Source organism: Polyodon spathula, chromosome 12 (genome assembly GCF_017654505.1).
Source record: "Polyodon spathula isolate WHYD16114869_AA chromosome 12, ASM1765450v1, whole genome shotgun sequence".
Taxonomy (NCBI): Eukaryota; Metazoa; Chordata; class Actinopteri; order Acipenseriformes; family Polyodontidae; genus Polyodon; species Polyodon spathula.
In genome coordinates, this window is record NC_054545.1 from 10,870,853 (window position 1) to 11,015,031 (window position 144,179).

At 35.5% G+C, this 144,179-nt stretch overlaps 1 protein-coding gene across 9 annotated transcripts; it reads right to left on the bottom strand.

The window, feature by feature from the left end:
• Positions 1 to 52,382: 52,382 nt before the first annotated feature.
• LOC121324459 (homeobox protein Meis2) lies at positions 52,383 to 119,610 on the bottom strand. 9 transcript variants are annotated; one of them, XM_041266373.1, is made up of 13 exons: positions 118,889 to 119,610; positions 118,084 to 118,316; positions 117,080 to 117,221; positions 116,790 to 116,840; positions 115,974 to 116,024; positions 114,918 to 115,067; positions 107,616 to 107,730; positions 91,971 to 92,116; positions 74,060 to 74,136; positions 58,315 to 58,373; positions 57,116 to 57,205; positions 56,695 to 56,790; positions 53,813 to 53,902 (listed from the first exon to the last, which is right to left on the bottom strand). In XM_041266373.1, the coding sequence occupies exons 1-12, from the start codon at positions 118,898 to 118,900 to the stop codon at positions 56,732 to 56,734; spliced, it is 1,185 nt and encodes a 394-aa protein (XP_041122307.1). In that variant the 5' UTR covers positions 118,901 to 119,610; the 3' UTR covers positions 53,813 to 53,902; positions 56,695 to 56,731. The 9 variants fall into 9 exon arrangements, with proteins under 9 accessions (XP_041122300.1, XP_041122301.1, XP_041122298.1 ...); XM_041266372.1 differs by having other exon boundaries at positions 57,116 to 57,226; XM_041266370.1 differs by lacking the exon at positions 118,889 to 119,610 and adding an exon at positions 118,579 to 118,847 and having other exon boundaries at positions 57,116 to 57,226.
• Between the last annotated feature and the right edge of the window lie 24,569 nt (positions 119,611 to 144,179).

Genomic DNA, 144,179 nt, shown 5'->3' on the forward strand with positions numbered 1-144,179 from the left:
ACTCCAATTTTCTTAGGTAAGTGAAAAATTATTTTTTATAAACTCCTCATGTGTAATAATCATTAGAAGCTTACTTGTGTAATGTTGTGATGTGTAGCGATAAATCCAATAAAACGTTTCAGTATTAAAATACATTATTTTTTGCTATAAATATTTTATATTGAAAAAATAAACAACTAATCTTTGCGCTTAAATAATAATCAATGGTACATGTTTGTATTTTAAGCAATAAGACCATTCATTTCCCAATTCTATTTATCATCAGCTAAACAAACTATTTATTTATTTAATTTTACTGGTAAAAATGTTTTAACAAACTACAGCACCACGTCATTTTGAGCAAATAATAGATCTTAATACTGTTCTAGTATAACATTGAGACTGTACAACTTCAGTTTATTTATTTATTTATTTTTAATTATTATTATTATGATTGTCTTTATAAAAAAAGAAACGTACCAAGTTATTTGGCATAGTAAAATACTAAATATATATGTGTGCGTGTGTGAATGTGCTGTTGCATTCAGCATCTGCGTGAAGTGTTTAGTGCTTGCTCCACCAGTAATTTAGGGGAGTTGAGAGCTGCAACAGAGTTCATCAAACGTGTTCTTGTTATTAAATACAAAAGTTACATTCGATGCCGGATTTGTGTCTTTTCTTTTAAAGAAGAATTGCACACATTGGAGGGACGTATTAAAATGGATGTGCGTCTGAGCAGTTATAGAATAGGATATATATATAAAACATACACACACACACACACACAGTCTAACTTCATTATAGCGAACCCTCCTGGAACCTGGAGAAATGTTTGTTGTATCAGGTTGTTCACTAGATTAGGGTTTGATAATTGCTGTATCAGAATAATGAAGAAACACCCAAATTAATTTGAATATCTTTGTACAGTATGCAGTAGTTATTTCAAGACAACTTCATGTTGATCAACATTTAAACTGTATATTTAAAAGAAAACAGTAAAGAAATTTAAAAAATGTAAAAAATACACTTACATGCTGAATAGAGTAATTACCCGCCCTTTCTCTTGAAAAGCATATCCAGCATAGATTGTTTCATATTTTTGTGCTTTTCTCAATGCCCGCTGTTTCAATCTTCTTGCCTCCTCACGCCTGTTGCCATGGTTGCAGTTTGTGTGAAGACGGAAAGGGTTGCATACATTACACATGATTCGCATCTAAAATAGGTTATCTATGAATCAGCCTTATCTTTAAATTAGTCAACCATGGTCTTTGTTTTCACTGAGAGAATAACACATTCACACTGGAGGAAGTTCAGTCACTACAGAAATCGTTTTATCCAGGTAGATTTTGTAAAAGTGATCATTCTAATAGGGTTCATTTCCATTGAAAAAAACAGTTCTTGTTGCTAGGATCATTAAAAATAGGGATTCATTACAAGATGGGTTTGTTATAGTAAAGTTAGACTGTGTGTGTGTGTGTGTGTATTGGGGTGAAATATCTTGTCTATCAGGATGGAAAAACTAAACTGTAATTCCTATTCTCCACTTACAAATTATGCTTTTGTAGGAATATACAGTAAGTTACAAATTTGACACATCTGTTATCACTAGATTTACTAATGCTCTCAGGACCAGAGATAAGTTAAGGATCCTGACCTGAAGGAAAAATTCTAATCTATTATTTAAACCCCTTGAAACTCTACTGATTGACACAATAAAAGTCATCAGCACACATCATTTCTGCTTTCTTGAAATCAAAAGAAACATGTTTTAAAGTTTCTGATAGCTGGTTAGTCACAGATCCTTGCTCTGACTAGATACTGTGTGGAGGCTTTTTGACACATGAACTCTGCTGTTCAACCACTTAATCACAAGATCTTGAGTCTTATACTAGTGCCTTCCTTTGAAGTTGGCGCATATGTTTGTATTATTTTGGAACTAGCACAATTTTAATGCACCCAAAAAAAAATAAAATAAATAAAAGCTCAGAACGGAACAGTTGTGAAAGTCTCAGGAGAAATGTCCAAGTTTGTTAATTCAGAATTCAAATGTAAATAGAAACAGAGAGAGGCAAGTTGATGTGGGCAACCCATTTTCTTACTTATGTATTATTATGACTATGCAGGAAATGTTTGCATGCTAAAGGAAGGCATACACTTGTGTCTGACATTTCCATATAGCTCTTGTAGGTTTATAAAGTGCTACCGTTGAGATTTAGCCTTGCAGTTTAGTAAACAAGCAGGGAAAAACCTCAGGAGCTGTATGTGTCAAGTAACTTGAACAAACTGCTCATGCATACCCAGTGTCTATGGCCTTCATTGACGGCCCCAAACATTAAGAACTGAAAGGTCATTTTTCTTCCTTTATCGTGATGGTTTGCTGACATATTTTGACACACTGGCATAATGCTGGAAGGTTTTGACCTTAGAACTCCGCAATGGGACTCCAGGTCAGTCCAAGTTTGGACTTAACTGAAAAAAAATATATATACTTTTTTTAAATTATTATTTTTGTTGTTACCACTCGTTAACTATAGCCTCACCAGTCAAGATGATCACATGGCTGCCTGAAGTGCTCTTAACCTCAATCTACATAACTACAAGGCTTCAGCTCCAATTTCTCTGGTATTTTTCATTCAGATTAGACAAGCATCTAAGTTTATGTACGATAAGAACTGACAATGTAGATCCTGTTGTGTTTGCCAAAGGCTTGGTCACAGACACTCCATGATGTCAAAGAATGTCAACCCCTTCAGATCTTACCTTTTAGAACTCTGTAATTTTACATCTGACATTTTGAATGCAGTTTCCCATTGTTGAAACCACATCTTTGCAGGGATAGTTAAAACCCCTGCTTTTTCAGGCTTGCTACATCATATATAGTCATGATGTCAAGCTGGTTTAGATGACACAAGGATGACATAAGCTCCCTCCTCATTAGATACGTCATTTCACCAGATGGTTCCCATGAGCCTTGAGGATTTAACAAAAAAATGTAATGAATACCAGGTAGATGTGCAATCTTTTCAATACAATAACCTTCTAAAATATGTCATCATAAATATGCTGCAAGTTAAAAAGGATGGTTCTTTTGCTTTTTAAAGGTTATATATGCATAGTGTATTTTTATTATTATTGATTATTATTAAGACATATTTGCATACAACTTTTAAAGCATAGGAGTAAAGTTCATGTCACCTATGCTTTAACACTAGAACCGCTGGCAGCAGTCATTTTGTATTCATGAGCATCATAACTTTTGCATTGCAGAAACACTGTATTTAAATGAAAAAAATAAACATAAAAGGCTTTATTTTCAGAATTATCACATTATACGCATGACTTCAAAAAATGAAAAACTATAATAAAATAAACATTTGAAAAGAAAATATTGTGTAAACAGGTGCAAACTGCTATATGTACATAAAAAATTGTAAAAACAAAGTAATTATTTACATAAATATCAAGGCTTTTTCCCACATTACCGCATATATAATACATGACTTCAAAAAATGAAAAACTATAATAAAATAAACACTTGAGAAGAAAATTTTGTGTAAACAACTGTAAACTGGTATATCTATATAGACAATTGTAAAAATGAAGTAATTATAAAAAATAACATAAAGAAAATAACTAAATTCCCATTGTGTAACATTAGTGTGCATTTAAGGAAGCATACCGTAAAAAACGGTGTATAAGTCACACCGTTGTATAAGTCGTCTCCCCCTTTTTAGAACCCCTTAAAATACCTAGAAAATAGACTTATGCAATGGTTTTTACAGTACTTCAAAGTAGCCCTCATATTGGTTTTTACAGTACTTCAGAGTAGCCCCCATATTAGCACAATCCAAACAGATCTAGCACTTATCAACTTGTCATGTGCATTTACCACATACCGCTCTTTCACACTGGGCACAGATATTTTATTTTTATTGCATTTAGTTACCTGGCATTGTTTTCTGTTGCGTGGGTCACTTGGTGCGCTCTGTATCGAGATTGAGCTGCGTTTCCCTGCCACTTTGCAGTTTTCTGATTGAAATGTTTCTGCCAATGCTCATTGGCTAGCATCAAGATGAAATCTCTCCTACTGATATTTTCCCCAGTGCATTTCTTGTACAAAATGAACAGTATACTGTAAAATACAACAACTGGACACCAGTGGTTGCTTTTACAGAGTACTATGTTTTGCTTAGATGGTGGAAACATCTAGCTTTTTTTTCCCCACCCCCAACTGTTATAGTGAAATAAAAAAAAAAAATTGTCATTGGTAACATTCATCCTTTTTCCTAAGCATGGTTACATCAGCCTAAGTACCACATTGTCACCGTCTCTGATCCGCTGGGCAAGTTTCATCTTGGCACAGGTAAGGGGAGGGTGTGCTGCCAGACAAAACTAGATCTCAAATGTGACAGGTTTGTTTGACATGTATTATGTCCAGCGACACCGTGCTTTTGTCGGAAACAGCTGTTTGTGCATGTAATGTTTTATATTTAGCTTGAAGCAGGCGATGCTATTTTCAGTTCGTTCCAAATTTCTGATGCCAAGGCAAATATATATGTAGTTGCAAAACACAAAAATCTCAAGATTTCTCGAAAAATATGCTCACATAGACAGCAGTTCTCCAAGGAATTGATAGGATTACAATAGATATTTGGATAACACTTATCTAGACTTCAAGAGCAGTAGTCTATTCAAATACATAATGCTATAAACTCAGTGGAGGTAAAGATAACAAACTGGCTTTTGGCGGTTCTAGGTAGAAGTGCTTATAACTTTTTTTAAATTTTATTTTTGCAATTCTGACTTTCAAATGCCATCATGGTATTTATTACATGTATTTAGGAAAAGTCAAGAACAGACAACTGCGGATCTTTAACACGCTTAAAGTAATTTTACATTTTAAAAGTTAAAACTGTCAGAATGACTGCCTAAGATACTTAAGAGCTTATATTCATTTTTAGAACAAAATTAAGAAAAATAAAAACCTCCATTATTGTAATTGCCAAATCTCAGTTCTGGTAATTAGGAACAAAGATGTTTTGTTTTTTAGAATGACAAAATAGCTCAATATTGTTTTTGTTTTATTTTTTATTAAAGTATTAAAGCTTGCCACCCTCCCCCAAACAACATTTGTCATATGAACAATAGTCTTGCCAAAATGGTAGATTCATAATGAACTCTTTTCAGTGAAGTGATGGGTAATGAAGCTTTGTCTGTGAAAGTAGCAACAAATATTTTCAGGGTGAGGACATCCATTGGACTTTCTGTCATCAGTCTTTTTGGTAGCATATAATATTTTGATAGATGGTATGATAATTGAGTCTTTCTGACTATCAGAATTGCATAAACATTACTCGCATGCTGCTGAATATTAAATGTATTAGACTAAATATATCTTAACGAAAGGAGCAGAGGTTATAGCTCATTTATAATGATAGAGTTAAACTTAGGTTCACTATATTAATGTGAGCCCTATGCAGTAGGTTATTGCTGTAGGTTTAGTGCTAATATACACTATATTATATGCAGTATCTACGATTTGTCATCAACATTTAATTAAAAAGCTCTAGACCAGTTATGTATCGGCAAGTCCCAGCACCTTTACAATGGTTCATATAGAACTTGATATTAGTGAAATAAATTTAAGGGCTTGTTGTAATAATCACAGCAGTAAAAAAAAATGTCTACACAGTTAATGTTATGCAACATTGATGTTTATTTTAGTACAACTATATAACATTGGACATATATAGCATAGGATGGTTGCATTGAATGCCCAACTGTCCTGTGTATCTTTTATTTATGTAGTTTTGTTTCTACTGTGTTTGTATTAACTGCTGGGCAGACTTTTGCTCTAGTCTCATCTATCATCAGCCTTTGATATGGACACTGAATAGCCACATCCTTTTCTTTTACATGATATTTCTGCCAATTACATAAATAGTTTGTCTTGTTTTGTCATTTACATTTCAATTGTCAAATTACTGCCCCCTAATCTGGTTGCTTTGTGGCTTTCTTATTGAAATAAAGAACTTGGTCCTTTGTCAGAGAAAGACATGGGGGATGTCAGAACAAGGTAAGTTGTCCTTTGTCCACTATTTTTCAAACATTTGGCGTTTATCATAAAGAGACAATCTGCCCCAGGAGTTTTGCAACAGACTTGCCTCTCAGTGAAGTCTAGGCCTGTCTCTTTGGGTTCTATTATTTAGGTCTGATGTATAGTTAGTTCTTATTAAAACTAATACCATCTGAAGTACCAAGCTTCCATTGATCACACAAACAACATCAATACTCTATTGCCTGACTGGAATTATTAAAGACAGTATTTCTTTAAACTTTAAAGCTCTGTTTTGAGTCTTCAGGTAATCAAGTCTTATCTGTATGTTTCTGAAAACACAGCAGGCTTGAAGAAATATTTTTGGCAGTGTTAAACCTATCTGTGTCTGTGTTTTTGTAAGATACATCTCTTTAGTCCACACATTGGTAAGTAGGATGGAGATTAGTCAACATTTTGTTAAGGTCACTTGCCAGCCATAACAGTGGTCTACTTCCAAGTTGGCTAGACCCATATCTAACCACCTTAAGCTTTAATATATGTACAATAAATACAAAGCCTTTCTCTGTCAAGTCTTCAAAAAAAGAATTTGGAGTCTAAAATGTACTAATTTACATTGTTAGCAGGCCAATAAACTAACAATTACTTGCATAGGTATAGAGGTATGTTATTGCTGATAGCATTGACTGTTAAACTGCTAAGACTATTTTAATCAGTAGAACTGGTTTTTATTATAAATTCTATAATATAGTCATTGGAGTATACTTGAAAAAAAAACAGAACTGTCAGACGTCTTTTGGAAGAATAAATGCAGTTAAAATCTTTGTACATCAAAGACGTCGTATTAGGTTGGAGCTGTTACTCTAGTTGCCTCTGAAGCCCACCTTTTAAATGGTTAGTGATGGCAGCTTACCACTGCCCTGAGTTAATCAGCTGCAGAATTTGTAAACTACATATGTGTCAAAGTTGAAAATGTTAGCAGTCTAATAGAAGGTTGAAAAGGTTATGTCTGATAAAAGCTGTCTGTAGTTGACAATAGTGATTTATAGCAACATAATGGCACAATATGCCTCATTTATCACTTGACTGAGAGGAGCGTAGGATTTTCTGTGTGTCATATATTATAAGCTTTGACCATTTGGAATTGTCAGAATAGTAACACTGTCCCAGTTACATTTCATTTGAAATGTCCTCATTTAGACTGATAATTGTATGTCAGATTACACAATTGTTGTGATTTTCATATGGTTTCATATGGTAAACTCATGTATTTTAGATTTTCAAATCAAACCGTTTGAGGGTTTATTAGCTAAAACTGCAGGAAAAAGTTTCCATTTTCTTATTCAGTCATTTGAATCTCTTCTGATTTGTAACACTGAAAATATTATTGTTGGAGTGCATGCCAAACAAATGGCTTCAGTATACATGCAAGCTGAAATTTATTTCCTAGTTTTCTTCAATACACTCCTTGTTGCTGGATACTAGATATACCCTTTGTCATAGATTAATTCTCCTAGCAACAAAATGTAAAACTGTCCAGTGCCATAATACAATCTATAAACAAAGATGTGAATAGGGTTCCAGCAAAACTTGCTTTAATTGTGTATCCACTTGTGGATAGCTAATGTAATAGGAGTGTTAGACGTAGCATTTATCGTAATGTTTACCTGTTTGTATATTACTGAACCATAAATACGCAGTGCAATTTTAAAAAATAGTCATAGGATTGCCCAGCTACAGTAAATACAGATGCCAGTGCCCCAAGGCTAGACAAGCCAGTTACCAGTGTCAGAAGCAGTCCAGGTAGATAGGAGCATTCAGGCCAGCTGAGAAGTTGCTACACTCAATAGTACTGGTCATAACAAAAGCCGCAATGATCCAGAATGTTATAAATTAATGTCTTCTAAAACTGTTTTGTTATAGCCTTTTGTTATTAATAATTGTATAGCATATGGCATATCCTTCAACACACTCATAGATGCATTATTGACTGTTTATAACACATCCTTAAATGAAATGTAATACATAATCAACAAATGTTTTCCTTTACATAAATGCACAGATATATTTATACAGTAGAACAATTTTATGATTAAATATGAAGCATGTTAAAGGGGAGTAGGATCCTTCCTCATGGATTTCAGAATAATTGTATTTTTAATTAAGAGAACTAGACATTGAAATGTATTTATTAAATGCACCATACCACACCAACATCAGATAGTATTGCTCCTTTAAGAATGAAAGAGATATGATTTTATTTTACCATATTCCACATACTTTAGATTAATTAATATATTGAGAAGTTTGGGGCCTGTGGTATTATTTATTTTACCTCACAGAACCCATATTGTTATTAAAGAAATTTGCTATAAAAGAGTGACGTTAAAAACATTTTGGACACAGTGATGTTTAAATGGAAGATATAAATGACGAATACAAAACAATGAGACACCTAACATTTTTTTTTAAAGTCTGTTTCTGACAGTATAGAATGAAAAAAAGATCCCTTAAGAAAATTACTTTGGTGCATGTCATTCCAATGAATTCCTGTTTTGTTACGGAACTTAAAAAAATTAACTTTAATTTTTTTGTCAGCTTTCAAGATTTATGTCGTCAGACTCATAGTATTGTGTTTGTTCAGTGATGACCTTCCGGGTTCTATTTGAGGCAGAAGTCAGAAGCATTTGTCATTCATGCTAGATCTTGTCTTGGGGCGCCCATTGCAGTATGACTATGAAAATGGCTATTTTGTTTTATGCAATATAACATAATAGCTTTGATGGCTGAACTGTTTTGAATATGCGTTGCTTTTTATCCATATAGAGTCAAAACTGTTATATGTGCTTTGAATGTGGCACTAAATATGTTGTAAAACGTTTAATGCTTTTTGACAAAAGGAAAACCAGCTAACACATTGTTAGAAAGTGTTGTTGCAAAACAGTAGATTGGAAGCTGTGTCCTTATGCTGTGGTGTTCAGTCATTTTTTAAATTGTTTTCTGTTATAAAATGTACTTCACAGTGCTCTGTAGTGTTTAACACTATTTCTTAATTCTTTTGATGAAGTATGTAGTCATTAGATATTATAATTAAGCATATTAACTTTGTTTTCTGTTATGATTGTAAATAACAAGGTTGATAATAAGTATTAATGGACACTTTACAGTTAAGTAAGATGTATGTTTTGATTGAGAAGTACATACACCTGTTTTTGTTTATTATATAGAGTTGCTTAAAATATGATAAATCTGATTAGGTTATAACTTGGATTCCAATTGCTATACAGAATGTTAAATGTAATTGTTATCATTTATCTATAAAATTGGCTGAAAAGAAACATGAAACAACAACCTTTTATAGTATCTGAAACAGTTTTTTTCTTTTTGTTTTGTTTTAACCATCTTGTGCCAGCCATCTTAAATTCAGATTATGTACTTTTGGAAATCTTTTTTTTTTTTTTTTTTTCTGAACTGTTCAGTTGTATAGTTAATCAGCATTGCCATCAGATCTGCTGGACTTTAAGTGATGGGTTAGATAAAAACAAAATCCCCTAAACCCTGCTAAAAGGATGCATCTCACATACTTTCATTTAATGAGTCCTGAGATGCCCTACTTATATTTCATCAAAAACTATCAAGAAAGAAAGTTGTTTGATGCATATATAAATATCCTGTGCTTAAACTCTTAAGTGGCTCATTTCATGTACCTTCACAGTTCACTTTTACAACAACTGAAAGTGAAATGTATTAAATGCCTTAATTACAGGGTAAGAGGGAAGAGAAAGCACACATCTCTTAGCAGATGATCCTTCAATTGTACACTAAAGGCTAAGGAGAGCATTCAAGCATGAGTCAGATGACTGTCAGCGGTAATCAAATGCAGGCCTTCCATTTTGCCCTTTTAAAAGCTTTACAGCTAAAATATGTTTAGTTGAATGAAAAAAAAAATCCATTCTTTAGTTCTTATGTTACCAATACCGTTTTACATTTCTTTAAAAAGTTACATTAAAAAACACATTACTGATCTGATAGAAGAAGGACTTGTGCAGAATGACTTGTGTAGTTCAATGCTATAAAAGATGTTTAGAGGCTTTGTGTTATGGAGATTTGCTTTTACAAGTTATAGCGTAAATTAAACATTAAGGGCCTTGTTTTCTAGTGAAAAGGCAACATAAAAAGTTAAACCCTTTGAATCTGTATAAAACACGTAACATATGCAGCTTGGTTGTAGAATTGAACAAAAAAATAGGCTTTTTGAGTAGTGTCTTGTTAGCTTTATAAAAGTATTGCATTCCTTTGGCCCTAGATATTTTCTTTGTGTTTTTTTTTCTTTTTTTTCATAAATGTCTGACTCAGATGTTGAAGAAAAAAAACAGTAGTTTATATTAACTGAAAGACTGTTGATATGTATGAGAAGCAGTCGATAAAGCAATTTTATTATGTTCATGTGTTTTAGGAAAGGCAACAGTGTTTGACAATGTGGTAAACTGAAAAATAAATAAACAATAAGCTCCATCTATTTTCTGCTTTGCTTGGTTAAGGGACATTTTCATGTCTAATTAATAGCACCATTTTTTTGGTATATTGAGGTATATTGTTTTTGGCAAGATGGCTGATGGAAGTGATAAGTAGTTGTTTATAAATGACCCTGACTTATTCTCCTTTTGGAGCCAGTGTCCCTTGCTCAACCTTGTCCTTCCTGTGCAGATTTGTGTTAGCTCTATTTGCCTTCACCTCACTGCACATCCATCAATTACACTGGCCACTTTGTTGTCATAACCATGTACCAGATGTATGTTGCAAGGACTTACAAGTTGTCCTTTACAGGCTCCCCCCCCACCCCAAGGCTAAAATAAAATGTAGCTATAGAACAATGGTCCTCAAAGCTGTGCCCGCGAAGCCAGACCAGCATGCCTGCGGCAGCTACCCTCAAACTGTATATATATATATATATATATATATTATATATATATATATATATGATATATATTATATACTGATATTAATGTTTAGGTGGGGAATACAAAGTCTTTACAAACTACTGTGTGATACCAAACATTTGTTTTGAACAGCTGAACTATCATAATTTTAATTATGTATTTTTTATGTTTTAATTACATAATAACATATTTTAAAGAGCCCATACTCCCTTGTGATTTTGGACGAGACCTTATAAGATCACAAGATTTGAAGTCAAATTAAAATTGTACAGCATAAACAGTGTTCCGCATTTCCAGTTTATTGAAAATTTTACCGAACAATTACAGGATTTTTTATTTTTTTAACTGAACCTTGGTTTTTACTGATTTATGCCTGCTTTTTTGTCTAATATTCAATATTCTCCTGGTACTGTTTTCAAGGGAACACAATATTTTGATTAAAATGCTGTTTTCTTTTGACTCTGACATTGTAATAAGCAGCCTTACATTGCATCCTAGTAATACGGCAGGTGCGTTTAGATGTCTGAGGATCAAGTGACGTTCAAACGTCGCACATTGGTTCTCTGTCTCTGTTCACAAACATGTTACCACCTGATTCAGTTGACACATCAAAGTCTGGTTATTGTGGCAGGTGCTGGGCAACTAGCTTGATCAAAAAACTAAGTTGAAATACTAACACTTAAATATACAGTGGCCCCCCTTTATAACGTTTTAGTCAGGAGCCATATTTAAGAGACTGTGCGGTTTGTGTTCCACCTTATAACGAGAACACTAGTGTTAGTGTAATGGCATTATGGGAAAAATGGGAGCCATGACCGTACCGCCTTATAACCTGTTTTGCAGTATAAAGGGCTGCTTTATACAGGGGAGCACTGTAATATTTTGAGTGGATGAGGAATGGGGAGAAAACGGAAATCAGTGTATGAATATTCAAAAGAAAACAAATGTTTCGAATTATACAAAAAAGCCAAATAGCAGAAGTGGGCCGGATAAGACAGAGGTTGCATAGCTTGGCAAGTACTGCTGCATTGAGGTACATGTTCACTCTGACAGAATAAAAGAACATACTGAAATAAGCAACACGTTAAACTAAAACAAGAAAGTGAACTGAGAGACCAGCTATCCATTTGTGTGGCTTTTACACACATTTCAATAGAAGAGAGATTGCAGAATGACTGGTTAATGAGTTTGTCAGAGTGCTGTGCTTTGCTGGACAGCCACTGTTTTATTGCAGAGAGGTATATATTGGTGACTTTGTGTGTCAGTACTGTCCATCAGCTAAAACACTGCCTATTGCCCACAATCTCAATCTTTATATATATATATATATATATATATATATATATATATATATATATATATATATATATATATATATACACACACACACACACACACACACACATATATATATATATATATATATATATATATATATATATATATATATATATATATATATATATATATATATATATAGTACTGTGCAAAAGTTTTAGGCAGGTGTGAAAAAATGCTGTAAAGTAAGAATGCTTTAAAAAATAGACATGTTAATAGATTATACTTATCAATTAACAAAATGCAAAGTGAGTGAACAGAAGAAAAATCTACATCAAATCAATATTTGGTGTGACCACCCTTTGCCTTCAAAACAGCATCAATTCTTCTAGGTACACTTGCACAAAGTCAGGGATTTTGTAGGCATATAGTCAGGTGTATGATTAAACAATTATACCAAACAGGTGCTAATGATCGTCAATTCAATATGTAGGTTGAAACACAATCATTAACTGAAACAGAAACAGCTGTGTAGGAGGAATAAAACTGGGTGAGGAACAGCCAAACTCAGCTAACAAGGTGAGGTTGCTGAAGACAGTTTACTGTCAAAAGTCATACACCATGGCAAGACTGTGCACAGCATCAAGACACAAGGTAGTTATACTGCATCAGCAAGGTCTCTACCAGGCAGAAATTTCAAGGCAGACAGGAGTTTCCAGATGTGCTGTCCACATCATTGAGTCTGTCTGGGATTACATGAAGAGAGAGAAGCAATTGAGGCTGCCTAAATCCACAGAAGAACTGTGGTTAGTTCTCCAAGATGTTTGGGCCAACCTACCTGCCGAGTTCCTTCAAAAGCTGTGTGCAAGTGTACCTAGAAGAATTGATGTTGTTTTGAAGGCAAAGGGTGGTCACACCAAATATTAATTTGATGTAGATTTTTCTTCTGTTCACTCACTTTGCATTTTGTTAATTGATAAGTATAAACTATTAACATGTCTATTTTTGAAAGCATTCTTAGTTTACAGCATTTTTTCACACCTGCCTAAAACTTTTGCACAGTACTGTATATATATTTGTGTTATAGCATTTTCTCTGCTCCAGTATTGCCAAAAGTACAAAAGCATAGATGCTAACATCCATGAGTATTATGTTTCAGCTGGGGCTTAACCAGTTCTAGTTGGGACAGAACACAGATTTAAGGTCTATTTAGGACCTGTTCACTTTAAATTATTCTTCTAACAGTACCACTACATTTGACTTACTATTACTCTTCTCTCTCTCTCTCTCTCTCTCTCTCTCTCTCTCTCTCTCTCTCTCTCTCTCTCTCTCTCTCTATATATATATATATATATATATATATATATATATATATATATATATATATATATATATATATGCACATGCACACTTAGGTCTGTGATAGCTTGGTAGTTGAAACATCTAAAGTTCATAGTTACTGGTGAGATAATTAAATGCATATGAGGAAACAGAAATTGAGATGTGACCTTTGATTTCTGTCATCATTTCTTACTAATGTATATCTTTAGACCGACTACTTGCTCCCAATTTAAGATATTTCACATATATACAAGGTTAGTGAAAAACATTTGCTGCTAATCAAGTCAAGACAAGTCTATGCCAGTCCATACTTCAAGCAAACTTTTAAACCTTGACAGCCATTTAAAATGAACTATTTGCAAGTGCCGGTGAACAATATAGTACTGGAGACATGGAAAGCCTGCAACACATACTTTTGTAATACAGGATCTGTATTGCAAACGTTTACCTCAGGCTTTGATAGTTTATTGTATACATTCAGCTATTTATCCTTGATGTCTATCAGGCCTTTTTCTGTCCATCCTATGTGTGTGATTTACTGTATTAATTATTGAATTTATTCAGTGATTTCAATTGAAAAGAGAAAATGTGTTATAAATAAGTTGGTGATTCCTACTCAGAATTGTGCAGAGTGGCTTTATTACTAAGATTTATATATGGTTGAGTATTTGTATTCTGTTTGGGCTAGATTTGCACTAAATGACATTGAGGGAGTGTGGCAGGGCAGTTGCCTTGCACCTGGGGAAGTTAGTGTTGGTAATTAATATGGGGAAACAGGTTTGTTTTCTGTGCTTTTTGGAGTTGTTGTGTGTGATTAAATTCTGTTTAAAGACGGGCGCTCGATTGAGAGACTTGCTGCCTCTTAGTGATTGGCTGTGCCGGTCCTCAATCAGAAGGTGGGCAGGTCTAGACTGAGTGTCTGTCAGCTTAAAAACATCTGGTGGGGACCGTTCTGGGCGACTGCACCACCATGCTACTGGTACTTGTGAAGGTTTGTGAGGGGGTTATGTAGTGTAGTAGGTTCCTGGAGCGGGATGCCTTGTTTAATAAGGCTAGTGCTCACCTTGTGTGGCACCTTTTATTTGTAGTTTTTGTACTATATTTATTTTGCCTTTTGTATAGCCTGTTGTGTGTGTCCCCTGTGTGCTACCATTGTTGGTAGTGTCACATGACCCATTTGTTTACTTTCTGCTCTTTTTGTGTTAACATCTGATAGCCTAATAGCACACAAATGTTGTGTCGGGCCATCAACAGTACTTTTGATTAGAGGCAGTAGTTCCTCTAAGTTCTACTGTTCCAAAACAGATGGTTATACAAAGGTATATAAACATACCGAAACTTTGGGAAGTTGCCTCTTTTGAGCAAAAACTTTATACAATGCCTATAGAAAGTCAACACCCTTTCAAAATTTTCACCTTTTATTGCCTTATAGCCTGGAATTAAAACGCTTTTAATATCTGCACATCCTACCCCATAACTTCCAAGTGAAAAATATTCTAGAAATTTGTAGAAAATTAATTAAAAATAAAAACTGAAATAGTTTGGTTGGATAAATGTCTACCCCCCTTGTAATGGCAATCCTAAATTAGCTCAGGTGTAACCAATCGCCTTAAAAATCACACACCAAGTTAAGTGGCCTCCACCTGTGTTAAATTGTAGTGATTCACATGATTTCGGGATAAATTCAGCAATTCCTGTAGGTTCCCTTCACTGGTAGTGAATTTCAAGGCTCAACCATGAGCACCAAGGCACTTTCAGATGAACTCCGGGATAAAGTTGTTGAAAGGCACAGATCAGGGGATGGGTATTAAAAAATATCGAAGGCCTTGAATATCCCTTGAAGTACAGTTAAGATGATTATTAAGAAGTGGAAGGTGTATGGCACCACCAAGACCCTGCCTAGATCAGGCCACCCTTCCAAACTGGAGGACCGAGGAAGAAGGAGACTGATCAGAGAGGCCACCAAGAGGCCAGTGGCAACTTTACAAGAGCTACAGGCTTTTATGGCCAAGATTGGTCAAAGTGTGCATGTGACAACAATACCCCAAGCACTCCACAAATCTGGCCTGTATGGTAGTGTGGCAAGAAGGAAGCCATTACTCAAGAAAGCCCACCTTGAATCCCGTTTTGAAGAATGCAAAAAAAAAAAAAAAAAAACACTCAGGAGATTCTGTAGCCATGTGGCAAAAAGTTTTGTGGTCTGACGAAACTAAAATGGAACTTTTTGGCCTAAATGCAGTGTTATGTTTGCCATAAACCAAACACAGCGCACTGCCTTCTGCTACAGCCAAACATCAGTCCAGAGCACCTGCTGCCATTTGTCTGCACCCCAGTTCCTGTGTTTTCTTGCATAGTTGAGTCGCTTGGCCTTGTTTCCACATCGGAGGTATGGCTTTTTGGCCACAAGTCTTCCATGAAGGCCACTTCTGACTTCTGGCCTCAGTTGCTTCTCTCTGTTCATGTAATCCCAGACAGACTCAATGATGTTGAGATCAGGGCTCTGTGGGGGCCATACCGTCACTTCCAGGACTCCTTGTTCTTCTTTATGCTGAAGATAGTTCTTAATGACTTTCGCTGTATGTTTGGGGTCGTTGTCATGCTGCAGAATAAATTTGGGGCCAAACAGATGCCTCCCTGATGGTATTGCATGATGGATAAGTATCTGCCTGTACTTCTCAGCATTGAGGAGACCATTAATTCTGACCAAATCCCCAACTACATTTGCAGAAATGCAGCCCCAAACTTGCAAGGAATCTCCACCATGCTTCACTGTTGCCTGCAGACACTCATTCGTGTACTGCTCTCCAGCCCTTCGGCGAACAAACTGCCTTCTGCTACAGCCAAATATTTCAAATTTTGACTCATCAGTCCAGAGCACCTGCTGCCATTTTTTCTGCACCCCAGTTCCTGTGTTTTCGTGCATAGTTGAGTCGCTTGGCCTTGTTTCCACGTCAGAGGTATGGCTTTTTGGCCGCAAGTCTTCCATGAAGGCCACTTCTGACCAGACTTCTCCAGACAATAGATGGGTGTACCAGGGTCCCACCGTTTTCTGCCAATTCTGAGCAAATGGCACTGCTGGACATCTTCAGATTGTGAAGGGAAGTAAGCATGATGTGTCTTTCATCTGCTGCAGTAAGTTTCCTTGGCCGACCACTGCGTCTACGGTCCTCAACGTTGCCCGTTTCTTTGTGCTTCTTCAAAAGAGCTTGGACAGCACATCTGGAAACCCCTGTCTGCCTTGAAATTTCTGCCTGGGAGAGACCTTGCTGATGCAGTATAACTACCTTGTGTCTTGTTGCTGTGCTCAGTCTTGCCATGGTGTATGACTTTTGACAGTACACTGTCTTCAGCAACCTCACCTTGTTAGCTGAGTTTGGCTGTTCCTCACCCAGTTTTATTCCTCCTACACAGCTGTTTCTGTTTCAGTTAATGATTGTGTTTCAACCTACATATTGAATTGATGATCATTAGCACCTGTTTGGTATAATTGTTTAATCATACACCTGACTATATGCCTACAAAATCCCTGACTTTTGTGCAAGTGTACCTAGAAGAATTGATGCTGTTTTGAAGGCAAAGGGTGGTCACACCAAATATGGATTTGATGTAGATTTTTCTTCTGTTCACTCACTTTGCATTTAGTTAATTGATAAGTATAATCTATTAACATGTCTATTTTTGAAAGCATTCTTACTTTACAGCATTTTACACCTGCCTAAAACTTTTGCACAGTACTGTACATATATATATATATATATATATATATATATATATATATATATATATATATATATATATATATATACACACACACACACACTTTATATATATATATAGAGAGAGAGAGAGAGAGAGAGAGAGAGAGAGAGAGAGAGAGAGAGAGAGAGAGATCATTTATATAAATATTAAAAGAAAAAACAGGTTCAGTTTGTCAGATGCAACAGATGTCAAATTCTGTTTTGGCAATTCAGTGAAAAATTATCAACCTTGTCAAATGTCATTTCAAATCAAAGAATGGAGAGAGATTTTAATCAGTGTTTTAAAACTAAGACTTTGAAACTATTGGCTTTTGAAAAAGAAAAGGTCACATAATTGCAACGTTTGATCTAATGTTTGGGCTCCTTTCTTAAAGGCTGTCTTAACGCATGAAATATAGACTTTCAAAGTTAGCAAAAACTGCCGAAAGGTCCTAATTTGTTAAACGCTGTAATCTTCTGAAAGTGGTTGGTTGGTTTTCCTGTTGGCCCTCCTATCAACTTTAACCTCCAACCTCCTCCTGTATGTATCACTACAAATAAAACTACAGAGGTTTGACAAGAGGATATAAAGTCACCAGGCCATCGCACAGAGATCTCCACATGATTTTCTTTAACCTAAAGTTTAAAAACGTAGCTCTGAGCCAGACTTTTAATAGGAAATTGTAAACAGTCACCCATATCACTTTGGTTTTCATAAGCTCTGTTTTAGCAGAAAAAGTAGAACTCTACATTAGAAATTATGTTTGACAACCTGGATTTAGTGGTTTTGTCATTACTTGTCTTTAACTATTACACAGATATGTCTTTTCATAGAAGATGTGTATTGGATATTCCTTTTTAACCAATGTACACGTGATCTGGTTGCAGTTTTTACATTTTTACATAAACCTTAATTAAAACAAAACAGATGGCAGAAGCTTAGAACCAATGTAATAAATCTGTAATCCTTTATGAATTTAAGTCAATTGATGGCAGTTGAATACATTTAATTCATCGCATGAAAAAAAAAACAGTATCATAACAGTTCACCATTATAAAACCAAATATTTACTGTGATAAATGTGTTAAAGGTACAGTAACAATTACAAGTAAATTGTGTGTATCCCATTAGTACAGTATATAGGTTATCGTATATCATATATATATATATATATATATATATATATATATATATATATATATATATAAATAAATTTTCCGAAAGGCTGTATGTACCATACATGTGTATGATTCACTATTAGCTTTACGGTAACCTTCACCTAATAATCCACTTTTTGCATTACAAATGCTGTTTATATACAACACATTTATCCAAATGTATTTCAATGTTGATTAATCTACTTGGCTATTTTGTCAGAAAGCATGACTATCAGCATCTGATACTTTGAAAAACAATATGTGTTTACAATCAAAATGTGAGTAGGGGATTTCCCTATTTCCGTCTGTTTTTCACTTTCATTTATGTATGTGTAACTACTGAATAGTTTGTGCTGCATGCATATAACTTACATCAAATGAAAGGCCACATAATTTAATTGCATACTATGTAAGTTTCAACATGATCGGACATACTATATGTGGGTGGGAGGGAAAGAAAAAAAAAAAAGCTTTTCCAAAAAAATTATGTTTGGTCACTGATATATATTTTGTAATCATAGGTGGCTCAAAAAAAACTGTTAAGCACTTTTACCAAACGAGCATAATCGCAACTTTAACTTCTCTCTCTCTCTCTCTCTCTCTCTCTCTCTCTCTCTCTCTCTCTCTCTCTCTCTCTCTCTCTCTCTCTCTCTCCAAAACCATTTTTGGTAGTTTGTGTACCGTTTTGACACATCTTAGAATATTTGACCTTCAATTACAAGAGATTTGTATAGAAGCTCACATTGTACAGGTCATCTTCTGGTTATTACACTTTCATAAGCAATAATTAGTACCAGGACTGATGAAGAGATGAGCTGTTTATAGCAACAGGTAGCATTAAAGCTTAAACCCAAGTTCCTTCAACCACCAAAGAAGTGCAGTAATTTCATAATTACTGCAAACTCTGGAGTGTGTTATTGCATTTATCAAATGGACTATAAAAATAAATAAATAAATAAAAAATTACAAAGTCATTAACACAACGTGATCCACACATCTGCGGGCTCCTTCCTCCATACTGGGAACATCAGAATCCCATTAGAAATAGTAGGAACAGCTTGGAAGCCAGAGTGATTTGATTTCAGGCTATAGTTGTTTGAGTTGCTTTGAAGCCAAACATTGCACAGTAGGCAGAGTTCCTATAAGACGGCAATGACTTTGCTATTATAGTATGCTGTGTTGAAGTATGTTATTTAGAGCAGTGAAATGTCCTTTATTAAGAGAACAAATAGAGGGAAGACTTTTTCTTTTCAAATTGGCTTTAATGGCATGACAATAAAAAGAATTGTGTTGCCAAAGCACATACATGGCATGAACTACTAAAATATATAAAGACAGAGAAAGCATATATTTTAATACTAAAAAGTATCCCTTCTTCCTCTATATTCAATAACACCCTCCCTCCCTCTCTCTATATTAAACGGTACACCCCCTCCCTCCCTGTATATTAAACAGTATACTACTCCCTCCCTCCCTCCGTCCCTCTCTTTTCCCTCTCTAGTGTGATGTGTTCACTCTTTGTCCCTCAGGCTGCCGGGCGCACCGAAACGAAAGGGGCTGAGTTTAGAAAGTTAAAGTGTCATTTTACTGTCTCTGGCAAGAATAAGCATATTACATGTTTAGAGTACAGTGGATATTACTTACTTAGAGTAATTGCACAAACACTGTCCCTTGTGAGGCAGAGCTTTATGAAACGTGTTACAACAGAGTAACAAAGCCAGTTCTCCAGAGGGTTTTCAAGAGTCTAAGCTCTTTAGGATTCTAGCACTGATTATGCTTTTGCATTTTACAGTTTTCCAATGAAAGGGGTGTGCAGTAAACAAACAGCACAGCCACATTCTGCATTGAGGAACCGCTTAGGAGGTGCTATTGTCATGGCAATTTGATTTATCATATTGTGATATGTAAACTATGGTCCTGAGATACCCAGAAGTCAATTAAATTCCCTGACTGGATTCAAACAAAGGTGCCACAGGTTAAGGCCTCTGTTCCTTGCAAAAACATGTCTCTTCATCTTGTGGTTCCTTTTTCTTCTGTGAACCCTATTGTATTTTAAATGATGTATTTTATTAATATTGGTAGCACATTTGGTCATACCCTAGGCTCCTCCCCGATCTCCAAAAAGTGCCTTTAAACTGTGGCCCAATGGGTAAGGTGACCATATGGCTGAGTGTTCATCGGGACAGTTTGGGACAGTTCAGGCTTTTCAACACAACCCAATGCATTCTGGTAAGATAGTCCTGCTTCTCTTAAAGGAAAGAATGGTACCTGAGACAGGTAAAACGTACCAGAATGCCTTGGGTTGTGAGTTGAAAAGCCTGAACTGTCCCAAACTGTCCTGGGGAACATGGAGCCATATGGTCACCTTACCAATGGAACTTTAGAACTTTTAATTTTCTGAGTTAGTGCTTCAAGAGAATTTTACATTCTTTTAAGGCTTTTCATTGTAGGTGGCAGAAATTGCTTATGGTTCTACTGTCCCTTAACACTTGAAAGTTGTTCTATGTTCTCTCCTATTATAAGGTGTATTGTTTTGCAATTCTAATATCTGTTTATTCTCCTCCCCCCTGCATAGTTCTTTTGTATGTCTGTGTGAGAGGTCAAGGTCATTTCATCTAATCGGAGCATGAATATAGCCATTTATTTCACATCTAGGGTTTGGATCAAGAACCTCTATCTCACAAGATTAGTTTTATGCAACCCTTGTTGGGAACCATCCACCTATATATATATATATATATATATATATATTATATATATATATCTATATATATATATTATACACACACTGTGTGAGATATCTATCTCTGTAATAGACGCCTCAAACCACAACCAGAGTAACAAGACTTCTTTTAAAACTGATAATATTAACCTATTTATTTTAGATAATAGATGGCTTATTATTGAGAAAAAATAACATAAATTATAAAAATCTACAGTGGTTAGACAGAAAATTACCAAAATACTTGTGCAACATCGTGTTTTCTTCATTTTTTTTTTTTTTTTTTGTCTTGCATACAAAAGTGCCTGCTTATATCTTAAATTACATGTCTGTAATATCAAATTGAACAGTTATGTATGGGACAACCCTTAAACAAATGTGCACTCTATATACCAAAGGATTCTTTCTTTTTTTTTTTTATCCAGCCACTTGAAAGCAATACACAAGTGCTCTCACAGACAAATATCAAATTGTGTGTTGCTTGCAGTAGTGGCATTTACTTGAATATTTGCCTGCATTGAAAAATGTGGGATTAACATCACAATCATCAACCCCAGCACTCAAACCCTGCAATTTAATAGCTTTTTAGACTTTTCTTTTTTTTCCTAAACAGCAATTAATCTCATTTTAGTACAATTTTGTCAATGCTGAAGTCATTCATTGAATCATAGTTTTGTTCATATTTGGCTTCAGTTCTTCTGCATAGTCATTAAAGGCCCAATTAATGTCACCTTTAGCTGAAGAGTACTCATTTTTATTGAGAAAATGACAGTTGCCACCATGAGTGGTGCACTGTAATATGCATTAATTGCCCTGTAACACTGGTAATTACGAGTTTTTCAAGCCTCTCAGTAAACTGTCATGCCCAGACAAGACTGCACTGAAATAGATTACTCATTAGGGAGACCTGCCCTGTTTTCCAATGTGGTGCTCGGTGTTGGCACAAAAATAATTCTGGTGCTTGAACAAATAGTTGCCAAGAGCAATTTCCTATTACAACTTCCCAGTGACAGGTTTTTCAGCCATCACTTTCGACTGGGGTCAGCAAAAGAGACAGGGTGCAAGAGAGATCTTAACTAACAGTCAGGCAGTTCTTCATGTTTCACAAATTATTTAGAACAGCCACAGCAGTTCTCATATTCATGGAGGGCCTATTATTTTAAGAATTTTATGCTAAACAACATTGACGTATTGGACATTTTACAGGTTGTAATTAAACTATTTCTGGTGCATTGTTTATTTGAAATGTTTCTTAATCATTTCTTCAACCAACATTGTTATTTTAACTTTATTAAAGTTTAGGGACAATATGTAGTTACAGTAGTTGGATTAGTTGAAACTGCACATTTCTTGTTTTTTTTCAGACCCAAACATCTCTACATGGGAAATATAGATAATGTGGATGCTTATGCTTTACAAATAAAGAGATTATATTTCCGCTAGAAACCAAATTCTGTTAGGCAACAGTCATAGCTTTACAAAACAGTAAGATTGCCTTTTTAAATTCTTAGTTATATTATAAGTAACACTTCCATTGCTTTTTTTCTTTTAACATTTTCCAATTCCCTTTGCCACACTTGTCATCGTTCATTTATTTTTTACAATGTTACCCAGCAATAGTTTTCTTTTAATTCCCTTTTGCAATCCTGAAGGTCCTGGAAAAAACCCTTTGTTTTATCTCCCTTATAAGATCTGCTTCAGGCAATCTGCTCTTTCTCTCCTTAAATGAATTTTGTCACGGCCTTTCAAATTCTCACAAAGTGATGAGCTAATGAAAGGAGATAGTACAATTTGTGCTGACCAGGTAGCGACTGCCAACACACAGCTGAGCTTAGTACTGAAACAAAAAATAGAGCATTATATAACTGATTTACTCATTACTCTTGTCATTAATAGGAAAAAAAAAAGACCTTGGTGTGTTTATCTGTTTGCATTGGCGCAGATTTATCGAATTGTTTATGACAAGACTAATTGGGATAATTGTAGACATTAAAATTACCTGTCAGCTATATGTAACTACACTCCCTTTCTGTCTGACAACTAGTGACAACTGAGGAGCCCCGTAGCATTACTTATGATGGCTTCTCAAGTGGTAATAAGGACAACAGGGGCCCTGGCTAATTTGACATGGACAGCCTTCACAACAAGAATCTGGCTAAATGACTGTCAGAGGGGGGGAAGGCGTTGTGTTCTGACAGAGATGAGGCAATTTGAACAGAAAGTGAAAGGGCTTCAGTTTGTCAAGTATATAGGGCTATCAGAACAGCTAGAGGCTGGAACCTGAGAATAAATATGTAAACTATGGTGAGTAGTTTCATATAGTCACTTACATGGTAATGGTTGCCTAGCTTTCAAAGGCTTCTACTACAGCACCATACTTCACCTTCCCTGATTCCATGCATTGCAGCCTTTATCTCTTGCACAATTTTACACAGCAGGAGTAATGGCTAAGGTTACAAAGGAGCAGGAATTGTGGGCAACAAATTGCTGAGACAGTGATTTCTGAGAAATAAGCAGAAATATGTGTTGTAACAATAATTGATTGTCTTTAGAAAAATTGAAAATAAATACATTCTATGCTGTTTATGTTTCTTGGGTCTGTTGAGTTATTGAAAGGAATACTATATACATTTCAGCTTTTAATTAATACTTCTTTGTCTACATAACCCTAAATGCATTACTTCTGGGTTTAAAAAACTAACAAAATGACCATCCAAAGTGTTCAAGTAATGTTTACAAAATTTGCAATATTAATTAATTAATTAATTAATTAAATGTCAGGTTCAATTCATTTCAATTTTTTATTTAAAAACATTTTATTGAGCGTATTAAAAAAAAAAAAAAAATTCACAGCACACAGTATAAAGTACCAGTGTCAAAGCATTTGACAATACATTCTCCCGATTTGAATTAGCATAATTTTTGAAATAATAATGTTTTTGACTTCTTCCTGAAAGGGAGAATTTCAGCAGTAAGGCAGAGTTCAACAGGCAGAGCATTCCAAATCTGTGGACTCGGACCGAAAAAGCACAAGCTCCAAAATGTTTGTGTTTAAGCCGTGGCTGACAAAGGGACATGGTGTGTGAGGACCTCAGACTCCTAATAGGATTATAAACCTGCAGTTTCTCAGTCAGGTAGTGAGGAAGTTGCTGATGAAGTGCTTTGTGAGTTAAGCTCAATTGGGAACCAATGTAAATCCAGTAGAATATGGGAAATTGGGTTCTGATGGGATCGACCAATCAAGAGTCGAGCTGAAGCATTCTGAATATATTGGAACAGTCTGGTTCAACACCGAGGCAGACACACATACAGGGCGTTGCCATAGTCGAGACAAGATGTTACGAGGGCATTCAGAGAAATTAGTCCTATTCACTAATAAGGGAAAAGTTCCATTGACAGTTAATGACGATGCCATGTGCCTCAAAATGCAATAGTTAAATGTCTAGTTTGGTATGTGTGTGAGAAGTCCAATGCATGTGCTCCTTGGCACAGAGCAACTGTCTTGCTCTTCTATGTGGTATTGACATATTGGGCAGGATTTTCAAAAGGTTATTATTATACCACAAGTTGGATACAGTAACAATGTTTTTTGAAAATCCTGCCCATTGCCTCTTAAGGTTTGCTGGTTTAGCATACCTGCACCAGTGGTGACAAACAGGTATTTCCTATGCTGTTTGCTCCTTTGCTCTAAGCTGCTCTCTGAGATAATGGAGATGAATGTGCTTATTCTGGGTTGGGGTAGTCACCCATTCAGCCTGCTCAAGGTCTGGGCAACTGTGGTGTTATAGAAAATATATATATACAGTACTGGATGAGAACTTATACCACTTAAATATATACTCGGTAAGTCATATAACATCTTGTTTATAGGAGAAACCTGTATTAATTTGTTTGAAATAATCAGGAATGTCTCCATTTCTGATTTGTGTATGTATTATTTTACCGGATAAACACTTGTTTGGTATCATTGCACCAGAGTAAATTCTTGTAACGAAGCAAGCTGTAACACTAACTGAATCTAGAACAAAATGTTAGGTCTCAGTAACATACCTTCTTGAGTGTGTGCTACTTGTTACTTGTTGCATATATGAAAAAAAAATGACATATATGTCATTTTACTATAAATCAGTATTGTCAGGAAGGAGATCATCTGTTTGTCTTGTGAAAAAAGGGAGTTAAATTGTCGGTTTGACAACTCATAAAAGCTTCCCTTCATAGCAAACACACAAAAATCAGTACCAGATTGCCGGAGGAATACTATTTTCAGCTTCTGTGACCTGGGTGTCATTCACTACTTTTTTTATTACATCTTAAGAGTATTTAGCTTCCAATTTAAACAGCTCACTAATTAGTTTTTCTTAGGCTCAATAGGGTATTGCGAATCCAACCTGTCTTATAAGTGACACGTGTCTGCAAGTAACCTACAACATCTTTTGTCCCCTCAAGCAGTCACCCCTGAAATAACTAATTGAGCATTTGTTTTTATAACACTTTTTTTTTTTTTTAAACTACAATAAAAAGTAATTTGCTTTGGATCATCCAAAAAAAAAACATTGACCGTGAGCTGATGATATCTGATCACAGTTATTTAAATACCCTTGAGCAATGCGGTGTTACTGATCCCATTGCCTTTGAAAGTAGCAGGATCTCTGGCTGGTCTGAGTAAAGTTCACATGTTACTGATTTGAGCGAAGCGTTCCTGCTCGTTTGTTTATCTACAATGCCAGCCTGGCACGAACAAGGTCCTGTTTGAAGTACTAGGAGTCTGTTTCTTTTTTAAATCTTACCTATGTGAAATCTAGGAGAGTCTGGGTTAGGTGAGTCAGCTGACGGAATTGTGCTTTCCCTACTCCTTGGATTAGCCCCTCATTTACAAGCAGACTTTATTACACAACTAAAATTGACTGGTTTAATTTCAACATAGTAACCTTGATTTTTAATTCTGAAATAAGTATTTACCGCCATGCTTCAGTTTTGGATATATATTTTTAAGGTGAGAAATTAACTGCTTATTTCAGTAATATAAACTTGTCCATGTAATGCCAATAACTTTCAAGTGGACCAGAGGAAGAAAAAAAACTAAAACAGCAGACTGGTAGTTCAGTCTAGAATTAATTTTTTATATAGTTAGTTAGTGCTGAAAGAGTTGTACATTCACTAGGTGTTTATCTTCTGAAATTCTACATGATGGACACTATATAGGCATATTGGAATATGTTTTGTTTTGTTTTTTTGGCCATCATTGGTCAGAATACTTATGCAAATATAAGTCTAAATCATAGGTCCTGTGCATTTACTTTGAAACTTGTCTCCTTAACAAGTAATGTGAAAAAAACACAAAAGTAAACAAACTTGCCCTGTTGTTTATATGTTCTTAATATGTGCATTTAGTGAAGTATTCTTTGAGCCTATGAAACACTTGATACATCACTGCTGAGGCACATAGACTGTATTATATTACAGTAAAAACTATTGTTGATTAAAGACAGGGTTAAGAAAGGACTTGCAAAAAATTGAAAACATATTGGTGGACAGGGTTAAAGACAGGATTAGTGTAGGTTTCACAAAGGTAGAGTAAAGAGAAATTGTAGGCAGTTTATGAGGATTTGGTTTTGTCCCTTGAGGTTCAGTAATTATTGGAAAGGCTGCTGCTAGAGCACAATAACAGGGTAAGGGACCTTGTATCCTCTTGATACCATTCTGCCAGCCTAGACCAGTCCCAAGGCCAGCATTACCAACACTAGATCATTGTACAGATTACCAGTTCTAGAGATGATGGTTATTTGTCATCCTGAGAGCAGTGAACTGTATTAGACTTTTTGAACCAAATAGATGTTTTCATGCACAGATGCTGAAAGGATGTTAGCATTCCCTTTTTCTAACAGTGTACCAGATTAGTATTTGAAAAAACACACACACACACACCTTTCTATTTGCTGCCAAGGGTTAAACATATTGCTTTTTTTTTTTTTTTTTTTTTTTTTTTTTTGGTATTATTTACAGAATTTACTGGAGGTTAAAAGACATTCATTAAAACATCTACAGTATACTTTAGGTTTGGTTTCTTACCAACACCCAAGCAAAAGGATACCAATATAACATTTTAAGGATAGGCAATAATGTGATATTGTTTGAAAACATTATTTATTTTTTGTGCCCTGTTGCATTATTAACAGGGTAACTATATAGCATTCAATACTGGTAAATATGAATAATACCAAAAGAAACTATGTAAAATACAACAAATAACGTTTTGACTAGAAGTCTTTCTCAGTGATTAAAGACATGAGAAAGGCTGAAGCCTTATGTTACAGGCAGCGGCCGACATGTTGCCCTTATTTATGTGTGACAATAACAAGAGCATGAACAATATACCATATCAAGGACAATTCAAACCAGGATTGCATATTTTTATTTTTTTGTTTCTTTAATTGAATACACCAGTCATAATATCCATTATTTTTAGGTACTTCATGTAGATTACTTACGTTTGTTGCCTTTGAACCTTAATATCAAACATGACTGTTTCATAACTGTCATGTCTTATTAGGTAGCTGTTACATCCTGGTTTGTCTATAGAAAGTACCATATTATACACAGTAATTATCTGTGGGCAGAGAAAAAAAAAGAATGTAAAATTTAAATTGTGCAGATGTAATGTTGGAAAATCACACAATTTTCACTGCCTGCTTTTCAAGATATTTCAGATGTCATATTGCAGGGATTTTAACAGGGTGCAGATTTTGGTTCTTCACATATAACTAAAGGTTTAGATTGTTATATTTCAAATGTTGTTCTTTTAACATTCTGTAGTTCTGTAAGGGTCTGAACTTTCCAGTAGATCATATGTATACATGAATATGGATTTAGAATATATTAAATATATATTTAAACATTATTAATTGCAGTTCTTTTTGCAGAATAAATGAAGTTAAATCAGAAAATACCACATATTCAGTTATCAGGAAAAGCAAAGTAGACATTGATTAGATCTATCCTGTCAATATCCCTATAGTGATAAATGGAAGAATTAGATAATAAGGTTTAACCGTTTATGTGATTAGTAGGGTGCCAGAGGAGATAAAGGCTTCTTTGAAATATTTTAAAGCGCCTATCAATAAATGAAAATTACCAATCTGTGTTTAGCATACCATTTCAATAGATAGTACCCCAAAGGCTTGCATCATCAGTTAAATTACCTTAATATGTGACTGGTTGTCTCCAGTAAGATATATCATCTTGCAAAGGGCAGGTCCAGTCTCTGAGGTTCTTTATAAGAAAACTTTAATCCTCTTTTAATCTATGCACAAGCCTTATTGAGTATTTTTTGCTTCCAGTTGCAAATGCCCAATGTCACATTTTGAGAATAACTTGAACCTGTACTTATCTTGTGTATATAAACAAAAGGGTGAATCATTTATAATAGAACAAGAGACACAGCTGCTGAAACCAACCTGTCTGTAAGCTCAATACATGGTAAAACATGCTCACACAGGGTTAACTAAAATTGCAAAGGTGTTTCTTCTTGCAGACATTTTAAAAGTTTTTTTTGTAAGACATAAACACCGAAAATGATGAGGCAAAGTAGCAGGGGTAGCAGGTGGGTCGGATCGGTTTGTTATTTTGACTGAGTTTCTTTATTCCTTTACATTCACATTATTAATAAGACTACTATGTTCTTGGTGTGGTTTCGTTTAAAATCCATTCTGCTAGGCCTATCATGTCTCACAATAGCTGGCCTTTGCGTGCCCTTTGGCGGAATCAGTTTCTAAATATCCTGTTTATGATCCCTTTTCTGGCACTTTTTATTTGCCTGCCAAGAACTGTAGCCAGATGCAGAGAAGAAGGGGCTTGTAAAACTTTCAAGACACTCGCAGTTTTGCAGATATCGTCTTGCACTGGCCTTGAGATGGCCCTCCATTTCAAGCCCTAAAAATAAACACCTATTAATCACCAAATGGCAACCTGCGCTGACCAGCGCTTTGACTGCTGGGGCCCCCAACCTAACCTTCCTCAATAGCTTGTCTCATAGTCTGTCACCCAGGATAAGAAACAGTTTGCAGCCAGACATTCTTTAAAAAAAAAAAAAAGGCAGCTGTCACAAGCTAAACTAAATGTTTAAAATAACCTTACCAACGCCCCTTACAGTTGATGTCTCAGGAATTAAACAATAAGGTATTTGTGGACAGTCTTTAGAGTAACACAAGAGATGGCTTAGTGTGATCAAAATGCGCAGTAAATGGTACCCAGCTAAAAGCAGCATTCCTTTTGCAAGGACACCACAAATTTACATTTTACATTTTCTTGGTGTCGGTTGTTCTCTCAGGTAAAAGTTTACTCTCCTAAAATGTGTAATTTTTGTCTGTGCGTACCACAAAGTGGACTATTGGGTAGTCATTTTTTACCGGGATATAATTTATTTAAAATTGAACATTTTTAAAACAGATGGCCTGGAATGACCAGCTTCATTATCCAAATGGACAAGAAACTGTTTTAAGTTATTTGATCTCTGAATTCAGGAAACAGGTAACAACTGAACCTTTATTTTGAGTAAAATATGTATATTACTGTGGCAAAGTGCCCCACCCCTGTGTGTATTTTGTGTTGTATGTTGTGTGTTAATGTTGGTGTATAGTCACTGGTACACGGGATATAAACAGGTTAGTGTTTAAAATGTATATTTGTATTTAGGCACAAGGATTGCACAGCACTTCACGTGCAAGTAAAATGTAATAATATGTGAGCACAGGGAACTGCACTTTATTAATTCACGCGCAGTTGTACCGCGACTCCAATTGAATGATTGATTAGCAATTGAGTCTTGGTACAGCTGCATAAAAGCAGCATGTTTTCACTCACTCTGGGTTGTGTGTTCGGTGAGTCTTGTGACAGGATAGTCAAAGTGAGGAGACTCGGAGACGGAAAGTGCAGCAAATAAAATATTTTTAAATAATAATTACCAAACAAAAAGGCACATTGGCCAAATAAACAGAACACAAAACACTGTTAACAATAAATTCTAAACACAAAATATACTCTCTCACACAGGTCTTCTCACTCTTACAAACACTCACCAACTAACACTTCCAACACTCCCTTTTATACAGGTGCTGCAGCTAATTGGGCAATTCGCACCTATCAGCTGCAGCACCTTTCACACATTCCTCACACAAACTCATTCACTCAGATCCACACAGCAGACTCATATCCACTCTAAACACTACAAAAACACAAAGACAGGCTGCACCCTGTCACAATTACATAGACTTTGTTTTATTGTTTACATTTTGTACAAGGGTAAAACAAATATCTCAAAACAGCAGCAGTCCATCTCAAGCATTGTGCTTTCAGATTCTTGGCTACATAGTGTGTTCTGTCCCATATTATCCATGTCTACAAATTCCTAGTTTGCTTTGTGGGACTGGTCATGGAACTATGAAAAGTTATTATTATTATTATTATTATTATTATTATTATTATTATTATTATTATTATTATTATTATTAAATTTGAAATTCTTGTTCCAGGGGTGATACATCTCTGCATGGATTAGGGTTTACAACCAAATAACAAGAAAATAGAAAATGTTTAGTCAAATATCTTTACGAGACAGGAACCCTGAATAACTACAAATAAACCGTGGTTCTAGAGAAGATTGATTCATCTCTCTAATAATTCAAACATCTCACAGGGGCCTTCAGAAATGTAACCTTCTGAACAATGATCTCAGAGTTAATCCAAACCGACAGTGAAGAAGAGCCAAGTACTTTTAAAACACTTTTATTACAGCATCAGGACCTTTTTTTTTGTTTTGTTTTTAATGATAAGAACTACATGGTAATAATAATAAAGAACAGGTCTTGATGTAGCGGAATGATCAACTTATCTGTGATTAAAAGCCTTAGTTAAAAAGAAAACAATTTAAAACCTGCAATATATTTATTATATGAAGCTTGTGTGTTTTTTGGGGGTTTTTTTATCCATTAAATAGACAATAACTGTTATCAAGATAGGCGACACTTGTGAAGCCTGTAATTTGTAATTTAATTATGCTGCGATTTTGTGAGGCTGTGTGAGACTTAATAGCAGCTTGTTATCCAAATACCTACTTTTTGTTTTGTACTTGGTGATGTGCTATCATTAAACTGCCGTATAACACCAAGCACCTGTTCTCAACAACAAAAAAGTTGTTCAATTTGTAAGTGGTTATTAAATGTAGTGATTATAGATGCAGCTTTATTGTGATTTAGAACCAATGTGCTTTACATTGTTGGTTTTCAATCAATCTGCTGTTTGTAAGGTAATCATTTGCATATTTTAACTTTAGAACTTTGCAGTTCCAAAGTTTACAGTTTCAATTTGCAGTATTTTTTCATAGTAAATATTAAACTGTTAAGGAATTTTAACAAATTCCATACCTACCTCCTGCAGATGAGATGTTAAATCAATGTCCTATTGTAAGTGACTCTGCATATAATGCACAGTTCTCTGCCTACCTCTGTAAAGTGCTTTGTGATGATGTTCCACCATGAAAGGCACTATGTAAAAAAAAATATATAAATTATTATTATTATTATTATTATTATTATTATTATTATTATTATTATTATTATTATTATTATTATTACAAAATAAAATGGTTGTATTTACATATAGATAAATGTAATGATTTACTTGTCTTTATATATCCGCAATCCTGTTTTATGCATGGTAATACTTACTCTTTCATGTTCATATATGGTTTGGATTTTCTGCACAAAATAAATAATAATGCAATTTAGATACTTGTTAAACACTCTAACTGTTTGAAGAGGTTTCTAACACAGATGTTATGGAGATTGCCATATCTGTAAAATATGTCCACCCCCCAGGTTATCTTATCTAAACGTTTAGATTCTGTTTCCATAACATTCCCATAAAAAGCATAGTGCTAGTTCCAGTCCCGGCATTAAATACAAGAAAAAAAATCAAACACTTGCAGCAACAATTCTAAACGTTCATTGCTCAGCTATGTGTGACTTTAGAGTGAACTTGTAGGGTATCTGTCAACCTTCTCTGGGTTGTTAGTTTTGGCATGTTTGCTAAAAAGATACAGCACTGTAAATCACTGATTGTAAAAAGTGTTGCAGGCACACAGTTGTTTATAACAATTGTATTCTTGGCTGAAAATAAAAGTTTTATTGTCTTACTACTGCAAAGTTTGTAATTTATGTTTTCAGTATATGTTTCTCACAGCAGAGCACCGCAAGTTAAGCGGCTTTTTAATGAAGTACTCTCAGTAGGTGCATGTGAGGCTGATGTTGAAAACATATTGCTGTGTTTTTTAGTTGAGTTGAGTTGTGTTTTTTTTTTTTATGTGATTGATTGTCATTACTTCTTTATGAACTCAGCCTGAAGGTCTGAACTTCCTGATGAGTTATATAGTCCACAGGGCTACTTCCTGAGCAGGTCTGGTGGGATCAAGCCGCTCTATTTAATGTCTGAGGACCTCATGTCGCAGTGCTGAGGTGATGTTATTTAAATGTTTCTTTTTTCCTCTGAAAGTTGGGACTGTTGTTGACCCAGAATCAAAGTATATAAAATTGAAAATTGTGCTAATCTTTGATGTGTCTGAGGCCTCAAAAATATTCAGACGCACCACACACAGGAAATAAAGCAGGAAAGTCTTCCTTTTAAGCAACTACCCCCAGTGAAAGAATTCCTATATGCATCATAGATGAAGCAGAAATGCATGTACCATATCTGCATTGGCATATAATCACAATAATACCCACCACATCCTGAATTGCACCTTCTATTGAGTTTCCTGATACCCTTATAGTTTCAGAAACTGAAACAGATCACCATCCTTGCATAGTGGGAATAGAGCCATGAGTCACTTTTCACTGTTGTACGGCAGTGGAAAAATTAAAATACATGTGGAATCTTTTAAGCTCAAACCAGTTTATTTTAATATACGTGGAAAGTTTTCTCCTGTTACTTGCTAAACTATACTGCTCAGTATGGTACTATTCTAAGCATGATTGTCAAGAGAATTTTATATTGAAAGGAAAATCAGCATGCCTTGATGGCGTACCTGATATAAATCCAATTTAAAAACTAAAATGAACATTAAACACAGCAAACTGAGAAATGTGAAATTTATGCATGTGTATGTTTTACTGTATATTGTATTTAGTATGTAGAATGTGTTTCAGGAAGGTTGAAGTTAAAATACCAAAATTCTTCAGCAAATAGGAAAGAAGGGTAGAGTGCTTCCATATCTTTTGGCAAGCATGTTAGAAGGATTACCATTGGTTCTTGGATATTAAAAGCAGTTGTGATTAAGTCCAGTTGGATAGCCCTAGTTTAATTTGCAATTCATCTAAAAAGAACAGTAAAGCCAGAATAGTTGTGGTATTAGAATTTTCTTGTTAAAATTGTTTCTTTTAACTAAGGTGGAAATTTATAGTTACAATAATGTTTTAAAAATGCAACACAATGGACAAGACAAACTAACTTGCAGGTGAAAACACACCAGTAAACTATTTTGTTACACACCAACATTACTCTTTGAGTTTCTTATCAAATAATTACCACAGCCATGTAAATCTGTAATGCTTACTGAAGTAAAAAAAAAAAAAAAAATACAGTGTATCTGAATAATCTCTTTCTTTATCTTGCAGGTTTGGTCCTGGATTAGTTATCTACTGGCATGGATTTATAGAGGGGCTCGACTGTCATCGTGAACATGGCATCCAAGATTGCTTTCCCTTAGACATTGTAACTTTATGCCACAGCTCAAGCCAGAGTTAGTGGTGGAAGAGAAGAAGGAGAGTGAATCCGGAAGCAATTTTACTTTCCTTCAGTGCAAACTACTGGCAAACATCTGCCCTGAACTTCAGATGAACTCGTGCTGTCCAGGGTCATACAAATACCTCTTTATAAAAACATACTATGAGTTTCTGTTTAACTTCAGTCCCATGCTTGTGCAGCAGCCAAAACTGACAGACACATCCCACTCATTATCACCAGCTCTGTCTCTGTCAAACGGTTTAGATAGCAATAATCTTTCTTCCCTCTGAATTTTTGAAAGGAACACAAATCAATAGACTTTTTAAAGACATGGTTAATTAAAAAATAATAATAATTAAAAAGCAAATGCCAAATAAATGTTTTATTTTTTTCCTCATTTCAGCTCAATGTAACTACTGTGGTATATGCTCTTTGTTTGAGAGATACACACATTGTAGTTTTTTAAGGTGTTAAAGCATGATTTTCCTGCTCGAGCTGAAACTTCACAGGGCTATTTTTATTAATAAAATATCTGTATTAGATGTTAAAACTGAGTCAGTTTGTATATCATTCATTGAAATTAAATGATAAAGAGTTGGTTTTTTGAGGTTAATTCTATATGTTCCTTAACTTCTACAGAGGCATTGTTAAAACTGGTTTTCCATTCAGATGCCAGTTCAAGCATCCAGTATTTATGTTACTTTGTAAGACATTCCAACAATTCCACATCGTAACATTTTTCAGCTCTTAAAAATATGTTGACATTGCAGTTAATATTGAGGTACCCAATCCAACAAGTTGTGTTTTGAATTGCTTTTTTTTTCTGGTTAGATTGGAAAGCTGTACAATTATACTGAGAAAAGTAACAAATGTCATATATAAGGCTTTAAATTGCATGACACGCTCTACGAAGTTTTGATTGATGCAGTCAGCACCCCAGATAAGGTTTTGGGTCTGAGAGTAGTAAAATGTATTTTCAGGGGGTAAAATGCAACATTGCCTTGAAGTCATGAGTAATCTTGATAAATACTGTATAGTCTTTAATGGTAATTGGGGTACGCATTTAAAAAAGAGCCTTCCATTTTAACTGCAGTGTTACTTTTACTGTACAACCACGCATGTGTTCTGCAAGGTTCTTTATTGGCTCAGCCAATTTATTTTATTTTTTTCCCTCGAGGTATGCCTGAAAATTTAATTAAAATACTTCTTAAACTCAGTGGACATGTTAAAACTTCAATATAAAGCCATGCAGATAAATAAAATAAGGAAATTCATTTTGTTTAATATTATAGGCACCTTTTTTTTTTAGCAGTTGCCTCTGACAATGGTTCCAGTTGAATTTGTAGCTAGACTGGAGTGTTTACACTTCAACCTGTGTAGCTTCAAATTTGTCTTATTCTTACTGTGATTGGCTGCAATGACAACAGGGCTAGCCAGAGATTGGATGTTTGTTGGTTTGTTTTTTTTCTTGTGTACAGTTTCCTAGTAACTGAAGACATTATATTCTGGGAGATGTAGTTGTTAGTGGAAGGGGATGCAGGCAAGCTGTGCAGCAAATTTGCTATGCATGTTTCTATGCATTAAGTTTAAATTGAGTGCATGTTTTGGGTTTTTTGATACGTAAAAATGTCAGATATGAAGCTTATCTGGACCGCTGGTTTCAGTTTTCTTCAATCTTGTACTGCTTGGACCTGTAACTATGCAGCCATGTCTATTTTTATGAGGTAGTCTCTGGTGAGTGCTAATGGAATAAACATTGCCAAGCTAGAGAAGAGAAGTGTGCATAAAATTGAATGATGCATTCAGTGGCTCATATAGACTTGTTCTAGAGTTATTCATAAAAAATACCTTTGCAGAAAAGAATTTTAAAAAAAACAACCTTTTATACATGTGCCTAGTCAATTTATGATCAGCAGGATAACCTATGTAAATGTCACTGTGTGTTCATTATAATAAGCAATCTATAAATTGAGTTATTGTTAGCAGAAAGTATCATTTTCAGTGTTTCGGCAATGAAGCAAACATCAGTAGCCCATAAGTAGTGACAGAAAAAACCAAAGGAAAGCAAAGATGGTTACATTTTGGATTTGCATGCACGTTCTAATGATGTGATGCTGTTTTAAAACTTTGGATTTGTGCACTAATCTTGGAAAATGACCATGTTTTTGTCTACAAGTGTTTCTGGTGCAAGGTTTTAACATCAGTTATCTGTTGCATGCTTTGTTACCATTAAATATTTACCCTTTTTGACCACTGACACAGTCATGTTTCTGTGATGGGAGACCCTCCTACGCAGGGTACAAAAAGGTTAGAGATAACATGTGTTCCTTGGTATGCCCCCCCCCCCCCCAGACTGTTACAAAAAACACCCTCCAGTGAATAGTAAATATGATGTCATGGCTTATTATTAAAATGCACGCACAACATTTTTGTACAGTTTCATGGTCAGAAAAAGTTTAAAGAGGGGAAAATGTAATTATGAATAAAACGGTAAACCACAGATTCAGTTCCTCTTGTGTTTTTAGCTTTCCTGCTATTGTTTCAAAGATGGCTATTACACAAAGAGCTTAGGTCAGTTACGATAAATTAATTTCAGCACACAATGTGAAAGAAATAAATCTATTTTAGAATAAGATCAAAGGATTCCAGATACAGGAGTTTTCACTCCATTTAAAAGTAGTATAATAACAAATTGTTTTAATAGTTTTCATTTGCTCTAGTATAGGCTTATGTTTTCTTAATTACAGATTTGTCTGTATTGTTCTTGCCCTGCTGAATTGTTATTTAACCTATGTAGATAGCCTTTTACAAATGTACAAGAAGCCAATTATAATCTGTGACTTCCAGTAAGCTATTCAACTATATTGTGATTAACCTACTGTGTATATTGGTTTTACTGTGAATGGTCAATTTTGTGAAACTTAAACCCTTTTAGTGGTACAGGTCCTTCTCAAGACCTTGTTTTCTATTTAAATATTCTGTAGTTGCCACATTGTACAACTCATATCAATATACCTACATTATTTTATGGTACATTCACATCTGCTTTATACAATTATTTCTGTAGAATTGCACTTTGCATTTTAAAGTAAGCTTGGAAGTACAAAAGTTAATGGATTAGTTCACTAACATTGCATTAAGGAACTGCTTAAAAGCGCCATGGGATTGTAACCCACTATATTCCTTCTCTGTCTTTTTTAATTACATCTGGAAAGGTGTTTATTGGGCAGATATTTGAAAAACCTTTGCTGTATGTTAAAAGTGCCAGTTCTAAACCAAGGTCCATTTAGTTTCAATGTTGATGTGTAACTGTTTAACTGAATATATGCTTTATTTTGAGATGAACATGGGTACTAAAATGTCACTCACTATTTAAGTCTCTTACCAAAGTGGTTTAGTATTACAAGAAATTCTTATCACGGAATACCAATTTATTATAATTTCTCTTTAAAAAAATAGAAATTAAAAAAAAAAAAACACAGAAATAAGATTTATTTTGATATTATAAGCTAACACTGTCAAAATGAATAGCGTGAATAATAATAATAATAATAATAATAATAATAATAATAATAATAATAATAATAATAATAATAATAATAATAATAAAGTTGTCCATTACACTATACATGTGTTTTCACAATAGGCATTCATGTCCTAGTTCTGCTAGGTGGGTTTGAAATAGGAAGCAGGGGAGTTACTTCATCTTTATCTTGCAGTCTCTAATAGACTAAGTTGATGCTAGCCAAAATGCAGTTAATTTATTTTCAGAGCACCAGTGCCAACAACCAATCTGGGCACCGGGAGGCAGTTGGCTACTGGTCTTGCCCACCTTCTTCCAGCAGGAGTTGCTGTAGAGTGAAGTACAGTTCTCCAACAGGGGTTACGTCTTTCGAGGCCAAAGTTTTAAGATGCAGCAAATGGCAGTGTTGGTAATGTGGTGCTTTTTTTTCAACGATATGGTAAACTGATATGTGAATTGCTTTTAGGTGCTTTATACATTGAAATTGATCAAATAAAGACACACCCTGAAGCAACTAAAAGTAAGCATCTTTATTAAAAGGTTCAGTTACACAATGGAATAGTTATTGTAGTGTTTCTTTAAAAAGGGGGCAGCTCTGGATAATGTGTAGGTGATGAGTGCCTGCTAAGTGATGACGGTAAGCTCAGTTGGAGAATGAAACATACTGAAGATTGATCATGTTTCGGTGTTATTTCTAGCACTGCAGTGATAGCAGAATGAACAAGCTTCCCTGAGAGTAATGACCATGGTATTCTGTATATCTCTTTTCATGTGGAACAATACATTATTTATTATAAAATAGAAATGACCAAAATAAAATAATAATGAGAGCAGTAGTAGTAGACGTAGTTAGAATAATCTAAACTGGTGACTAACGTAAACTAAAAACTGTTTGCGTGTATAAATGTTAGATTTGGAACTAGTTTAATTTTCAATTTTTTTTTTTTTTTTTTTTTTCAATTTTTCAATCTAAAGAAAAAAAAACTTTTTCAAGTTTTGTAACTTGATTATTTTATTTTTCTCCTTTTCAGAAACAATGGTTCTAATGCCACTTTCTTGCATTCGAACTTATCGATTTGAGTACTATTTGGTACAGGGAAGACAGTGACACTTCAAAAGTGAATTACATCAATTTTGCTTGACAATACAATAAACTTATACACTGTGTTTAGAGCTTTTCCATTCCTGCTGCTCAAAAGTACTACAAAGTTATTTGGCTGTGATTATTATTATTATTAATAATAATAATAATAATAATAATAATAATAATAATAATAATAAATAATAATAATAATAATAATAATATGTATATATTTTTTATGATTGATTGATTAAATATTTCCTATTAACTGGCTAATGTGCAGTAAGCCAAAAGGTCAGCTTGCGAGTGGCATTTGGACTTCAGCAGGCATGACCTAGTTTTCAAGTGTTGTTGCTGCAGAGCAAGGAGCCATCCTAAGTCTGCACCATGCATGCCTGTAGAGGAATAGTAGTTGAGAGCTGGATGACAGTCTAAAGACATGATTAAAAATATGAGTTTGGAAAATGTGATCTAGGAAAAACAAACTGACCCAGCACACCCTCTCTGTTGATTGTGAGAGGGCTCTCTCTTCTGATGGTAGCTGTCAGATACTTGTTATTATGGGTGCTTTAGCCTTTGATTAGAAATAAAGGCAAACTGAAACCCAATTCTTAAACAGCAGTAAAATGGCATCAGGGCCACTAATGCTTCAGTTGCAAGTCAGTTCATCACTTCAGGCGAATCAGTCCTCTCATTCATAAATATTCTGATTTGTCAAAACAACCTCAATGATCATTTATCACAATGCAATAAATCCTGGAAAGAAATCATAACAAAGATGACTCGATGTATAGCCCTGTCTAGTTTTAGATATGTTTCAAATGGCAGATGTGACTGGTTATTTCATTAATCTGTTGCCATGAGCAACATAATATTTTGTGTTGGAAATAAGTCAAGTCAGTAATGGGCTTGTAGAAGAGTACTTAGTTATTTCACCTTCTTTATGAACATTCATGGACCTCAATATGGTGAGCAATTAACTGTGTTGCTTCAAGCATTCTGCTGGTTGTTGCTTATTTATTTTGTGATGTGTGTGATTTGTTTCTTCACACAATCCTTGTCTTTAATACAAGCACTGCAAGCACAAGACATTATTTAACAAATATATTCAAATTGTAAGCATGTCTAAAATGGTTTTAGTTCCCTGTTGTTTTTTATTTGCACTCTACACAGGATACAAGATGATAATAGCAATAGTGATAATATAGTTTCAAAACAACAACAAAAAAATGCTGCCCATTAAACAGTTTGCATAAAATGAATATCTTCATGGGCACACTCTTAAAATGTTAGCAGTTGTCTAAAATTAAACAAATCCATCAAAGTGTCATTTCTGATTTCAAACAGGAATTGTATGTTGCAATATCATGAGATCCTCAATATGTTCATTAACCGTTTACTTGTGTTACTATGCAGTGCCCAACAATTTTACAACATGTACAACGTGTCATGTGACGTCACTGTTTTATTTTTATTAGGTGTGGTGTTAAAGGAAGTTTATATGACTTGTGTTGCAACCTGGATGAGTAGTTCCGGTCAGTTGAATAGAATTTAGCAAATCAGCACCATCCAATTTTGATTTGACTTGCTGATCCAAAGCTACCCTACCCTCTAACTTTTTGTTGACTCTAATTAGTTGCTTCTGAATTGATGATAGGGTCCATTCCAGCTAGCTTCCAGCTGTAGTCAAAGCATTTGGCTGGAGCTCCTCAGAAAACCCAATGAGACTCACTTGACAAAATGGAAAAAATATGCTTTGTACTAGTTTCTTTATTCATGTATATATTACTTGTCACTGATAAAAAGCAAACAAAATGGAATGAACTTGATGTGCTGCGTTGTTTCAAGTGCGTGCCATGTTGACATGTAATAATGGCTGTGGTATATATGGTGATGTATAGGTGGCATCTTTCCTGTGTTTTAATGTTTAGTAAAAGGTCTCTTTTAAAAGGCCTCCTCCAGTCAGCAGTTAATTTTGGACGGCTACAAATCTGTAAACTAAAAGGAGGTAAAGAAAGGTAGATTTACTGGCTGATTTTGTGAAAGGTTACTGGCTGGCTGTCTTAAGCTTAAGTAAATATTGATAAATATTGTGTATAAATGTATGGTCAAAAGAAATGTATGTTATTTTTCTTGAGTACCTTGACTTTGTATATCTTTAAAATACAATACGGCAGCATATGGCATGGGAAGTTCATGCAGTTAATGATCTAAACAAAGGGCGGTCTTAATAATTTCACCGTTACAAAGCAAGTGTATTGCAATTAGTTTTGTTGTATATTTTAGTTAAATGTATTTGGATCTGCAATTTTTTTTTTCATCAGTAACCTGATGTGTCATATGGTTTTACCAATTGTCCCCTGTCCTCTGGGTAAATGGGGCTATTCTTTACTCACAACAGAATGTTACAAAGTGTTTCACTTTTTTGTCATATAGCTTTTGTCACATGCCAATAATTGCTTTTGTTTCTGTGAACTGGACATTATTTTCAGTCGATCGGTCTAGTGCAGTAATGATTCACTGCTTTTTTAGAGTCTCACAGTTTAAGTGACAGCTGTTTGTTTTTTTTTTTTTAATGTCTGAAGAAGTTGATCATGGAAAACTCTAGTTAAAAAGTAAATCTTGTTTTTTGGAATAACCTAAACTGGATTCTCTGTTGAGATAAATACATTTAAAATTCTCAGGATTTCAACATGCATTTTTCATGTCCTCAGTGAGCCACCATACTTCCTTGATCTGTTACAACACAGTAAAATCATGTTTTACCTAGCTGGGTTACCATACAACAATCTGTGAATTACAAATACCACAAATAAATGTAAAGTGATGCCATAGAATCAATCTATCAAATGTAATAAAATGCTTTGAATGCATTTGGCTTCTGTCTTAAGCCATTAAATGCTATGGCCACTGGATTTGGCATGATATAAAGCTTGCATTGCCTGACACAGACCCAACTGCTGCATATTTAAATATTTATTGTCAAGTAGAAAGGTTGATTCCATGTGCATCCGTATTGATATATAAAGTGAATTATTTGACTCGAACACACGAGTTGGAAGTTATTTATAAAAGAAATCAATTTTCAAACATGTGTAGGTCCATAAATTATATTCTGGTTGAAACAGTATTCTCTTAGGTCATGGTTTGCACATTTGCACATCCACTGCTATTAGAATGCTATTTACTGCCACCAGCTGCAGTGCTCAGCTAAAAAAAGTTCTTGACACCAACTATTGCTTTTCAGCACCAATGCTTCCGGCTGCTAACAGGACTCCTATCTATGTAATCTCCAATCTTAAACTCTTTCTTTTGGCATGAACTTCCCGTTTATAGATATTGCCTGTCATTGTTTCCAAGTGGCTGAGGCTGAGACTGGAGGTGGGGGTGGGGAAGGTGCCTCCCAACTAGTGCCATTTGATACAGATGACAGTAAGTCATGCATTACTTCTAGATTTCTTGCTAAACATTGCTGGCACGGTAGGTGTGACATGCACAACCTATTGCACATGACTATAAGTAATTAAAAAAATGACGATATATCCTTTAGGAACAGTAGGTACTGCATATAACTTTTCAACAACAGTGAGATGCCTGTTAGATTGATAGACTGAAGATAAAATACACATAGAGGAGGCAAACTACTGTTAGCAGCCATAAGAGATTGACTTAACACTTCCAGAACTTGTTAAGGATAAGTGCAACTCCAATGGGAATCATACCCACAGGCACACTCCTTTTTCACACTCAAAAATAACTGGTTTGGTCATGGAAAAGGTAAGGGACACATCTCTGGAATGCTTCTGACCCACACTAGAATTGTGCACAACTCTTGGAGCATTCCTGGATGTTTTGTAGAAGATCCACAATACCCGGTGGGATTTACTGGTCAAAAATTACATAATACATGCTATAATGTTCATTTGTTTGATTGTATGTCCATGGGATATTAGATGCATTAATGATAAAAACACAAAAAAAGACATAAATGCAAAGCTTTTTCTTTAACAATAACAGAATTAAAGACATTTCTTGGCAAACTATTTGTTATTTATTTTGTAATATTAATTATTAATTTTGTGATAAATCCTTTATAAGATGCACACTTATCATTTTCTCAGGATTAAGCTAGTGCATTTTTTGTTGTCAAATGGTTCCATTTTAAATGGTATTTGGGGGCAGGTAATTCTATTGTTTTCCTCCATAACAAATGTTGGATTCAAAAATAGAAACTAGATAAATAGTTGTATATCATGTGACATGAAAAAATCGTGATTTCCAGAGACAGAGGCCATCTGCTGATTTTTTTTTATTTCAAATTCTATGGTGGAAGATAAAATGTATAGTTTTAATTTGTTTATTTTGGTATATTACATAAACAATAACCCTAGGTTTGCTTTGCCCCCCCCCCCCACTGACTTCCTCTCAACATAGTTTTTTAACTATGGTGTACTAGTTCACACACTTTCAAATGACCATTATGTTGCTTCATATAAATAAATATATGAAACACTTTGCTTTTTTTTGACTGTTTCAACCATAGTCTTCCTCGGCAAAGGACAGTTAGGGGAGTCAGATTCGTTATTCTTGGTGGCAAGTTGAAACTCCAGGATACTGCTTGAATGTCACACAACAGTCCTCCTCTCTGCAGCAAAGTGACCTTCTATATCCGGTGCCTGCCAGCTGGGGTTGGAGCGTCTGCAGTATGGTATATTTTAGCGACGGGAGAGCTTAACTTTTGTTCTGCTGCTGTCTGTACTGTTAGACGTGGGGCATGTAATTTCTAAAAACAGACTGTAAAAGAAGGCTTCTATTATTTTTCGTATACAGGAGTCATGAGTTTTACCGTGGTTTTTAATGTAGTTTGCGTTTTGTTGCATAGCATAGAAAAGTGTCTAGCCACTGCATTCAATGGTAAAAATGTGCTTAGTGGGAATAGCTAGTATATATATATTATATATAGATATATATAAGTCCATATTACTAATATATATATATATATATATATATATATATATGCATGCCAATTCTGACTGATTTTGTAATATCTTTAAAAAAATAAAATAAAAACCCCACAGAATTAGTAGCAAGCAGCAGGAGTCTTTAAAAGCTAATTGTGAACCCCTAATCTTCTGTAAATCTACATTTATATATTTACTGTTTGAAACTTTTGTGGCAATTTACCAGCTACTACTCTTTCCCTTGAAAGGCGGTTCATGAATTCCCTTTTGAAGTATTCATTTGTTTTTATAATAATAACATTCACATAACTAGTAACACATACATAATAGGAATTGCAACACCTTTTTTTTCAAAAGTTTTTTTTTTTTTTTTTTAGTTAAGTTTGTTTTAAAAACCTCAAAATAACTTGCCTCAGAGTCAGTTACAATTGTATAATATACATAACACTCCATAAATTATATAAAATCACTTTTGACACAAGAAGTGTCTATGTATTTGTTTTTTTGTGGGTCAGCAGACGTCAGGAAAGAAAACGTTTCTTAATGCTAATTTTAGTTTTTATTTATTTATTTATTTATTTATTATCAGCGTCCATGCTGTAAAGTGCATTATTAAAATTATAACTATTATTAAAAGGTATAATTATTAAAGCTATATAGCTTTGTTAATCTATCTGGCAAGCTAATAAGCAATGTTCCTAAACTGATATAACCACGTAGCCTAGTATAGAGGCTTTTCTGTCGTCAAAATATTAAAGTTCAAGACAAAGAAAGTGATCGTAATAACCATTAATGCCCTTGCTGGTGTGTCTGCGCGTTTTCTTGTTGTTTCGTTCATTCAAGTCATGTTATATATTGTTGCTGGCTTCAGATTTTGTCTAGCTCACAAAAAATTGTTCATTTCATAATCCTGAGTGCAGACCTATGATTACTTTACTTTGTCGTCCACCGTCCACCCTCAATAAATCCAGACAGTCGCGTTGTTTTGAAAAATAAATCCAATAGTTTTAGAAGCCATTTGAGAAGATAATGGTATAGGGAGCCCATTCTTTCAGTCCTAATCTTCAAGTGGTTTAAGATTAATGATAGGATGTTTATGCCTTGGAGTGTGTGGGTTCTTTCTTATAAGACTATCAGCATGGTATTTACTTAACATCGTTGACAAGGCTGTCAGTAGTCTATTTTTCTCCTTGGACAGTGTCGTGGCGTCTTTTGTTAAGGCTTGTACAGTGGGTTCTCGTACGCCAATCTAAATGTATCCACGAGCAATATGTGTTTTCTCGAATCTAATAGGGCGTGTAGCTGGTCAATAATTAAAATAAACATACAAACAAGCTTTACCATACCCACAAAATATTTACCACATTGATAATCTAATACGATTGTTTTTTGTGAAATAAATAAATATGTGTGTTGCTTATTCTGCACCATTAGCAGATTTTTCACAAACAAAATAGCAAATGAAATGTACAGTAGAAGCTTTATGAATGTCTGATGCAGGCTTTTCTAACATTATGTGAACATCATTAATCTAATTTTGAAAAGGGTTCCAATTAGCAACAGGTAGCCATTGTACAGTATATTGAAATCTAGTGATCAGGTAACCAATTACTTTAGCGATTCGATCGTATCTCTTCATCTATGATCCAAATAACTGACCAAATTGGCTGTTTGTGTGTGTGTGTGTGTGTGTGTGTGTGTGTATATATATATATATATATATATATATATATATATATATATATATATATAGTGTGTGTGTGTGTTTTATATTTGTGCTATTCCCACGATAACACGTGTTTGGCACGCCTACAATGTATTGAATATATTTTAGAAATAAAACATTTGTCTATAAGAGGACTGTTGCTAGTTTCATACTTTCTGTTTTCTTTCATATTTTTGCATTTGAAAGTTGATTTACTGTTTACTCTTCATAGCCCAAATTATAATTTATAAATATTTATCTTAACTGCACTTAACTGCTGGTAAACACAAGTGATTTATAGTTTTATGTTTTATTTTACATGCATTTCTTTTCATGTATCTGACACCTGTGAAGCAACTCGGTATTGTGACTTTTTAAGAAAAGCCGTTTTAAGTAAAATATTATAAAATGTATTAAATCATAAGTGAGGCCGTTTTTGTTAATATAATCTACAATACTATTTAAACTATCTAGTATCAAAATATGTTTAAATGTTTTGGATCGATTAAGTGTTGTGCCTTCAGCTTTCTATTGTAGTCCACCTAAATAGAAATGTTATAAAATATACAGAGACAAGGGAACGGGATTGACATTTACAACATAAAGGCAAATAAAATATCTTGAGTCATTGTATGCGTAACTGTATATGAGAGTCCGAATGTAGAGTACTAAATGCGTGTTCGTTCAAAAACAATTAAAACAAACAAACAAAAAAAAACAATCGAAGCTAAATTAAAATTAAGATCAGTATTGTTAATAAAGGCAGCGAGGTACGCCATATGTAAGGAAATAATTTATGAACAACTGACTGAATCTGTATTTTGACATTACTATAAAGAGATGATACTTGAATTCCAGAAGGGGTCGCATCGTACCGCCTGATCTCCCTATTTGTGAGTTTCTATTACATGGTGGGCTGCATAAGAAGAAGAAGAAAAAAAAAAAAACTCGTTCCCCCCTTTTTCTCTTTATCCAGTTCTCAATCCCTGTTTTTTTCTCCCCTGTTATTTACAGTTCTTGTGAAATGTCTCACTTTACTGCCCTGAGCTACCCTCCGGTTATTTATAACCTTTTTGTTTTTGTTCAAATAACTGAAAAATTATACATTAATGCAAGTTAGAAAACACAACGATAAATTATCAACATTTTTTCGCCTGTTAGTTCCGCCGACCCAAGCAGGATTTATTTGCAGATCTCAAGTCCTGAAGCTATAAAACGCGATTTTTTTTTCTTCTCTAAAAACTGGTCAAATGTTGACATCATTTAAGCCAATCTAACACTCAGGATTAGCAACGAGAAACTAATAAGAAAATATCAGACCGTCCTGCCGGGGGTTCCTAATTACATTTTAACTGATAGAAAATAAAGGCTACAAACCTTGAGGCTTAACTTTAGTTCTATTTTATTGTATTTTATTTATTTTTCAAGTAATTTTACATTATGAGGACTGGCCATTTTAAATCTCAGGAGCAATAGTGAATTTTAGGCCTTTAGCGATGTGGTTTAATTAGAAATTTTACATCATTAAGTTTGAGGGGGGGAAACGGAGGAAAAAATTCTGTCACTCATTTTTAAGAAGACAAGCACTACTGAGGTGTGAAGAAATCGGCTCTAATTCAAAAAGGCAATCAGGCAGAAAAAGTCCTCAACATTACCCTGCTAGTTATAAATCAGATTTTTTTTTTTTCTATAATGACACACCACATCGTTAGTTTTCCTTTTTTTTCACAGCACGCTTTTATTCAGCTTTCCACTCGCCCATGTATTATTAATAGTAAGTATTTTTTGATTCCAAGCCTCATATATTTTAAGATGCATGTTCATATAATCAGACCGTGAAAAGCCGCTTCTTCCTGCATGCGTTTTTATTAAACAACACACAGGCTTCTACATTATTAGCCTATTATGTATTTATTTAATTATGTCCCAAATATATTTTTTTTTTCCAATTTCATTATGTATAGCACAATTGAAAAAATACAGTTGAAAAAGAAGACTTTAAGTGTAAACTAATAAGTATTTATATTGCAAAAAACTACACCGTGTTTAAAATGAGTATATACAAACAACAAAGAAAAACATACTGTGTCACTTTGAGCGGAGTTTTTATCAACGGCATGGTTATACCTTTGTTTGCATCATTTAAATGCAGGTAAAAATAGAACCGCAAGACATTTAGCCACCAGATGAAAAAGACCAAAAAAACAAACAAGAAACCCGTATTACAGGGTTAAAACTGATTCTTTAAAATTGTGGATTGTTATTGTTATGCAATACGTGGTTTACAAAGAGAATTATAGACAGTATAATAATTCATTCACCTGTTTATTTATTCTCTGTCTTGTTTTTGAGTGCTGGATGGAAAATATCAGAAATAATAAATAGATTATTCAAGGCTGTCTCCCTCCTGGCGTGATCATCAAGAATAAATACAAGTTGGCATCTAGCGCTGTGGAGAATTAGGTAGAAGAGTTTGCAAAATTCCTGCAGGGAATAGCTGTTGACAATTAAACACACACACACACACACACACACACACACACACACACACACACACAAACACAAGAGCTGCTAGGATCCAATCATAATTTGTGATTGAACTCAACAGAAATTATGACATGTTGTATAAAATATAAAGGCTATTGTAATTATAACACGTATACCGCTGTATTATTCTTCTGGAAATATCTATTTAGCATCGATTTTAGGTTGTGTATGTCGATGTTATTTTTTGTTTCTCTTTTAATAGTGAATTCACATTGAAGGTACACTACAAACACACACACACACATAGTTGCACGTTATAAAACAGCTTACGTGTTCAAATCATACCAATCCAATGTATAGTTTAGCCTACACAAAATATGTCTAATACAGCTAGTCAATATAATGTCATTCTTGTGTGTGTGTGTTTCAATATCTGCAACTACTATTGTATGTAAGCGCACTGTAGCGTTTTGGATGCACTGTTTTGTTAATGTATAGACAGTAAATGATAAATTTGTCTTAAAATTGCCTGCTTAACTTGTAGCAGGCTACAACGTTTTAGTTCATAAGACTAAATGACCTTTGCAAAGACTCAACCCCCAAATGATTTTCATATCTATACAATGAAAATACTTTTACAAAACAAAGCGTCGATTTCTCCCAACAAGAAAGACATTTTCTGAGTAAATTAAATTGTAAACTTCTTACAGAAATTATCAATAGCCAAATGAATAGTTTTCTTTTGCAAATATTGCACATAGTAACAGTTTTCGGCCGCATTCATTATGCTGTAGACCTACACAATAAGCAACGAAGTTCCCTTTTCAATTGAAAGGCTAAAAGGAAATTATTTTCTTCAACCTAGAGTTTGTAGCGCTGCCTCTTGACTCCAAAGAGAACACAAAAGCATGTCGGTCTTTTATAGTATTATCAAAGTATTATTAATATAGCACATACATTACCAGATAGATGACCCAGCGTGGTATTTAAAAATGTCACTGTAATCAGTTTATTTTGATTCATATATTACATATTTGATCATTAAATTGAATACAGACTCAAGTTCTAAAACCTCCTGTTTTGTTTTTGTGTTAGGGTGTTTTTGGTAATATAAAAGAATGGAGGATTATTTATTTATTTATTTTTGGCTTGTTTTCATTGATCAGTCATTCTGAGCTAACGTAATTATCCTCATCAATAGGAGACTGCAGCGAGAATCATTATGTGGGTGACATTGATAAATGATCTCCAAAACGCAGCCTTTTCTCTGGAGCACCAACCCCCAATCTGACCCTCACACATACACTAAGGTAGCCATAGAAACACCTTGGGATCGAAAGAAGAAGAAGAAGAAGAAAAAAACACTACTAAAATGCGAAAAGCGAAGAGAAATACAAACAAAAAAACAAGAAACTGGAAAATGTTTATTTCGAGAATATATTTAGATGTACGTTGAGCGCGCTCACGAATATTCACGACTGAGAAGTGTTTTTTTTTTCTTTTAGTAAACTGTTTTATTTAAAAACAAAATAGTTCAAACGAAGACAATCTTGTTTTAGAGACCTAAATGGTGTAAAATTTAAATCTAGTATGTAGCTACATTAAACAGAGAGCATGTTTTATTTGAACAGTCAGTGATATTGTATTTAATACTGTTTCAATCGCTTTCGTTGATTTCATCAGCCTTTCATACAGTAAAGCGTTGGCACAGATCGAATAACCTCAATTCGACCAGGTGTGATTTAAGCAGACCCTAATTATTAGGGGTTAATTAATAACACTGTTTATTTATTTATTTATTTATTCATTCATTTATTTATTTTTGGATCAGTTACCTGGTATCATTGAACATCTTTTTAACACTTTAAATGCTTATGTTCTGGACAGAAACACCTCAGAAATCAACGTGTTCTAATGGAGCTGGTTCTAAAGTAGCTTTGACAGTGTGGAGATGAAGGGGTGGAGTTGTTTAGCTCGGCTGGATCATCCATCATCACTGTCAGATGAAGCTGCAAAGAGAAGCGGCACAAGCAATCTCCCTTCTGTCTCTCTCCAAAAAACTATTATTAAAATTCCAATAATCAAATGAGTAATCACTCCCTTTCGTCAAAACGGAAATATTTTCTTAAACAATAGCTATATTTTGAAAAAAAAAAAAAAAAAAAAAAAAAAAAAAGTTTACACCCAACGGTTTTATGTACAAACAAGGTGTTGTTTGTTTGTTTGTTCGTAGTTTTTGTTTGCGTTATTTAACACAGTGTGGGTGCCAGCTTACTACTTTTTTTTTTTTTTTTTAAGAACAGGCACATTATCTTTGTATAATATTTTATATTGAGTGTTAAGATTTCTAATAGGAGTCGCGTCAAAAATTTACATAGATCTATATGTTAACCAAAAAAGAGCGACAGTCCACCGAATCCGCGAATAATAATACGATACTACTACGGCTATTATTATTATAACAACAACATAAAGGCTAGTGATGTCAAGATAATACAACCCGGTATATAAATATTACATTACTGGTGTCTGTTTTTTTATTATTATTTATTTTCCTGTCTTTATTTTAAACAGTTAAGCGGTTTTAAATAAAATATTATTTACAAAAACAAAAACTGAGGTCAGAACGAAATTGGATAACACCTATACCTTGGGCTTAATACTTATAGTTCACCATTTAAAAGCACCAAACAAACACAAAAATACCCGAATAACCATAAACATCGACAAGAATAGTCAATAATGTAAATCCTACATTCAAATTCAATGCAATTCAAAATTGGCTTGGATATAAAAAAAGAAAGTATTTAATTTATAATATATACATTCATCACCGAGTAGGCATAAAAATATCCTCCTCTTTTAAAACGAAAAAAAGATATTCCTCATCAATTTACCAAGACTGCACAATAAAAATAGAAACATTTTCTACATGTGACAAATGAGACCCAAATGCGGGCTGAATTATTATTATTATTATTATTATTATTATTATTATTATTATTATTATTATTATTATTATTATTATTACCGTTAACTATTTATTAAACGGAATAAACTAAATCATTAATACTTGGTTGTTAACAGTACTGTGAGATTCAATTTCGGCTCCTCTCTGCTGGTCTGTCGGGAATCCCATCACAGATTTTCTTAGACTCGTTTTTGGTTAAGGGTTGTGTTCGCCTTTGCCGGGGGCAAACACAACTCAAATACCTCAGCGCCAACAACAGCTTAGGCAGGCTTGCTTCAACCAGCTGGGGTCGCTGTAGGCTACTTATATGCGGCTATATAAATGTATAACAATACTCGTGATTAATGCATTTGTGCCTACGTGAAATAGGTTGTGTAATTATCTCTGTACAAAATCTTTAAAGTTTTGACTATCTATCCATGGTTTTACTTTTTTTTTTTTTTTTTTTTTACAAAAATAAGCAAAACAGTCGACCAGTCAACTAAATAAATAAATGCACTTCTTATAACGGTGTATTTGTTTGCATTATTCAAGTAAAGGAATGTAGGCTTATTGTTGTTTTTCATACATAAAACAGCAATTAACTTTAGGCAGAATTGCCTATATATATATATTCACATATCAAACAGCAACCGGTTTGCCTAAATAAACGTATTAAGGATTTTGCACACATTCAACTATTGACAATTTAATCAAAATGTAAACAACATTTTTAATTGTGTGAAATGCATTCATGTCAATACCAAGTAATACAAATTAAAAAAAAAACAAAAAAAAAAAAACTGATGTGACTAACGATTTCAAAGATTTTTGCTTTTCATGTGTACGAAAATTTTACAGGTAAATACTTATATAAATAATAATAATAATAATAATAATAATAATAATAATAATAATAATAATAATAATAATAATAATAATAATAATTCTTATTTTAAGAAACAATGTTTTATTTGTTCAATGTATACCGATACTCCCCTTCTAGGAAAACCCAACTTTACTTTTTATTTTGTTTAATTCAAATTTTGTTTTATTTTATTTTATTATTATAGATTTATTTTAACTAAGAAATGCTGGGTGGGAATATCTAATTGTACCTGTAGCTAAAAAAGGATAACTAGTTTACAATGGTAAAGTGGGAGAGATATGAACACTCTGATCTTTAGGTTGTGTGAATTTGAGTGATTAGCCATTTAATACAAAAGGTCCTTACTCTAGTTAGTGCAACAGTTTACACACACACACACACACACACACACACACACACACACACACACACACACACACACACACACACACTCCACTTAACAAATTATAAACTTGCACACATACTTGGTAATTAGTTACTGTTATTTGTGTCTTAACTGGATGTATATAGTGTTGTTGATTATGTCATGTTATCCATCAAAGAAATCAACAACAGCAACAAAAAATCACTTACACAGGGACTCATTTCAATTGTAAAGTAATACTTATAATAATAATAACAAATAATAATAATACCTCATGTAACTAATTTGTTAAAATGCATCACCCACAACTCAATTTATTCTTTGAAAAACCATCTAAATATACAACATTCTTTTAAAGAGTGAAAACTCTTTTAACACCTCCTGAGGGGAAAGAAATAAATAATTTAGTTTATAGTAAAACATGTAAACACACAGAAATCTAACAAAAATCAAAAAATGAAATATTTATTACAGCCTTTGTGACTTGACACCTTTTAAACATAACGTCACAGTCCTCATACAAGTATTTCATGTATTTTTTTTCTTTTTTTTTTTGACAAAGCTTAGAGGGGAAACAGCATTTTCTTCTTTTGAGGAACACGTGCTGACAAAGGGAGGAATTCATTGACATACAATACCAATTCCACAGCAGATCTGATACTAGCAAAAACATTCTTTTCAATTGAGGTAAACACATATAATATCTAACATGAAACAATTAATAGACTGAACTCTGTACGAAGTTTGTTACAATATTCTCTTTGCTTTTTTTTGTATGTGTTTTCAAGCTTTGAGTTCGTATTTAAGTTTTTGAATTTTTTGGTGCAAAGACCATCAATAGCTTCTTTCATTTGCCAAAGGTATCCACCACTGTCAATATTGTCCATGTGGCATTTGTGTCGATCCCCAGGCTGAGAACTATCGGTGGAAGCTGCTTATTCCAACATCAGGTTTCCTTCAACAGGCTCTAAAGAAGAAGAGTCCAGAAAAAAAAAAAAAAAAAAAAACACAATCCAGTGCTTGGGCAATCAACTGAGGACTTGTTTATCTACAGGGCACATTCATTCAAGAACAAAAATAACATGACATGGAAACACATGTTCAAAACGGAACTTTGTTATGAGATAAGATGGAGAGCAGCTTTCCAGCTCTTCTCGTAGATCTCCACGCCTTGGCCAACTTGCCCACTGCAGGGCAACTTTTCCTTTTTTAAATTGCATTATTGCTGCACCAAGACAGGCTCTATCTTCTGGGAACAACACACATAGTGTGGAAAGCAGGGATAAACTTTTCTTCTAAAACTAGCTGAGGCAACATAAACCGAGTGACAAACAAAAAATAATGCACAAGTTTAAAACTTTTAAAGTTCCTATGTTTTTACACTACAGTAGTTATTAACTCTTGGAGCTTTTTATTTAATTGTTTTTCTTCCAGAGAGACTTTATTCGAACATCTTCTGCAATTCGTTGAGAAAGAGTTTGTGTTGTTAGCTTGGTCCTCCATTTACTATTGATGAAAATAATAAAATCACAGGTAAAAAAAAAATAATAATAATCACAACTCATCTGGAATTCCATTAAGTGTCAAATAATTCTGGTCAGAATTCAAAAAAAGTCTTGAAAAAAGTTTTTAGTTCGTTATTTTTTTTAAATTTTCTTGAGATCCCTTATACTACTGGGCGTGAATGTCCAGGATCTGTCCTGCCACTCCAGGGTCTACATGGTTCAACATTGTGGGGCTCTGTGCTGACATGGTCATTGCAGGGTGTGGCGGGGGTCCCCCGTGCATCATCAAGGCCGGGTGATGGGGATGGCTGGGAAGATATGAATGCATCGGTGGTCCGTGTCGTAACTGGGAAGGGTGTGGGGTCATCTGGGGAGGAGTGTAACTTGGTTGTGCCATACTCATGCCCATAGGACCACCCTGAGACACATAGTCCCCTGGCATGCCTTGTAGACCTGGAACACATACACAAAAAAACAAGAAGTCAGTAAAATGCATTTTCTTCAATCGTAATTCAATCGCATGCACTTCAGCTGTTACTAGTGGTCCACTTAAACTTGGACTGTGTGTTTTTGTGGCTGTTCTTAACATTTGAATGCAATTATTAAGTGTTAATGCAGTACAATGCATACCACAAGCTTTCAAACAACTTGGTGGGTTTATACAATTTTTTTTTTTTTACTTAATAAGTTTCAATACATTTTCTTTCTAGTGTAAAATAACAAACTACTGTATACTCCCTGTTATTGAGGTGTTGTTCATTTGAGCACATTTCTCTGTCTATTTCTTAAAGAAATATCATTCTCTCTCAAGTTACATAATGTTTTTTTTATGTTTTACCTCAACATGATATGTGATATTTATAACCATTGATTATTGTTTCTGCAATCATGGATATTTGGCATATTTAATAATAAAATTTGGCATAATTTTGCCTTTTAGGTGGAATTTCTGTAATGTGGGCAGTATAAAAATGACCACTAAGGGTGTGCACTAGTTATTTTATCCACCTTGAAACAGTATGTTTGTTAAAGGTGGAAAAAAATATCTCACTGAAACATCACACTTTTTTCAAATTAAGTTTAATTTTAGTTCTGCATTGAAATGCGTATAATTAACACACTCAGACAAATAAGCTAAAGTTTACATTAACTACAGTTGTACCCAGCCATACATGGTAGTCAAATTTCTGACTGAACAGTTATTATTTTCCTCTAGGGATAAAACGATGTAAGTATATTTCATTTAAATGTATAACTATTGCTATGTTCACTGTACCCAGTGAGTGACAAACAAATAACTGTCACTTTGTTTCATTCTTAAAAAAAAATAACAATAATGAAACAGCAATTCAATCAAAAAACACACAATTCCCACCGAAGCAACAGTGAAGGTATTTGTTAACCAGAGCAAGCAGTTGAGCTGAAGAAGAGTGTGAGAGTTTAGAAAGGAGATAAAGGAGCTCCAGAGCACACACTCAGTCCTGGGGAAGGTATGCGTAAGAATGTACAAGGACTTCAGGCATTGCTATTTTGTCAATTTGGCTGTTAATTAATTCCGTAAACATACCTAAAGTGAAGCAGGACCTATGAGATTGGGTTGTAGCCTGCTTTGTAATGCGACCCCCTGGGGGAAGGGGGTTGCTGTAAGGTCATGGAGCAGGCTCAGTACTGCATTTCTCTGCCGTACGCTACAGTTAGGAAATTGAAAAGGTGCAGGACTTTTCCAGGAATTGCGAAATGAGCTGTTGTTAACTGCATACATTCTATGCTTTCTTGGAAGAAACAAGACATTTTGTTTTACTGCTAATAAACACATAATTAACAATTGTACTGCATTGGGATTACAGCTCAGAAAAATATAAGTAACTTGTCATTTTAAATCAATCCGTTGTTAAACCTGAGGAGAATATTCACCTCTATTCACCTAGACTACTTCCAGTTAAAAAGCCGAACAGATGTTTGTGACTGTGTAAGCTGGTAATCTAAAGTCTTGTAAGCTGCAGTCATTCTGTTAAGTAGATCTGTGGGCCTTTATTAACAGGAGTTGTAAAACCATCTAAAGACAATAACACAGACTGCACAGTCCCAGCTACCCTGTTTATTCTAGCACAGCAGCCTGCTCAATGGATGACGATAATTAAGAACCAAATATACCATATTGTGTGGCTGCATAATTAAATCAAGAAAGGATCATATTCTTCTGTATTAAGCTATTAATGTAATTGGTCATGAAGCATAAAATATGTTATGTAATTAAATAGGCTAGAAATTATATGGCCTATATTAAGAATTATCCAAGCTGAGCAAATGTTGTCTCTGTGTGGCTGTTTTAGGGAACATTGCTCTCTGCATTTTTGACTCCATTAGCAAAGGAAAGAAAAAAAGTAAATTGTTCCATCGCCAGTGTCGCCACAGTGACCCCAGTGAAATCTGGCCTCTATTTACATATAGAGAGTATTTTTAATCAAGGTAAGTGTTATTATACTGTGCCTCATTAAACAAAGAAGTTTAGGTGTTAAATAAAATTTCTTATGTCTTAGTGCCTCTGGGATGTGATAGGTCTTGATTTTTCAAATGTCACCTACGCTGCTCGCAGAGAGGTGTAATGGGTATCTTAATCAGTCTGCAGTCGTTTAGGCATGGTGAGAGAAATTCACTCTTTTATATGCAGTCATTCTTTAATGTCTTCCCCCTTAAATTTATTGACTGACTTTCCTGTGTATGTGTCTCGTGCCGAAAGTCAGTGGGCCCGTGTAAAAAATAATCAAAACACACAGACTCCCTAGTGAAGAATCTACTGTGTCACCACTGTCATATATCTTGACAAGGCACAATGAACTGCAGCATTTCATCTTTGCATATACGATAATTTGGGCATCAATCCTTGCCTGACAGATTTATGTCACTCAAAGGATGGTTTCACTTCTCCTTATCGCTTCGCTGGAGCCTGCTTAATTTCTCTGTCAACCGGTGCCCTCAAGATGCTATGTTTCCTTAAATGTCCAACATTTGCATTGCCTGTCTGATAGTGGGCTACAGTGGTATTGTGATAAATAAAATTGCAGTCATAAATATTTACAGCAATCTTTTCTGAAACTTGTCACCTGCAATCTAATGTTAGGGTTCCCTACTTATTTGTTTTGCAGTGGACAGGCATGCATCTGAGGGAGATTGAAATTTAAGGGAGGGGGGGCTGGGGGGGTGATGAGCTTGTGAGTTAAGAAAAAGAGCCCAGTTGTACTTACTTCCCCCTTTCTTTGCGATTGCTTTACAAGATGGAGGTTACATGTAGTGCCATTGCCCATCCATGCCCATATTCATGCCCATTCCACTCATAGGTCCTAGAAAGGAGATAAAATCCAAGAAGATGCCAGAAAATCAGGAAGATCGAATAAGATGGCAAGAACAGACCCCTTTGCAATTTAGCATATTTGGTGGATAAAAAAAGGTGGTGGGGGGAGTGTGAAAATAAAATCTTGCACAAATCTATATTAAAAGATTTGTTTATCCCCCTAAGTGGGTGCAAAGAAGACAGGCAAGGCAGGCAGCAGGCAAGAGCAAGACCCTGAGATGGAGGGAACATGACATGTGGGTTGGATGGAGGCGGTTGTAAAGGGAGGGTGTGATGGAGCTACAGGATTGGTGTGAAGGCTGCTGGTGGCTTACCAGCAGGCCGGATCCCCATGTGTTGTTGGCCATCAAGTACAAAGCTCCCCATCGGCTGGCCCTCTGGACTGTATGCTGCTCCTTGACTCACTGAAGGATCAAGAAGAAAACCTGATTGTAGTCAATCGTGGACACAGAGGAGAAAGAAGAGAAGACATACCAAACAATCAGCAATCATTCCAGTTTAAAGTGAAACAATACAGAGGGGAGGGTGTGTATATTTTATATATATATATATATATATATATATAGACACACACAAACACACAGCCTCACATATCAAAGGCAGAGAAAAGAGTTGGATATATACACACGCGCACACACACATGTATGTCTGGAAAAAGACTGAAAATATGAAACAGGATAAATCCAAAAATGATTTCTAGATCTTTGTTTATCTTTAATGCACAGTATCAAAGCATATGTCTTGCTTAATTAAGCCGCTACGCTACCATTACTTTTAGTTGTTCATTTATTAGAAGTTAGTATCGTGTACTAAACTAAACACCTAGACAACAGAAGTGTAACAAAGTAACGAAATGTAATGTTAGCATTGCAGGCAAAATGATAATACAGTGCAGCAGGCCAAATACCCATCAAGTGCAACCTGTCAGTGACCGGAGTCCCTATAACTGCCCAGAGCTTCCTTCCCAGCCAATTTACTAATAACGCTAATTTATAAATGTCTATTACTGGTGAATATATATCCAATACAACTGTACAATGAATATGTAAGAAAAAGACTCATGAATAAATTTCAGCTATTATTAATGTGTGACTATTCGGTTGCCCTATAGGCAGGCAATTAATTGTTACAGAAGAAAAGCAAATTCAGTAAGGAGTTACAGTGTACAGCAAGAGGTAAGGCTTTGTGACCAGACAAGCAGTGGGAGGGACTCTGCAGCAGCTCGAAGCAGTCAAATAACTGCTTGTGGCGCTAATACTTGTTCCCAATTAACAATTCACAAAGAAAATAAAAGGCATTTTCAGTAGAGCGAGGGTGGGAAATCTCTTATTAGCATCAATTAGTGAGGTTGTTTCCAACAGCGAGACTGGGGGGGGGGGGGCACAAGAAAAATATGAGCTCCCAGAATGCCAGGCTGTGGGTGTTTATTTATCAGGTGAGGGGATTCCTGATGAATAACTTGATGAAGATTTTTGCCTGTGGGAACTGAAAACAGTTAATAGTTGGGACTTGCCTGCTCGATTTGACTGGTCGATCATGGGCTGTACTATTCTTCTTCTGGCATTAATAAACCTGGAAAAGGTAACAAAATATATCAAAGTGCTTACTAGTAATAACCTAATGAATCAAGTTAAAGCACGCATTAATAACATATTACACAGTTATTTTCTCTGGAGAGGTGGTGGTTTTCAGGACAAAAGCTGTAATAAGACAATATATTGTACATAATTGAACATTAAAAAAAAAAAAAAAAGTACTGGCCTACACTCTGCGCAACATCATTCATTTGTTTGTTTTAATCTACGCCTTTTGTTAAATAAAGGTTTTAGTTACATTTGGTAACCATGGCTACTGCTGAACAATTCCAAAGGCATTAGCTGGCCTAGCTTTCGCTGTTCATCCAGACAGTTTTTTTTTTCTTAGTCAGGCTAGGCCCAGGTTTCCTTTGCAGTTAATGTACAAGGTTAATATACATAAACATATTCTGTGTGTGAGTTATCACTCATTCGAAACAGAAACATGTTAAAAGTTCACAGCCTGCAATGAGTTTCATTATAGGAGGTTCAGCTACCCTTCCAGCTGTCCATAAACGAGGACCAGGCTTTGCCACTCTCTGCTTTCACAAGGTATTGTTATGTCAGCAAGCCCATCAATTAGGCTGTCTGAAGTTTTATCACCACCACAGCAGCAAATAAGTGCGGTCCACAAAGGCTCCTGCGCCTTCCCAACCCCTGTAGTTTTTGACTGTAAAGTCAGGGGTCATTTAGAGGTTAGTGCCAGCCAAGGGCAACCTTTTTAACTAAGACTGGGACACCCAGGTCTACCACTGAGGTGAACTGGCCACTGCAACCTGAGTCGCCCATTCACATACCTTCACATAAAAAATACAGGTAGAAACACATGTTTCATATTATGACTAAACTAGCTTTTGTTTCAGTCTGGTACTAGTATTTAAAGCTCAAACACTTAAGCGATTCTATGAAAACAGCCATTAGATGAAAAAGGACTGGAATCAATTTGGTTCGTAATCCTGTACCGAGTACACGTCTGAACTATTCCTATTAATTAAACAGCTTTCTTAGTGACACATGACACATTTTAAAAAGCACAGTTGGGCAAAGAAAAGGCAGCCATTTAAAAGTTTGCTTGGCAAATCTCATAGCTAGTAGAAAGTACAAGTTGTATAAAATGTAAAAGCTAATAAAAAAACTATGGGGGACATCAGGGGAGAAATGGGAAATCTGGCTTAATTTTTGCATACTTTTTTTTGCATACGTGAAAGAAAAGTTTTCTGGGAGTGTGAGACCAAAGAGGTATTTTAGGCTTTCTAATCTACCTTTGTTGTCACAAATGTCACCTTGCCTGAGGTGCAGTTAAAAGAGGCTTCTAGCATCAAAACTAACTGAGCAAGAAAATACAGGTAAGATCCATTGTTTTAGTTTTGAAGCATATTGAAAGTGCTTGCATTGCCTACATACTTTAGTACATTTCAGCAACTTTTACTCCAGTAAACCAGCTACTATGCCAAGTAATTGCTGTTAAAAAAGGGATTGAATTAAACTGATTAGTGTACTATGTACATCACTTTCTTTACTTAAAAGACAAAGTACATATACAAACCTACACATACATTGTGTTTTTTTAAGTTGCCACAGTAACAAACTGGGAGTTGACCGAAACTCTTTTTGCTTCCACAGTGTGTTTTATCAGTAAGAGTAAGGGCAATTGAGATTATCAGGGCCAGGCTGATAAGACTGTTTTCTCTCCTCCCATGAGCTGCTAATGGTGTGTGCTTACAACAACAAAACAAAGCTCCAGAGATGGGAATGAGGCGTGCTATGGTTGTGCTTAAACCACAGTGAAGGAATCCTTCTTACCCCTTTTATTCACGTTTCCTTTCCAACTAGAAAAAAATATTTTACCCCCAACCTTTTTTATTATTTACATCTGGTAGTCTCCTTATTATAGCTCTCTCTCCTTCCCTGCTCCCCTGAAATTCTCTCACACGCAGAGAGCTGCCAGCCATTACGGTCACCCCCCCCCCCCCTCTCAGCATGGGAACTCCATACTGTCTTCAAACAAATAATTAAAGGCAAGGTTAAGGGGTCAGCTGGAGGTCATTTCTTGGGATACTCATCAGAATGTTTACATTAGTAAAAACACAGCTATCCACTTGTGTTGCTTTCAGGTTTACAAATCAATTTAGAGCATATAAAAAACATTCTCACTGCTCTGAGCCCTTTAAAAAAATGTAGATCGGTCATTTTTACACTGGAGTGTAAATACCCTAGGTCTCTCCGTAAGCCTATGAACTCATTCCACCTTTTCAACTCGTTTCCAATAGCACTAGTCCTGCACACACGATCCACTTTAGACTATGCATTTTACTGGGGGACTTGTCTATTGGCTGTTTGACAGTAGAATTTACTGCTGTGTACAACTGCTTATTTTTGTATGGGACATATAATACACTAACAGTGAGGTACCAATAATAGGCATTACCATGGGACCCCACTTCAACTTAGCCTGTGGGTCAACATTTGATCCTTGAGCATAAATAGTTCTTAAAAGAAATACTTGAAAAAAAACACAGATCATGTATTTGTTAATTGTGCCTATTTATATGACATAACATTGTCTATTTTTGTTACTATAGCTACCTGTCTTTTAATTTTGTTAACAGCTTATAGGTCACTTGACCTCTTAAATCCACAAATTAAAGAAATTTCCACACATTAAAGAAGTTTCTGGCAAGGCCTGCAAATGCAACAAACTAATTACATCTATGATGGCAAATTTGAAATCGCTTGGTGATCTGCAGGTCTGTAGAATAGTCTAAACCCTGCAGCACAAACTATGATTACACAAGAGAATTTTATTAGAAAACACCATGATTCAACTTGTGTATAGGTCGCACAATTGGAATTAACTATACTTACCCTGCCTGTGGTTTATTTGCATGAAAAACATTCTTTACACACCTAACTTTAATAATATCTTTTTTTTTTTTTTTTTAATGATGATTGCTTAGCTTGTTGTTTGCCATTTCATTTTTTTTTAAGCCAGAAAAGCATTGTTTCTGCTTAACTGACTTAGGCCACACCTGGAAACCTACTCCTGTTGTCAGCATTCCTTCTGTAAGAAATCTTCATGCCAAACCATAGTAACCTGGAACAAGGCCAAAAGTAAAGCCCTCTCATCCAACTACAAATCAAGAGCTTGGTCAGTTGTTTGACAGGTTTTGCGGAACACTGAATTTGTTGCTCCCAGAAAATGGGCCCATTACTAGAGATATTGCTTCTAATAAATTAAGCTGTGAAAGTTCGTAACTTGATTTATTTAATACCATGCTATAATGTACAGCTCTGATACCAGGAGGTACATTCACGTGAGATAGTCAAATTCTTGACTTTCCTTTTGGCTGACATGTGTGCAACTAGTAACACAATCTGAGTATATTTTCATGCAAATCAATCTGGGTTGAACGTACTTTCAGAAAAGCTGGTCTTCCAGTTATTTTTTGTACGTTCATGGTTGTAACCACTTTTCTTTATGGTATATCTTGATGACTTCTGAGGACCAAAGAACTTCTAAACTGTGAAATGACACATTCAGTTCTTTATTAGAAAACGACTGAGTGCGAAAAGCCAATCAGCTTCCAGATCTAGCGAGCTTCTATTTTGCATAGATGCCCGCTGGAACTTTGAAGTGCTTAACTGTGAATTAAATTTTAAATCAATTCACGAATAAATACCAGCTTTTCCCCTTAACATTCTAATCTACAACTAATCTTATAACATAAAAAGCTACATAAACATTGATACTTTCTGACGCTGGTCTAGAGACAAGGAAAATCATGTCTGTGACAGGACACCATAATGAAGGCTCAATTCGCAGCTACCGGACAGCGATCCAACAGGAAAGACATGATTGGTCAACAATTTTATCATAAACTGGATCCAAACAACACCCTATACTACGCAGACTATTCAAAATTCCTACAGTTAATTTATCTGAAAATGTCATAATAACAATAAAAACTGTTTTCTCTATGTGTATGCCGTTTTTCTATTCTAATTATGTTAGGGACTATTTTCCTCAGAGGAAGGTTACCTGACGAAATATCACAAGTTCAAGGTAAACCTATAGGTTTCAAAAGGTTTTTTTTTAAAGAGAAAATAAAGAAATAAATAATTTTCTAATAGAGATAGAGCCCTCTCAATGCGTGCTCTACCACGTGGTAGATGACATTGACTTTCGTTAGTCGCGGTCATCTACCACACGGTGGAGCCCGCATCGACAGGCTCTATTGCTTAAATATAACAATCATCTGATGGCCTTATAAAGTTCTATCAATATTTTCTCCCACAGAAATGGCAAATCAGCATGCATTGCTCATGCATAGCTCTTGCACTGCTTTAATCTCATCTACTGTAAATAAAGATAAGATCAGGGCAGATGACCGTTTTTTAGACACTAACTGTTTAAGAATTGCATCACGATGTATCTAAAAGGATCTTTCAAAGCTACTTGAAAGAAGGGGAGGAGAGAAACACAGTAAATTCATAGCAATTCATATCTGGGATCTTTCTTCTTTAAGATAAAATATGAGTCAAGAGACATATGCTGTAGTACATTACCTCACCCTGGATTTGATTTATTGCAGATGTGAAACAACGAGAAACTGAATCACTTTAGAAGTTTTTACTAAGCTAACTGACATTAAGATTACCATTCTGTTTCCATAGTTTACAAAACCCTTCTCCAGGATTTGTCCTAGCAATTCCGAAGTTCCACTGATCTGTTTTCGTTTGTTTCCATTTGTTTTTTTAATTAATCAAAAAAAGAAGAAAGCATTCACCTTGAAACTAATTTCCATTACGCTCATGACACACAAGCATCAAGACCTGAAGTCTAAAATAAGAACGATATATTTGTTTTACAAACTGACACGCTTTAAACGAGCTGCTAATTAAAAGAGATCAATACATCAATAGCAGTGCAGCACATTTTTGCTTGAGCATCTCTCATAAGATGGATAAGCTGCGTTTTGCAGGACATTCACTCATGGTTAACTCAAGAAGCAAATCATCTTTGCTATGTATCACTTTCCACCTCTTATGCATTATATTTTCATTCATACCAATGTTGAAATGGTTCAGCTAAACAGCTAGCTGCTGATAAATCCAGTACATGCAAATCAGGGGGTGATTTAGTTGGTCTTCTGAAACACGAACATCTTTGGTAATTATTCTGTTATGCATACAATACCCCCTGGAAGACTGTAGAAATGTCCAATGGAATTATACCAACACCTCAGATCACAAATTCCCCACATTAACTCCAGTTGAACCTTGGGCCTTGCTCTCCTTGGCACCTTTGGAAGTTAGCTGCCCTGAACTGTGTGGCAGACCAGCTGTTTGTTGTCTACCAGACACCTAAAGTGGACAAGCAGATCAGGCAAGAGAATGTCACGCCTTTTATCTTGCATGGAGCAGCTGCTGATTTGTACAGAAGGACTTTGTTCTTACGTTCTATTTTACTTTCTTTCCTAAGGCAGAACCACAAAATCCAGCAAAAAAAAAAAAAAAAACAACAAAAAAAAAACGTTCTCTTCTCTGCAACATCAACAAGCTCTGACAACTGCAACAGGGCTTTTTTTGGCCCTGACAAAGCTCTCAGACATCTCCTTTGACGCTTACCTTATTTTTTAAGAGATATGGTAGTTATTGTTCAATTCAGCTTCTGTGAATGGAATGGACTGTGGCCAGCAAGCCTCAGGCATAAACACACCTGTATGAAAGCAGCCTTATTGTAGCAACCATAGACATCTAACCAGCACAAGCACTATCAGTTCTTGAGTTCTGAGAATTGAAAGCTCCAAACCCTCTAATGGTAAATCCTGGCCAAAATAAACCTGTTTCTGTATCTTGCTTGTGCTACTTTGTATGCGCTAAGAATGTTATTATTATTATTATTATTATTATTATTATTATTATTATTATTTTATTATTATTATTATTATTATTATTATTATAAGTAATAGTAAATTTTACATAATTTTAAATGACTGTCAGTGTGTTGTTGTTATTATTTATGTATCTCTCATCAATTTATAACAAAACAACTACAACATGGACTAAGATATCAGCAGTTGTACCAAATTAATCCATTATCCATAATACATTTTGCTCTGAAGTAATGCCAAATAAAAATGCTTTCATGTATCATCAGTTATGTTTTATTCAAGTTTTAAAATAGACAATAATCCATTGCAATGAGCTATCCTCAGTCCAAATACATTGCGACTAGCCAGTCTGAAAACCCTTGAGGTGAGTGGCATGGTCTACAAGTAATCCTGTCACTCAGGAAAACAGCAGTGATTCAGGAACACAGCCCAAAATGTCTCAATTATTGTACTTATTGACTCCAGAGAGAATTGCCGCTCTATCATTACTGTAGACAGCAAACAGCTTGAGCTGTGTGTTGGCCCAGTTAAAATTACTATTTGCTGTGCAGGGTTGGCCAGACTATTCTCACAAACCAAAGAGGGTGAAAGGAAGAGTTCCTTTCCCTTTCTTCCACAAAGGCTGCTTGCAACAAGCCTTTTGTACAGGGCCAAAATGAATAGCTGGTAATCTCTGCTTTCCAGTGCTCCAAGACTAATCTCAAGGCACTATCGCAAATAAGGATCTTTTTTTTTTTTTTTAATACAATAATCTAGTAAGAGATTCTGCCTTGGCAGATATTGTCAGATACCAAACAGGCAGATTCAGGGATTAACAGGCGGACTGATTTATAATGACAAGGAAGGCACAATATTTCAAACAAAATTGACTTTCCATTGACAATATGTTGTAAGAAACAGGAGCATCTTAAAAAGGTGGCCATATAAATGTCAAGGTAAATAAAAGAACAAACTAGTTTTGCTTGATCTAAACAGCAGGTCACAACCTATCATGGTGAGTTTTCTCTGGCTACAGCTAGGCAGCTGTTGTTCAACTGTAAAACGCTATTAAAGCTTAGGTAGTACAGAAAAAAGCTGCTATTTAAATAGATAATAGAAAGTTTAAAAAATAAACCTAGAAATTAATAGTAGTTTAGCACTGTGCTAAATGGTAATTCATATTTAACCTTTCAACCATAAGGGAGAGAAAAAATTAAAACCTCAAGCTAATGTCATAAGTCGATGCAACCAATTATTGTGTTTTGGATATTGCTCGATGTTGTTCCTTTAAATCCAAATGAATACTGAACATTAACAGTAAAACAAGCTGCTGCTTTGAATTGCCCTTTAAATCATGTATCCCTCCAACACTTAAAAACACACATGGAACGTGGTATGTGGGAGATCAAACTAAACAGAAGTGCAGAAATAAAAAAGCATTGTTTGCAAAGTATCAGGTAGGCTGGCAACATTTAAACAATGAACCAGTCACCTTTGTTTTTTTAACAAAATTCCCATGAGTTCAGCATTGTGTTAGCATCAAAGCCTCTGAGGCTCTGTCACTTTCGTAAGGCAAAGGATTAGGGTATTGGAACGTATACCTGTACATTTTTATCTGTCAGGACCAGTGTTTGGAGGAATGCAAACTTTATGTCTCTTTTGCATGCTTGCTTATTGTTTCTCAAATCCCAAGGTACAGTCTGTAAAGCCGTGTTGTCAAGATGGTGTGAATGAAAAGAGATCCCGGCTTGAGAACTGCTCTGTCAGTTTTGTCCCTTAGGCTTCAGAGCTGGGTTTGCAGAGTCTTAAAGCATTGGTAGTGTGCATTACCTACTCCATTTTCCACACCTGCCTTCATACGAATCATTCTCTCATTTAACCCTCTGACTGCTCAGACAAGCGTTACAGCTACTTAAAGTAAAAAATAAAAAAGCTTTCAATTAATTCAAACATTTGTTTACTTGACTGTGCTCAGAAATGTTAAACATCACCATTAAATTGAATGAAATCTGAACCTTATATTTCTTACTCTCTGAGGTCAATTAACATGATTTCCTATTGAACATTCAAAGCACATTCCACACTTCAATACTAATTCATCTTGAGCAGGCAGATTTACAGTCACATTTTTGTATGCGATTTGAAAGTATACATTTTAGGCTAAACCGTGGTTCTTTGGAGTCTGTTTACAACATTCCTCCATGCCTTCTGTGCATTCTGCTTTATCAAGAAGAAAGCAAGCCAACATTCCCCAATGGCCGTTTTAGCTGTAGGGATAAAAAATCGCATTGGGCAATTTACCTGAATGAAATCACTTGTACTTTTGCACTGAATTTATATTAAACAATTTGCACTTATTTAATACTTATTCATATTTAACTATAACCATAGCCATCATTAGCTGTGTTATTTTACTAAGCTAACATGGGAAGCTAGATTTTTACCGCGGGCTAATTGTGTGGTAAAATCACAGGCATCATTAGCCTGGTTCTTTTTCTAGAAGTGTCAAGGGACCTCTCATATCTCACCAGCTTAGATGACACCTTAGTTTTAGGTCTCATGCCAAGGACTGAACCTCTGACAGCTGAGTGCAACCAACTCTTCCCATAACACTGTGTTGCTAATGAACATACGATGAGAGGTGATAAACTAAAGTGTTGCAATCACACTCAAATAAATTCATAGATTTACTGATGACGTTGGGCTATGCGTAGTAATGTGTTCTCGGTGGAATTAGAAAAAAACCCCCTCTAAAGTTCAAACACAAACAATGGCTTTAAATGAATACACCATTGTCATAACAAGACCTCAATAGATACTGCTGTGTAAAGCACCAGAGTTCTCAGATTGGCAAAATAGTATTGCCAAGGCATGCATAATTTTTCAGTGTTATTAATATTATTAATCTGAATTGAGTATAATATATTCTGTTTAGAATTTGACACAGTTGACAAGCGAGACCAATCGACGCACAACAGTACGCTGTGAAAATGTGTTCATAATAATAATACTACTACTGTTACTACTACTACTGATAATAATAATGACAGAATTTTAAGCTACAGAATTACATTACAGTTTCTACACAAAAAGCACTCAGATAGCAAACCTGTCAATACCTATAATACTTTAAACAATGGACCTGATGAAACACTAAACAAGCATGTTCCAACAAAATTTGAATGCTAGCCAGTTTCTCAGAGTTACAGGTCTTAGCTACAAAGGAGTGAAGGTTTGAACTCCAAACAGCCTGGAGCACATTGTCAATGCAGGTTATCTCACCTGGTCACCATTGTGAAGCAATCCTGGCTATTGGTGCTACCACCCCCCCCCCCCCACCCCCCCCCCCCCCCCCCCCCTGTCAATATCTGAGACTCCCCTAAACAGCTAACTCTTAATTATTTTAAATCTGTTCGCAAAGCTTTGTAGCGTTTAAAACGATTTGCTGTATCAGCAATATAGCAAGGCCTGCTCCAGACAGCTTTTCCATGTTTTATGTATAATGTATTTACCCAATCGCTAGTTCATAAGAAAGAATAGATATATGGCATGCTATAAATAATGGCTGGAATGTAAAACTGAATTGATCTGTCTGGCATTGCTATCCAGTAATAGCGCTGGCAGAGGACAAGGTTTGAACTGCTGCCAACTAGCACAGGTCCAGCCAGAGTTTTGTCTGTGGGGTTGTGCCATGTCAGGCAGAAAGCAGTCTCAGCTGGACTCCCACGGCTCAGAGCACTACTACTCTGCTGTCATGGAGAAAGAGCTACATTTCCAGAGTGGTGGGATAAGACAGACCGGTTTATGAGAGTGGAATGTTGTTTAAAAAACACACTTTCCACTGGTGATTCTTCTGTGACGCCGACTGGCCTTATAAGACTTTAATTAAGCATGTAAATAGGTGCAATCCTCACAAAATGAGGGACCAGTGGCTAGTAAAGAGTAGCTTAAGCAAGGGACTTCCCTGCAGATTAATATATGATATGATACATACGTTTTCATACAGAAAACAGGCACTGCACATAAGAGTGCATACATGGAATACATTTTGGCTTTTGGACCTAGCCATGTCCTTTGCTTCCATTTCTGCCATTCTGTTCTACATTACGCGTAATTGTTGCGTGCTTCATGAACCATAAAGCTTATGACAAAAAATTAATTTGAAAGAATCACAAAATGGTTGCTTTGATGTGGTTTTTGGCTATAGCTCCAGATGCTGAGAACCAAGGAAATAAATTAAAATAAAATGGCCAATATATATCTTTATTGCGTCCTTTCTTTAACATTGGCAGGTTATGTCCTAATATTTGACAAATATTATTCCAATATATTTAAAGACCCTACCAGCAGACCTTTATATCTCGACAAGCTCTGAAGTAAAATGGACGCTCATAAACAGAGGCTTGACTGTACAGACTTCGCATTTTATCTTAAAGTAGTTCCGTTTTTTATAGCCCTGGCCTTCCTATCTTAGTGCTCTGAGCCTGGGTCACAAATCTTGACGCTATTCCAGTGTGTGACATCTTCGCTCGTTTGCTGCTGCTCATTAACAAACAATACTGCTGTGAAATTGGTTTAATGACAAACTAATAAAATTGCATTTTGCTCACAGATTGCCTGAGGCACTCTGAGCTGCTACAAGGCTTACTGTGGTACCAAGATGCATTAAGCTGCTTATTCATGAAAACTGCATCCTTAAGTCTTTGTTCCCCTTTATTTATTTTTTTTACCCTATACCTGAAAATGAAATAAATTAACCTACTTTTTTCCCTTTTCTTTTTCTGAGAACTGGATTTCCTACTGCATAAAAAAAAGCACACCCACACAAATTCTCATGCCTTCCTGTTATTCAACTACCTTATTAACCACCTAGCTAATAAAAGCTAGTCCTTTTAAATATCCTCCACTCAGTTTTATTATTATTATCACCATGGCTGTGTAACATTTAAGAAAATTGGTTCATTTTTTATTATTAATAAAAGATAGCAGTTTACCTTAAGAATATTTTTTGTTGGAACCTGTTTTTCATAATGAAGTGCATGTTTAGAAAAGTGTCCTGTTTCCATTTGTGTGGGGCCCACACCAGACTTTCAGATTTACTGCTGCCCAACAATGATGAACTAACCAAATTGGTGTTTGACCGTTGGGTTGGCCCTGTTAATTACACACAGACATCTTAGTAGTGTCAAATAAGTAAACAAAACACAAGTCAACACGAGACACACACAGTGGATGATACATTTTAGCGCATGCAGTTGCAATTTGCCTTATTGTCTTAGAATGGACAGCATCTCAGTATCAATGTAAAGAATTGTAAGTACATGGGACACTTAATCAAATTCAAACAACCAGCCTGTTTAGTTATGTAGTGACATGGAGACGGGCACCAGACGAAGATATTAAGAACAAAAATACAATTTTATCCAAATACATTGAATCCAGTTTTACATATAACAAAGATGTCATTACCGTTGCAGTGTCACAAATCCAGATCAAATTAATTTAGGGCTGGGCCTTAGGATCAGACAACAGAATCAATCCTCCTAATGAACTGCCAATTAGTAATCCCTAATGAGGAGGATCAGCATGTCTGAGAAGGCTGCTGCAAACTGTACACTCTACAACTCTTTGAATTATTAGATCATGTTGGATGTAAGTACTGTACCTAGGGTATTTTTAGAAACCTAAACACACAATGTAATAGTTTGCATGGCTTGTTGTGCATTGACAAAAGTGTCATCGTATCTATCACAAGGTCGTAATTCAAATAACGACGTGAAACATGTTGTGGTGATAGAACACGGCAACTACCCCGCAGTTCTAATCTCAAAGAATTTAAATTACTGCCCTAAACGACTGTCGTGTGTGCCAGGTTTTATTTATTACGTTTGGAAAATGTTACTTTTTTTATTTTCCGTTTAATAACAGGTTACCTTGTCCAGTCAGCAAATACAAATAAACCACTAACTGTTTTAATTTATTTATTTATTTATTTAAATCCCTTTCTAAGATTATTAACACTATTATGGAATAAAAAGCATTTTCTACGGTTTCCAGTCCTTTAGATTTTCTAGCCTGCTTGTCCCTCTTTGTCACTAACAAAATCTTTGTAAACTAAAGCTGCTCATTTCCCCTGCCAACTACCAGCTTGCAAGGCAAGCACACTGGGCAGTAAGTCACTGAACTTAAGTATTCCTCTGCTGGCAAATTAATAGCATACATTTATTTTGTGTTGAACAATGACTACTGGGAGCAGGGGAAAGATCCTCACAGCCCTACACATAATCTAGTTGACTAAATGAAACACGTCCATTACATCAGTGGGATAATAAAAGCAACAGCAAGTGTCGGCCAGGACAATAGCATTGCAGTTTTCAGATGTTGTCAAAAGGGCATGTCATAAATCATACCTAAAGCTTATTGAGTATCAGGAGCTGGGGAGTGTGCACAGAGCAGCAGTGTGTGTTCGTAGCTTTAGACGCAGGATTATTCATCACCTGCTCCATATATTCTATATACTAAGGTCACAGCCTATTTCTATGGATTTTAATGAGTCACCTATTAGGCTTGTTTCTTAGGGCTTATTATTTTGCGTATAGGAGGTTCCTGGCCTGTGACTAGGATTAAATGTATTCAGTACTGTAAGCTGTCACAACGCACAGCTGGTAAATGCTTGAATATCAGAATTCCAAAAAAGAAAACTGTTGCTATTATTATTGTTTCTCTCTGCAGTCTCCAGTCAATGTTTTTTTTTTTTTTTTTTTAGTTTTGACTTTAATCATTATTATATATTTTTTTCCAGGTTTGCAGTACACAAACAAAAACAATCATATTAGATGTACCAGTACTGCATATAGCTTTAAATTAAGTAACTGTACACAGTATGATCACAGTACTGTATAAAGTTTTCAATTTAATATATAATGAAATATGCAGAACAGATGCAGAACTTAAGTGTTCCTCTCAATAAATATATTCCATGAGAGAGAGAGAGAGAGAGAGAGAGAGAGAGAGAGAGAGAGAGAGAGAGAGAGAGAGAGAGAGAGAGAGAGAGAGAGAGAGAGAGAGCGCTAGGATGCATCAGTCAGCAGTACCAGGGCAATAATCACATCTATGGTGGTGAGCAGGATATGTCTTACTATGTCAGCACTAAAGACTTGAAAGGATCTTGTCAGGGTCCATTTAGCCCAGACTGATAGACTAACAAAAAGGTTTGAAATGGCAACTACAGCTGGGACCTGCACGTTCCCAATTGCTACCTAAGCCAAGAGACACCATCCTCTACAGCATAGTGGTCAGTTTACTACCTGACCTGGTTTTAACAGCTTGATGATAACACAAATATGCACAAAATGAACTTCTAAACCTGTAACAATAGAATTTTATTTAAGATGTAATGGTGTAACTTTATTGTGTACAGTTGTGCAAAGTGCAGACTGACTAAATGGCCATTTCACCTGCAGCTGGCAGTGTTAGGCTCTGCTAGGAGCTGGAGAATTGCAGGGCAGCTTTAAGAAAACAGCTAGCAATGTCTGCCTGTGAGTCATGCACAAAGGCTCAACATTAAAACAATAGAACAGGAAATGTGACTCGATAAAAAAAAAAAGAGAAGAAAAAACTCCTCCTTTGCTTTTCACAGTTGTTCTGAATTACTGAAGGAGATTAAAAATAAAGTCGGTGTTTTAAAATAGACTATAAACTAGCGTTAAAATGCTATTCTTTATTAGGCTTTTCATACAACATTTACTAGGCTCTACTATACTTTAGCAAGCTTTGATTTTGGTAAACCTCAGTACATTTTTTACAAAGAAACTGTTAATTAGTAAGGCCACAGATTTCTGGTTGACTGGCACTTGTTAACTGTAGTGGATTTTTTTTTTTTAAGCTTATCAGTAAGGGTGGGTATGTAACATAAGCACATGTACGCATTGTGTAACAGCTGCAAATCCCTTTACAACTGTTGCTAACCTTCTATTTACAGAATACACATTTCTTTCTGCTACTCTTTCCTCTAACAACAGGCACTCAGGTGAATCCCAGGTAAATGCTATGGCTTTTGGCGGCCTTGCAGGAATGATGCGCTGCCTATTGACACAAACACAAAGCTTCCTTGTGGCCTCTCCAAGACAAGATTGTCCTGGGAGACAAAGCAATGATTCAGCACATCCTCTCCAGGGGCTGCTGGAAACTGAAGACGACTGCCTGCCCTCTCACTGTCACTAGCCAATAATTTGCCAACATCAAATCAAAGGGAAGCAGCTCACAATGTTGAGGCCACTGGCACTAAGCAGTGCTGAGTGTTTACCGGTATGCCTATCAACAGGAATTCCATGTCCATGTCACATCCTGTGCCATTCCCTAGTAAAACAAGCTGCCCTCTTTTAAGTTGAAGACAAAATGCTGACTTATGCTGACAATGGTGAAGAAATGAACTTTCTGCCGTTTCCAGTAATGCACAACAGAGCTTGTAAAATATGGCACTGCAGCATAATTATTCACTTCAGAGAGACCCATTTTGCATCTGGTTGTTTATTATTTTTCGCTCAGGTTTTATTTGCAAGGCTTCAGGTCCTGAAAGGATCTGTGCTATGTCTCTATACAAGCAGTGGACATGCTGTCAGTCTTTTAAGGTATTCTAATAGATATATTCCAGTGTGAACGAATTTAACGCCCCGGAATAGAGACTCTCTTATTTCTTTCAGGTTTGGAGTTTATTTCTGCATTAATCACCATGACAGAAGCAAGGCAACTCAATTTTCTGCTTCTGTAGGTAGGCACATCACTTTCTGTATGGCACTAGGCATGAAACAGGCTGCTAAGCTTTGGTTACTGGTGTAATTGAAATGCTATCCACACTATGGGGTGTATTAAAGTCAGATAACGGCAGTTCCTGTGGCCAATTTAAGTAGCTTGACTTCCCTGGAAAAAATAAAATTGCCTGACAGATAAGGCAGACAAACTGGCTAATTCTCCAGGCATGTCTCTCATTGTGATCCAAGAAAAATGAGAAAAAAATGAATCACAGAACCACAAAATCAATTGACCCTCGGGTAGCTCATCAGCCACTGAGCCTGATAAACCTAAAAGCTTCGTTAATGTCTGCCTGCCTGTATCCCACAGATAGAGCATTTTGTAAATGAACCTGCTTTGATAAATATATTAAGGAAAGCTGTGAATAAAAGGCAAAGACTTCTCATTTGTAAATACAACCTCCGCTACATGGAATTAGAATGATAAAATGGGGTTCCATGTAATTAAGTTTGTATAAGACCTGAAATCCGTGCAAATACCTTCCCTGCATTTTGAAAGGAAGCTGTCAGTTCAATTAATCTGAACATCACCCCGAGAATGTACGGAACAAAATTAAGCTGCAGATAAAACCTGGACCAGTATTTTGATAAGTAATTCCTGTATCATTTCTTTGCTGCTGTGATCATTTTATTTAATCCACCACCCCCAGTTATGTGCTAAGCCATCTACAAAGGGACGACTGGCCTGACCACCATGGCACTAATCCACCATATCGCAATGTGTAAAATGGGGGGTGGTGGAAATCTTTCCTTTTTTTCTTAAACATATCAAAGTGAATAAATGTGTATCAAACAGCTGAGGGCTGTGACTTATTGCTAAACACCCCTGATAAAGCGGCACACTCTGATAGCTTGCATCCACTGTGCAGATAGCCACGGAAAGAGAAATAAAGTGTTTCCACACATTTTGAGCAATAAAAAGACTTTATCGCCAGCAAGAGAACAAGCCATTTCAAAATGAAATACTCAGTGTAATTCATAGAGGATTTTAACTTACTCACCAGTTGTTAACTTGTAAAATCGTTAGTCCTGTGTCTTGAGCTAACTGTTTTTTTTGTTCTTCAGAGGGGTACGGATGCTAAGGAAAAAAAAAAAAAACAGAACAATCGTTTAGTATCATCATTTTCATTCAGTATTTATTTTTTGTCTCAGAAGTGTTAATGTATCAGATGGTGTACACGAATAAGCCCGGAATTCCCAATTCTCGTGAAAAAGATAGACATCTCTCTCTTGTGACATGAAATAAACCCAGCTCAACCACTCTAAATTTTACACAGATGTCTCCCAGATTAGTGCTTCATGAAAAAAGGAAGGTCTCATCCCTACCAGTGCCTATAGGTTCCTCTTTTTTTCTTTTTTTTTACTATTTTAAATTTAAAGTTTCTCGGGATCCTCCATCTCTGAGGACCTGTCTACACCTGGTTTTAGAAGCGGGTAGCCTGAGGCACAGTGCATTAAAGTGACTAACCCCAGGGATGTATACTAAGTGGCTGTGCTGAAATTTAAAACTAGACTCTGCTCACTCCTAGTCCCCAAGCTCTAACAACAACGCCATGCGGCCTTCAGTAGTTAGCAACAGTATCATTTTACATAAACAGTTACAGGATGGGCATCGTTTGGTAACAAACACTATGAAATGTAGGCATTTAACTGAGAATATTAATAGCATAATTATGGCCTTATTACACAATATTGGTAACTGACAACTGGAAACACTGAATCAAAGAATCTGATAGTAACATATGGCAAACACTACTCCTTACTCCCTGAAATGTAATGAAGGGTTAGCAGTGAGGTTAAAAGGTTGCTTTATAAAAAAAAAAAAAAAAAAAAAAAAAGATTTAAAAGCAGTTCAAAAGGTCTTTACAGTTCATTTTAGTTGTATACTTTTCCAAACACCTTTCATAAAATGCTGCTGTCTAATGTAATAATGACATTTTAGATTAATTAACATTTTCGAACTAATAATACACAACGGCTTAAAACATTTAAAGAATGCAGACTATTAATAATAAAATAAGCAAAAGATTGGACAAATAATTAAAATAGCCAGTGAAAAGGGATTAAGTAGATTTATACTAGTGCTCACAGAGGGCTTGTAATATTCTGAAATTATTAACAAATAAAAAAACTTTTTTGTTTTGATTGCTAGGCGCTGACAGTTTTTTGGCTTCGAATCCCAGCTCTTTTCAAAAGCGCTCTCTCTCTCTCTCTCTCTCTCTCTCTCTCTCTCTCTCTCTCTCTCTCTCTCTCTCTCTCTCTCTCTCGCTCTCTCGTCTTAGCTTGTACATATTAATAATGACCTATGTGACACTATAAAAACCACTAATAATTTTCAGTATAGGTGGAAGAAATTAATAGGCTGGATTGATAATAGCAGTTAGTAATTTACATTGTATTAAGGCTGCCTGGGCCACTCAGCCCTCTCCTAGTCATCAATCCTGCTCTGTCAGGTGCTACACTGTACCACAATGATATATACCCAATCAGCAGCAGGATTCATCCATACTCTGCAAGGCACATAATGAATGGTTTGCACAAACAAGAAGGATGGCTCGTCAAGGGGAGTGGGGGCTTTAAAACTGAAGATGCCTTGCGTAAGGCAATTTTAATTGACCAAAGACACTAAAACATTATTTTATTCACCACCTTTTCACTATCTCAGCCTTTGGCAATTAGAGATGCACTCATTCTTTCCAAAAGAATGTAAAAATACCTACTTGATTTTAATGAATTACATTTACCAAGCTGAAAACATCCACTCCAACATCCTGACATGAAATTGACCACAAATATACAACAGTCTATAGATAATGACATTGAGAAACTGGTGGAACATCAAAGCCAATAGTCTTCAGGGATCGAACAGATATGTTAATTATAGTAAAAACTGTTGACAATAGTTTCCCTTGCCTAATGTATTATATCTAATAATAAAAAGAATAGCAACAATAATAACACCGTGTAGCAATTTATTTATTTTTTTCATTTGATCCTGGGTAGTAAGTGTTATTTCCTAATTGCTTATGCCTCAAAAGTATAGAAAATGGCTATTATTCCCCACAGACTTTGCTTTTGTGACCAGGACAGTGGTCAGTGTATTTACAGTATAATCGTAAATCTCAAAAAACTACTCACTTCTAAATCTTTTGTAGTCATTTTTGTATTACTTTAGTATAAATACATGTTAATTTGGATTCATATGTTGTTTTTTTCTGACTTTATGTGAACAAAAAGACACACATTTGCCCGTTTTCCCATTGGAAATAGTGATATTTTGAAATATCACTGTCCTGGCCACAAAAGCAAAGTTTGTGGGGAATAATAGCCATTTTCTATACTTTTGAGGCATAAGCAATTAGGAAATAACACTTACTACCCAGGAACAAAAGTTGTGTTACATAGTGTAATAATAATAATAATAATAATAATAATAATAATAATAATAATAATAATAATAATAATAATAGCTTTTACATAAGTTTTTGGCTTTGGAATGTGTTTTGTGTGTTTGCTAAATTGCTGTTGCCCTTGTAGAAGCTGAACTTTCCAGGAGAAGTAGATGCTAGAATGTAGCAGCAATGATGATAGATCACTTCATCAGTGTGGAGCCAGACTGCAGTGAATTAAAGACACAGGTCAGAGGTTTAGGTGTTCTGTGAAACCATTCCATGCTAATGAATTTTTTGAAATTGTAGTCTTCTGTTTTCATATAATAGTAATACAACCTCCTGTTTTGTAACATTTTTTTCATCTTTGCCTTGCCTTGTACTGTACAAAGGAGGCTTGTGCATATTGCATGTTTATTAAATCTATTTATCTTTATTTTAAATCTCATATTTAATAAATCTTCCACTTAGCCAGAAATGAAAATAATTTCTTTAAATATTAAATAACCTCACACATATCAATCTTGCAAACTTTAAAGCAAATATATTTCAATTTCTTTGTGTTATTACAAATAGATATTTTTTGTAATCTTATTTTAACATGTCTTTTCTGTTATGAAGGATGCTATTAATGAAGCAATGTGCTAAGTGGATAATAAATAACAAGTTGGTAATATTTTTTAATTTTTTTATGACTGCTATTTATATTCAGGTTGATAGATTAATGACTTCTGGCAAATGGGCTAGGGAAATGCGAAATTATTTAATTTTCCTTTATTCACTTGATTCATTATTTTAATTCATGTTTGGCTATAGCAATTTGCACTTTGTTTTTTGGCTTCACCAGGGGCCTGAGTGTTGAGTGCTTCCTGACAACAAGAGAAAACAGACAAGAATGACACATGACTCATTCACCCAGTCCAACTGCCTCACACTACTTGCTACACACACACTCACACACACACACACACACACACACACACACACACACACACACACACACACACACACACACACACGACACACTCACCCAGTGCAAGTGCCTCATACTACTTGCTACACACACACACATACACGACTCACTCGCACAGTCCAAATGCCTCACACTACTTGCTACACACACACACACACACACACACACACACACACACACACACACACACACACACACACACACACACACACACTCCTCACTGGAGAATGCCACAAATAACTTTGCTTACAGCCTGCCTTGCTGGTGCTTCTGGACTGCAGAGTAACAATTACTGCAGCAGGCTGTGAATGGCCTCACTGGATGTGTCTTCAGAAATAAAGCAGTTATCATTTCATACACTTCAAAGGTCACTCACAAAACCCAGAAGTTATGTAGAGCTATTATGTTCAGGGGCTCCCTTTGTGGAATACAGAGCTGCCCCCTGAACAATAGTTGGATTCTCTCCTGTTTGCTCTTGGCTACTCGCCAGTTGCCTGTTTGCTTTACACTACTAATTTATGTTCACTGAGATGGTGCAAGGTTTTAGAGCAACTTTGGCTATCAATTTGCCTGCCAAGCAAACTGTTGACTGCAAAAGGAAGATCGAAGGCCCCCAGAGGATCTCAGGCACACAGCTCATAACAGTAAACATCTATAAGGCTATAAAGGAATAATTTTAAATCCTGTCGCTGAATGTACTGTAGACAAAAAAATAAGAACAAAACAGAGGGCATGCTTGCACATACAGTTCCCTCAGAATAGGACAACAAACAGCTATAAACAGCAAATTAAAAGAGACATTTTTGAGGTTAGTAGCCTTGTCTATTTCTGTCTATCTTGGCGGCATAAGGGTCTCTTCACAGTGGTTTGCATGCTGGGTTTCTATGGAGTTTTACTGCTGCCGGCACCAATCTTCTCCCCATTAGGATCTAGGGGACCGAGCAGCAAACTTGTCCCTGAGGCAATTTTTTCCTAATCAAATAGGATTTACCTACCCTGCGGACAGCTGGCTAGCCTGCCACTAAGGACTCATTTTAGACTCGCCAACAAGGAATCGAACCCATGACCCCTCAAAGCCTGTTTACTAACTACTATATCATTCTGTGAATCCTTATCGCCAAGGCCATCATTTATCTTGTCAGTTTTTTCACATGTAACACAGAAATGAAAGGTTTATATTATGAAGACGTTGTGTTCGGATTAATTTCCTATTTATGTTTTTGCAAATAAATTCCTTAGAACTTGTTTGGTTGTTTCATGGCACACCTCTCCCTGTCCAGTAGTGGACACCCCTGTACTTTAATGGCTATCCAATTCCCCTTCCCTCATATCCAGACATGTCAGTCAGGATGGACTGTCTACAAGGTTCAGGTATCCAGCTTCAGAAACCCTTTTTTTTTTCAGTTCCCACTTTTATAGCCCCTGTGCCATGTTACTACCTCAAGGCAAAAGTGTGTCCAGGTATTGTCTCCTCAAATATTCAAGTGAAAGGGAAATACCCATTGAAGGCAGCATGACTCCTGCCACCTTGTCATAAATTCATAGGAAATGCATGTTACACACAAATCGGTAAGTCCGCTGGATAAACATCAACACCAATTTAATGGCTTGTGTACACATTGTAAACCTAAGAATCTCTAAACAGACAAATCAGATAAATCAAACATGAGCTGTGGCTTGGAGTGAGGCAATTAGAGCCTTTTGGTACATGTTGATGTGGGCAGGCTTTACACTGCATCAGTACACTGTAATGTAAAAGATGTTAACAAAGGATGCAAGGATTAAAGCTTCAATTCACTTGCAATACAGAAATCTAAACTTCAACAGAAAATTAGCATTTGTGCAAAGTAAGGCAACGTGCCCATGGATACTTACCCAGTATGCTCAGATACAACATGGTACAATGATACAAAAAAAAAACAAAATATATATATATATATATATATATATATATATATATATATATATATATATATATATATATATATATATATATATAGCATCACAAACACATGCTTAACATGAGGTACATCTCCAACACACACACACAGCTGAGATCATAGATTTGAAAGCATATGAATCATTTAGGTCTACCATTTAAGATTTGTAGACTCCACCTGTGTTTCCAAACCCCAGACAGTTTAAAAAGATTTCCACTTGCACAGCACAAAAAAAATACATAATCAGAGATGTAGAACAGTAATGATTGCTTGACGGTTTATTCCTGTGCCTGAAATTACTGGATGAGTCTAGCCAGAATTTATGAGATGCAGACCCCGGACCTCACATAGCACACATATTAGACCATTAGGCATCTAACTACCTCTGAACAATTTCAATGCATTATCTTGCATTCTCCCTGGGGCACAAACTTCATTCATCCATACTTTTAATATATTTTGTCTGCATGAAATGGATCAAGTTATTACACGCCAGCAGATCAAGACTAACAGGAATCTCCTGGCTCCGCATTAAAACAACTAATAAAGCCTAACCTCAACGGATAAGACAAGGGGTCAGATAATGCCAAACCAGCTGCTGATTTAATCAGGCACCCCAGATACTGGTTTAAAGAGGTAACACTAATGTCAGAGATATTCCAGATCCTCTATTGCCTTTATGCCTGCTGATACCAGCTAGTCATTTACTGACATTAATACTATTACTATAAAGGGGGACTGACACAATCATACCTGTTAATGTGTGATTTTAATTAGAAAAGCCAATGGATAGCAAAAATCAATGTAGGCAAGATCCTACTTGATTACTGCCATCATACATACAAACCACAGATTGCAAACTTGTCCAACATGCAATAATTAACTTATTTCTCAGAATTTTTCTGTTTTAAGAACATAAGAAAGTTTACAAACAAGAGGAGGCCATTCGGCCCACCTTGCTCATTTGGATGTTAGTAGCTTTTTGATCCCAGAATCTCATCAAGCAGCTTCTTGAAGGACCCCAGGGTGTCAGCTTCAACAACATTACTAGGGAGCTGGTTCCAGACCCTCACAATTTCTGTGTAAAAAAGTGCCTCCTATTTTCTGTTCTCAATGCCCCTTTGTCTAATCTCCATTTGTGTCCCCGGGTCCTTGTTTCTTTTTTCAGGTCGAAAAAGTCCTTTGGTTCAACATTGTCAATACCTTTTAGAAGTTTGAATGCTTGAATTAGGTCGCCGCGTAGTGGTCTTTGTTCAAGACTGAATAGATTCAATTCTTTTAGCCTGTCTGCATATGCCATGCCTTTTAAACCCAGAATAATTCTGGTCGCTCTTCTTTGCACTCTTTCCAGAGCAGCTTATTCCTTTTTGTAGCAAGGTGACCAAAACTGAACATAGTATTCTAGATGAGGTTTTACTAATGCATTGTACAGTTTTAACATTACTTCCCTTGATTTAAATTCAACACTTTTCACAATATATCTGAGCATCTTGTTTGCCTTTTTTATAGCTTCCCCACATTGACTAGATGAAGACATTTCTGAGTCAACATTTTTTTCAAGGTATTCAAAACGGAGTTACTTGTCCTGTACTTCAAGTTCTACAGATTTATTGATATTGTTGGATAAATATATATCACTAAAGGGGAGTTTCTGAGTAAGACCCCAAAAGGTTATATTTGTTGTGCCACGGCAACATTTAAAAACTGAAACTGACAACAGCAGGGTTGAATTGCTGATGGTTAATGATTTTAATTAGGCAGAAATAAACCATGTCACCAATTTAGCCATGTTCCAGTGGAATGAACACCATGTTGGTGGAAACTGACAGTTCATTGAATACATAACCTCCATTCAAAAATCATTACACTGGTTACCGGTCAAATACCGCATTGACTACAAAGTTCTGCTGCTGACTTTTAAAGCCAATACAGGTACCTCTCCCTCTTACATTTCTGAGTTAGTTACCACATACACTCTTAGATGTGCTTTGCGGTCTTCCGATGCCGGCCTTTTGGTTGTTCCCCTGACTAAACTGTGTACAGTGGGTGACAGGGCTTTTTCCTCCTATGCTCCTAAACTGTGGAACACAGCTCCTTCTGAGATCCATCATTCTGAGTCTTTGTCTATTTTTAAATCCCGCCTCAAAACGAATTTGTTTAAATTGGCATTCTTATAACTTTTACTGTCATTTAACTTTTAATTCCAACTGTTTTAATATATTTTGCATGTTTTCACTTTTGTTAAACGCTTTGCGATATACATTTATGAAAGGCGCTATATAAAATAAAGATTATTATCATTATTACATTGAAGAAACTAAATATTCTACTAGAAGTCACAGGAAACATCCTAGGGATATAGGTTCCCATTGAAATTTGTCATTCCAATTTCCAATAGAGATGTATTCAGTGTAATTGCTTGTAAATCACGAAGACGTTATTATTTTGCAACCTTCTGTTCAGTGTGAACATTATTTTAATGAACAGTTAGAATATCCTAAGTAGTAATTTTGAGGGAAAAAAGGGTTTAGTTTTGCTCAGTCTAACACCTACAATGGCCCTACCATTCCAAAGCACTTACATTGAACCAATCAGCTTTAGCTGGAAATCAAGGACCTCCTACACCCAGTGTCTTCTGGCCTTTTACCTGGAGTGCATCACCATTAGGGTCTCTTTTTCATTAGCTTTATTCTCAGTCAGGCCCAACAGGAAGCAGGAGTGATCCTGTCTCATCCCTGGAGGTTGCTCATCAGCTAGCTCAGCTTACAGCAATAAAAGAAATGGAAACATCGCTGTGCTGACCTTTTCATTACAATCGTTTTTTTTAAACTAACGAAACACAAAGCCAAGAAGCAAAAATAACACCCTCCACTAAAACAATAATCTGCATGTGTGATAAAAATAAATGCTTTGATTTATCTACCTGACTGACATGCAGCTGTCAAGTGATCCCACCGTCTCTTTTTAATGGCCTTTTTAATGTTGGAACTTACTTTATTTTGTATTTAACAGCTTATATGGGTGCATTAGAAACATATATTAAAGACTAGAAAAAATAAATCCTTTATATACCTCTGTATTGGATTAGTTTTTAGCTTCAGTACTAATCTGACATTTTTACTAAGTGCATGCAGATATGTTAGCCCCTACATTTTCAGCCCATATTATAATGACCCTACAATACCCAATTATTTGGATTATTATTTTTATTATTATTATTATTATTATTATTATTATTATTATTATTATTATTATTTATTATTATTATTATTATAAAAGTTCAAAGTTATGTGAAATAACCCACAAGTATTAACAGGATCTATTGCTTTTGTTATTATAAGAAACTAAGCAAATTAGTTCAGGCCTAAAACAAATTAAAAGTGCAAAACAAGGTCATCAGCCTTCCCGGGAATGGCTGTCTGGTAAAGCCTGAAACTCAGATGCTATTGACAAGCGTCTCACTTCTTTTCAACCGCTCTGCAAGCCCCTATTGGAAGAATGTAACATAACCACTCACAGAGAGAAAGGTAACCTAGGGCCTCGCATCAGGTAAACTGAAGTTGACTAGAGGTGTAAGACAGCTGCTAGTTCCGTTTTAATTTTTTTTTTTATCTGACATTGGAACAATTAATGATGTAATCAAGCTATCAACTGCAGACTTTGACCAGCGGGCACTGCATTTAACTGATGTCTTTAAATTAGTGGTAATGGGCCCTATGGATAATAATCCTTCTATTCTTCACTTGTAAAGAGACAAAATATCCAGAAAGGAAAACCCAGACAGCTCACAACTCTTAATCCAGGTTTCCTCTGCTCGGATGACTGCTGTTTTTTTGAGCACAGACTGGAGTGTTTGGAGCTTTTCTCTCTCTCTCTCTCTCTCTCTCTCTCTCTCTCTCTCTCTCTCTCTCTCTCTCTCTCTCTCTCTGGGATTTGCAGTATTTTGATTTTTTTTTATTTCCTCTCCTGATGGCCTGAATTGGGGGGCCTGACCTAAGCCGTGATTGATGGTAATGTCTCAGGAAGCCATTTCCCAGACAGCTTTCCCCATATTCTTCTTTCACTCTAGCAATCAGAGAGGTGATCATAATTACAACAAGGTTTGAATCTTTTCTTTTTTCCCCACAAAGAGTAAAATGACTTTCAATATAATTTAATGCAAAGGTCTAATAATAAGAATAAATAATAATTATATAAAAACAACATCTTGAAACAAATCAGCTTTGTCAGATCACTCGAATTCTCACCACTTAAGATACTCTGCCCTACTTCCATTATTGTAAATGGCTGCTCAGCCCATTATACAGCTATTACAACACAGATCTAATGTAGGTATGTTCTATGGCAGAATTGTTAACATCTGTGTAAAATGTATGTGTGTCTGGGGGTGTATATACACCCTGAACAGTGGTTTGAATTTTTTTGGATGTACTGCATCTATATCTATTTTTCTAATTCTACTCAAGCTGTGACTAAATACCACTGTAATCTGTCTGAATCCAGACTTCAAAATGTTTCTGCTTTACACTCTGTAGATAATAGCTTACCAAACTGCCAGTTACAGGTATCTGCTATAGAAATCGTTCAACTAAACATGACATGCGTATAAAAAAATATCAAAGGCCTTGAATATCCCTTGGAGCACAGTCAAGACGATTATTACGAAGTGGAAGGTGTATGGCACCACCAAGACCCTGCCTAGATCTGAGCAAGAAGGAGACTGAGCAGAGAGGCTACCAAAAGGCCAATGGCAACTTTGCAAGGCTTTTATGGCCAAGACTGGTCAAAGTGTGCATGTGACAACAATATCCCAAGCACTCCACACATCTGGCCTGTATGGTAGGGTGGCAAGAAGGAAGACATTACTCAAGAAAGCCCACCTTTAATCCCGTTTGAAGTATGCAAAAAAAAAAAAAACACAGGAGATTCTGCACTGAAAGTTTTGTGGTCTGTCGAAACTAAATGGAACTTTTAGTTTTTACCAAATCTAGGTGTACAAAGGTGGTAGAGACCTATCCCAACAGACAAGAGCACTAAGGGAATTAAAGAGCAAGAGTGTGATAGGACCTTTCAAAGAATCCCAGACAGTAACATGTTAAACATGGACACATAAAAAGGCAGAAAGAGAAAGAGAAGAGCGTTGAAGTGATTTCTGTTCCTGTCTGTCAGGTTTTCTGAAGTGACCCTCGGTCACTGTGTCATGTAACTGGAGATGACAGGGATTCTTCCCTGTCCTCCATGACTTCACTAAACAGCCATCTGAAGACAGCATTCAGCATTGTGATGGTCACGAAAAGTAAAGAAGATATACTTCAGGGCCAATCTAGGGACAGTAAAACACATACTCCACGGACGGGCCTGACAAAAAAAAAAGCCAAAAGCAGGTCTGAAGAAGACGTAAACAGCTCGGAGTTATTAGCCATACTGAAGTGTCCAACACAAAATAAAGTAATAATGCATATATAAGAGGATTCCGGAGGATAGAGCAATACTCAGCCCTAGAGGGCACAGATTTCTGTCTTTATGTAAATCAGTGCCTGTCACTGCATGCATGATTCACTGCTCAGTGTACTCTTCTGTGACGAATGAGTCCCCTTAATTTGGCGGTGATTATGCGGGTTGCTGGCCCTCTAAACCCCTTTGAACTTGTAATTGCCGCTGGTTTAAATAATGTACATTAAGGGGGATTCACAAAAGTGTGGATAATTACAGGTTTTGTATATTTTTTCTTTACAAAAAGAATGGGGCTTCGTGGGGGCTGCATCAAACTGTATCTTACCAGAGCCCTTTATCTAAATAATTGTACAAGCTTGCTTTGTAAGGTTAAGAAACAAAAAGGTTATTTTCAAAGCCTTAGAAGCCCTAGGGAAAGAAGGGCCAACAGACTCCATGAATATTCATCGCTTTGCACATCTGTAGCAGCCTTGCTTGCCTTTTTTTTTTTTCTTTTTCTTGGCGATTTGGCATAAAATGTTTCTTAGATTAATTAATTTGCAAGCGTGTATACTTCATAAAATATGCTCAGGCATGTCAGGAACCTTTTTGCTGAACTTGTGCTATAAATGTAACCTTAGACGTCTACATCTACTGTGCAAAATGTATTCTTGGGAGAAATTCTCTTCAAACCGTTTCCCCTGAACTGCCAAAAGGATGGCAAATTTCAGACCACAACAAATTAGGCTGTTTTTTTCTTTCTTAATGTACACATGTAATTATGAAATCAGCTGATAGCAAAACACTATACAGCAGCATTTTTTTTTTTAATGACCTCAAGCATTACTTGGTAACAGCATGAGAACAACCTTTACTTTTGAAGAGAGCCTAAAAAATAATTAAAAAAAAGAAACACAACACAACTGAGCAGCCTGGGTCCCCTGGCAAACCAAACAGTATTCAGAAACGGTGTCTGTTTTTGATTTTGCTCTGTTTCCCGTTAGCTTTTTTTTTTCTTCTTTTACTCTGCATTTTCCTTATCCTGGTGTAAGATGAATATCAAAGGCCCTGTACTATTTGTAAGCCTCTAGCACATAACAACACCTCAATGGGATGTTTTTAGATCTTGCGTCACAACATGGCAGCCTATGATTAATGGCAACTGTATTGACAGTCAGGGCCCTTCCGAGAACCCCCTCAAGCTGTGCCGAGGGGATCACAAGAGCAAAAAAAAAAAACGCTTCCAAAAGGATTCTGCTGTAACCCTAAACACTCTGCAGTGGCACAGACAATCACATAAAACTGAAAGAAAACACACACTATTTGCCTGTTTTCTATGCCAGCCTACACAATCAGGAATATCAGTAATTGCTGCAGGTTAAGCACTCTGTGAATCATTTCTAATACTGAATAAATATTAATACCTTAATACACATGTGTAATTAGGAAATATAGCTCTTGCAATATATATTTTTTTAAGAACTTACCATTGAAGTTAATAATCAAGACAGACCGTTTTGTTATTTTTTTTCCTCAGGTCACTGAAAATGCAGTCACCTAAACAGACAGAAATTCCTATATTTCATTTTCCAGGTCCTATCTTCCTGCAGAGCTGATAGGTGCCAAACATAAAGCGGTCAAATTGGATTGACCTGGTTTTAAAATGTATTACACCGTGCAGTATAAAAGTGTGTATTTATATATCTATATATTTAATTGTATATGCAGACTTCTGCTGTTTAAAAAGAAAATACACTTTTGTGTGGAAAACATATATGTCAGTTTTCTATCCCCTGCTGGTCGTGTGAAAATAGGTTTATGTAAACATCCTGCATCAATCACGGAATTTACAACTTAATCAAAAGACAGGTGACAAATTACAAAATCCACAATGAACAAACTGTTGCTTTAAAGTGTGGCAGGAACCCAACCATTTGTTTGAGTGACAGCTGCTTAAAATTGCATGTCCTGTAACACTAAAATAAACAGAACACAATACTGTGTATTTAAAACTACACAATAGGTAGGAGCCACACTGCATTCCATGGATATAAGATTCCATGAGCAAAAAAAGGTCTTTGAAAATATAAAAACATAAATGCTAAGAATTCCTTACGGCCTAGTCTCTTCCTACACTTAACTGTGTTTAATGGTGCTGTATTTAATTTCTATTGGTACCATAATAGATACACCCCTCTGAAGCAAAATTGTGACATATCTGGATTAGGAATTAAGTGAGAGGGGTTGAAATCTATGTTATAAAACAATTTATGGTTATTATGTTTTAATGTCATAATAAATCTTTGAAACTGCTTAAGACTTCCCCCAAATACTGTAAACAAGGGTTTGTCAATCACTTTCAAAAACTCACACATACCACAAGGATTTCAAGTGAATTTAAAGGTATCAGCCATGAAATATAAGGTGAGGTAGCCTGCCATATAATTATACTGCCCACAATAAAGTGGTTATGTGATTTAGGCTTCTGAACTTCATACCGTTCTTTTTTTCAAAGGGGCTAAGCTTTTGGTGTATCTCAATAGACAACACATATTAAAGGGTTTTTTTGTTTGTTTGTTTGGTTAAAATGGAGCTCTTAACAACCCCCTTTGGCCCCATATAAAGATAGCAGGGGTCTGTCAATTGGTTTAACTAATGTCTCCTGAAAATGTTATCGCTACATTTTCAGTAGGTTTGCCTTGGTTCCTCAGATTAGTTACTTAATGTGAGAAAGAGGCAAGAGGCCAACAGATGGTAGACAGAGTTGACTTCTGTCCTCAGTGCAGCCTTCATAGAAAGGGAGACATTGGAACATTGTTTGATAAAGGCAGAGGCTTTGCAGGCCCCTTCAATAATTATCTGATAGCATGGTGACTGATGAGCTCAAGAACATTGTTTTTTTTTTTTTTTTTTTTTTTTTCTACACATGGTCTGTGCGACAACCAAACTGTCCCTGGGTTGCTATGGGTGACCAGAGTACTGATTCCAGTCTTTGCAGCAAACAAGCACATGACAAATGAGTCTGGGGGCCTCACTCAGCCCTAAACCTTGGTGACCCCCTGCTAACCATCCCCCACAAATACTGAACAATTTAACTACTGAAATTAACACAAAAAACCCAGTGTGAACTGAAAAATAGTGTGTCATGGTAACATTGTTTCCTACCAAGTTGAATAAAATTCACACACAGACATAAAATTTGAAGAAAAAAAACAGACCTGTCAGCTCTTGTACTATGTTTAAAAGGTTAGCAGATGTGTTCCACCATCTTAATAGCACTGATGATGGAACAATACGCATGGATTAAGCAGGGCACAGACACAGGCCACAAGTAAAAGGGTAAATGTTTAGTCTACCTATATGGAGGATTCTCATAATGGTGGACTGGTCTTTTGGTAAGGCAAACATCCGTTATCAGGGATAGCAACACTGCCAAGGTCATTAGGAACATGGTAGTTTAGTTTATAAGATTAGAGACTTGAAGATGGCTTTACTCACCAGAGCTTCTCCACGGAGACACATGTGCAAATATACAAAATTTCAGTTTGCCTAAATATTACCAGTGCTGTTTATTATTCTGTAATCTCAATTTCACAAACATTTTCATGGTCTTCAAAATAACATGTCACGACATGCACTAAAAATACAGTAACATTGTATACAGAGGACCTTGGGTATAGTAAATTATAATATACACATTATGACACCACGCTTAAAAGACATTTAACAAATGGTCTATTGCACATTTTATACAGAGTGCTCTCATAGGATTCAATTTGCCTACCCTTACATATAGAAACATACACGCTTCAATATAAAGTGCTTTATTATATTACTATGTATTGCAGCTAGCCTAATAGTTTATGTTTAAGCTTATAAGGGACATGAGCAGCAAGTGGTATCTTTGTATCTGAGTACTTCCTGTTTTCATTCGTGGTGAAGTCTCATCTTTGCAGGGCAAACAGGGAGCACTTGAAGGGGGAAAGTCGGGGCAGCTGAGAGGCTAATTAAGTGGACTGAGGGCTCCTCTACATAAAACACAAGGGCACTTCCGAGTCTCTGAATAAACCAAGGCCGACTTTGAAGTTAAAAAAAAAATCTGCCTTAACAGTAAAGTTTACTTTACTGATAGTATAATCTCCCTGTAGTATTGAAAAGCTTATACTAAGAGTATGGGATTTCCCTTTTCCCTCCACAATTGGAAGTTATCCAGAAAATAAGACAGAACCAGTAGCCCCTCATTGGACAATGTGTATTTTTTATGCTTATTATAAGACCACACGTTATTTTTTTTTTTCCTTCAGGACATATTGAATGACAAAAATGCAGAGTACGAGCAAAAACACATATGTCATCCTAGTACTAAGAAATACATCAGGGCTTTTATTAGTAGTGATTTGTAAATTAATATTAGCAGTTCCTAAGGGAAACTGGGGGGGGGTAACTGATTTTTGTTATACTGAAACTAACATCTAACAATTGTTACTGTTGGTCTTTGTTGTTTTTTGGAGGGCTCCTTTTGAGCTTTTCAAAATAGGTGACAATGGCTCGGGGTTGAGAACATATGTAGAAAGACCCCTGTGGTTAATGGGAAAAGTTGCTCCATGCCAGTCGGGTGTTTGAAGAAATACAACCAGAGTCCTTTTATTTCTCGCCAGTTAATGAATGCATGAATGCCAGAATGCAGCAATAGGCCATTCAAGGGCCAAAGTCCTCTAGCAGTTCCCTGCATGAACATGGAAAATTCATTTGTTTAACAAATTAAAATAAAAGAGGGGGAAAATTCAATTAGTCCCCTTTTTCACTAAAAATATAAAGGTAGGTTTAAAGGAGGGGATTATTGCTCGTAACAGAACGGGTCAGGCTTTTCAGATAAGGGACAAACAAAGATTCAAGACAACATCTAAGAACATGGGGAAATAATAAAAGGAGAAAAAGGGGGCTTGAATCCTGCATTATCATGAACAAAACTACTCCTAGACATGTCTATAGGGCTTCTCTCTATTTTTTCAATACCATTTTAAAACAATTCAAAAGAAAATTGAAGCAAGGCCTCCAAAGCTTTGTGAGTCTTTTTTTTTTCTGTTCCAAAGAACGCTGTCACCCTGAGAAGGACATACTTACATTCTTTCGGTAGAGGGGAAAGCCGCCTAATGATCTTTCAATAAAGCAAGAAAACCTAGGAACTGAGTAAATTAACTAACAGACAGACGTTGTGAGTTTATATATATATATATAGATATTATCTATATATTATATATATATATAATAGATAATATGCACTGTGGTAGGTGGCTTTGCTTGTGCTTCCAGCTTTTCTTTTTAACTGCTAGCCCACCAGCTTTCAGCTTGTTGTTGAAAAACTCCCAGCAGTTTCTCTCCCTCACACTCATTCAACTTCCAAATTAAAAACATTTTACAGGTTGCTAAACCTCCAGCTGAGGTGATGTAGCAAAGAACAGCTGTGAAGTAATTTTGATAATGATGATAATAATAAGCACATGGCAAGGTTCAGGGATTTTCTGTTGCAGCTTCAGTGCTTCTGAATAGACAAAAGTGATTAAATACTCCTGATTATCCCTGACCAATATGTAATGGATTTACGGCCCTTTCAATTAGTCAGTATTTGCTTAGGACTTATTATTTTGTCTTTGGTTAGGTAATCAGCCTTAGGACCCATGTTCCATCAAACTCCTCCTGGGCAAAGCGGGCACAGCAACAGGGGGCACCTGACCTCCATGAGGGCTAAGGCTGGGAGGCAGATCGACCCCTGTGTTCTGGGGGAGTGAACAGTCAGTCCTTCAAATCCTGACCCCACAGCCACAATCAATACACCTTCATTTACTAACAATGTCCTTACATCAAAGTGGCAGTCGGTGAAAGTGGATCCATTCCCCTATGCTTGTTTTAGCTACTCTTCTGGTAACTCAGTTCACTGATCCTTGACATTAATCAGACATTTAACATGTATCCCCAACCCCCGACTGTAACTAATTCTGAGCAGCATGTAACTGTTTAATACGGTGGCTGATTTTATTGTATTTGGTGATGTATATTTGTAATTGACAAATGTTATTTTGATTAAGCATTCTGCAGTGTGAAGTGCAAATGCAAACATTCCACTCCGCAGAAATAGACATTTTCAAAATACATAAAACTGCAACTGTTTATGACAAGGGGAATATTTTATATATTTTATTTTCATTAATCTAACAAACTGTTTGAATTTTCATAATTAGAAATGTTAAGGAATTCTCAGAGGGACGCGTTTAGATCAATGAACAGTACTGCAAGGCTTGAAGGAAACCAATCCAAGTCGTTTTAAAACAGACGACTGTAAATGTGAAAAGTAGCGCACATTTTACCTGAATTGTTATTTTTACAATCATAAGCTCTAAAGGTGGTTCTAGTTCTATGGGAGTAACAGGCGCAACACGAATGTTCTCCCTGGAAGAAGTAATGCTGGTGTATTTCATGCTATCATAAAACAAAGCAGTCTTGATTGAAAAACAGTATGTCCAAAAGCCCAAGTGATTTTACCTCCAGTTGTCTACAGAACACCAGTACATAAAAAACATCTCCAGACAGAAGATTGTTATAGAAAGCGTTACTATTTCCACCTAACTAATCCCCAGAAGTGAAATGTCTACCTTTTAAGATAATGGATGTGAAGAACAGCAAGAATATTCTTCTAATCTTTGTATTGTAAAGCAGGAGTCAACCAGAACTAGAAGCTTTTTGTCTGCATTAAACCATGCAAACAAACACTGGAGGTATACCAGACAATAAACCATATTAAAAAAAAAAAAAACAGCCTTTTTAATAATATTCAAGAAAAAAAGAGAAAAAAAAGCTTTCATTTCTTGTAACTGATTAGGAAATGTTATAATTAGGTTTACTTTCTAATGTAAATGAAGTGGTTGATTACATGAGGATGTACTCTGGAATTACACACCAATTTGATATGGTAATCCAAGCAACTTGTTAAATATAAAACAAACAAAGACACAAGCATGAGTTGTTAACTAGGAGTTTAACCTCATTTGTCAGCTGTTGATTGAGACAGATACACACACAACACTACATGGAACACACAAAACACCTTCACGGCAAAGATAGAAGTTGTTGTAACACTCATTAAATGGAATAACCTTAAAAACAGCTTATGTGCACTCACTGTGAGGTGTTGGAAGAGCCAAGCTCTCATGATATTTGTTGCTACTTTTGGAAAAATGCCCCGTTTTTTCTGCCGTTTTTTGTCTTTGTCTGGATCGTCCTCATCACCTGTGCCAGGTGAGGCCACGCTGTTATCTAAGCCGTCACCTGCAAGTGCAACAAATAAAAGTGGAGAATATAAATCAAAGGTGTAACCAATTACCAAGATACTAATGAAGCTGTATTTTGATTAGATACAACACCATGCTTGTAAAATTCTTCATTACATTTAATTGGTGATATGAATAATAAAACATTGAGACACTACATCACCAAATACTGGCTTTATACACTCTGCACAGCCATATATCATGATAATTAGAAATGTATGATTGACACAGTGTAATTACCCTTTGTCGATTAAATGTCCAAAGAGAAAATACTACCCAAAGAAGACACTTTAAAAATAGATGTAGAAATTAAAAAAAAAACATTATAAATTAACATTTTGTAACAATTAATGTTTTGCCTAATATATTTTCTGAGGTGACACATGTCACAGCTCAATGCACATAACGGGCTGCAGACAGAAAATGTGCATGACATGACAACTTTGGCATCCTCTGCATTAATGTCTATCATCATTTTATTTAAAGAAGAAACTTGTGCCTATCAAGGTAGGTTGCACGCTTTAAACTGAATTTTCCATTCCTAGCCCTCTCTCCTTCCAGCTTTTCCATAGCATTAATTGTGCATTAGCAAAAATGATTTACTTTTAACAGTCATAGTTATTTTTTCTTCCCCTCAGGCAAAAATGCCTTGAAAGCCTTCCTTGAGGGCATCTAAATTATGTATCTGAAAAACTCCTCCACTAGGCTTTGCAGGACCCCTACTTTCTTAAAATTCACACTTGCATGTCTTCCTGTTTTTGGGGAGGCATCAATCATGAGCACCTATACAAGTCATATTCGCGCATAAATATTTGAACTAATAACATTAAAAAGGGGGAAAGAAGAAAGATCCGACTGGTGGCATAATCAAATGTAAAATAAATGAAGAATACAAGGACAGCACTGAAGCTCTCTCTTTCTTTTTTCTTTCTGAGCTGTGTTTTCCTTACACATCATTAGCCCAGAGCCACACGAAGGAGGGAAACAGAGAAGTGTAGAGTTTGTGATCCCTGCTGGTGTTTAAGAAGCTGAAGTCCTGTGAGGACATCTGGGAATTGCACTGAGATTATGTGTTTTGTAATTTAAGAATAGACATTCATTAGCAACAAATGCCACAAATCCCATGCTAAGTAAAATCCTTGTTCAGGAAAGCCTAAAACAATAAACTCAGGACTAGATGTAGCCTGTGCTGGACACAGCACAGCTTCCTGATGAATGCAACAGAGCCTGCTCAGCTAACCCCACTGTTTTCTTTAAATTCAAATAATAATAACAGGACCAAACCAGCTACAAACGGGTCTGCTTTCTAGCTAATAAACTTTTTGCAGGGGCTTTTCCTCGTCTATCACCCACCTTCCTTGACCACAGAAACTGAAAAGCCACAGCAAAGAGCTGGCAGATTAATTTTATTGACGTTTCCATTTTCACTTCGATGTGATACCCTCCCTCACAAGGAAGAGGCAACCCTGTAGTACGTACAGACTGACATGTCACTTCATTATACAGCCACCCAGCCCCCTAAAGCAAAATAGGGCTCCCTTTTCATTGACGCAAGCACTTTCACCGGATTCTTCATGAGCTGCAAACTTTTATTTGCCTCTCTTCCTAACACAATATACGCACTCATGTAGACAAGCAGATACAAAAAAAAATAATAATAAATTAAGGCGAGCCAAAGAGGTGGAAATAATCATAAAAATGAAGCCGGATCAGAAAAAAAAAAATATTCACACAACCTCATTACATGTGAAGAGTGCTGGTGATTTAAACCCACCCCCATTCCCTTCTTATGTGCCAAAGAAGGAGTGCTGCAGGGCAAATTGTTCCAAACGCTAATGGCTTTTGACTGTTCCTTGGCAACTCTGGCATGTTAACCTGTGTGTCTGTGTACTCCAAAAAACAGAAACTGTAAATGTCTCATCATCTGTCCATGTGACACAGATGGAGAGTGGCTATTAGGAGCCGGGTGAAGGGCCCGGGGGATGTGAGGTGCTGTAGTGTAGCCTCGGGCAGTTTTGGAAAAGCAGTGCCCCAACAGATGAAAAATATACTCAATGTGCTCGCAATGCAAGTATGCATATCCTTTTGCATGTGAGGGGGACATGACCTCAGACTAAACTCAAAAGTTATCTAAAATTATTTAAATTCATTTATGGTGTTTCTTTATTAAATTACAGCTTTTGACTGTGTGCAAATGAGTCTTTTTTTGTAGTAAGGAAAACTGTCAAATGAAAGTTGAGAGCCTTTTCTTATTCAAGGTAAATGCAAAGTGAGGCCATGTGTTGCAGGGTCCTGGGTACAGTTTAGCCGTACTGTGTATGGGTTTGTACAAAAGGTGGCAAGATTGACTGCTTTTAGCCCACTGTGAGTAAACAGATCCTTGGAATACCGGAAGCCCAATGTCAAACAATTGTTATGGAACTGCTATGTAAGAGTTACTACAAAGGAACTGTAAACTGAAATTAGGGAGCTGGTTTCCAGAAATCCAGCATGCCCTGTTTTATATCTCTAAGCATTAACCTGCTTTAAAAAAAAAAAAAACTTTTGCTAAAGTTAGTTATTCATATTTAAAATGTTTCACAATCATAAAAGCCAAGTCTTATTTTATAACTTAATTGACAATCCTCATTCGCCTGTTTTGTTGTTTTGGTGTAATCAGGCTTGTGCATGAAAGTAGTATGATTTTTTTGTACTGACCCATGGAACCAATACTTAAAATGACTAATTACTGCTGTTTTGTTCCCCCCTGCTGGGTTCCAGTGCTCAGGCATGTTAAAATGAAATTGTGTATCATTTTGAGGTGACTGGGGCTATGGCCTACTGTGCTGGAGCTCTCTTGTTTAACAGCTGCATTTCTTTTCTGGAAATGGAAAATGAAGAAATGGCGTGAGTTTATTTTTTCCGATATTAAAGAAGGGAGGTGTAAGGGCTGATGACAGTGACCCAGGACACGTTTCTCACCCTAGGAGAGAGTGCAACTGGCTTATCTTGGGCTTCCCTGGGCCCTCAACACCCCCCCCCCCCAAGGTCTAGCAAGAAAGGAGAGAAAAGAAGGGGTTTTATGCTCCTTTCTCTTCAACTTTTCAGGCGGCATAAGCAGCATTTAGCACATTCAGTCCCCAAATGGCTCCAAATGCTCAGAGTGGTGGGGGCTCGTCCTTTGTTAGCCTCCCTCTATTTACACAGGCCCTCTCCAGTAAAGAGACCACATGTTCCTGACAGAAAGCGCTTCCATTCACACCCTATCAGGCAGCAGGACTGTAAGCCACTAAAGTTTCATGCTGACCCCAGGATTAGGGGATTCAGCTACACTGAGATGGCAACAATATGCTAACTAACTGCTATAAAAAAAAGAAAAAAAGAAAAAGAATGGCAGCCATAAAGGATTCCATCCGCTACTTGTGTAAACTTCAAACTTAAATTACAGCATCTGGATATACCTAGGGCTTTCCAAGCTCTCTTTAACAGAATCCAGAGTGATTATAATTGTGGACATTGTTTAGTAAAGCAGAAAACTTCATAGACTGAATGTATTTATTCAATGAACTGCACACAGGCATTTCCCCTAGTTTTCTGTTCATCAGCTGTGTAACGTGCAGTAAATTAAGGGGAACTCTGAGAATAGTAGTTTAGGCGTGTAATTACCTTGGAAATGTACTGCTGTATATTTAGGTTGATACTTTAATACAACTACGTGCAATTATTTCCTGCATTCTACTGGAACACACCAGCTCTGCTTAGTTATATATAAAACAACAGATTGGTAAGCAGGTCTTTTTATAAGTGGCCCCTGACCAGTGGGAAGAATTGCCAGGAGCTATTAAAACTTCCATCAGTACTTCTGCTGTTTGAGCATTTCCAATTTCCTCAGCATTCTCTAGAATATATGATAGAATTATCTGAATTTTAATTCTTTGATTGACAGATGGCCAAAAAAACTTGATATATATGAAAAGAGTTACGCCGTCTTTAAAAAGCAGATGCCTTGTGCTGTATGCAGTATATATGCAAGTACATAATATATATTTGGGGTTTTAAATTGTATAATTAAACATTATTTTTCACCGCTCCTGCTGTTTTTATATTATAATTTTTTTTTACCAATTAAGTTATTTTTTCTTTGAAAATCAGAACAGAAACTGTATTTATGTCATTTTATGTATTACAGTTAGACTTAACTTCTGCAGTAAACATAACTAGAGTAAGCTATCCTAACAATATAGTTCAAGAGAAATTAAAAATAAGTTAAAAAAAAAAAAAGCACCAAAAAAATTACAAAGTAGCCTGTCCTCAAAGTACAATGACACTTAATAGGTTAAAACAAAATCTTTTTGTTGCTTTTAAAGTTTTCTTTGTCTTTCACCAAGGTCCTAAATGAACTGAAAATGGCATAACTAGCTTAGTGTTAAGACTAGTGCACATGGAAAGGCAATGATTTCACCTCCCTCCTAACAGAAACCATTGTGACATCCCAGGAATGTTGGAGATAGCTATCGTCTCTTCAGCGATGCAAAGAACAAGAGAGAGGCAGGGGGTGACCTTCTGAAACAGGTTTCTAAACTTGGGGTTGGGGAGGGGGGGACTTGTTTTAGAACACAGTCAGTCCTACCTTTTAACCTGAAATAAAACACAAACACAAGCCACAAAAGAGCTGTAGAAACCCTACAAGCAAGGGGGAGTGTCTGGAGGCTCAACAACCTTGTGATAATCATCTGCCAATGTTTGAGAAAGCCTTGTTATGAATATTATCAAAGGCTTTGGACAGGGTAATTACAAGTGTAATTAACCTGCTACCTGTAACTACAATTATCTCATTGCATCATAAATAGTGCCTTTGAGAGGCTGACAATAGCTGTTCCATTGCATCTAATTACTGTACATCTTAAGTAATGGAACATATTTTTCCTGCAATTCCCTTTTGCTTTAATTACAATTTTTATCATCCCATGCTCATGATTTTTATGTCACAATTGCCTCACTTTTTTGTGACCTGCTTTGTTATTATGACCATTAAATCTTGGCAAGGGATTGTAAGAGATTATTTTTTGAAATGCTCAATTCAAAAGAAAGCAAAATGTAACCAAAAAAAAAATTCTCTCTCTCTCTCTCTCTCTCTCTCTCTCTCTCTCTCTCTCTCTCTCTCTCTCTCTCTCTCTCTCTCTCTCTCTCTCTCTTCTCTTTAAGATTATAAAAATATTCACAAATGGTTTGGGTTTGAAGTGCTGACTTAAAAGAAAAAAAAACTACTGTGAAAAAGTACTTTTACACTAACTTGCTCAGACTATTAACATTAATATATAGATATTATTTTACTGCCCTACTAAAGTGAACTGAAATCTAAGTCACATGAATGGAAAAGGCTAAATTACACAGGATGGAAGAGCTGTCCCCCTTTTTTTGATAAAAAAAAGCATGATGATGCCCATGACTGCCCATACTCTAAGTGACAGGGATCAGTGGCTAATGAAGGGCCCTGGGTCTAGACCAATGATTTCACAGTTTGTGATTCCCTTACAACTCCACCCCTTTCCCCTTCTGCGGAACAAGTGAACAGTCTTTCCAGTTCTGAATAAAAAATTACGCTAATTGGTCCCGGAGGTTATCTAGGTGCGCTGTGTCTCTTATTGATAGCGATCTCCCCTCACCGCTAATATATTTAGCCTGGCCTTCAACACAGACACAGACATAACAGATATTTTAAAGTGGGCTTGGTAACTGACATCAAATATATGTCCTGCAGTTTGATAACTTTATTACCATCAGAAAATTACACCTGCAGTTCTCCAGTGATTGTAACTAAAACTCATTCTTTATGTGTTCCTTTTCTAATTAGTTATAACAAGCCTGAGGAAGGAAAACTGGGTCATGTTAAATTAATTGAAATGAGCATGAAAATTAGCAGAGCAAACTGAATCAATTTTCTAATAACAGTCCTCCTCCAAGTAAAGAATATGTTTTTTTTTTTTTTTTAATCGGATATTACACAGAACTATCTGCTATCGGCAATTTGGTATTTGTATACCCTAGTAGAAAAATCAAAGGGGGAAAAAATATGCCACAGTAAAAATGCACATTGCTGGAGAGTACTTTTCATCTCTACACTTTTTCAGGAATTTGGACCAATATATTAAGGGCTTCTTGTATAATAATTAAATAACAATGCATGGATTTCAGGAGGGCTTTTTACTTTTATTGCAGCAATACTAGACCCCTCACAATGACTACAATTACTAAAGGACACCGGTGTGAAACAAGACCTAATATATAAGGGGTTTTGCTGGAGAAAGAAAAGAGAGATTAAATTGGAGAAAAATGTAATTAAAAGGTTTATAAATCAACAAGTCAACCATCAGATTGTAGCCTCTGCTCAGTATATTCTCATCAACCCCTGCCATGAAGTTTTCAAAAATGTCCCGAAGGCAGGGAACAAAGCGAGCAGAACTGATTACAGCCACACTCACTGCTCTGCTGTCTAAACTCTGTTTGGCTTCCTAATGAGCTCACTAAAAACCTAATTCATCTCCCATAACCCTTCTCAGCCCTCCTTGAAATCCACCATTATGGAAATTACAGATGAAACATTTACGGGCTGTGTTCAAATTACTGCTTCTTCACCCCACAGTGGCACAATAGAGGTATGTCCGGTACAAAAACCAGCACAGCTCAAAGCAGCAGGATAGTTAAGACTTGTTCTCATGGTGCCGATGATTTCCACATTAATGCTTTCGATCCCTGTGAATGCTGAAATTTGGTGGAAAGCCGGCAGATTTCTGAGAACGCGGGAGGGATGTCTAATGAAACTTGTGAGTGAGGCGAAGTAGTAGGGAAGAATTCTGTTGTAGCTGATGATGATGATGATGATGATGATGATGATGATGATGATGATGATGATAAACTGCTGAAAACAAGACTGATTGCGAATTCCCAGACATTTCTGAGGAGGAAATTCCCTCAGTTCCTCATTACTTGAAGTCAAAATGATCCTCACAGCACCTAGGCTGTAACTGGGAGATTACCGAATTGATGAATCCTTAGCTTAAAATGCAGCTGTTTTATTCTGCTTTAGTAATTAATTCTTTTTCCAATACCTTATCGATTAAGCATAGGCCCTGATAAAGTTCAAACTGAGAAGAATCCCCTATGGCATCCCCACCTGCTCAGGAGAGTCAATGAAAACTTCCTTCTATTCCCTGCTCTGTGTGCTGATCCAGTGAACAGTGCAGTATTTTTTTTTTTTTTCTCATAAATTAGTCAGGCTGGGAGCTGTGCTAGTTGATCACTGCTTTTGTCTCTCCTCTTGCTGACTTGCTTTTTACTACTGCTGTCCTTTGTGCTGTCAGATACAAAGTCAGTGAGCAGTTTCCTCTCTCTCTCAGAGCTTCAACCACAGTGATGAACACCTCTTACAAACTAGATTAGTTTCTTTTTTTTTATTATTCTCTACATCTGTGAGTCCCTGATCAACAGTAAGCACAACATGGTCTCTCGGGACCCAGCTAGGGAAGAAATCAGATTCTCCCTTACAAGAGAAGAAAGCTACATGTGCCTTGTCAAGACCCCTAACCTACCAGTTCCTTTACAAGTCAATGATTTCTGCCTTGTACCCTCTCCACTGAGTCATTCTAAACATTAATTATTATTTATAACAAAAACTCAGTGTCTGCATTGTAGCTGTTATAAGGGTTGAACTCCAGAACAGACAAAACTTGGCTAGAGTTGACATAAGCTATTTAGCTACACAGTCCCACAGCCCTGTTCTTTCATAATAATAATAATAATAATAATAATAATAATAATAATAATAATAATAATAGTCGTCCTGCAATGGCTGTATACAAAATTAAAGCTATCAGTAGCATGAAAGAGTAGATCACAATGATCTACATTTACTGTACCTACATGTATAAATGGAAACTCCCAAGGATATGCATTCAATCTTGCATTCACCTGCATAACAGAAAAGGTGTTCACCCCCTAGCATGGCGCGCATTTCAAGAACCTGCATCTGATGCCAATATGCACGAAGCAATGTTCCACTCATTCGGAATGCAGTTTGAATTTATTTAAGGGAGTCAGTGTATTGTAATGAGCATCCCAGTTAATTAACCTACCTTTCTTAAGATATATTCAGAATCAATTGCATTCGAAAACCCCAGACCTGTTGCTATTTTTTTTTTTAAAGCTTGACAATTGTTGGCACAAGGAATTGCATTTACTCTATAACTTGCTGGTAAGAACCCATTAAAGACTGTGAGAAATTGCACTTCAGATCCAAGGTTCAAATTGCTATGGCTCTATAATGCTGACCTACAATAATAGGTGTTCAATTGGATTTCTTACACATTTGCTTAATGGTAATAAATTGCCTGGCACAAGGTATTATTTTTAGAGTGTGGGGGATGAGAGGGCTCAGTATGCTTACAAACCAAATGGGTCAGTGTGGGAGAGCCACTAACACCCTCCCCTCAGAGGAATTCAATTGGGAAATTGATGCAGTTCTTACTGCTGGCTGCAAACCTGGACCTGGTGAATGTGTCTGCTTATATAGATAATATAAGCATATACATTTCCAGTGTTTGTTTCAGAAATAAGATAACCTGTCCCTGTTTGTTGCTGCCATGGTCAAGGGGTTTTGTTTTTATCCTTGAATTTAACAAAATGAAACAGATTAATTTGCAATATGCAGCTAAATATATTCCTAATTCCTTTTTTTTAAATTATTGTTATTTAACCATTTCACCAGCAAAATCCCCTTTGTATGCTACAGCAGGTTTACACATAATGTCTTGATGTTCTTGCTCCCTCAGTACCCACACTGAGGACTCTGCCTGAGTGGGGAGCTTGTAGCTATTACTGTCCTAACCCCCTATGTAGTAGTCTTCATCAAAGATGATAATGGGGATGAAACAAACCCAAACACAGAAACAAGAGGTTTTTTTTGTTGTTTTTTTTGTTGTTTTTTTAATAAAGGATCTTTGACTGATACACAGCCATTTAGTTCTCCAAGGCAATGCAAGTGGTTAAGGAACTAATAAATATCTTTACAACACCCTTGCTTTTTCCCTACTAATGGAAGCACAACTAATTTTGTTGTAACAACGAGTGTCCACACAATAGCATGTGCCTTGAATAGCAGTAACCCTTGCAGCAAGGAGCACCTCTCACCCTAGCTGTGTCTTGTTGTGTAACCTTTCATTTTACTGGGGTCCTTCTGACTTATAAAGGATGAAAACAATCTCATGAGGCCAGAGAAAAACAGGCCTGTATGTACAAACAACACCAGTCCTATGCACTGCCTGTCCTTTTTAATAGTTACACAATTTGAACGTTTTTTTTGGGCACATTTTATGTGTCCTTTGGGCCAAGGAGGGGTAAGCCGCATTCCCCCACCGTCAGAGCATTCTCTTCCAGGTCAAGAGGTCACTCCTCACAGATGTCCCTAGAAGACATGCAGTTGTCTAAAGATTGCATCCCAGGATGTGTGCATTCACTGTTAACAATGCACTGTTGCTCATTGTAAAATGAAATTGAAAAATGCTGTTCTGATATAAATAAGGTTGGCTTACCGGTACTTACAAAGAATCCGCCTGAGTTTTGTCAAACTAAATTCATATGTTGGACCTCTTCGGTTGACAGGATCTTTTTTCCTTTCTTTCTTCTTCCTACAAAGTTTACATTCCCCCATTGTTTTTAATCAATGCTGAGCCACTGTTGCTTGGTGGCATTAGGAGAGATGCATTTCAAGTTTTACAGCAGCAGAGCAGAGAGCTAAGCAAAAACAGCGTGCAACTGAGCAACTGTCATTTAAAAAAAAAAAAAACACCAAAATCCTTGTTTAAGCACATCATAAGCTAAATAAACACTGACTATGCATGAATGAAGAAAAATACTATATTTCTGTGTAGGACACTGCTAGGCTGCCTTACTCAAAACAAATGGCCCAAAACATAAATAAATAAATAAATAAATAAATAAATAAATAAAGATGATGAAAGCCTTTTTTTCAACACAGAGCAGAATTTAATACAAGATAACAAAGCACAAAATGACCCTTTACAAAATTTCAGGTGCTATTTGTTAAACCTCAAGGGCTGTTCAAAAAATGAAAAAAAAAATGTTGTAATTTCTTTATACAACTGATAAACTTCTAGATATATTATCTAAATGCATAATACATATATTGTCACCCATAGCCAGAAGCAAGCTAGGGAGTATTCAGGTGCTAGTTTGGCAAATTCATTTCTCTGGCTTCTTCTCTTCCTTCAGGAGTGCTCAGTGCTCAGGGCTTGTAAATAAGAAAATTATCTTTGCTGACTAACACTCATGATACTTCCTTGGGGTAATTAGAAATGATTAAGCGGTTGCATACAATAACAAAAGCTACGAATCCAACTATTGTCAAATCATACACATCCATCTGCTCTTCCCCACACTCAAAAACAAGTTAATCAGTTAAAACACTGTCAGCAAAAAAAGGAACAGGACAGCTACATTGTAAAATAGGCATGGGCATGTTTTAAGAGGCAACGAACCAGACACTGCTTTAACTATCAAATGTGCGAATCTCAATAACTCCCATGGAAATCTGCATAAGCTCATAAAATGGTTTAAAAAAAAAGTATATTATTTTATACCCACTGCAAGCACATTGTTTAAGAAGTACCTGTAGGGTAGCGCTGCCTTTTGGAATCTAGAATCCACTTCGTAATCTCCACCCCACCCTCCCTCTCTAGCCAGATATTTCTTAGACGCTATTAGATTACATCCAAGTATTTAAAAAAAGGACCTCAGCTATGCAATGTTTAGATGTAAAGACGGAGTAGGGATTAAATGCCAAGAAACAAAGCCAAAAAAAAAAAAGAAAAAGAAAAGTGAAAAGTGAAAAGACAGTAAGGGCAGTCAGACAAACACAAAAGAAATAAGCAAACTTAAAGCTCAGGAGTCAGGGTTAATCTCCAAATAAGCACACCTTAAATGCTATTGGGGGAGTGCCTAGGCAGGGTTTAAAGTCATCCTGCAGGTGTGCCTTTGTAAAAGATGGCCTTTGTAACCTCTCTCTCAGCCATAATAGGGACCAACCAAGACAGAGCATTTGAGATGCTGCCTGTGGGCACCCCACCCCACCCCCTTCTCCTCTTCCCAAAGTTTAGCTAATAGAAGAGTGCTGCTGGATTATCACTCTTCAGAGGTGAGTGCTTCGATGATCTGCAGGTCATCTGCGAATTGGCTGGCAAATTTTACCCACAACTAATAACTTTGAAAGGGTTCTTATTAAATTACCAGTAACTAGGTTGTTTAGTTCTAGGTTTATAATACTAATTTTATAATACTTGGTTTTGTTTGACTTTTGGATATTACATTACAGTTGCAATGCTCAAAGCACTGCTTGTAGCAGATTTGTAGACAGTTGATATTATTTATTTAAAAAAAAAAAAAAAAAAAAAAAAAACCCTGCTCGGTTTCATTCTTTCATTAAGATTTCCTGTTTCTTTTTCTTCTTTTTCAAAGAAAATTAAGACTTCATCTGCACAAGAAAAAAAAAAAAAAACTGCACAAAACTCAGCTTTCCCTAATGGCTCATTGCAGACATTCTCCTCAGTCGTTGTAAGAATAATTTTAGTAATTCTTTCCCCATGTCCAATTGAACATTAACTTGCACATTATCCTGACCCAGTTAATATGACTTGTTTTCCGGCTTCAGAACAGAGAGCAACCCAGAGAAGGCCGTACACACACAACCTGTTCATGATTATGGCCAATACAGACATGTTTATACCAGGGATGCCTGAGGAACCTCTGAATACTGCAAAAATCTACAAGGGGGGTGGTGGGCTGAAGATGACATTAGCTGCCAATGTATTTTTTTTTTTTCGTTCTTTTTAATCCAGAGTATTGGGCATGTAACAATGCAACAAGGGCTGATCATTGCTCAAGCTGAGCACATTGAGAGATGAGCCTCAAAGCACCCTAGAAACTGCTTCTAACAGGCCACCAGAGCTTTCCCGTAAATGGCTGAATGCTGAATCTAGCAAGAATTTCGGTCTCAGAGCAGAAAGGGATACATTTTAAAACTATGTGCATTAACTATACTTTTCCCTATAGAATCGGCACTTGGCATGAATAATTTACCCACCGTTATGCTAATGGGATCATGAAAGTATCCCTCTGTTTTTTTTTTTTTTTTTTTTTTTTTTTTTAGAGCAACTATTCTCAGCTTTCAACAATTACCCCACCCAACAAAAAAAAAAAAAAAAGGCTCCTGAGTTTGCAAAAGCCTGCAACAAATACCTGGCAGTTACACTTCTTCAAAAACAGGTAAAGAAGAGTTTGTTTTGTAATTAGTAATGGTAAAATGTGACAGGTATCAAAGTTATGTACCTTGTTAGGTCTCAGTGTCATGCAATAATATACACGCTGTATATGGCATTGTTTGAAGAAAAAAAGTAAAAGTATAATCTGGCCTGTTTATTGTTGTGGTTTAGAGTTCTTCCTCGACTCCCAGCACTGTACCGGCAACATTCTGCACTAGCTAGTTCACTGTGTAAAAAGTGCTAAAACAGCTGGGAAAGAAGGCTATCAAGCAGCAGGGAATGTGGATGCTTTATTGTTTATCTTTTGTTTATGAGGCAGTATTCAGGTTTAATTGCTACTCTAAATTAAACGCTAACTGGCACCAGGAGACATCCTTTCACATGTACTAAGGGCTTGGCTATAGATGCAACAAGGCCTCCATCACGTGCATTGATAAAATTCCAACCGCTTCTTTTTTTTTTTTTTTTTCTATTCACAGAATTAAGTCTTTCACTTTGCGTTACCTACTGCAAAGCCTAAACTTGTATGCTGGCAATGTCTCTGATATCCCGAAATCGGACCTTTCTAAAGGTACAGTGATCATGCTAAAGAAAATGGAACTATTTAATGAATCAAGCTAACTAAAGCTGGCAGCACAGCAGTTAACATGCACTCAGCTTGCAGGGTGAGCTAAGCAGTTACTTGGCCAACTGTCTCAGTATTTCTGGGAATTCTGCCTATTCACACTGCAAGGATTGTTCAGTTGCTGCAAAATGTCCAGAAAATGATTTTTTTTACCAGAAAATGATTTTTTTAACCAAAAAATGAATGGTAAGGAAGGCCCTTTACAATGATCTCACATCAGAGATGTCAACATCATTTTTCTCTCAAGCATAGCTAATGATTAAGCAAGCATATTCTACTTGACTCAGTAATGGTTTCATACCTTCACACAGTGTAAAATACAATGGCACATTTCTATCATACAAAGCAACCACATGTGTAATTGGAAACAATAAAAGGTTAAAGCCTCAGAGAAATTAAATATAACTAAAAAATAATATATATCAGTGTCAACATCAAACAAATATGTCATGTAGATTCTTTAAAAAAGGCAATCCCGAGTTCCCTTTACTAATCGCACAATTCTTTTATAGACCCGCAGAACAAGAGACTTGTTCCTGAACTTACTATGCTATAAAATGTTTGTTTTGCAGCTGATCTGTACTGCCTCAAGTTTGCTTTCATTTTGAATAATAAAATAATTTTTAAAAAAGACTAATTACATATTATTGCCAGAAAATATAAAAACTTTAACCTTTTATCTGCAGTGACAGCTTCAACCTGGAAAAACTGCTGTATCTTACTCAGTATGCTTGCTTTTGCCCCCAAGCTGATAATTAATCTTTCCCACAGAAATCTACTCTGAACAAACTAGGTTGGAATTGAAGCTAGGCACTGTATTAAAGCATACCGACTTAAAAAAAAAAAAAAAAAAAAAAAAAAAAATGTTTAAAATAACTATAATGCTAAAAGTATAGAAATGTTTGCTTAGTTGCTTTTATATAATTCTGCTTTTTATTCAATCACATTCACTCAGTCATACTTAAGTGTTGCACAACTAAAAAATTGTAAAGTCGTCTAATGTCATACTGTAATAAATATAAACAAGTCACCCCTACATCAAACAATAATGTGTAAATACTTTTTCATAATGAAAACTGTCCTGTAAAAATAATTACTTAATTAAAAATAGCATAAAAACCAAAAAGAAGCTTGCGTTTGCAACAATTATTGAAAGGCCTTTCTACAGACATTATATAATCAAAAACATTTTAGCAGTCTGTGGAAAGTGCAAAGGAAACGCAGGACCCAAAGGGGCTTCTGAGACTTTTGTTTGAAGGAAATGGTTTGATTTTCAAGCTGCACACCTTTTAATGCACAGCAGAGGGATTTTCACATGCTGCTTTTCCCTGATAAAACCCAAGGGCCATCTCTGCTCTTCTGTTTCTTCCTGCAAACTCAACCCCCTCTGTATCAGACCCAACACAACAGAATCAAACCGGGCGACTTGAAAAACATCTCAGTCCCATTGACCTGTTAATGAAACTGCTTTTGGGGCCTGTGAATTTGCTGGGGAGAGGGGTGAAGAGGGAGCTGAGGTAAGTCACAGTGTCAAGCTATTCCTGGTGTTGCTAGCAGAGTTAGAGTTGAAAATGCTTCAAGCGTTAACATAATTGCAAGAATGTGAAAAATGAAGTGTCGGGCTCCTGAGCAAAGCAAAAGGTCAGAGCAAGCCTTGCACAAAACAACTCTGTGGAAGATGGCCTCATTAGACATTAAATCCGCTTGACGGTCTTCCCTTTTGTTTCTAGAAGATGTTTTCATGGTTAGATTTCTGTTAAGGCTATATTTAACCCCTTACCCAGTCACTCTCTTAGCCTGCACTGTATGCAAAGTACAGAGAGTGTATTCTCTTACATTGATCAACAGCTCTGGATCTGGACCAGACTGCAGTCGATAAAACCTTGGTGAATTACAGGTCACTTGTACTTATGCGTGTAAGATAATCAATACGCTGCAGATTTTTATTTTTTTTTCCTCCTGGCCAAGCAGTTATGACATGAGGAAAAAAAACAAAGAGCAGCCATACACTAATGAAATCAGGATTATCTTTCATATGTTGCTGCATGGAAAGCGTTTGTTAACTACAATTGATATTGTGTTTAAAGCATTCCACCAATGACAAAGACCACAAATTATCCAACATTGTATTATAATGCAAAGCAGTAGCAGTTTTGTGTTGCTTGGAGATATGAACAAAGTAAATGACCATGACTACATCTAACAAGTTATTCTTACAAAAACAAAATAGCTATCTGGCATAGCAATGCTTATTACATAAATTACCTAACATGCAACTCACATGCTTTAGGTCCTGGTTTTAGATTAAATAATCATCCAGCCTGGGTAATAGCATATGAACCCCAAATACAGTATAGTACTAATAATTCCATGTTTTTCTTTAAAAGTAGATACACTGTAAGTGTGTGTGTGTGAAAGGAAATGGATGCCATACACAGGTGAGTACACCCGAACCACTCATACTAATATTACCATTATAACACATGCACTAATATAATTACAGTTCAACCTATTTTAGTTATGCCTGCTTGGCGAGAAGGAGGAAAGGGTTGACTACTTACCTTGTTCGCTGCTGTTGTCTCCACTCTGGGAAGCATGGCCCCCGCTGGAGGGCCCTGGCGTGCCTGCCGAATGTGTGGAGGTTGCATCATCATGGTCTCTCCAAGACGCTGGGTTCTGGTGTGGGGAAGCCAAGGAATTTTTTCCACAGATACAGTTCCAGCAGCAAATTAGGAACAGAAAGTAGAGGGGGGAGAAATAAGGCAAAGGAAGCACATTAGCATCTCTAAAGTATTACAGTCACAGAGGACAAGCTTGCAATACGCTGTACATACTCGTCTCAAGAATCAGCTAACGGTGAGGTGTCGACTGTTTAATTTCTTTACAACAAGCACTGTCTCAACAGTTAGAATAGTAATGTATATAAAAGTCCAAACACAGAAAATATACACACATAAGTAATATCTTTAACAAGAAAGTATGGAACCATAATCTTATTTAGTAGAAAATGCCAGAGGTGTAAACATCCTGTTAAAGTTGGGAAAAAAAAGTGATATAACAAAATGTATCGCTACAGGATTACCAATGCTGTTCTGGAAAAAAAAAAATAATAAATAGCAAAACAATAATTCTCTTTCACAACATAACAAATACAGCTATTTGATTCCCAGAGTGAAAGCTTGCTTTTCAAAGAGGTAAATGCTGAAAACGGAAAGTTGCAGTTTTAGAGCAATACTGCTGAGTGTATTCTCTTCCTGGTCCTCCTCTCCTTTCCTAGTCATTCCCAATACTCTGCTGTGCTTAAAGGAAAACAGAATTTCTATTGTACAGGAAAAGCTTTATCAGCTCCACATGAAGGCAGGCAAGAGATGGCATCTCCTCTGGTAGAAAGGAGAGACACAACACATGAAACAGATCAGCCCCAGGCCTGCCCCTGCAATTGTACATGTCACCTGCATATTGACAACAACATGGCACTGACTGACACCATCTCTGCAATAGGAAAGAACAAATCCCCCCTCAAACTGTTCTATAAAAAAAAAATTACCATTTTTTTTTTTTTTTTGTAAGAGGCTACACAAACCAAAAAAGAAAATCTTTAAAAGAGTCCTGCGTTAAAAGCTAGGTTGTTAAACCAGTACTCAAATCAGTCAGGAGCAAAACACAGAGATTTAACAACTTTCCCTCCTGCCTAGCGCTTGTGCCGGAGCTGTGCCTATGAGCTACCCTTTTTATCTGCAAGTTAGGAAAGCACTCAAATAGCTTCAAGCTGAAGGCAAACAGCAGACAGGGGCTCTTCAGCCCTCTGCAGCCTCTTAGCGTCAGCTGTTTGCCGGATGGTAATCAGATAAAGAGCTTGAAGAATTACATGAAAAAGAGCAGAAACAATAGCTCGGCATGAATTTAGCCCTCCAACAACGAGCAAGAACCTTCTTTTTAGAAAACGGAATAATTGCATGTTCACCTAGGCCAAGGTTTTGGGAATGAGGCATAGTGATGTTAATTTATGCACTGAGGTCTCTTTTAAGCCATCTTTTTCTACAGATCTCTACCACAGATGTTAAAATTACATTAATTATCCAGTAACACCTCCTTTACGTTTCAAGGCAAATGTCATTAAAAAAAAAAAAAAAAAAAAACCCCACACAAAAAAAACATCATACAACCTATCTACGCCAAACCAGACTGTGTGTTCTGAAAATGAACTGTTGTTGTTCTTGGGGAAGAAAATGACTAGGTACAGATAAAAACACCCACTGCTGCCTATCCCTTCATATTGGCCTTTGCGCTGCTAAATGTCATTGTTCGTTGTGCAGGACTGACTACTTTGGTTTGAGCTGTATAATTACTGTGTGATTTTACTTGTAGATTGGTTATACAAAACAGAAAAGTGCCAGGCATTCTAAGACATTCACTGTGCTAAATAATTCTAGGACCCAAACATAAGTAAATGGTTTAAACACAGAATATTACATATTTTACATATGTTCTGTTTGAATACATTTTTTAAATTATGTGTTTAAAGACACTTCTCACAATTCTCTGCACTCACTTCTTAAATCCCACAGCTACTTCCTTTCACTACTTTGATATTAATTATTCAGTAACTCTCTTAATACACAGGCTCCTGACTAGCTGAAGTTGTAGCAGTCAAACCATTTTCAATATCTTTAAAAGTCAATTTAAGTTGAAGTCGTGAAACTGCGTCAACATCCGCCTCAACGATGCAATTTAAAGTGCAAAGGCAAAAGCATTGCATGCATGCAACAATTCCCAATAGCTTCAATAATTATTAGGAGTCAAACATGGTTCATTCCTTGCTCTTTCCTAATTGTGTTAAAGAGTGCAGTTACCCAGAGAAAGGAAGTAAATACCAAGCACAGCACAATGGAAGTAGATGGAAAATAGATACAAGAAGCTAGGTCTCCAGGGTCAGCACTTTCTATTTGCCAGGTTACAAACGTACAGCTGATAATGCAAGTTGTAATTAATATAAAAGCAGGAGACAATATGGGGAAAGCTTGTACTAGCTAGGCCACAGGAGAACACTGTCGCTATCCACCGTTTCTCATTTACACACACCGCCTTGCCTGGAAAACACAATTTTGCCAGTGCTTTCGTCCCTTGGAATTTAAAAAATTGATTTAGCACCATCATTGAATTTTGCTAAAGCTAGAAAAGAGCAGAGGAAGTATATAGGTCTCTTGGTATATGAAGGAAATCGAATGTGTTCCTCCTCAGTAGAAGGTGGATCCCCAGTACTGGGAAATGTAAACAATTTTACCTATCAAAGTGTGTTTTTTTAAAGGGATAAACCTTTTTTTTTTACTGGCAGGCAATAGAAGTCAAAACCACATAGAGATCTTATATTGAGATATACTTTTTATTTACTAATTGCCTTTTGCCCCCAGGGAGGTGGTTCAACGGGTCAAAGATTTCAATGCCACTGTATACTGTTACAATGCTGGGGAAGTTAAATGCTAAGCAGTGCTTATTGTTGGCGTAAAACACATCATTCACCTATAAATCTTAGGAGAAGTATATGTTACAGAATGCCTTGCCTCAACCTACAGTCAAGATAACTTCTTACATGTTTCGGCATAATTTAAAGCATAATGATATGTTTTAAATAGCAGCCAAAATTAACCTTACTTTTCTACTAGCAAAGACAAATTTCTAACATAATAAATGATCTAGTGAGTGGAAAATTAAATATCTTCTTAGAATTTATAACAACTAACTGTCTAATAACAACGTGGTAAAACCTATTTTTGGGGTTTAAATAATCCAGTGTTACTATGGGACACAGTACCAAACACGTTAATGAGTATTAACTCTATCTGGAATCTGTAGTGTGTCTATTTTTCACTGTAGATAGTTTTGCAATTCCTATTAATTACGTTTACAATTTAAATCTCACTTAAAGGGAAGCATTTATGGGCACTGTACTAGTAAGCAATGGAAATTTATCAAAAACACAGCTAATATGCAAAATATTGCAATGCTGTCATTTATAAAGTACTGGGGGAATAAAAACGGTGATATACATTAACATTACAATGTAACTGCTTGAAACAATAAACTTAGATGTATAAACAAAGCTGATTGCACATGTTACATTTCCCTTAATGCACAGAAAAGCAGGTATCAGGTTTACAATAGGGAGTTTTATGCATAGCCATTCCTTTGAGTTGACCCAGATAAAAGGTATTCCACTTGTTGAAGACAAAAGAAAATGCAAATAAAGTGAAAAGCAAGGATGTGCTGTGTGGGTTAAAATAACACAGCCAATACAATTTTCTCTTTGTGCACAAAAACATTATTGCTCTCTACGTTTTACATAAACACTGATAAATCTGCTTTGCTGGCAGTCTCTCATGACTACAAATGAAATTGAGGCATAGTAGAAATGTTTTGGTTCAGCTAATGTGTGGTTTTGATAACCTACATGTAGCCTTTTTAGTAACTACAACCAACAGCCTTAAGCAGAAGATAAAAAAAAAAAAACAAGGACCAACAATGATACCAGTAATAGGTGTAAAAAAACAGTGACACACTACAAGGTGTGCCAGGAAATAAATTCTGTGCTAACACATGCGTCACCTTAAGAAAATGAGAAAAGAGCACACACCTCCAGAAAGGTAGACAAAAACATGGGCTGTTGTCTAGTGTTTCTGTTCATTAGAATCAGTTAAAATTAATTTGCGCTTCCAACTATGGCTTTGGGGGGGGGGGACCTTGAATATTTTGAAGAATGGCTTAGTCAACTGAAATAGCAAAGAATACACCAGTGTTTATCACTATGAATTCTAGAGGGACTAAGTTATTGCTATTACTTTATAGATGGCATCAAGAGTCTATGTATGTGAGAGGCAGAGAGGGGGAGGAAGGGCAACAGATGTAAAAAATCACATGCACCAAAAAGGTGTACAAAAGGACTTATTTTCATTGACATTGGTCTAAACCAATCGGTTCAAAGACAATAGAGCATTCCAAATGCAAATACGACGATGTGATTACTGCCTACCATCAGGTAAAGAAAAAAACAAAGAAAAAGAAAACAGGCTGTCTCCTTCGTTCTGAAGTGGCTCATCATCTACACTATGCCAGCTTTCACCAAATGAGATCTAGCCTCGGGCTATGTATTAAAAATGCATATCAAAGAACAGAAAAATGGACGTGAGAGAGTCAAACTAAATAAATTAGCATATCTAACTATCAGATTGCCTCTCCCTCTGTGGCAAAAAGAGAAGCTAGTAATGAATTGTACAAAAACAAAAAAATCCCTTTTCAAAATACTTTTACTGCCATCAAACAGCACATTTCTTTCCACAACTGTCTGTTGCCCATTATTCCCCATTTCAATCTGAAGTTTATTTTCAGATGAGTGTAAACTCAGCACAAGTTCACCTCTGGCTTTGTGTCTGTACATGTTTTTAGACAGGCTTGTTAATATTTCTGCCGTGGAAATATTCAGTCCTTGTAAAAGAAGGAACATGGTGTATTGTAGTCTATTAGACTCTTGTTATGTTTAAAAATAGAACTAATGGCATTTTGTACATTTTCTAAACCAACAAGTTCAGATTGCTTTTCTTTGTGTGTGTGTGTGTGTGTGTGTGTGTGTGTGTGTGTGTGTGTGTGTGTGTGTGTGTGTGTGTGTGTGTGTGTGTGCGTGTGCGGGTGTCTGTGTGTGTTTGTGAAGTCTTACTAAACCCATGTCACACAACCTAACCCAATAGCTTTAGTCAGTATTAGCGCCTCTTGAAACATTTTAATGCATTTCATATGGGACAGATTAGACTTCATTTATAGCACCATATTATAATCAGTTTAAAACTCAAACTGTTAGGGGGTCAGCGTTACTTAGGGAATGTATCTGCTTTTCCATAAGCTTAAAAATGAAAGCTCTTGCTCTCCAAACTAAAGCAAACTGCATATTTGATATTGTCCTCAAGTTTCTAGATGGTGTTCTTATTGGACAGATTAGTGACTCTTTGAGAACAAACAGCTGTACTAAAATGCATAGCTGAAATCCCAGTGAAATAAAAAGCTCTAAACTAAAATACCAAATTAAGTGGTAACCCTTGATGGGTTGAAGATAAATGGGTGGTCATCCACACTCAGGCTTGTTGTTGGCATCTTTAATTATTAAATTAAAAGTAGTACTTTACACAATGGTCCAACTGCAATGTCTAAATTTGAATATTATAATGGAACAATTGGCTTGGGCATCTGCCATCTGCCACGAAACTAAACAGACTAGTTTATCTAATCTCTTTAGTATAAACAACAGCATGCCTCATTTCTACACTTACACTTGAAACAAACTCTAGTTTCAAGCTTAAACAGAAGTTGATAAGGCTCTGCAATTTTCCAATCACCACAAACTGAGCCACCGTTATCATGCACATTGTGTGACTGTAAATAAAAACGTAAATCTAAACAAAACACCAATTTTCCAATATTACCAGACGAGCCGTGACAGACGCGGCAAAGTTACTTTGCATAACACTTATATCTGCCGTAATGCCTAATAGGCTTGAGCGTGTGCAGTTGATAGATATCAATCCGTCACAGTATCAGTGAATATAGGCTACTGTACTCTCAATTTTATAAAACTGTTAACCACATACCACTTTAATCTTAAACAGACATGGAATCATCATCACTTACATTTAACCACAATGCATTACATTCATAACTGGTATGTGCAGTATACATTACTGCGCAGATGCACGAGATTTTTTTTTTTTTTTCTCTGTACTAAATCGCTTTCCGTATTTTCAGCTTCGCAGATGATTTACACTGCGTTGTACAGTCCGGCTCACAATTGCTTTTACATCTATTGTGATAATAACACAGGAGTTACAACAGCACTACTACAGTGCCGGCCAAATCAATATTAAAAATTAAACCGTCACTTCAAAAAAACACCCATTCATATTTTGATCATGCAAAGCAACCAAATCCAATCAACCAGGTAACTCTTAACTGAAGCCCTTTCCTTTTGAATGACTGCTTCTCAATTACTGTGCCTCTTGTACACTCTCGCATGCAGTTTTTAATTCAGCCATTCTCCTTCTTAATGCAAACTCTCAAGATTCCAATGTAATTTCTAGGATATATTATTTGAACACAATTAAGCGCCCAGAACCAAATTCTATCTGCACCACAGATAGCAAGAATAATAATGTCATACAAATCAACGTGTTGTATAAACAAAATAGCAATGGCAAAAAAAAAAAAAAAAAAAAAAAAAAAAAAAAAAAGTTTAATAAATAACAAAAACATCTCTACCAAGTTAATCAAAATTAATATAAACATCGCTTTGGCACTTAACATTATCACGCAACATTTTAAAGTCTATCTTTCTGAAAAACAAAGTCAATTCGCACAACACAGCGACAAGTGTCAGCATGCACTGTGACTATCTGAGGAATTGTACAGTTTACTATTTACTGCAAAAGCAGCAGGCTAATAATCAGTTAGCTATTTCAACATATTAATAATCCGTGTCAACATCGTGGCATTGGATTAAGATCTAAAAATAGATAAACAGTATAAAAGCAGCCTACGAGGAGGGGAAAAGGAAAAAAAAAGTTCAGTCGCGGTGTGTATATCCGATTCCTGAACTATCGACACCCTTTCTTCAGAATAGGAAAAAGGAAATGAACATCACAAGCACTGTAAACGAGCATTTAAAATACTTTTTAAAGACATTCTTTCAAGTGAAAAGACAAAACTGCGGCGAAAATTTACAAAACATGCACAGCAAGCAATCGCCCATAAAAAAAAAAAACAAAAAAGTGAAATGAATGCGGTTTAAACAGAGAAACATACATGTAAAACCCCCAGCAACTCACATGATCAGCTAAGTTTGTTGAAGATCCTGAAAGCTCTTCGAGGTCCGACTTTGAGTTGCCATCCCTTTCGTCAATAACAAGATCGATTGGCATTTTTCCTTTTAAACAACTAATGTACCTATGGCAGAAATTATCACACAGCTCGTGGACCTAAACGCAAAGGAAAATACCTTTAGAAAGATAACCCAGCGATCTAGTCCAAGAATAACTATAATTAAGAGGCATAGCAGTCAATGGCAAGGAAACAATAGTGAAATCTTTGCTGCAGTTATTATTCTCAGGAGACTGGAGTATCAAGTTGAAAGGCAGAAAAAAAGAAACCATGTCAAACCGAAAGAGCTATTCATGCAGCAGAATAGGATTTTATTATAGCATCTTTATGTGAAAACATAATGTGGATACCGCTGGAGCATATGCATATATAATTAAACAAAAAATAAAATATGGATTGCAGTTGTTATCATTAAAACATGTCGTTACGTAACAACACCTGTACTTTGTAATCGACTTTCTCTCATTATTATTATTATTTATTATTATTATTATTATTATTATTATTATTATTATTATTATTATTATTATTATTATTATTTAAATCTGTTTTCTGCTGTTTGTTTTAATTGACGCTGCAGTGGTTTGATATAGTGTTGTAGCTCCATTACATTAAAAATAAATAAATAAAAAATAAATAAATAAATAAATAAATCAGGCAATCAGACACCCATTGTAATACTTGGGTAGTTTCTTTCATGCATCACTACATGCTTCTAAAATCACAGTTTATTTCTGACTGTGGAAATTAATTTAATATGTTTTCTGACGGACTGTCAGAGCAAAATACACACACATTGTTTATCGACAAATAATAATAATAATAATAATAATAATAATAATAATAATAATAATAATAATACCATACGTGATAAATTAAACATTGGTCTACCTTAAAGCCCCACTGCAGAGAAGGTGTACAATAATTACCAGAATTTAACATTTTTAAATATTTCCAAACATTGTTTTCTATGTATATAAAAAAAATACAAACTCTTAGTTTACCTTTTCTAACTCCAAAAGATGAAACCGTAATACTTGTATGGCTTGAATCATCTGTGTAAAAAAAAAAAAAGATTATATGTATATATAAAGAAGAATTGATAGAGTAAAAAAAAAATAACATATTTATGTGTTGATTAGCTCGTTTAAGTAATTAATGCATAAGCAACACTATGAAACCACGACCGAAAGCAAAACTGTTGATTTTGAGTTTTAAGCATATGATAACAATTAATAGACTATTCCAAAAAAAAAAAAGCAAGTTGTATTGGTATGTATCGATCTGAACCTTTTTGCAATTATTATTATTATTATTTTTAATTTATTTTACAAAAATCCGTTCCCTTGTGGATCCGAGGGTACAGCGAAATAATATCTGAACTTCAGTGACAAAATCTTTGAATATCCACCCGTTGCCTTTATTGCATATTGCATGGTTTCAAATTGAGAATAGCCCAAATTAACAAAATAATTGTTTTAAAATTTAAAACAGTGATACTAAGCAGTATCTTCCTTCAGCTCAGCCTTCTCCTATGAAATGCATTACCATGGAACACCCCTTCTGTTTTTTCCTGTACACTTCAAAGCGATCTCCTTAAGAAACATTCATGTTGTTCTTTTTCCAAACACACACACACACACACACACACACACACACACACACACACACACACACACACACACACACACACAATCTTTGTTCCATTCGACAGAGTAAACGCAGCGCTTTGAAAATAAACCATCAGTTATGTGCATAGTTATTTAGTTCTCTAAAAGTCTGTACAGTGTATAAAATATAACCATTTATAAAATTCTTACCAAATTGTCCAATTCTGGATTTGATGAAAATAAAGGCTTTTCTGCTCGAACCTAAAATAGTGGACGGAAGGTACATCAGTTAGTTGCTTGGTTCGCTCGATCTGCTTAATAGAACAGTCCTTTCGTTTTTAATCTTAACCAAAGTCCAACTTAAAAGTACTACAATGTATTACATCTACAGTTTACAACATCATTACATATATCATAAACAATATCATTAGCCAAAACGGAAGTGTACGATCGTGGCCACGACTAAGACAGTGGGGAGTTCAAATGTAATGAAAAGTGACCTGTTTAGCAAACACTGCGATATCCTCGTTGAAGGAGTCGGAGGAACAGACATCGCCTCCCGCAACGCCGGGCTCTCGGGGTGTGCAAGTCGCCAGCTCGCATTTCTCAAAAACCAGAGCGAGCAGGGGGAATAGCGGGTGACTACAACGGGGAAAAGAGCAGTCTCAATATAGCATTTTATAACTTCAGCTAAGCGAGAGCTTAAATACTTCACATTGAAATTTAGCACTCCCGACTACAAAAGCAACAATTACTTGAATTACCAGAAGTTGAGAGTATGGCAGTTGTGGGTTAAATTAAACAACAGACACGTTGCACAATAATAGCATGTGTTACACATATACAAGAAGTGCAAATTCAATTCCATTGTTATGACTTGCGTAGTTGAATGAATATGGTTATAGCATATTGCTGCTTATTACTTTAACTTGTAGCATTTATCCGGAATAATGGTTTATTATCCTGTCAATATTACTTTAATGTCTGTATTAGGCCCTACTTTAATTCATTTCTTCATACATTATTTATGTTGCCTCTCTAGACAAAATATTGTCTCTTTAAACAAAATATTCCACAAATAAAATGCATTTTATTTTAACGCATGCCAGCTGCATGAAAATGTAACTTTGTTGCTTTGTTTTTGCTCCTCAGATTATATGGTAGCTTTCATGACTGTGGTTACCTGTAACAAAAAATTTAAAAAGTTGAAAACTACACTCCTTAAAAGTGTAAAATGTAAATAACGCTTTTTAAAAAAAATAATAATTCTGAAAAAAAGGCAGTTTGCAAAGTGGCCTGATGTTTTAATTTCTTTAAAATGCAAATTAAGAATGTTCTGCTAGAGAGTAAATAAATTCTAAAGAGTAAATAAATATATATATATAAAAAAAGAAATGCATATTGTTGTTTGTTTTTAAGTTTTACACAGTTAAATGATAAAGTTGTTTTCCAACTTAGTTTAAGCTTAAAACTCTATGTATACGAGTTGTATTTGTCTACCTACCCATAAATGGAATCTTTATCCCTCTTCAAAACATCGTTGATAGCAGTTCCCATGCTGGTTGGCATTACATTTGGATGGGGTGCATGTGCTCCATAGTGTTGGCTGGCATGTAGCGGCGGCCCATGGTTAAGGTGGTGGACCTGCGGTAGCGGCCGGGGGGCGTGAGGGTCTCCGTACATAGACGCTGGCACCCCCACTCCGTCCATTCCACCATAATGGGGTAGTTCATCGTACTGAAAAAAGAACAGAATATAACCAGAGGTAAGCAAATAGAACAAATAAGTTGAAAAAAGCACTAAAACGAGCGATCATTTCTGTACTGAAATCATCTGGTGAAAAATAAAGCAGACATAAATGTAAAAAAAAAAAAAAAAAAAAAAAAAAAAAAAAGAAGACAAAGCACAAAAAAAGAAAATAACACGCAAAGATTCGCCAGGAGAAGAGGTCTAGCCTAAAAACACAGAAACGAGCAAAAATGAAAAGGTCTGAAATTACCAGAAACATTTCTAAACTGCAATCCCTCTTCTCCGTCAGTTTCATAAAACCAGCAAATTACTTATGGACCCCTTTTGAAAACAGCCCTGTGTTTTGGCAGAGAGGGGGCCGGTTAACCAAAAACTGAAATTAAGGTAGGGAAGTAGCAGAGCATCATTGAAAAGCGTAAAAGATATATTTTTTTATGAATCTATTTTTTTCTATTGTTTTTTTTTAAACATATGAGCCGCCGTCATCAATAGAAGAGTGCAATCGGAGAGGCCCTCTTATAGTGAACTTGTAGTTGGTAAGTGTGGAGATTTAAACCTACCCTTTGCGCCATCAGTCTGCGCTCCAATAAACTCCTGGATGTGTCGTATATTTAATATCCCAGTCCGGTTAGAAAGTGATTTAGTGGAGAGATTCCTTTTCCAACCAACTTAGTGATTTCTCCTATTTTCCAATATGGTAAAATGCAAATACAACGACCAAGAAGAGTTTGTGCAATTTTTTCTCGTTTTCCCGTTTGCAAAACAAAAAAATAATAATAATAATAAAGTCAAACACCAAACCGAAGGTTATAATCGGCCCGTCAACAACCCGCATGTAACTAAACTGTCGTGTCTCATGGCTTTTTGCCACTCCAGCTGTCAATCAAAGCCAGGGGTTGTCAAGGTAATGAATGAATGATGGTTGGTGATGATGATCAAGAGAGGAGGAATCTTTTAGCCCGTTTTCTTCCAACAACTCCGCTTCCACCTTTTGCCTTAGAATCGCTATGTTTTTTTTTTTTTGTTTTTTTTTATTATTATTATTATTACTGCAAAGAGAAAAAGCAATGGAAATTAAGAGATTGCAATTCAGATCTTTCCTCTTTCCCTTTTGGTATTTCGTCTCTCCCTCTCTCTCGCTCGTTCTCTCTCCCTCTCTCCCTCTCTCTCTCTCTCTCTCTCTCTGAGATGAGTGAGTGTCAGTAAGTGTTGGCAGGTTGGCTGCTAGCTTGCTTATAGAACAGAGTCAGTTTGCAGCGCCGATCGGCGGGAGAATGAAATGACGGAACCCGGAAGTAGTGGTGGCCATAGCCAGTCCTGCAACAGCTATTGAAAGAGGAGAGACCAAAGGATCCGATATGCAGAGTATGCATTAGGACTGCTACAAATCCACACGGGGGGAGCCAAACAACATATCATCTTAACTAAACCAATTCTTCAGCGATAACAAGAATCAAAACTGATGGGGGGGGGGGGGGGGGGGGATTCTGTATCTGACACTTTGACAAGTAAGAAAATATAACCTACTTCAGATACATCTCTAACAGTGATTTACGGTTTTACTAAAACACTTTTTAAAAGTAAATAATAATAATAATAATAATAATAATAATAATAATAATAATAATAATAAACACATGCACACATAATATGTAAAATTCATCGACAACAATATTTAAAATGACACATTTTAAATAACTTTCGCGCCTTATTTTTTTTTTATTTGACCAAATATAGGCTATTAAAATAAATACGTACATAAATACGTAAATACTAAATAAATAAGTAAGGACAATAACAATAATTGACACATTTCTGTTGCAGCACGTTGTAAAATATACGATAGAGAATAAAGAATCAGATGATGTTAACTGAATGTAAACTTAACTTTTGGAGTCCTTCGCCCTTTTTGATTTTTTTTTTTTTTTTTTTTTTTTATGATGCTAAAGCTTACTCGTTATCTATGTTGTGGCTGCAGTCGGTAATATCTGTTAATCTTGCTGCTAATCACACCATGGCTATTTAGCGAATTAAGTGAGATGGCGCACCCCCTTGAGCACGAAATGAACCTTTCCAAAAAAAAAAAAAAAAAAAAAAAAACCTTTTGTGGGGAAAGTAATTTTTTGTGCTTTTTCTTTCCTCCAATCCGCTGCCTGGATACAAATCCATGCCTTACCTCAGTGTAGTCAATTATCAAAGCTCCCTAAGATCATCAATCATGGGAATGCTTGAAGTTTCGAGGAGGAGCAATGGTCTTGCCGTCGATTGCTGCATCTTTGGCCTTTTTCCGTCGCGTTCACGCTCCTTTGCGCACAAAAACCTTAACCAGGCCATTTATCCCCTTTAATATTTAGCTTCATAAGAGATAATGTACCATATTGTGCATATGACATCACAGTATAAGCCTATTGATAGGTTTTCACGTACATTGCTAAATATATTTGATTCCAAAATGAAACATGTATTCTAGATGGTTAAACTGGTCGCATATGTTCTGGGAATGGGGGAGAGGAGGGGGCTCAAGAGGTCAATGTACTCCCCCAAAAAGATAAATGATTGAGTACTCGGAATTGTGGTAGCGATAGCTAGAGCAATTAAACTGTTTGATTAAACCGGGCATCATAACAACACTTATGTTTGTAGGGGGAAAAACAATCCCTGCATGAAAAAAAGTAACACAGTGTTGTTGACAAACGGCAGTGGACATTTCAACTTGCTATGATAGCCTGAGAAGGAACTCTACTGCTGACTAATGTAGCAGTGCAGCATGGAAAAAAGCCATTCACGAGCACTTTTAGCAAGCTATTGACGACCGACCATTCATTAAGAGACCTGCAGTTTAAAAATACTCCTGTGCATATGTCTTGTATAGTAACGATTGGCTTGTCCGGAATTAGAATGGTAAGTGAATTTATATGCTTTGTTAAGAATGATTCTGCCGTAATGTGGGCGAGTCTTCGAGAACATTAGATTGAAAGAAAACAGTTTCTTGGTCAGATTTGAAGAAGAAAAAAAAAACAGCCTTTATTTTACAGTACCGTGCAGATGTGATGTGAATGTCCTTTCAAATATTTTTGGTGAATAAAAATATTAGAGTAGCACTGCATGTAAGTTCTTTTTTTTTCACTTTTGAAATATCTGATAGAAAATTTGACAGAAAAGGTTTGCAGATTTACCAAACGGACGCAAATTGCACAGATTATGCCTATAATCCATGTTATATGTGCATGTTAATTACGTTTGAAGAAGTATGAAAAATGAATTATTTTCTTTTATTACTTTAAAAAAAAATCTTGTTTATAATGTAAACTATATTTTTCATTAACCGTCTTTAACATTGAAATTTCCGTTTTAATTTAAAGACAATGTAAATAGTAATTAATGTATTGTTTTTTTTTTATGTATTTAGCAAAGCCCTGTTTTATTTATTTTTATTTATTTATTTATTTATTTATTTATTTATTTTTTAATACAAAGGTTAACGTAGCTAATACATAAACTGGGCAAATATGTACTAAAATTGTTCTATTGCCAAATACATTTCAACATATAACAAACTTGTAGGCCTACAATGTGAGTCTGATTTGATTTTGTTTATTTGTCAAACCTATTCTGTGACATTTAAAACAGTTAACATGTGTTCTTACAAAGTGTATGGCAATCCTGTTTGATAATTAAAATTATATATGCGGCAAACATTTTAACTACACATATCCTCTGATTGTATTTTCTTTAATTACATTACTTTGTAGTGCATTAACCCTTTTTATTATGAATTTCCTATTCCCAGAGTAGCAATTAGATAAAAATGCATCTGTGTAGCCAACTGCCAACATTTTATATTCATTGCAAAACCGATGTATTTGAAAATGTATTTTCAAGTTATGCAGAGTTAACATGTTTTGCCTTTAGAAAACTGTATCTTTTTTTTTAATGCAGCAAGGTACAAATTAAAATACCTTATCCTTAGTAAATCCAAAGTCTGTTCCGCGCGTCAAGCAACTGCATTGTGAATATTTAGTAAGGGGATCATATTTAGACAATTGCAAATCTGAGTCCGGTGTAGAAGTGCAACTCCATTAACAAACAGTTATTTCACCCTTGCTAAAGATGGCTTTAACAGGCGGTACAGTTTCATCTCATGGTGTCATATTGGGGTCAGTTTAGGGTTAGTGCTCTCGGTGTCCGAGGGAGCTGTCCAGCTGTGTGGGTATTCATTAAGGGCAAAGGATCAATTTCAAGAAAAAAACACAGCTAAGACAAGCATGGGGCTAAAGATGTACTCCGTGTAACATCCTACAAGTGCACCTTAGCAAGATGACCAAACTCGAACGACGCTCCTGCGAGAACGCTGAATTTTCAGACAGATATCCTCTGAGCCATATAGGTTTGATCAAATATAAATAATGTACTAACCCTCAAATATTAATACTGCGATTTATCATTATGCAAAACAACTGTTTTAAATTGTGATATAAATAAAATGATATTGGTTTACAGAAACATAACAGCAAAAACAACAACAACAACAACAATAATAATAATAATAATAATAATAATAATAATAATAATAATAATAATAATAATAATAATAATAATAATAATAATACATGCTTATTTTCTACTACCTTAGCTTATTTTTTTAATATAATATATGCAACCATTGCACACAGTTCGTGTAATTTAACGATCACTGTGAGCAAAAAGAGATCCGTGAGTAGTCATAGCCTACTTTTTCTGGCTGCTAATACTTTCAGAAATACCTTTGTTATATTGGTTTCTTAAAATCGTGTGGTTTAAATCCTCTTAGTACCTATACATCTGTCGGGATAATTGACGCCTGACCAGACGAACAAATGACATCGTCCTTAATCTTGTTTGTTTGTTTGTATAATTGTTTGAGATTATGCAAATATCGTCTGACTGTTTAGCGGGGGAAATACGGCTACACTTGAAATGAAGATGTTAGGGTTTGTATATATTTCAAAGGAGTCTTGGAAGTAGATTTAAACAGTTTGGGCATTCAATGCAAATCTAAAATGTATATATTTTTAAATTTAAGTTGGCACAAGTGCAGTTATCTGTTGAATTTCGGCGGGTATAGACTACGATACCTCCCAAAGAACAAACAATGGAAAAACTAGTCAACATGGTGATGGTCATTATTATTATTATTATTATTATTATTATTATTATTATTATTATTATTATTATTATTATTATTATTATTATTATTATTATTATTTTCAATTGCAAATAAATGATTGACTAAGCGAAGTTTTTAATTTTTTTTTTTTAATTTTTTTATTTTTTTTATTTTTTTTGGTATTTCCATAAACTAAAATTTACGTATTCTGTAAGACATATAAATTAATTTTTATTTATTTATTTATTTATTTTTAACCTATACTTGTTCACATTGGTTCTCATATTTGTCTTTGGCCTTTTTCATTCAGTTGTACGCGTTCTTTTCATTTTTAAAAGTCAATGTTACCTCATCAGTTTGAACTTTTCTTGACCTTGCTTGCAATGTGACTGGGGTCCCTGAAAGTGGATAAAGTGTATTGAGTCACTCAGATTCTTGTTAAAGTTTCGACCTCACATTCCTAACATCTGAGGGTTTTTTTTTTGTTTTTTGTTTTGTTTTTTCTTTTTTTTTTTTTTTTTTTTTTTTTTTTTTGCCAGTGATCCAAAAAATATAGTTTTACTATCAAAATGTTAAGTACAGAAATGGAAATATAATTTTCTATTTAAAAAATAATAATCTGTGAGATATTTTCTCTTAACAAGAGCTCATTCTTGAAATATATAGCCCTACAGCGCTATCTGGCGGATTGACCTTAACAGCGCTGTAGTAAACGTTTTGTTTTCTTTTATATTCTCCGTTTATCAAACCGGAGCATTATTAGAGGACATTTTCTACATTGAATACTGGGAATTAAGTATTTAAGACATTGTTGCAATAGTTAATCGTAACTTTGTATAACTGTTAAATAGGATAGGTCCTAATTAAATCATTTTAATACGCAACGTTTGAAATATGGGTGTTTGATGTTTTTCGATTATATATTATTGTTTTACTTTATGCATTTATGTTAGGTTGAATCTAAATTGAATCTAAAACGATGAATTTGACCCTCTTCAGCTGTATTTTAAATGTTTCAACACACACACACACACACACACACACACACACACACACACACACACACACACACACACACACACACACACACACACACACACATTTATCACACACATTTAACCAAAGTCCAATTATACAGTATGGGTGCACAATACTTACAGGTTATATAAAGGCAATTATAGGTACCTGTTTTACTAAAATGCATTTGATTTTATATTCAAACGGTATGTTTTGGTATTATTCTGTATTCATTCACGTTTTTGCACTGTATGCCTGTGAAATTTAGAAAAACAAAGTACGCAACTTTTTGTTTATATTTGTTGTCATAAAAAATACCAAATGTTGCTATAGGTTCACGTTAGAGTTACTTATATAAGCCACATGTTTGAAAAATAATAAGTGATATCAATTCTCAGAAATAACTAAAACTTACATTACGGAAGGCTTAAAAAATACTAGAGAAATGAATCAAAACTGTACCGTCGATTATTGGAAATGTTGTCGAATCTGTGTACTATTTATATCGGTAATACGTCTGAAAGTGCTGTGTTTAAATATGAATTATTTACATGTAGTCGATATTGTCAAAAATGGAAATGTTATTAGCAGTTATTACGATTTTGCTAACCTATACACTTTTAAAATAACCAAAATGAATTGAGTAATGTTATTCCACTTGAGATTCATAGAGACGGAAGAACATAAAGACAGACAGACAGACAGAACTTTGGGAATAAAAAATAATGAATTATCTGTACAATTTACACACTGTACACTCAATAGATACACTGTTCTCCGTGGTATATTTCTGCTATAGTCAAACTGTACAATTTCACAGCTGCTAAATAAATCATGCAATTGCACAATGTAAATAATGAGCAACAACAACGTAAAGGTGAAGAAGAGATATGCGCAAACTGCGAGGCATTTTCCTCACCTTGTAGTGAGCCTTTTTTTTTAACAGAAAGGCGTGTAATGGAATGTGGGTTTGTTGGGTAAGCAATCAGGGCAAGATATGAATGTTGTTTTGGAATAAGCGGGTCAGGGGAGAAAGGTTCTTCTCCACATCACTAGATGTAATTGGGAGAAGTTTAAGTGGAGTTGAGATGCTGTGAAGTTAATAGCACTGACCCTTTTTCAGTTCTCCTGTCACTCATCATTTATCAGACTTCGCGGCTTTAAAGAAGCAGCGGGGTACCCATAAGCTGTTTATTACAGATGCAAATTGTTAAATATTCAGGTATGCCAAAAGCGAACACTGTCATAATCAACTACACGTTCATATTGACTAGTGCAGTGTTTTATAACCCAGTATGAGCACGCTTGCCTGCTTATTTGGGTCATAAAAATATATGCATTTGTATTCCAATTTCTTAACTAGAGATGGACGTATAAAGGGTCGTTTATATATAAACACGATTAAGCAAGATGCTATGGTATAGGCGCCATACCAAGTTAAATTATCATTTTTGCTTCATTATCTGATAAATGAATTGGTAATATATATATATATATTACATTAACCAACAAAGGTTCATTGCCAGTATGGCTACTGTCTATTTACCCACGTAACACGGACCGATTGTATCTCTAGCGTGCATTGAACTGTGAACGTTATTTAACCCTGGGAGATATCAAATCATTTCTGTTTTGCAAAACTTGTTTTTCAATTATTTTTTATGGCTGTACGTTTGATGCACAATGCCGTTTTCCAGAGCAAATGAACACTTTAAATATTTTTTTAAGTATTCCTGGATTAAATAGCAGCATCACAGGCTTGGTGATGCTACAGAATGCACACATTGATTATTTTCAAAAGTGAATTGTACAAAAGTATAAAAACACTTTTTTACTTAAAAAAACAAACCAAAAATAAACATGCTGAGCATTTTATTTACATTATATTTTCTTTACCTCATTTGTAAATTCTGAGTGCTTCTTAATTAAATGCTGGTCATGGCTATTGACTAAATTGTTAAATGCATTAAAATAAATAATGATGAATGGGTTTCTTGTGGTTGAGTGGTCTAATGGCATGTAAGAAACATTTCCTATAGAAGCGATAACACATATTTTTCTAACAGTAGCTTCACATCCACTTTGCTAAGCTCATTTGTTATGATATTCTGAATTTTTTTTGTGTGTGTGTGTGTGTGTGTGTGTGTGTGTGTGTGTGTGTGTGTGTGTGTGTGTGTGTGTGTGTGATAATATTAACGAATGGCCTATAGGCTTCAGAATACACAATTCACCCAATGGTATCATATTAGAGGAAACGTCAATAAATAAATAAATAAATAATATTAATAATTTTATGATTTAATAATAATTTAGATATTCTACAACCTTTTACAATGCTATTTTAGAAGAGACTGCAAATAAAGTAAACATATTCTATCTGTTTATAAATATAGCCTATTAAGACTGTTTTTGTAAGGTTATTTTCTTTGTGTTAAAATCTATGACTATGCAGCAGTAAGAATTTAGCTTAAATCAATAACTGCATTGAATAATCCATTCAGCATTTTACAATCTCCAGGCAAACATATTGCCTTTCCATTGTTTATCATTTGGGTGTTTTTACTTGTCAGATAGTGACCCTTTCCCACTTGCAGGAAAACAATAACCCTAAATCCCAGTGCAGACGTTGTGTATTGCCTATTGTGATGCACATTTTGTTATGATATTACTGTAGCCTATATACAGTTCACCCATACACTTTCAGAATTACCACAATAAAATACATTCTGGATGTGATTGTAATTGTGATAATTACAATGGATAAATGCATATAGCACCACCAGACTCAAACTGACTATCACATACTCTATAGTGCCAGGGTGTGTGTGTGTATGTATCTCTCTCTCTCTCTCTCTCTCTCTCTCTCTCTCTCTCTCTCTCTCTCTCTCTCTCTCTCTCTCTCTCTCTCTCTGTGTAGAGTCTTATGTTGTCTTATTAACGGCATTCTTAATCTTGCGGTGCAACATGGTCACAAACATGCATTACATGCATTCTGATATGTCTCCTGTTCCAATAGTTGAATAGGCTGGTTTGTTTTAATTCTTCTGTCTGGGCTGCTAAACACATTTAAAGTGTATTTTTATTCGCCCCCAGTTTGATAAATCTGGTAATATCAATACAGGGGAAGGTGGCAATGCTTCTGAAAATAATTAAAATCAAGGCAAATAAATAGGTCATGATAGATGTAACTGACAATAAATTAGGCTTGAGTGTTGCCTAAAGGAACTATTAACACAACCACCACATGCAGCACAAAACTGTGTTGTTAATTAATTCCACATGTAAATAAAATGCAATGCACATTTAAGGAAAGCATGCTTTACCTCGTGGTCACCAATGCAAGTCAAACACAGACTGTGGATTTATGTATGCCTATCCTATTACTTGATTTTATGTGGACAACACAATTTGTTTTGCTTTGTTTTGCAGTGTGAATGAACACACACAGCTGTTGTTCATTTTAAAATTATTTTTAAAGTGCAACATTCTAAACTGAATATTTCATGTGTATTATCTGTCAAGAGCATTAGGGGGCATTACAAATGGAAACAAAATAATGTCCATGTTGTCATCCTCATGCACTTTACACTTAGTTATGTGGTTTCCAACTCTATAACAACCAAGGTGGTGTTTTCAGACTGGGGCTTATGGTGAATGAGGCTTCCTTTTTTTAAAGTAACCAAACATGTCAGAGTTACAAAAGCAGAAATAACTTGTCAATCTTTGTTTTCTGTTTCTAGTTCTACAAAGTGGTTATTATTTTACACGGGCACCAAGATATACACCTAAAAGATCCAATCCAAATGAATAGGCCCACTTATCAAATAACGATGGTCTAAGTTATAGAAGTGGAAACCTATAAGAAAATCTCTCTGGTATTGCAGCCACGTAAGGGACCCTGTAAAATGGATTTCATAGCAAGCTGGTTTTAGAGCGAGATCTTCAGACTGCTGCCAAAAGGGATAGACAATGTATAGCCTTCATATGGACCTAATCAAAAGGAGGGAGCTTACTGTATTAGGGGACATTATTGCCAGTTTTTAGCATATATCTTGCTAAAATAAACTTGTAGTATTCTCCTATATTATAAGACAGTTTCACAAGAAAGTAAAGGAGAGGGCCTTAAAGACATATATTATTTTAAATACTATGTAAACACTATGAATACATACAGTATGTGCACACACACACACATACATATATACATTCCATTTTACTTCCAAGTCCCATTTTACTTCATTGTTGTAAGCTCAATCAGAATTCTTTTTATTTCAGATTTTTTTTTTTTTTTTTTTTTTTTTTTTTTAGCACGGAACATGGTCAAAATATTTTGTGATAGAAAGTATAACCCCGAACATAGAAAATAAAATACAATTTTTACCGATATGAAACTTTAATGATAGAGGTCCTGTCTGGAGATGCATTTTAAGGGAAGGCTTTCATTCTCATTTCTGGACCTGGATGTCACCCACAGGTATAAGGTGATAATGGAATCTATTTCAAAATCTAGTGCCGTGTTTCCATTGTTGTGGTCTTAAAGGAATTAAACAAATCTAAGTCAAGTTGACAAATTGTTCCCAATATTTCAGTTAGACTTTACTGATAAATCAATTTTATGAATCAATTTGTTGAAATGTTTGTCAACATGAGTTTTTTTACAATATGATGTGAATAATTATTAAACATGGAAGAGAGAGATGCATGGGGTAAGAACCTTTCAAACTTTTTTCATCTGTTTCCCATTTTCCATTTTTTAACTTTTAAAGGTGAATAAACTCAAATATTTTCATTAAATGGTAACTAGTATTTTGTATTTTTTTCCTGTTCTTGAAGATGTCTGGTTTGTTTTGCAAAGTTCTAAGACATTTTAACTCCTGCTGCAAAATATTCAATGTAAATGGCATGGATTGGCCTTTTTTTAATCTTGAATCTTGAAGACCCTGTAGTATTTGTGACTAGTGTTCTGTCACATATTATACTGTACAGTTTAAAAAATAACACACACACACACACACACATATTTACATTAGTAGTTACTACATATTAAACATCTAGCCAAATGTAAAGTGTTTTCTTAGGTCATTGCATATTTTTACAGGAGATTATTATTTACAATGTCTGCCTATTTTGGTACGCTGTTCATGTAATAAAAATTACAAAATGTATTTTTCTCTACTTTAAACTTCTCATACGTTTCAGATGCTGATAAATAATATCTGCAAATGATGACAAGATCCCCTTATGGAAACATAAGAAGATCTTAATACTGCCACACTGAAATTCATAAACCTCCAACCCCTGTATATCAGGAATATCTTTCAAGTTTATTTTTACAATATTTATTGCTGTTAGCAAAAGGGTCAATAGCTCACCTCCTGGGGGGAAATACCATCAGGATAAATACATATTTTGATGGTATTAAGATCTACCCTTATTTTACAACCGCATTAATTAGACCCAAATTTGCACATTGAGACACATGGAATTTTAAATAAATAAACATAATAAAGAATAATCGTTTAAATAAAGTGTGAAATTTTATGTTACTGGTGTTTTTGCTAACCAAAATATTAATCTTATTTGCTCAGTCTGATAAAACAGAATTGTTAGTTGTTAGAAAGGAGTCACAGCTTCCCAAACCAAGTGTTGAGTTGCTATTCAGAATCCTGATGTATCCAAATAATTGGTTGAATGGTGTCATTTGTGTTTACTCAATAACAAAAATACTGAATGAGTAAAATATTCTGATACATTAAAAAGGGACCTTACATATCTGGATTTTGCTTAAATAATTTGCCAAGGTTATTTTTTCAGCTTTAGTTTACATTAACATAAATCTACTGTTTCTACTTTTTGTTGTAAAACTAGCACAAGGAAATCACATGTAACTTTTTTGACAACAAGAAGTCTTTGTTTTTTATGAATGTTTATGGCTACTTGATGAGGAAACCCGAATGGACACAAAACACAACTACAAGGTATTGTGATTTTATTTAAAAGGTTCACTCAGGGAAACATCTCCAAGATTATCGATAATTACACCATTGACAGAAACACAAGGCATTCGACCCTGGCAACACACACAAAAATACATTAGCAATGTTTCAAAGGTTCTCTAAGTTTGTGGGCATCTAAATATTTTAAAACACATTCATCCATATTTGTTCACTAAACAGTCTCAAATGTGAAGTTTTGAACTAAAGAATGAATACTGCCTGGGATACTGCCTGCTTGGCTAAATTACAGAACTGACTGTCTACCACTTCTTTTAATGACAACTGTGATAGTTACTTACAACTAAACCTGCAGCAGAATGATCATTCCTAATGGTGTAGCTGTGTCAAAAACATCACCTAATCAGCACAGAATGGGAATCTTGATATTAATGCACCAATCTAATAGAAACTGTAACCTTTGGATGAGAAGACAGACACAGCACAAAGAGTGTACCGAGGTGCTCATAAAAGTTAACCACAGTACATTTTCCATAGTCATTTTGCAGTACTCATGCTCTATATGAACTGTCTTTTGATATGTTTAGTAGTCTGTGTTTCATCATGCTTTCATGCTCTACTGCTTTTCTTTATAATACTACTGCAGTAAACTTTCATAAGGGCTTATGCAAAGGAGTAGGAGTCAGACTGAGCAGCTGTGTGATGCTTTGGCATAAACAGGAAGCAGTGGAGTCAGGGGAGAAAAGCGGAGGAATGGTAAACATGCAGTTAAACCTCATCAAGACCCTACTTCTGGATCCTCAGGTGACCCAGTGCCAACAGGCAGAGTTTCATAGGCAACAATGTGGGCTGGTATAACGTCAATAAGGCTGTAAGTTCTTAATTAAATGTAGTTTATTGAGCATTTTAACTTTTAACCAAAAATTATTTTAACTTGGATGAAAAATATTTTTGTATTGCATTGTAACGTGTATATACTTGTTGTACCAATGATTGTTGTGAAGTTTAATTTGATGTGGAGCAGTGTTCAGCAGCGAGGAGCAATGATTTGCTTTACTACAGAATTCATAAATAGTTTTTTTTTAAACAGTGTTAGATTTACAGAGGGGACCTGTAAGACTGAGGCCAAACAATTTAATTTTGTGATTTTTCTTTTTAATATAGTTGTTTATGATAATTAAAATGAGCATTTAATTAAGTCTTACGACTTTTCAATATTTAAAATGACAAAAGATCAGTTTGAAACACCCAGTCCCCGAAGCCATTGTACCCACGACATCCAAGGTCAAGATCAAGGACAAAACCAGTGTAAATGTCCTCGGGTCAGCCTCAAGGCAAAGACAAACTGTCATCCAATTTCATAAAACAAAAAAGATGATAGATTTAACATTCAAAATACACAAATGGATCTTGCCACGGGTCAGGTTAGGTACCCCATCGGTGTAAAGGGTCAAATGTTACATCCTTTCACAGTGGATCTCAGGAGTTGAAATTGATTTTCATGGTATTAGCTTTACAGCACAGTTCTAGAATATGTTTTTATAGAAGAAGAAGAAGAAGAAGAAGAAGAAGAAGAAGAAGAAGAAGAAGAAGAAGAAGACAAGTTTGTGGGTTATGCTCTTTTTAACGTTATATTCTGTAGAAACTCCTACACTCTGGAGCTTGGAGGCAACAGCTCTACAGCCTGGGCTCTCTAATGAGCCATGGAGCAGTAATACTCTGTAATGCTCTTTTTGTCTTTAAGCACATTGAGACCTCTGTTGTTTTTTTCAGTCTAAAAGCCATTTTTTGGTCCAGCCACTTTGGCTGACCTAGTGCAAGACAAAAAGAACTTGCCATTATTGTGATGGGCCAAATCCTTAAGAAGTCATCCCCAATTAAGCAAAATCAAATAAGGAATTCCCGGGGTGCCAATTTAAAATTTGTAATCCTCATTAAGCATAAAAAGGCTATTTATTATCTCATCCTTGAGAATGGCCAAGGGGGTAATATTTAAGCATTTTGTTCTTTTCTAATCAATTAGTATGTACAAGCTAAGTGTGCATTTTGTACTAATTGATACTAGAGGAACAGAAAACAAGCTTGCTAGGTTTATACTGCTGGAGTTATATGTTGCGAGTAGTCTAGTCTCTGAGGTTAGGATAACCATTCCCTTTCATTTTCTCTCATCACAAATAAAACCTCAATGCAATTGTCAGCTAACTCAGAAATTCATTAATTGTAGTCAAAGTGCATGTTTGCCCTCTTGAACGGTGATAGGTTTTTGTTTTGTTTTGTAAGAGGATGTATCCTGGAAGTTCAAAGCTAATCACTGAAAAAGAAAATCAAAACACACAATTTTGGCAACAAAAAGTAGCTACTGACAAATTAAATGATGTGTGTGTGTGTGTTTGTGTGTCACAGTCACAGTGAAATAACAACACTGTGCTGTATTGCAGTCAGGAGCTTAAATATTATGAGATTATTTGAGGTATATCCTGAAATGCTGGTCACATAAGGGCAAAAAGGTCAATGTGTGCATTCTTTACTGTACAGGTAGTTAAGAAGTCTGTTGGTGTAGAATAACTATATCCTAATTCAGAGATATAGTTATCTTGTTGGGATGAGACATGAATTTTACTGTAAATCATTTAACAATGCCACTTTTAGATAATCAGATAATCATCTCTTATCAGCATTAACTGACACAGTTCCCTTGGAAATGGTCTGTGTAGATTGGCGGTCTTCAGTCTTTGAAATAAAAACACAGTTCTACTTTTGCATAGAAAATGTTTTGACTGATATAATTACATGTTCAATATAAACAGGTTTCTTTTTCAAACTATTCATATTGGCTCGGACTAAAGGACACCTAGAAACAAAACAGTGGACTAATATGCATAACTCAAAAACAAAGAAGGTGCAGGTTATTGAATTTCTTTACTGCCATTATACGCACATTTCCATCCACATTCACAAGCTTGTAAGTGAAATCTTCGATGAGAAGAAGTGTGCTGTTCAAGAACAAATATAGAACCAGAGCTACAATAAAGGAATCTACAGGGGATACAACTCATATTTTCTTTGTAAAATTAAAATGGCTGGCTTGCAGGGTTCTTGGCTACTGCTATGGGTTGCTAAACATATTTTGTATGGCCATTTTATTTTTCTCTTCGTAAACAAATTATAGTGGTCTTAACAAAACCCACAGCCAATTAGAACTAATTGGTTTTCAATATGGTAGTTTCCTCTGCTCAGAGAAGCATGGTGACTATAGAGAGGGTGAGAGTAATGCTGTGCATCAAAGCTTCCTCTCCTGAAATCAGCTGGGCGGTGAGGGAAACCTGCCTAGTTACAGACTGTGCTATACCAGACCATGACAGCTTTTCATCATTGATTTTCCAGGACTGCCAACCTGCCCATTAAAAATACAAGTTGTACTATAAAATATAACCATAAAGCTACAGATATTGTGTTTCTAATTATATACATTTTACAGAATTATTTTAGCAATGGATATTTTACAGCCAAGCACAGTTAGCGAACGCTTATATTTATCAAATATTATAATAAAATCTGAAGAGGACTGGGGTCAGCTATTTTATTTTATTTCAAAATAATTATTCTGTGACTGCGAATTTCATACTAATTTATTCTGAAAATATTTAAATAAAAGAAAGGAATATGTGTATGTTCCTGCTTTAGCGAGTGCATAAAAAATGTTTTTCAAGCAGTCGTCAAATTCTAACAATTGTGAAAAACAGCATGGGAACTTCTGTTTCACAGTTATTTCTTTGTATTTTGCTATGGCTGAGATTTAATGCATAATGTCTGTGACTATCTGTACATAATATTCTGTATTCTTCTTTAATATTCAATGGTAGTTAATTATTAAAGGTATGTATTTGAATTATAAATATACTAGTTATACAGAAGTAGGCAAAGCAGGCTTATAGCCTCGGGCTAAATTCTTCCATTAACCATTATCCTGCTGCCTTCTGCCTCCATTTCATTGCCTCCTATCGTCGTCTGCTCCAAAAACACAGAGGCATTCCTTTGTACTCACCTTCTCCTCCCAACTACGACCCCCCCAGTATGTATGGGTGCTGTTTCCTTGAAGTGGGATGTCATACTTGTCCTAAATATAATAAATTGCTATCTTCAAGGCATTTCTGCATCCCAAGCACTCCCCCAGAAATCTGCCTAGTCCTCCCATCTAGCTAGCCTGGATGTCACAAATCATACTGCACAGAGGGCTTTACAGTAAATCATTAACATTGTCAGAAATGACTCTGCCAGGGAAGGAAGCTCAAAAAGAAAGTGCCGTATATGTGGAAGAAATAAGAAATGGTAAACAAAGAATAGTAGAGTTGTGCTTTTTTTTTATATTTCATGAATAAAAGGTGAGGTGATTGTCAGACTAAATAAAAGAAAATGAATTAAATCTCTGTATGTGGATTGAAATCTTAAAATGAAAGTGTTTTTTTTTTTTTTGTTCGTTTTTTTTAAATATTATTTTATTCACTGGTAAAACTGCATCTAACTAAGTGGGAACTGAAGAAAAAAACGTGTCTAGAACAAAATATACATAGGCACTGCTTTTTCCATTCTGCTGAAGAAGGACTTGTCGTCCAAAATGTCCTGATATATATATATATATATATATATATATATATATATATATATATATATATATATATATATATATATATATATATAGGTTATATATCCAATTGTAGAAGTAATATTTAGTATTGTCAAACTTGATATTTCGGTCCTGGGACCTAAAATGCAATTCAGTCATTTTAAGTTATCATATATTTTAAGTTTGATTTGTATACATTTTTGCTTCTTTTTAGAAAAAAAAAAAATCTATGATAATGCATTTGGTTGCAGCAGTCATTGGCCAAAGAAAAGACTAATGAGGACTCCACAGACTGTTGTTTTAAGTTTTCAAGGCCAAAATATAGAGCTTTTACCTTGATCTGTGTTCAGATTGTATACAGTATGGTTTTTCTATGTTGAACAAAAGAACATATTTAAATAATAGTAACTGTTGTAGTCTGGAGCACCCAATATGCAATGGATAATTTAAGTACATTGTCCATTATTTTAACATGCTGTACACAGGTCAGTAATGTCCTTTTAATCTCCATGGTTCTTTTTAAGAAACCTAGAACATGATGATTGATAACAGATAAATGAAATGCTCTGTAAAACTGTTTTTAACCTTGTTCAAATCATTAATCCAGTTTATGTCTGTGAAGGTAATAAAGAGGACAATAATTTAGTCATTAAAAATTCCAGTTAGTTTATTAGAAATCTTGATTAAAAAATGAAAGCACCATTGCTTGGTTTCTAGTTACTTCAGTACATGGGGGAAAAAAGTGAACAGTATACATATTATATTCTTTATTAATATACACTGCTTACAACTACGTATTAGTACATAGTGCATCTCGCAAAATAAAAAGTTGATCTTATAATATAAGAAAACTGTATAACAATCCAATTAAGGTGTTTCACTACAGTTTATGAAATCTGTGGCAGTAAGGTTCAGTGATAATATTTCACACACGCTATATATATATATATATATATATATATATATATATATATATATATATATATATATATATATATATATATATATACAGTCAAACCTGCTTATGGAACCACCTATATTTAGTGACCACCTGTTTAACGCGACCAGCAACCGCAATTAGCTTACCCAGCAACGGACTTAAACCTGCATTAAGCACCCTTACACACGGCTACTGTTATGAGAAAAATACAGTTTTAAATGGTATGTCCTAAATTCAAAGGGATACGGTAACCAGTTTAGCAGTCTTTTATTCATAATCAACAGAACAACAGAGCTCTCTTGCAAAGAAAGAGAGAAAACGTGGAGAAACAAAAGGTCCTTTCTAAATGACATAATTAAAGCTAATAAACTTGTAACGACAGTAAGTGCCAGAAAAAACTGCTGAAATATTCGGCTCTAGAAAGACTCAGGCACAGCACATTGAAACGGAAAGAACAAGGGCTTGAAGTTTTAGGGTTTTATTTTTGTTCACTTGACCGTGTTTTGAGCTGAATCAATATCTTAATTAAACTGTTAATTACTAAACACAGTTGTTTCTTTTTACCTTGATGTCCTGATTGACTTGCTGGCAATGACAATAAACACCACTGCCAGATGATACTTTTACTTGCATTTCATTCTCGCACTTGCCTGGGAACAAGGTCGCTCCAATGTGTTCGTTTCACAAATAAAAACCGGACATCACTGAAAGGTTGCCAAAGTGAGGATCACAGCCCCCCTCCCCCACCCCCCAAACCTTTAGTCTTATATTGTTAATATAGTCTTTTATACAAAAAATACAATGGAGCATATAGCACTAAAAAATCATTCACAAAAAAATAAATAAAACAATCTTCCAAGGATTCAATTGTTTTCAACTACTATGACATAAACCAGCTGCAATCTTTAATCTTCCCTAGGCTGTTTTATTTCACTGTCCACTAACAGTTACTCCCCAAGATTAAACACTGAGACACTAAATTAGATAGAGTGCATAACGGTGTGGGTAGTTTTATTTTATGCTGCTCTTTGTATATTCATCATTGTGTAGTGTACAATAGATAGGACCAGTATCCACTCTCTGCGTGCACTTGCTATATTTACCTTATTGTGTGAACCTAGGATAATATATAAGAGATCAGCACTACAGGTTAATTCAAATTAGGAAAGGCATTACATTTTCAAATTCATGAAACTGGATGTGAGCCTGCAAACTATTCTGTTTTTTTTTTTTTTTTCAGCTGGTTAGTCATATTGAAATTATATCTATTTATATCTGCTGTGGCTTAAGAGTGTCTAAATAACACTATTTATCAAAAAATCTATTTTAGTTTCAGAGAAAGGTCTGATGGGTCCAATGGATAATCACTCAGAATGACCAGCAGCTTATTAACGTTGAGAATATCACAGCGATCTGCTGGATTGAGGCCTTCTCAGGTCTGGACAGCCTTGTTGAGTAAACAGAGGACCAGCTTCTCTAACTGTCTTCTGAATTTGGAAAGTGATTTCAGAGTTTAATCCCCATTTACTGACACAACCTGCTGTGCTAAAGCTTGCAAGCCTCCAAAGTCTGTTCCCTTCACTACATTTACTATAGCCTTAAATGCTGTCCCCTACATCAATGCCTCCAGTGACAAGTTACAATAAACATGTAAGAGAGACTGTAGAATCAAAAATAACTTGTAAAATATAACCAGTGCAGCTGTTTAACAATATGCAGTTACATTAAAAAATAACATCTAATGGGGACTTTGCCCCATTCAATACTGTATACAAACTAGAAACACCCTGAAGGATGACTAATAATATTTTATACTCATAAACACAAAGACCCAGCATGCTTTGGTATTCTGTAATTCCCACTAAGGTGTTATCCTAGTAGTTACTCTGACTTGAATTAAATTCAATTCAATAGTGTCTTGCAACTGGTCCAACTAAGCCAATAATATTACAAACATGAGTTTTTTTTTTTTTTTTTTTTTTTTTTTTTTTTAACCACCCTCTTCTATCTGCAATGGTATCTACATCATGTCTGTGTGGAGTTGTGAGCAAATCATCATTACCAAGCAGTAATTTGAGTTCCATTGTGGGTTGAGGTAACACAGAATCAGGAAAACTACTTTCCACACTTCTGCTCTGTAAGGTTTAGAATTAGCTGGTGTTAGCAGAGACTAGGTAAATAAAAAAAACAAAATAGCTCCACACAATTGGATAAATGTAAATCTTAACCTGGTCGAACTATGCTCCATTGTGGTTTACAAGACATTTGGAGGTCATATTCAGTGGTTGTGAATGGTGGCGGATCACCCTGGATAGTAGTCTCAGACTGGAGAACCGTACCTCTCTTGTGGTTAGGTCTGCCTTTTATCAACTGAGACATAGTGCCCGTATACGCCCCTTTTTAAACCAAAGGGATGCAGAGATCATGTTTGTATAACCTCTAGGCTTGACTATTGTAATGGACTGTACGCCAGACTGCCTCACAAGCTTATTTATCATCTCCAACTAGTGCAAAACGCAGCCGCAAAATTCTTAACAGAAAAGTGCTGTCGGGATCATATCTTTCCACTGCTTAGCGATCTACATTAGTTGCCGGTCCACTTACGGATTACTTTTAAAATCTTTTTATTAACATATAGGGCTCTAAACGGTACGGCCTTGCTAACATCTTTGAGCTTCTGGAGAAATATGTTCCTACCCGATGTCTGGTCTGCTGCATATAACTGTCTTGTGGCTCCCCGCTTCCTATGTGTGACTTGGCGGGCATGCTGATTTAGATTATTTTCTGAGAATTTGGGGGTACGCTGTTTCCCAATATCTCTCTTCTGGAGTATTTTAGGACATGATGGATTTTTGGAGGGCAACAACAAATGTGTACAGAAACAAATGGCAGCATGTTTTAGGATAACAATATGAGCACTATGATCTCTGAATTGATAAGCAGAGTAGGGCTAGGGTGCCATTCCCAAGGGCCCTTAGTAGAGGGAAATTGATGTCCTCATGTACCTCCATAACGGTGCTGCAATAGCAAATATATGCATATATATAATATCTATATATTATATATATATATATATATATATATATATATATATATATATATATATATATATAATTACTTTCCTTAAATTGAACATATTACTGTGCCAGATTGAAACAGTAGACATGTATATTATCTCATATAGACAACCAAACTCCCTTGTGATCGAAATAAATACAAAGCTTACACTCATGACAGCTGAACCATCTTAACAAACATAAATAGAATATTTAGTTATACATTTTTAAATATATAGTTTACATTATTTCCATTTTACATTATTTCCACTTTTTTTTTTTTTTTTAATTTAAAGGCGATGGCTGTCATTATTAACACCATTGGGAAGCAGCTTTTAATTATGTCATCTAAGATGCTTAAATAGTGCAGCAAGTTTTCTATTAAATTAGAATGTGCAGTACTGATAAGGTGGTACAAGTTAATTACCATAATTACCATACTGGTGGGGGTGTGTTATGTCAATTAAAATGGGGAAAACTAAATCTGTCGCTGAATTTTGTGATAGTGTGACTAAAACATGGAATACAACTGGGCCATTTTGGACTTGAATTGCTTTGAGAACTTACAATCCAATATCAAGTACAACGCACAATACACTGATGGGATCATCAGAACCGAGATGTGTTTGATACACTATTTCTATACAAGATACATTTATTCCCATGTTTCATGAGGAACTGTTCCAAAAATAACACCCACCCACCCCCCACTGTTCTCAAATGGTAATCTTTGAGGAGAGATCATGTATTTCGCTATAAATAAGTTTTACAACTTGCAGGCTCATTACGTCGAGTCGGTACCTCAGGCTGCCCATGGTGACACTACACCTTATTGACAGTGTTTTGGCGAGTGCGAGTGCCCCTAGCTTTTTGTCCTTTGTATTTATATATGAAAGAAGTTTGCTTCCATGCTTCTATTATCAGTGAATATCTCAAAATGTCCTTTACTCGTAGCACCCTCTATACTTAGAAGATTATTCCCCGCTGTTTGGGACTGGATGTTTAAACAGGCAGTATAAATACCTTTAATATTCAGCTTATATGTGATGTTTGCATCTGTGTCTTTTATCTTGCATGTACTCTTCTTTAGCTGCAGGACCAACCTATAAACAACACAATGCATCTCAATAGAGTACTTCTGATTAAGGTGGTATTAATCAAGGTAGTAAATATATGCATATCATAAATAAATACCAGTTTCTAGCAGCAACGTGTCAGACCTGAAAGCTGGGAGTTGTTAGGATCTGTGAAAACTTGGGTATTTCATGACATGTTCTTCAAAATCGTATTCTGTGGTAACATTTTTGTAAGCAAATAAGACAAAAATAGAATACTTTCTTTAGTATTTTCTTTCTTTATGTTGTGAAGTAAAACATTAAAAAAATAAAACAACAATAAAAACAATTACATTTAAAAACTGTATTAAATAAATATTTATATATAATATTATTAATTATATTATATATTAAGGATCTGTTTCCTCAAATTTATATTAATATATATATATATATATATAATATATATATCTATATATATATATATAATATAATATATATATATATGTGTGTGTGTGTGTGTGTGTGTGTGTGTGTGTGTGTGTGTGTGTGTGTGTGTGTGTGTGTGTGTGTGTGTGTGTTCGTGTGTGTGTGTGTGTGTAATTTTTTACTGAGAGGTGTCATGTCCCATATGTTTTTAAAAACATTTATAAGGAGCTTTGTTGAAAATAATAGTGTTTCTTAAAATGTATATGTACATATTTAGATTTCAGTTTTGATTTTTGAGTAATAAATAGACATTAATGATAAAGTGTATAGCTGCCTAGTGCTGAATAAGGTGATGAAGTGACAAGAATATCTCAAAGTATAAGAGAGTGCACAGAAAGCTGAAATGGGAAAAAAGTAAACAAACACCAGAGGATTATATTTTAGTGTAAAATTATTTAGATAATTGCGCAGCTTTTACAGTTTGGTTTAAATGTTTGTACTTCAGTCTTATGAGTGAGTTTCTTTTGAAACAGAATGAGGTTAAACAAAGTCATTTACTTACTGGAGCTTGGTATCATGAACAGTGCAGAGTGTAAATTATCCCAAAATAACAGATAGCAGATTGTCTCCTCATTAAACAAAAGAGTACTGGTACCTGTTCCAGATAAGTGAACTCTGGGAGCCAGATTGTAATGAAACTGCTAATGACAGACCACATGGGTGGTGGTTTTTGTGATGACCTAAGCACATATGGGCAAAGGAGGGGAATGGAAGAAATCAGTGACGATACCATAAGATAACTCACTGCGGTGTAAACACTAATCACAATGTATTTGTGTCACGAAATATAAATGTATTAAATGATTGCACGTGCAGGGCAAATCAAACTAGAATTTGTAAAAGAAAATGATCATATCTGAAAAAGTAATGTTTAATTCTTATGATACAGAAACAGATTAGTCATTAATACATTTTTTTTTGTTTTTTAAACCTGGTTAATAATGTAGAACTTCACCAGAGTAAGAGGCTTTTCGATTTAATCATATGGAAGTTGCACGCATCCTCCTGGTTTAATACAATTATAATTGAATATTATCATTTTTTATGAATAGTGATTCTGTTTCTTGCAATTTCCGGCACAAAAATGGCATGACGTCTGTTCAAGACATATGCTGTTCTTCTGAAAAACACCCCACTTCATTATAAAGACATAATTGTCTTCTAAGCTGCACAATAAAAAGTGTTCAAAATATATGTTTATTGTTACTTTCATGAATTTTTTTTTTTTATCTATTCAGATGCTGCTGTTACAGAGGGGAGAAAAAACTTACAGAGGGAAATAAGTTTGGTGGATAAAAAAGACAGAAGCCTTAGACAAAGAGAACATTATTACAGAATCTTGCATATCTATCTGCCTATTATCATTAGTCATAAGCTAAACCTCACACTAAATGTCTAAGGATCAGAGATAATGTTCATTTTGTCTAGAAGACAGGTTGCCGCCTGTCATGGGGAGATGGAATAAATGACAGTTTTCGACTGTGTGCCTTGAAGGCATATTAGGCTAAGAAATCGCCAACATGATGAGAAATTATTTTGTCAAAAATGTGTAGGTCACCCATCACTGTCTAATGTGTTCTGTGATTAATTGCTAGCATAGATCAACATTATGTCTTTCCACTGAATCACTTAATTGTTGCCTGCTCATTGCTCTTAATGTAATGACAGGGCATCTGGTCCTTTCAGATGTGCATTTAAATGCCAGCTTTTGCATCCAGGTTACGAGAACTCTTAACACGAAGCCTCGGCCCTAGAGAAAATTAAAAACTTGCACCACTCTCCTTGTTTGTGTGCGTGCCAGGCTGACTGTTAGTGTTAATGTATGTAGATTTCATTTCTGATGAGTGGTTATTTGACTGCTCATTTTACGAAGATTTATGGTGTGCTTTCTATCTCCTGACTGCAGTGCTACTCTTATCTTTAATAAAAGAGATGAGGACATTAATCAGCCTTTGTCAGTAGCCCTGACGAAGACATTAAATATACTGTATAGGGTAGGTAAACACGCTACAGATCCTTCTCTACTTCAGTAGATCAAGCAAAAACCCTCATTATATTTATCATAATTTCACATCTGCTGTTTTTGAAGCAATGTACCATGAGGCCATAAACTGTATTACAACTGTGCATAAATTCAACTGATTTGTGGCTGGAGTAACTAATTCCTAGAGTACATTTTAGAAAAACAAGCAGTGAGCCCTGAAATTGCAATTCCATAAAGGCACTAAATTACCCAGTACAGAATCAAGAATATACTCAATGTGATTCTGCAGTGACCATATTATAAAAAGAGACTGAATGCCAGAGATTGAGTCAGTAAAATTCAAGAAGAGTGAGCCATATAGTCAAACAAAATTAAAGTGAGAGTAAATGTCGATCTACAGGCACAAAGGTATGCAGATGGAAGCAAAAACAGCAGCGTTTCATTTCAAACGCTTTAGCCTTTTAATATTTTAAAAGCTTGTCATCTTCGTATCATTCAGATTTCTTAAGAGCAAATGTGAAATTGATAAGGTGCTACCTTTTTCATCAAGATCCACTCATTCTTTAAATATTAGGGTTCTTCAATATATAATAACTGTATTACTTAGAGTATTAAGAGTGTTACATAGTATCTCCTAAATGGGGGGGGGGGCATATTCAGAAAGCAAATTCATAAAGCATTAACGTAGACTGAGGGTCCTATTAATTTACTGGCATGTTAATGCTTTATGAATACAAAAATCCCTTATGGTTAATCTCAACAGCTATTATGAGCTTGATTTGAATCCTAAATCACTACTTTTAAAATAGTGTACTAAATCTACCGCAAAATGTGGAGCACAAATGCTTGGACAACTTGACATCTCAAATAGCAGATATTTCAGTTGAGGCATACATCCTGAATTCAAATCCCTGATTGGATTTCACACGGTTGTGCATCAAGATGGGTTGTAGGTGTGAAGTGACACAGGTGTAGTTTGGTAATTATTTTCTAAATACTATTACAGTTTCTTTTTTTATTTATATTTTCATGTATAAGAATGCTGTTCCCTTATTAGTCCCCTGTTGTAATGATAATAAAAAGAATGCCATACTACTAAAAGTTAATAAAGAAGCATGAGAATATCTTTTTGGCTCAAACAGTCATTTAATGGTTACATCTGGGAAATGCAGACAAACGGTACAAAGACACAGCAGCTATAAATAGGGACATTTTTCCGTTGTTGTGCTTAAGGATCAGATAACACTTGTTGTTTCATTGAATGGTAGAAAGTATATAATTTTTAGGCAAGCTTTAAATATGTGATCAGTCATTGCTTCTCGCATCAGAGATGAAAGTAGCCAACTGGAAGAGAATCCAAGTGTACAAGTTAATTGAGTGCAGCTGGCCTATTTTTAGTTCACAATACCATGGCGACACACAAATTTAAAATAAAAAACAAAACAAAACAAAAAAAAAGATAAAACCCATAATCCCACGAGTGGATTTTGTAATGATATTTGGCGAACGTAGACTCCACTGGTTAACATCATGCTATGAAATGCATATTTCAGCCTCTTTTTATTTTATTATGCTGTATGAAGCGT

Excerpts from the sequence above, each read along its gene's own strand:
- LOC121324459 (XM_041266364.1), bottom strand. The coding sequence starts at position 118,623 with ATGAAACTGACGGAGAAGAGGGATTGCAGTTTAGAAATGTTTCTG. Across the intron at positions 118,317-118,578 it reads GCAGTTTAGAAATGTTTCTG|TACGATGAACTACCCCATTA; the intron begins GTAATTTCAGAC and ends TTCTTTTTTCAG. Across the intron at positions 116,841-117,079 it reads TCGCAGTGTTTGCTAAACAG|GTTCGAGCAGAAAAGCCTTT; the intron begins GTCACTTTTCAT and ends CCACTATTTTAG.